This window comes from Ptychodera flava, chromosome 6, assembly GCF_041260155.1.
Source record: "Ptychodera flava strain L36383 chromosome 6, AS_Pfla_20210202, whole genome shotgun sequence".
In the NCBI taxonomy this organism is placed as follows: domain Eukaryota; kingdom Metazoa; phylum Hemichordata; class Enteropneusta; family Ptychoderidae; genus Ptychodera; species Ptychodera flava.
In genome coordinates, this window is record NC_091933.1 from 8,502,967 (window position 1) to 8,627,268 (window position 124,302).

The 124,302-nt window shown below is 38.3% G+C and overlaps 3 protein-coding genes across 4 annotated transcripts; 1 reads left to right on the forward strand and 2 right to left on the reverse strand.

The window, feature by feature from the left end:
• Nucleotides 1-51,688: 51,688 nt before the first annotated feature.
• LOC139134754 (uncharacterized) lies at nucleotides 51,689-67,053 on the reverse strand. 2 transcript variants are annotated; one of them, XM_070701779.1, is made up of 10 exons: nucleotides 66,957-67,053; nucleotides 64,014-64,183; nucleotides 58,822-60,063; nucleotides 56,873-57,012; nucleotides 56,217-56,424; nucleotides 55,764-55,859; nucleotides 55,237-55,433; nucleotides 54,310-54,451; nucleotides 52,952-53,659; nucleotides 51,689-52,409 (listed from the first exon to the last, which is right to left on the reverse strand). In XM_070701779.1, exons 2-9 carry the CDS (start codon nucleotides 64,180-64,182, stop codon nucleotides 52,980-52,982), a joined length of 2,874 nt encoding a protein of 957 aa, XP_070557880.1. In that variant the 5' UTR covers nucleotide 64,183; nucleotides 66,957-67,053; the 3' UTR covers nucleotides 51,689-52,409; nucleotides 52,952-52,979. The 2 variants fall into 2 exon arrangements, with proteins under 2 accessions (XP_070557880.1, XP_070557881.1); XM_070701780.1 differs by having other exon boundaries at nucleotides 54,319-54,451; nucleotides 66,957-67,051.
• Nucleotides 67,054-71,330: 4,277 nt separating this feature from the next.
• LOC139134755 (cGMP-dependent protein kinase-like) lies at nucleotides 71,331-96,329 on the forward strand. The gene is made up of 18 exons (XM_070701781.1): nucleotides 71,331-71,510; nucleotides 76,102-76,535; nucleotides 78,485-78,570; nucleotides 78,984-79,080; nucleotides 79,359-79,433; nucleotides 80,012-80,174; nucleotides 80,680-80,756; nucleotides 81,184-81,267; nucleotides 81,516-81,586; nucleotides 81,735-81,812; nucleotides 82,266-82,326; nucleotides 84,843-84,930; nucleotides 85,229-85,620; nucleotides 87,902-87,995; nucleotides 88,691-88,767; nucleotides 91,795-91,860; nucleotides 92,807-92,941; nucleotides 93,344-96,329. Exons 2-18 carry the CDS (start codon nucleotides 76,128-76,130, stop codon nucleotides 93,500-93,502), a joined length of 2,211 nt encoding a protein of 736 aa, XP_070557882.1. The 5' UTR covers nucleotides 71,331-71,510; nucleotides 76,102-76,127; the 3' UTR covers nucleotides 93,503-96,329.
• Nucleotides 96,330-102,689: 6,360 nt separating this feature from the next.
• LOC139136034 (somatostatin receptor type 5-like) lies at nucleotides 102,690-103,820 on the reverse strand. The gene has a single exon (XM_070703854.1). It carries the CDS (start codon nucleotides 103,818-103,820, stop codon nucleotides 102,690-102,692), a length of 1,131 nt encoding a protein of 376 aa, XP_070559955.1.
• Between the last annotated feature and the right edge of the window lie 20,482 nt (nucleotides 103,821-124,302).

The following is a 124,302-nucleotide window of genomic DNA, read 5'->3' on the forward strand; positions in this document are numbered from 1 at the left end:
GGTAGGTGAGAGTAATATCATCTTGGGTTCGCAATGGAGCCAATAAGCTTTTTAATACCTTGCTTTCAACCTGTTCTCTGTTTTAGCTGGACGTTCTTCGAGTGAACGTGATTTAATTTCGTTTGGTAAATATAAAAACAAGACCGTACTATATGAATTCGATGAGAAAAAGACTCGGAAAAAAACGAAAGTGAACTATGTTTATACTTGCCTGTATCTATTGACGTCGAGTACCTGTACGTAGTTTTGCTCAAAACTTAATCTGAGAGAGGTGCTAGATGAATACAGGAAACATATTTTTGTCAAATGAAAAGAAATATGTATGTTAGATAAGTATGTAAAAATAAATGTGAAGTCAGGATTGCTCGCCTAGTAATATTCATAGCCAATCCATAACCTCAACCCAATTGAAACGTGTTTCTGTCACTTTGTTTGCTCGATGCACAATTCAGTGATACGTCCAGATCAGATGTTTCAATGTCAGCTGACAATGCATCACGGAAAGTTTTCAGTTCGGTTATCAGAAGACTTGTATCTGTACGCACGCGGGTTCCCATATCAGACTCAGTTCCTTTCTGCACATAAACCATATGTACTTGAAGTACTGAGGTATGTATTTAGAGATTACCCTTTTCACTTTACTATTGAACCTATTTATACTAATCTTTGTGTCGTCATACCAGAACGAAATCTTTCTTGTTAAAGCCAATAGGGAATCGACAGTTGAAATTCCGATGCCGATATATTTTTCCCTTTGTCTTCTCTATACTAGAAGCGTCTCTAACGTTTCTGTCAAATCTGTGTTCTTTTTCGTCCAAATTTTTAAACTTCCTGAAGTAGACTCTCTTGATGGTCTCATTATCTGAGCCGGCTACAGACATTACCTTTAAGATTTGCTGAAGATGAATTACCCTGTGATGTTTCGGTCCTTACTGCCAGAATTGGAAGATTTAGATCTTCTTCTTGCTTCTCATCTTCGTGTTAATTTCTGTAGTCACTTGCCTTTTGCTTTCCATCACTAGAGATAGGTCACAGTGGAGAAGAAATTTGCCCGTTCATTTCCCTGTGCCCTTGTGAGAGATGCATTGATACTATATATATTGGGTAATCAAGAAGAATAGGCTTGCAGAACTCCAGCTTTGGTAAGTTGAGCAGATTCAATTTCTTTGTCTTAATCTGAGCTAACTATACTTTATGAGCATCTATCCGGCTGGTTACTTGACTAGATAATCACAAACACGCGTCTGGCCCTTTTGCAATTTTGATCTGGAGCATTTTCTTTCTCAAATAAAGAATTTTTTCCAAACAGTTAACACAGAGACGGCGGCCATTTTGAATTTTAAATATCGGTAAATATTGGGTTATTTATTTTTCTAGTACTATTCTCCATTATATTTTAGAAGCTGATGAAAGGAAATGTCTTTGTTTTCCCGATTACTAAGGTCTTCATTTGAAAAACAAACACACAAACATGTCTTAAAGGTACATTCTACTTAAAGGTGAATTCTCCTCAGGTACAAATGTTTACACTCCAAAGTTGTAAAATACTTTTCTGGTCAACCGTTTGTGGGAGCTCATTTCGAAGTTCTTCAATAAAGTAACGTTATTACCACAATATGCTTCGAAATATCTTTCCCCGCACAGCGAACACATGGTTGCAATTTTGAATTCCAAACGTCGAGTCGGTAAATTTTAGGGTTATTATTACCCCAGTACAAATAATTGTGTGATGGTCCCTGAGGTGGATACTACCTTAAAGTTGTTAAGCGGTAAAAAGTCACAAAGAGTATACATAAGCTGTCCGGCTCCACATCCAGTCCCGATAGCATTCTCTACCGTGAAATTATGACCTGGGGAATCATTGTGAATATGTTTAGAAACCTCCGAAGTTATGTATCTTGGACGCCCATGTTCTTTCAATCGGGCTTGCAAGGATCGTCCTGTTTCTCCGATAGAGTCCATTTTTCATTCATTATCTCCACAAACCCCACATCGGATGTGAAAAATAGGACCACTTACGTCTTTCGATGGTGTGGAATCCTTCGGACATACAAGTAGTTGTCTTACAGTGTTAAAGAGCTTAGCATGCTGCTGCACATCACATTTTCCGGATTGGTTCAAGAGAGGTATTAAGGAAGCGATATACATAAGAGCACATAAACCAACGTTGAATCAGGATGGCGGACGGTATCAACTGCCTAGCATCTGGGATAATATTTTAAGATCATGCATGCGCAGTGGTGCTTATCAACATCAATGATGAAGACGGCTGGATAGTTGTCGAAAGCTCTGGATAAAGATATAATTCTTCGGTGTAGTACAAAGAATTTAGCTACAAAAGTATAGCGTGTTTGCAGAGATGAGTCTAGATCATTGTTTTAAGAGATATCTTGCTTTAAACAGAAAGTGTCTCTATAGGAACAATCGATAACTGTTACAAAACTGGCTTTAATTAAATTCGAACCAGTCATTCGATGCAATTTTGAGACCTCAACATTGTATAATTATATATAATCCCCCCCGTATTCCGAACGAGTGTGGCTGCGTCGCGGACGAGTGATTCCCCGTGTAGCGGCCGTATCCCTCCGAGCCGTAGGCGAGAGGGGGGATACGGCCGCTACACGGGGAATCACGAGTCAGCGACGCAGACACACGAGTGAGGAATACGGGGGGATTATATATTTATCACATGCATAGACCCAGTTTTCCGTGAATGAACCTTCCAGGAATGATAATTACTGGGAAAAAACGAGAGGGAGTATTTTCAAGAATTCATACGCTTGTGTTATGCGGTCGTGGCTGGGTCACAGCTGACTTGACTGCGGTCAGCTCAACATGTTGGGGCTGCGGCTGTCGAGAACGGGTTATTTTTGTCAATATTCGAACATCATTAAAATAATTCTTCTTTGCAAAGTTTGTATGAAATTTTCAAAATTAACAATTATTATGTTTTACGAAATTGTCAATTGTATGTTTAATATTTTACGAATAAAATGAGCGTGTTTAAATATAATGAAGGACAGTGTTCGGCTCTGACTCAATCGGTAAGACAACATACAAGCAACGAGTCTTTCTCAGCTCAGACGCAAGACGGAAGTTCAACAACAAGGTACAATACAGGAAACGTGATGTACAATATGCATGGACAAAACAATAGCTTGCACCTTTAAATGCACTGATAACATTGTGAACTCGTCGCTCTTGAAAAATATAGTAGCGTTTCTTCTGATGAGTCTCAAGTCCGGAGTATCGTCATTGCTGTCAGAAATAATGTACGCCCTTTGCTTCATCGGCTCGCCCCGGGGGCTCGACTGGTTGACTGCCGCGGCAGCATTGATCGTGATGTTGAACTTGAAACCCGTCAATGTTGCTTCAGAAAACATTCTTACTGCTGTAGGGATGATTGGTACGTGTCTTGGGTTATCGGCTATGCTTATTATGTTGTTTGATGGACATCGAGAAGGGCAACTTTTGACGTAGCTGTGGGTCCATAGCTGTGGTGTTTTCAGACGGGATTCATGCCTTTTACGAGCTGGTTTTGACTTTTACGATTTTAACCCCGCCACCACAGCTATGGGATATTCCATAGACTAGCGTCCAAATCCGCCGCAAGCACCCTTTGCGCAAGTTTGCTCGACGATATTTCGAAAATTTTCCATCCAAATTACAAATTGCCAACACTCATCGACAGCTTGGTTATTAGGGACTCACCAGACCAGAAATCCGCTCAAAATTCACTGAAATATCGCCTTTTTTCTAAGTTTGCGCGACATGACTACACGTAGACCGCCATTTTGCTAGCGTAAAACTGTTGGTCGAGGATCCCTGCAGTACGTCACTACAGTGACGTAGGGCCGTGACCTCTCAACTTCTGAACACAAACTAACTTACGGCCAGCGCCACGAATAATTATAGATCCTAGGACTGAACTTTTTTCCCCCAAGTAAAAGTTTGGTTTCAGTTTTGTGAGACTGGGAATGTCCATAAGACGAACGATGGTCATCGATATCACACGATGAATCTCTCAGTTTGTGTTTAGAAGTTGAGAGGTCACGGCCTACGTCACTGTAGTGACGTACTGCAGGGATCCTCGACCAACAGTTTTACGCTAGCAAAATGGCGGTCTACGTGTAGTCATGTCGCGCAAACTTAGAAAAAAGGCGATATTTCAGTGAATTTTGAACGGATTTCTGGTCTGGTGAGTGCCCTAATAAACAAGCTGTCGATGAGTGTTGGCAATTTGTAATTTGGATGGAAAATTTTTCGAAATATCGTCGAGCAAACTTGCGCAAAGGGTGCTTGCGGCGGATTTGGACGCTAGTCTATGGAATATCCCATAGCTGTGGTGGCGGGGTTAAAAATCGGAAAAGTCAAAACCGGCCCGTAAAAGTCAGGAATCCCGTCTGAAAACACCACAGCTATGGACCCACAGCTACTTTTGACGAGGTAGACACACAAAATGCTGGTAACATACCGTTAAAATGTCAGCGGTGTACAAATCAAACCTTTCAATCGAAATCAACGACGAAGAAACCACTACGGCCCAAAGGCGCCCCATTTTGAACGGTAATAGCGTCCCGAATTTTCGCCACACATACGTGGAGCGCGCGTTCAGAGAGTCAATTTCACCTCCCACGTCATGTTGAAAATTTCGCCGTATTTCCTTGCTGCACATCGTAATATTAATGAAAGAGCAACAGGTCCTATTTCCCGTATACGCTGCCTTACAATTACAATATTTCGGGAAGAATTTCACAAGGGAATTCCAAAAATACGTAAGCGATAACAGCATATGCAAAATCAAGTAAAAACACAGTCAACAGCAAAACGATCTTCAACTCGTCATTTCATAAAAATAAGGGAGAAACTCAAAAAACTAAAACCATAGAGTTTTAGTTACCCTTCATGATATGTGTCATACCAAATATTATAAAAAATAACAGCAAAATGAAAAAGTTAAACCAACGGTTTTCTTCAGATGTATTTTTCATTTTACGATGTGTCTAATCTGCTCGATTTCCCACAGAAAACAATGGCGTTTTATGTACTGAACAGACCGTACAACTCTCGCTCGTTCAAATTTCTCAATTCTGAACCAATTATAGTAAAAAGTGGCACGGTGTTTCCTTGATATACATACAAAATTGCTGTCGTTTTGGTTTTTTGAATTTCTCGACGAAACTTGTTTTAGTTGCATTTTATTTTTCCGATCGCTGAATGTTTGCCCTTGCCCTCAATAAAATGGCGATCTTACGGTGTTTGCATATGCAGAATCAGGGTCTAATATTGACCCATTTTAATCGGTTAGCGTCTCTTAAATTTTACAGACCAAATACCAGTCAGGTTGTTGTAATTTATACCAAATTTTGGCGAATATCAACTATGAAAGTTCCAGTATACTGCAAAAATAACACAGAACAGAGGCGAACGGGCGTAGAGTCTCCACTGTAATCGTGCAGTGAACGTTATCGATCGATATCCTTTTGTCCAAAATTGATACATTGTTGTTTCGCTCACTCGCGTGTAGTCCCCCGTTCACAATGGCGCCAAACTACGCCGAGGTGCGCCAAAATGTGCTGAAACGTACGTAAAAGTATCACCAAAACTGAAAACAGTGTCGTCAATTTACTGTCAGTACAGGAAACAAACTGATACCTTGATGTTAAAGTGTATAAGTCAATATATAAGGGTTATTGTGGAAATGTTTATGACGTGACCTCAACACACGAGCGCCCGGCACAAGCGGCGCCCAAACAGATTTTCGATCGATAATCTATTGAAAATAAATTGATACAATGTTCGCCGTTGTCAATAGCGACCGGCTAGAGCGCTGTTCGATAGAAATTATGCTTCGCGGAATACCGTACACTGAGGCATACTTTTGGGCCGTAGTGAACACAAATTCATAAAAATTCTAGTATCGACGGTATTTTGTGTTCTACACATATATTTTAATACTCCATATTTCCTTATGTTTCATTACCCTTCCACTTTTGCATTTCAGGGATTTGAAAATAAGTTCTGAACACAGTCGCTCGAGAGCTATTCAGCTCTGGGACTATTCGCCCCATAGACGAGTATACAGAAGCGAGAAGGGGTATTTCTCGCTTCTGTATACTCGTCTATGGGGCGAATAGTCCCAGAGCTGAATAGCTCTCGAGCGACTGTGTTCTGAACTGAACAGCTGATTTTTTGTTTACGTTTTAAAAGTAGTCCGGGTCCCATATCCACCACATGCGGAATATGGATTCATCGTAGTCATATACCTATAGTGTGACGTCATACTATAGGGATAACTGGGTCTATGTATGTGATAAATATATATATTACAATCTGTGCCCAATGGACGACCATTTTAGTGAATCAATACGATTAGATCGTGATTTCTCTCTTAAATGGAAGAACTTTATGAGCAAGATAAAACACGATCTTGCTGAGCACCTTAGTGTATGGAGCATTCGTTATTTACGGGGAGGGGGGGGGCGGTGGAATTTGAGCGACAAATGAAACGTAAAAAGCGACCCCCCCCTCCAAATCAAATTTCTAAAATTTGACCCCCCCCCTCAATTCATCAATTGTAAAATGTGACCCCCCCCCCCCCATGAAAAAAAAATTCATCAGATTTGATTCATTAACCCTTCGCACCCTGTGGCCCCGGGCTGAAAAAGTTTCCTCACATACTAGAGAATCAACATTTTTGGTGAAATGCCAAATCAAATTTTTGCACACACATGAACTTGTAATCGCTGTAGTCTAATCAAGTACACTAATATCAATAATCAAGAGTACATAAATACACAGATTTACCTAGTTTTATATTGGAAAAAAATTATTCATCGTTTCCATATATACAAGATAGTGAATCAACATTTCGGTGACATTCCAAAATCAAATTTCTTGCACAAACATCCACTTGTTACCACCCTAGTCTAATCAAGTAATTAATATCAATAATCAAGCGTACATAAATACACAGATTTAACTAGTTATGTTATGGAAAAAAATTATTCATAGTTCCCTCTGACAAGATAGTGAATTAACAATTCGGTGAAATTCCAAAATCATATTTCTTGCTCACACATGCACTGGTAACTACCCTAGTCTTATCAAGTACATTAATATCAATAATCAAGAATCTATAAATACACAGATTTAGCTAGTTTTGTATTTAAAAGAAATTATTCATAGCTTCTGATAGATTATGTATGGAGGACCTGTGTATTTTCTATTTTGCCTGGGAGTTCTTGTGTGTTATCACTGTATACCTAGGGAGTCCAAGACGGGAACTTTCCAGAGAGTGTTTTACGTTGCATGCTGCACTGGCACTGGAAGGTTTGAGTGTCAGCGTGTGCTTTTTAAGTCAGATATTTCTCTATTTTGAGTCTTACTCAAGTCAGCAGATATGTAAAGAAACCGGTGAGTGGCAGAGATCGAATTTTGTGCGGATCGGACAGTTTATTTAAACCCTACGCCATGCTCTACTTTAGTCGATGGAACGAACATTGCTCACACAAGTGAAAGCCGTGCCGTATATTTGCAATATACGCACTGCTAAGATGATAATATCACCACAAGTTGAAAGCTGATCTTTCTGCAGCAAATTGTGTGTTAACTGTGAACTTTATTCCGTTTATGAGTTCAGTCAGATGTCTGAGATTGTCATGAGAACATTATTTATGATTGTTCCACTGAACTTTTGTCGATGCGCGGAGTTAGGGACGGACCATTAGATCTTGGGAGGGGGGTGGTCAAAAACAGAAAAAAAAATTTTCAGAGCAGAAAGTTAGGAAAAAAAAAATCTTCAAACTAGTTTGCAAAATAAAAAAAAATAAATAAGAAGACAAAGGCGTAAAAAAAAAATCTGCAAAAGTCTTTAAAATTTTGAATTTTTTTTAGATTTTACCGACAGAAAGCAACTTTCCGTATTTTTTAGTACATCCTCCCGGCACATTTTTAATTTTAATTTATACGTTTAGAGTGACTGTATCCCTTATACTGGAAGTTGTGATTATCTTATCTTTTCAGGACTTTTGAATTCTGATCACTTGAAAGTTATGAAATTATAGAACCCGTTTTCAACTTGTTTCCTGCGTACAAACCAAGCAGGTACACTAGGTAAAACATTGAAACTATGCTATGGTTGTCAAGACAGAAAGTTGTATTTGCCTTTTAAGATCAAGGTAAACAGATGCAGGCCACATCAGTTTCATTTTCTTCACAGCATTTTATTGCAATGATGAATGCAAGAATGGGTGAACAAGTAGAAACACATCAATAATGATAAAACAACATATCAAGTCATTATGTATTATTTTGCTTTTAAAAAGGCATTTTCAATTCTTTTTTCTAAAAAAACAGCCTCAAAAAACAACAGCAACACATGTTTTAACATTCAACAATACACTACGTAGAATGCCATCTATCCAACAAATCCCAACACAAAAACACACAAAAGGGGTTGAACTTTGAAAGTTTCTCGATAGCAAATACTGAATAAATCTGCATGAATAATCGTTTTTGTGTAGCAAATTTCAAAGAAATTGGACAAGCCCTTTCAGAGAATACAGATTTTTTGACCATGAATGGCATAAATTGCCCTAAAAAGACAAATATTGAAATTTCAACACATCTATACACATGATCCAATCAATTTGGACATGCTGCTACAGAGAAATAGATGTTTTGATCAAAAAAGGGCAACAATTGCTCTAAAAACACAAATATGCAAATTTAACTATATTATTTAGCTTATTTTAGCTTCTCAGCTTGTCAAAATCAATTGTAAATCATGACATATGCATGATGTTTGGTGGGGTGCATGTAGCCATTTCACCACTCAGCAGAAAGGGAAGCCAGGAAACCAAAATAGTCAATTTTCAAAACTATAGGAAGCTACTGAGGAGCAAGAAGACCATGTTTCAGAGGAAGATGTGTAATCCGAAAGAAATGTTCCCAAAGTGCCACCAAATAACACCATTTTTATCTCTATTTTTCAAAAGCTCCAACAGTAGGAGGGGGGACACCCCCCTCCTGACCTCCCCCCGCAAAAATACTCTCCAAGTGCCACCAAATAACACCATTAATGATTTTAATCTCTATTTTTCAAAAGCTCCAACGGCAGGAGGAGGACACCCCCTCTTGACCACCCCCCCCCCCGCAAAAATACTCCCCAAGTGCCATCAAATAACACCATTTAAATCGCTATTTTTCAAAAGCTCCAACGGTAGCAGGGGGACACCCCCTCCTGACCACCCCCCCCCCGCAAAAATACCCCCCAAGTACCACCAAATAACACCATTGTAATCTCTATTTTTCAAAAGCTCCAACGGCAGGAGGGGGACACCCCCTCTTGACCACCCCCCCCCCGCAAAATACTCCCCAAGTGCCATCAAATAACACCATTTAAATCGCTATTTTTCAAAAGCTCCAACGGTAGCAGGGGGACACCCCCTCCTGACCACCCCCCCCCGCAAAAATACCCCCCAAGTACCACCAAATAACACCATTGTAATCTCTATTTTTCAAAAGCTCCAACGGCAGGAGGGGGACACCCCCTCCTGACCTCCCCCTTCAAAAATACTCCCCAAGTGCGACCAAATAACACCATTGTAATCTCTATTTTTCAAAAGCTCCAACAGCAACAGGGGGACACCCCTCTCCTGACCTCCCCCCCCCCCCCGGACCGCTTGCGTGGCCACTTGTGGTGCTTGACACCACATCTTTGCCCTCTTTATCTTCAGACAGCGACGAACTAAAAAAAAATTACAAATCTGAAAATTTACTCTGAAAAAAAAAATTTGCACAGCTAATCTTAATTGGAAAAAAAAAATTTCAGAAATTTACGATAGTAAAAAAAAAATTTTCACAATTTCATTGTGACCACCCCCCCTCCCAAGGTCTAATGGTCCATCCCTTAGCAGAGTAAGACTTCAGATTAGTTCGGCATGTCCCGACCGGAAGTAAACAAAAGATCTGAGAATATTAGTAAGATGGCTGCTCCCGTGGTAGCTGAACTGGACGCTGCTTAGCAGTGAATTGCGTATGTTGTCGCCGACTTTCATGTGCAGACATTACACGGGACTTACAGTTGTGCTCATCATCGAACATTAGTTAAAGTCGCGTGTGAACTATTTGTGTTTCCCAGCCGCGTCGTCAAGTCTGAGGTACCTCTGCGGTACCGTTAAGTTTTCCATAGAAATTGTTAAGCATTTAGAAAGGGTTTGAACAGAGTTTTGTTCTGAAAGTGTGTTCGACTCCTGCCGTCGGGAGGTCGATCAGTACGGTTACTGTTACCATGGAGTAATATTTATAGTTTTGGGTAAGGTTTTACTATTTTATATGTAGACCCCGATATTTGACACAATATATACAGAAGTTGTTTGTTACATATATGACTGTGTGTTGGTTCCTCATTTCAATTTTTCATGCCCCATGCTGTGTAGCCCTGCGTACAGGTGTGTGCACGTGTGTTCCCAGCATTATATGGCCTCTACCACAGCCCTGCAATGGTCTTTGAACAGACTTGAGGTCTCTGCGGCCTGGATCTGGACCGCAATGAAGACTAAACGGTCTTTTTGGCCGAAATTCTGCTCTATTGGGGCAAAATCCTTTCCCTGCCTACCTTTACCTCCTAACCAATCCCAGAAAAGATGCGATTGACTTCTCCTAACGTCCAAAACCGCTCATTTTCTGAAACATAACATACTCGACAAGTTGTTTACCCATGGCGATCCCCATTTTGAATCTCGCTGCAGAGACCCCAGTTATCTCCACAGACCGTTGCAGGGCAGCGTGGTGGAGGCCGTATACGCCAGAACACACAGACCTGTACTCAGGGCTACATGCTCTGTTGCTGCTCTAGAGAGGTTAACGCCAGTCTCGGACTTGTTGGCCTGCTAGAGAAATAAATTTGGCTGAGCTTCGGTCGGTTATTATTCTGCCGTCTCGAAACATCGGTTACACAAGCAACATTTCGGTGAAATTCCAAAGTCAATTTTGTTTTCCATAACTCAACACAAACCTTTGTAAAATTTGACCCCCCCTTCAATCATTGATTGTAAAATTTGACTCCCCCCCCCCCTGAAAAGCGGTTTTGTAAAAGTCAACCCCCCCCTGATTTCCACCGACCCCCCCTCCCCGTAAATAACGATTGCTGAGCCCCTTAGTGTATGGTGAAACCAAACCAATAAACCCTCCTCATACCAGTCTAACTACTTGTGCGTCTCTTCTTTGTTGATCGCGAAGTACCTTATCGCACAAACCACCCCAAGTAGACATTACCCTCTCTCTCTCTCTCTCTCTCTCTCTCTCTCTCTCTCTCTCTCTCTCTCTCTCTCTCTCTCTCTCTCTCTCTCTCAACCCCTTGAAACAAACTGGACACACACTAGTACTGTGGGAAAGGTCTGAGCTTTAGTTCCCGGCAAAATATACCCTTATGACAGAAAGGTAATTATGATCAAAAAACTCTTTATTTATTGTCTTCTTAATTAAATTATTCTTTCTCAATAGGAAGTCCGGTCATTTATATGTCTCTATTATACCTGCTCTGTTGCGCCTGCTTTTACAACTCAAAAAGTCTTAAAAGTAGTCGTTCTATTGTTATTCCCAATGCACACCAATATTTTTCGAAGATTCCAATTTAATTCAACGGTAAGAACCCGGCACTTGAAAAATCCCAGTTTTTGGCATGCAGCACAAGTTGCGATTTATGCCGCAACAATCCTGTATGAATGAAAATAGAGAAAGTCAAGTTTAAACGTAATGTCCCAAAAAATTGGAAATCGAGGGAAACATGTATGTTAATATATATATATATATATATATATATATATATATATATATATATATATATATATATATATATTATATATATATGTATATAATATATATATATTATATGTATATTTTGGGGGCTGGTCACGTGCTGCCGAGGTGTTAGCAGCGTTTTTGCGTCGCTCTTCCCGTGGATAGAATTATTCCGTCAAAATACCTCTAAAGACCCTTTTATTTTCCGAAAATCAGTTCCATCTAGTTTGCTGCCGTCATGTCGGTGAGTGTAGTTGTATGGAGAGCTCAAATAGGCAGATTTATTCAGCCAAAAAGTTGGAAAGTTGTAACACTCGACCAGTACACGCCGTTTACAGTGTGGTCGTCGCTCAACAACCTGTTGTACAGACTTGTTTGCTGTGCTTGTGTGATTGGTGTGGTCACTGCCGGAGCAAACTTTGTTTTACACGGTGTGGATAACTACCATAATTGGCTAGAAACTAACGGTAGGATAATAGTTGAAAAAGATAGGATAGTGGAAAACGGCAGAAAATTGAATGACATTTTCGAAGAAGCCATGATATTTGGATGGAAGACTAATTACGTAATCTGTACACGTTGCACCTCGCCATTGCTAATATTCAACGTCAGGAATGCGGACTCCGTGGCAATGCCGCACGTCCCTTGTCTGTTACAACTTGCCGGCGATGTAGAACTGAACCCGGGTCCATTAACAAGACAAACAAGACAAATGACATTGACAAGCAGAGGTGATTTGGTTGATCCTGAATCTGAAGAACATGAAGAAGGCGTAGAATTGGTTTTACCAATACTGAAAGCTATTCAAGCAGATATGAAAGAGTTGAAGAATGAAATGAAAAACGTTACTAAAACAGTTGAAAACATTCAGAGAACACAGGATGAACTTATTCGAGAAAATAAAAAGCTGACAGAACGAATAGAAGGGTTGGAACGAGAAGCTGTTGGACTTCGTTCGCAGAGCTGCAGAAACAACCTAATATTCAGAGGAATTACAGAACAACGTAACGAAACGTGGGAGGATTGCGAGGAGGCGGTACGCGAAGTTTTGATTTCCAAGCTAAAAATACCAGAAGAAGAGATTAAGCGAGAAGTACAGATAGAGAGGGCACACCGTCTTGACTTTCGACCCAAGGCAGGTGATCCCCGACCGGTCATCGTCAAGTTTCTTTCATTTAAGACACGAATGAAAATTTTACAAAGAGCGCGACAAGAGCTGACGAAAGAGTCTGGTCTTAGCCTTATGGAAGATTTTCCACCCGCAGTTCGACGATCGCGAAAAAAATTGATACCATTCATGATAGAAGCAAGAAAAGAAAACAAGTTGTCATATTTAAGCTATGATAAATTAGTGATTGATGGAAAAAATACAAATATAATGACGACAAAAACGATTTGGTATGTCTATAGGGGCGTGGCCAAGCCCAGAGAATTCAACATGTTCAGAGAGAGAAACCATATTGTAATGTTAACCGAATTCTCACTCTATCATAGCTTGGAATGCAAGAGGGTTAAAATCTCATATTCATGATTATTCTTTGAAGAAGTATTTTTCAACATTTTCATTTGTAAGTATTTGTGAAACTTGGGCTAGGGCAACTGATGAATTCTTGAAATGGTTGCCAACTCATAAGTGTTATTCTGTTATAAGACAAAGATTCCGAAAGAGTGGCCGCTACTCTGGTGGCATTTGTGTATTCGTTTTGAATGAACTTGATCGTTTTGTAAAAAGAATTACTGGTAATTTTGAAGATGTTTTATTTCTCTTGATTAGAAAAGAAGCGTTCAACACACCCAATGATGTTATTCTTGCAAGTGTATATATACCACCTGAAGGTGCGTCCACCTATAGCGACGAATTAAATGGTATCACTCGTTTAGAAAACTATGTTGTTGAAGTTAAGTCAAGGTTTCCAGATTCAGACTTTATTTTTATGGGTGATTTCAATTCTAGAACCGGGAATCTTGCAGACTACTTTGTCGAATCTCATGAGGAAACATGTTACTAAATCTTGATTACGAAATTGATGATTTTTCCAGAAATAGGTTTTCGAGAGACTGTATAGTGAATAATTTTGGCCGTTCTTTAGTTGAATTTTGTTGTAAACTGCATGTACATATTTTAAATGGTCGTTTCCGGGGTGATATTGTTGGGAATTACACTTGTTGTACAAATAATGGGGCAAGTGTTGTCGATTACATAATTGTCAGTAGCTCTTAATTTGAATACATCTGTGATTTTACTGTCGACAGCATTGATGCGTCAGATCATTTTGCTATCCATTGTTCAATGAGTTTTGAAGGTGTTGGTGCTAATGACAATACGCATAACGATAATTCAACTGAGCTACATTCATGGGAAATACAGATGGAAACCTGACCTTTCAGTAGTATTTACAGATTCTTTACGGGACGACGTTTCCCTACAGAGTTACAATAATTTTCAGGTTGCCATCCAACATGGATACATTGAACGGTCGTTAAATATTTTGAATGCGCTCTTACTGAGAGCCGGAACTTGTATGAAAGTAAACATGTTACGTGGTAAAACCGAATTGGACACAGCAAAACCTTGGTGGGACAGTGAATGCCATAATAGTAGGAGAAGGAAATTTGATTCACTTAATAAATTTCGTATGTCAAATTGTGTTGATGATTTACAAAATTACATAGAGTGTCGTAATCAGTTTCAGAAAATGTGTAAAACAAAAAGTAAAGAGTATAAAGTGAAGCAGAGAAATCTTTTATTAGATAGTGCAAATGATTGTTGTAAATTTTGGAGTGTTATCAAGCAAATCAAGACTGGCAAAGCATTTTCCTGTAACAGTAAGAAAATTTGTTCACTTGAGTGGTTTAATTATTTTAAAGAGCTACTCAATGTTCAATCCAAGATAGTTGACACTGTGTTTGAAAGTAATATTGTAAAGGACTTAGAAAATCATGACTTGGAATGTGAAATGTGTCGAGATGATATTCCTATGTCAGTAAATAGAGAGATAAGTCTGGAAGAAGTGAGAAATTGTGTCCATCATTTGAAAAATAACAAGTCACCAGGTCCAGACGGCCTTGTTAATGAAATGTTCAAGTATAGTAATGAATTTATTATCAATTGTTTGTGTGATTTATTTAATCTCATTTTGTCCAATGGAAATTTCCCCGAAATCTGGTGTAAAGGGATAATATATCCTTTGCATAAAACAGGTTCTTTTGACGATGTTAATAATTTTAGAGGCATTTCTTTATTGTCAACTATGAGCAAAATATTTACTAAAATTTTAAATGACAGACTTGTAAAATGGGCAGATGCATCAGATATTATCGTTGAAGCTCAAGCTGGTTTTCGCAAAAAGTACAGTGCCATAGATAATATATTTTCTCTACAGTCTTTGGTTCAGAAATACTTATCTCAGCGAAAAGGTCGTTTGTATTGTGTTTTCATTGATTTTTCGAAGGCCTTTGATAGAGTTAACCACACATATCTATGGCATAGGCTTATTACCTATGGACTGCATGGTAGAGTTTTAAATGTCCTTCGTTCAATGTATAAAAATTTAAAGTCATGTGTACTGTGCAATGGTGGTTTAACTGAATATTTTGACTCTACTGTAGGTACTAGACAGGGCTGCATGTTGAGCCCCTTTTTGTTTACTTTTATTTGTCAATGAACTTTCGTCATACATGGATATGAATGAAAACAGTGGTGTTTTTGTCAACAATGATTTTCCGAATATGGGTATTTTTATGTATGCTGACGATGTGGCTGATGTGGCCGATTTACCTATTGTGTTACAAAGAAAACTGAATCAGCTTGAAGTTTTTTGTAAACAATGGTGTATGTCCGTTAATCTCAAGAAACCAAAATTGCTGTTTTCAGAAATGGGGGCATTTTAAAACGTTATGAGCGATGGTTTTATGGCGGAGAAATGGTGAAAACTGTAAAGCATTATAATTAACTTGGAATGTTATTTTCATCCAGGTTATCCTGGACACCTGCAAAAAATCAATTAGCAACAAAAGGGAAAAAGGCATTACATCAGATTGAAATAGTTATTAAGAAGTTGGGAGGTTTACCCATAAAAGAAGCGTTTAAGCTTTTTGATTCGTCAGTTGTGCCCGTAATCTGTTACGGTGCTGAAGTCTGGGGATTATTGTTTGGATATTGTGAGAGTTCAGTTTAGTTTTTGTCGTTTTCTACAAGGTATAAATTCAAGTGTAAATTCTGAAGTCCTTTTAGGTGAATGTGGGAGGTTTCCTTTGTCATGTATATATATGAAGCGTTGTGTTTCTTATTGGTTAAAACTTTTAGAAATGAACACCACTCGCTATCCGAGAGCTTGCTATGATATGTTAAAAAGATTAGATTCTGTTGGGAGGATTACCTGGGTATCAAAAATAAAAGATTTATTGTTTAAATACGGGTTTGGGATAGTTTGGATCGAACAGCAGGTTGGGAATAGGAAGGCTTTTTTAAGTTTATTTCAAATGAGGCTACAAGACTGTTACAGACAAGAATGGTCAGCCACTTTAAATGACTCACCGAGACTTCGCACATATAGACATTTCAAGTCTTTATTGGAACCAGAGCTGTATTTATCTTCCATCAGAATTGCAAAATTTAAATTTGACCTGGCTAAACTCCGCTCATCAAGTCATAGATTAGCTATTGAAGTTGGCAGGCATTCAAAACCCATTATTCCAGTTGAACAAAGAGTATGTTGCTTTTGTTTAAGTAAAAATTTGTCTGTTGTAGAAGACGAATGTCACTTTGTACTGTTCTGTCCTTTATACGAGCATTGTAGAATGGATTTAATTCCAGAAAGATTTCGACTTTATCCTACTTATGATAAGTTTTGTGCTCTCTTGGCATCTGAAAATCAGGTACTCTATATAAGCTGTCTATTTTTATACACAAAGCATTTAAACTTCGAGACGAGTTTCTTTTGCAGTTAAATAGTTAAAATAGTCGGTATTGTAAATTCGGCTTCCTCCTTTCTTTTTCTTCATATCTCTGTATCATGTACGTTTTTTGTTTGCGATGGGCTGAGGCCCAAGCATTTGAATAAACGCAATAGTAAAGGTGTCAACATAAAAAAAATATATGTATATATTTATATAATATTATATTGATAGAGACAGAGACACTGACAAAGACACCGAGACACTGTCAAGCAGACAGACAGTGTGAGAGAGCGAGATAGCCAGAAACTTTACCTCATTATTACACATAGAGTTTCGGTAAGAGCAGGAGAGCCAGCGTCATAGTCTATGAGAGCATGACTTCAAAAGGGCAGTCCTCAATGCCCAGTTAACGCAATAGTTCTTGTCGACATTGTTACGTGAAAGAAAATGAACAAAAGGTGAACTCAGCAGTTTCCGTATAAAACGAAATTTATTACGAAAAATTGCTAAGTCTGGGATAGAATACAAACTGTAAAAGTGTACAGGCTACTGATCTCAGCTGGGACGGCAAAGCTCCAGTCTCAGAGTTGTAACAGTCAGTCGGATGAATGAACAGTCATTTCGCTTGCAGGCTTGAAGTTGCACAAAGTCCACAGTATAAATCAAGCATGCCAGTGAAGGCCTTGAAAAGTCTTGAAAATTAATACTGCTAGAGTTTCCAAAGACTTGAAGTAACACGCGAGAGACACGATCCCAAAATGTCTGACTGCAAACTGTGACCGTCCCTTATTTATACTCATGTGGTTATATAAGAGCATATAAGAACAATCTAGAACTTTTATTGACATGCTAATTACTGCTCTAAAATTATCTCTCTTACACAACTAATTAAATTTCCAGAACATTCCAAACATGACTAATTGAATTCAAGGTTGTGAGATCGTGAAGGACAGTGACCTTGAGAATATTCTAGACTAATTACACTCAGTTCATGAGTGTGGGGAAAATGCCCTACATAACACACCCCTTCTTCAAAAAAAATTTCAAATTTCAAAAGAAAAATTCTTTCTTTTACAAATGTGATATTAAAATGTGAACATCAATAAACTCTAAATACGAAAGAGGCAGTCTGCAATCACATTGTCTCTGCCCTTGATATGTCTAATTTCAAGATTAAACTCCTGTGACATTAAACTCCATCTTAGCAATCTCTGATTTTTGCCTTATAATTTCTGCAGAAAAACAAGAGGGTTATGATCAATATAAACCACTATTGGCTGATTTGAAGAAGTAACATAAGCTTCGAATTGCTGTAAAGTTAATATCAAAGATATACATTCGTTTTCAATTGTATAGTAGTTTCTCTTGGATTTGTTGAATTTGCGTGAAAAGTAGCAAACAGGATGATCTATCCCATGACTATCCTCTTGCAATAAAACAGCACCAGCAGCCGTATCACTAGCATCTGCAGCTAATTTGAATGGCATACTGAAGTCTGGTGTAGACAAGACTGGAGCACTTTACAGTATGGCTTTAAGTGTATCAAATGCCTGTTGGCATTGTTCTGACAAAACAAACTTTACTTTCTTTTCAAGTAAGTTAGTCAAAAGCTCAGTAATTGTAGAGAAATTTGGACAGAGTTTTCTGTAGTAACCAGTCATACCGAGAAAGCGCATCAGTTGTGTTTTGCAATTTGGTATAGAAACTTGAAATGGCACTGTTTTTGGAATCAACAGGTTTTACCTCACCCTGTCCTACAGTATGTCCAAGGTAAGTCACCCTCGCCCAACCAAACTCAGATTTGGCAAGGTTGACAGTCAACATTGCTTTGCTCAGTCTCTCAAAAAACTACCGCATGAGTTTGATGTGTTCCTCGCAGGTGTCACTGTACAGGACAACGTCGTTGACATAAGCTCCACATCCTTGCTACTCTGGATATTACGTCGTTAATCATCCATTGGAATGTTGCGTGCGAGTTCTTCATTCCAAACGGCGTTACCTTGCACTGGAACAATCCGTCTGGTGAAACAAAGGTGGATATTCCATGAGCATGATCCCTCAGGTAGATCAAAATCTTGGGTCAAATTTCGTCACATACTTGGCTTTTCCCACTCGGTCGATGCAGTCATCAATCCTCGGGATTGGGAAAGTGTCTGTCTTTGTTAAAGTGTGACCTTCCTAAGTCCATGTGCACATACCTGATATAACTATGACCTGATTTTGGCACAAGTATGCATTGCGAACTCCAGTTACTTTTACTGAGTTCAATAAAGTTGTTATCCAGCAGGTATTTACCTTCTTCCTGGAGATATTTTGCTTTTCTTGGATTCAGTCTGTATGGATGTTGTTTAACAGGCTTACTGTCCCCAACATCAACGTAATGATAAATGATGTTTTCTTCGTTGGAACATCTTAAAACAGGTATTTATATTTAAGGATCAGTTCTTTCACCTGTTGTTGTGGTGACGGCTGGAGGTGTGCCAACTTTGTAGACTCAAGATTCTCCAGGATTTCTGAATTCTGGAGTTTGACCGAGCCCAGCTTTGAATTTAGGGTATTTTCACTCAAGTCAGTTTCAGTATCGCTATCTTCATAATGTTTTGAACTGACTGCACAGACAGGTTGTGTTACAGTAGGATTATCCCTATCCAAATATGGCTGAAGTATATTTCTGTGGCATGACTGTTTTTGTTTTCGCCTGTCAGGTGTTATTATGATGTAATTTAAATCGCTTAATGTCTTATCAATTAGATATGGCCCAAACTAACGAGCATGGAGTGGTTTGCAAGGAACCAGAAGAAGAAAAAGGACCTTTGACCTGGTTCAAACTTCCGTCTTTAGGTGTTTTTATCATATTTGATTTTCATGGACTGCTGGGATGACTCAAGGTTTTCTCTGGCTAATTCACATGCCTTTGTTTTGTACGAAAATCTGACACATATTGTAAAATATTCAGTCAATCATTATTGTCTCATAGGAATTTCTCTTTAGAGAGCTTAAATTGGCCATGGACTGCATGTCCAAATACAAGCTCAATGGGCTAAAACCAAGAGTCTTTTGAATTGACTCTCTAACACCAAAGAGCAGAAAATGTTTTCCTTCATCCCACTGCTTCTCTGTGTCAAAACAGTAGGTCCTAATCATATTTTCAAGAATTTGACAAAACCTCTCTAGAACACCGTGAGTTTCTGGGTGGTAGGCGGATGACCTATACTGTTTAATGCCTAGCTGATCCATTACTTGTCGAAAAATTTAAGATATAAAGTTGGAGCCTTGATCGGACTGGACAGATTAAGTGAGGCCAAACAAAGCGAAAAAAAAATTGACGAAAGCTCTCACTATAGTCTTTGCCTTTATATTTCTAAGTGGTATGGCTTCTGGGAACCGAGTAGATGTACACATTATTGTCAATATGTACTCATTTTCTGATCTTGATTTTGGTAGGGGTCCTACACAGTCTGTAAGTATCCTACTAAACGGTTTTTGAAATGCAGAAATTGGCTATAAAGGGGCCTTTGAATTGGTCTGATTTGGTTTTGCTACCATTTGATATGATGTATGACAAGTTTTACAGAAATGTGCTACCTCTTGTCTGAGATAAGCCAAAAAAAATGACTGAGAATTTTATAATAAGTCCTCCTGACTCCTAAATGGCCAGCCAAGGGGGTTTCATAGGCAAGGCGTAATATTTCAGTACAATAGGACTTTGGAACCACATGTTGATGTTTTATAGCCCAATCGTCATCAACCAAGACGTCTAGAGGTCTCCATTTACGCATGAGAATACCAGATTTTGTATGATAGGAAACAGGACTATCTGAAGTTTTACCTTCGTCATCAGCCCTATCAAACAAACACAAGATATCTGGGTCTTTGTGTTGTTCTGCAATGAGATTTGATTTATCTGACCTTGGTCAGCAGAAGTTTTACTGGAAGTTTCAAATCCCCTAGGAATAACGGAATAATCCGTATATAACACCTGACTGAGAAAGGTATCATTTAAGGTAGCTACATACCTTTTAGACACTTTCAGATTTTTATTTTTTTCTCAATTGAACACGTCCCAAACCCCAATAAAGTATACATTTTCTGAAAGCCCTGATATAGAGCTATCCGACCAAGCACTGTACACGGTCATTATTTGCATAAGAGTCACGTGACAAGCGTTTTGCTGAACCTTCCAAAAACCGGTTTTTCCCGCCTTATGCGAACACGCTGCAAGATTTCCGGTTGGAATTTCTTCATTGACAAGCCTTGACAATATCCTTCAAAACCGTGTCTGGGATTTTTTTTATATGCCTTTGTTTTTTTTTAATGCGCTCTTAAAGGTGTTAGATGAAGGTGCTTTTCAAGGAATTTTAATTATCACGCCATATAATTTGAATGGAGCCTCCGGGAAAAAATCGCAGACACGGTTTTGAAGGATATTGTCAAGGCTTGTCAATGAAGAAATTCTAACCGGAAATCTTGCAGCATGTTCGCGTAAGGCGGGAAAAACTGTTTTTGGAAGGTTCAGCAAAACGCTTGTCACGTGACTCTTATGCAAATAATGACCGTGTACTGTGCTTGGTCGGATAGCTCTATATCAGGGCTTTCAGAAAATGTATACTTTATTGGGGTTTGGGACGTGTTCAATTGAGAAAAAAATAAAAATCCGAAAGTGGCTAAAAGGTATTTAGCTACCTTAATTCAATGTCTGTGACGTCATTTTTTAGAATATTTGATTCTAGGAAGTTTTCTTTGACATGGCTTGAGTAACGGCACATGAAGGGTACAACCAGGATTTTCCATTTCAATTGGCTGTGGATCCTGATCTAAACTAGGCTTATTGGCCAGAAGTGGATTAGTAATGACCTTGTCCCCAGCAAGATCGTTTTCAAGGAGAAGGTGAATCCCTTCAAAAGACAAGAAGGCCTCATACCTAAAGTCATAGGTCCAGAAACAAAGTCTGAAGACAAATAGACATTATGGAGAGGAACGAGAATGTATACATTACAATGTACCCTCTTATAAGAACTTTAGAATCTGAAAATCACTTTTCAGAAAACGAAGGGTATTTGCCAACAAAAGAGACTGGGACGCCCCGGTATCTCTTAAAATTTGGACAGTGGTAGCGGCAGACAAATCACTAGAAAGTGAAACAAAACCATCTTGAATAAATGGTTCAAAAATACCCATAATGCTATCTTGAGAAGGAACGACCTTGACCTCATTAATTGGGGATAAGAGGGGATTAACCTCAGAAAATGTGTTACACACATTATTATATTCTAATTGAGATGATGAAGAAATAAAGCCGGTGGGCTTAGATCCACTTTGACAACTTAGACCTTCATGTTTTATTTTCAATTTGAAGCAATCTGACATTAAATGGCTATCTTTCTTACAATAACTACAAGAGAGTGTACCAAACTGTTTGCCAGAAGAAGATTTAGACTTGGGATCTGATGATGTGGAAGTGTTACTTGAACTCTGTGAACTATTGTCATTTGATTTTCTGCTGTCCTTTGAAAAATTCTGGGATGAAAAGGAAGAGTTAAATTTCCCTGCAAATTTTTCGGTATGAAAAGGACTGGGATGGTTTGCTGACAATGAAGTTTTGTGGGTCAATGAATAGTCATCGGCCAAACGTGCAGCAAAGTCCAACGTATCGGCCTTTTGTTCATTGATAAATGTCTTGATGTCACTCAGAATGCCCCTTTTAAATTCCTCAATCAAAATAAGTTGACGTAATTTCTCATGATTTTGACTGACCTTTTCTGAAGAACACCAACGATCAACCAGTTGTTCTTTTGTTGCCGCAAATTCAACATTAGTTTGATTCCTCGCCTTCTCATAATACCTAAATTTCTGACGGTAAGCATCGGGCACTAACTCATAGCCCTTGTATTAATTCTTTCACAGAATCATAATCTGAAGCCTGCTCTACTGACAACTGAACATAAATTCCTCTGGCTTTACCCATCAAAGCACTCTGCAAAAGCATAGACCAGGACTCCTTAGGCCAATTCAGACTCTGAGCAATTTTCTCAAAATGGAGAAAGTATTTGTCAACATCTTTTTCTTGGAAAGGGGTAACTAACCTGAAATGCTTAGTGATGTCAAAATTGTCTGAAGGGAAGAATTTTCCTGACTGTCCAAACTCTCAACATTTAATTTTTTACCTGTAGTCAACGTTCTTCTAATTCTCTTTTCCTTTCTTTCCCCTCTCTCTCTCTCTCTCTCTTTGTCTTTCTTCCATTTGCAATTCTTTTTCTTTCATTTCCAATTCCCTCTCTTTCTGTCTTTCTTCCATTTCTAATCTTTGTATTTTTTCTTTTTCTAATGCTGTCTCTCCTTTTCCATTTGTAATTCTTTTTCTTTCATTTGTAATTCTTTTTCTTTTTCTAATGCCAATTTTTTAGCTCGAAATTGCATTTGTAGTTCTAATTTTCTGAGTTCAAAGGAAGACTCGGGCTCATAATCATGCAAGATAGATTCCTCAAAGTGGTCTGAATTAACTAAATGTTTTCTAATATTGTACTGAATTACCTTCTTGCGCATAGATCTTTTAACGTCTACTTTAAGGAAATCGGCCAGTGCAATGAGGTTGTCTTTTCTGAGGGAATCAAATGCGTCCTGATCAAGGTACTTCATAAATTCGTCTGGTTTGAATTCCGCTATGATTATATTTCGCTGAGTTTACAAAATAAAGTAGTTTTGAAAAGGCTGGCAAAATGTTGTGAAAAGGCTCAAAATATTTGTATCCCGGACAAGCCCCCAATTTTGTTACGTGAAAGAAAATGAACAAAAGGTGAACTCAGCAGTTTCCGTATAAAACGAAATTTATCACGAAAAATATCACTAATTGCTAAGTCAGGGATTGAATACAAACTGTAAAAGTGTACAGGCTACTTATCTCAGCTGGGATGGCAAAGCTCCAGTCTCAGAGTTGTAACAGTCTGCCGGATGACTGAACAGTCCTTTTGCTTGCAGGCTTGAAGTTGCACAAAGTCCACAGTATAAATCCAGCGTGCCAGTGAAGGTCTTGAAAAATCTTGAAAATTAATACTACTGGAGTTTCCAAAGACTTGAAGTAACACGCGAGAGACACGATCCCAAAATGTCTGACTGCAAGCTGTGACCGTCCCCTATTTATACTCATGTGGTTATATAAGAGCATATAAGAACAATCTAGAACTTTTATTGACATGTTAATTACTGCTCTAAAATTATCTCTCTTACACAACTAATTAAAGTTCCAGAACATTACACACATGACTAATTGAATTCAAGGTTGTGAGGACATTAAGGACACTAACCTTGTGAATGTTCTAGACTAATTACACTCAGCTCATGAGTGTGGGGGAAATGCCCTACATAACAACATTGAGTGTTGGAACGGTGGTAGCCATTTGTTTTCAATTACATTTTTCGCAAGTTGGTCAGTTTACTTGAAAGCTGATAAGGTAGCTTGTCCAGGATCCAAAGCTGTCGGATTAGTATATCTGCTGTTCCTTATCAATCACGGGTCATTTTCAATGTCACATTTGTTTTATCGCCGTCTTTACAATATTTTTCTAACCGGAAACTGCATACCAAACATTGGCTACCGCCTCTTAGGACTACAGCGTGGTTCAAGAGAGCGTTCAGTCTCTAGAAAGTGGTTTTCGTATATCCAAATTGCACGCGACCTAGTTCTTAAAGGTATACAGTAGTAGGAACTGCACATGCGCTCAATGGTCGTAAGGGACCCATACGACCAATGGCAACACTGTATCCAAGGTACATGGTCATTGATGGAAGTTAAAACATGTCTTTCATAATCTACATCGTATAATTTAAATGTTGCAGCTATGATGATGACGTGCATCTAGATAATCCTACACGAATACATCGTTTGTAAACAACATGACAGCTTTTTCCCATACAAATTTCTGCGAGAGGTTTTGAGTCAGTGGGTGTATGTGTTTACGTAGCTCTAAAAAGTTAAGGGTCGGCAGGTAATAAGATGGGTCGGGTTATCGGAACAGCACAATGTTATTGTTCGGTCTTAGAGCGCATGGACATACGCGAGCGGATTCGTGTACGACCATACTTTTAGGGACTGTGGGGCTTAAATGCTCGAAATTATCGTAGGTCGCAACGCATTTCTTTTCATTTTCGACCAAAAATGATGACTTTGGTATTTTACAACATAACGTTCACTTTTAATAGTTTGTTAGTATCGGTTTCAACTCAGTCAATAATGGACACATCATTAGGTGTCGCCATTCTCAAACTACCAAAAAAGTGCAGAGAAATACTTAGCAGAGCCAAGTGTAGAATTTGGAGATAATTTATTTGCGTTCCAATCAGCCTGATCCGACGGATTCTTTGAATTTTTTCGCCCTCGTTCAGGCTGAATATTCATAGACGTGGTGGTTATCTGGGTCTTCAGGCCTGAACCAGATAGCCACCACGTTAAAATTTGTATGGGCAAGGCTGGAATGAAGAAACTCGCACAGGCGCAGTTTCGATGACTATTTCCCTTTAACATCTAAAGTCTGTATCGCCTTACCTAAAAAAGTCATGTTTCAAAGAAAAGAAATCAATAATGATCCAGCGCTTACGACAGAAAAAAATATCGGAGCACAAAAATGCAAAATAGTCAACAACGTTTTCTTTCTCTGCTGCACTCGAGCAGTCAAACAATGTTGATTTGCACCATTGTACAGTTTACTTAATTTCATCATTTCTTGTTCTATCGTTTATTTTATTTTAATTATTGTGAAGGTGATATGCCTTACAGGGATTTATACTTCCATCCTTGGGTGTCTTGGTCTTGTTCCTGGATTTGTAAAGATTTCTTGTCTCTTCTTTATAGTGTATGCCCTGTGATAACTGTAAGCTATGATTTGTCACCATATAACACGGTGCGTAATGAAGGTTACAATTCAGACTTGGATTTGACAACATCAGTTAGTGCAATTTTTGACGTGTATGTTGTGTTTTATAACTCTCTAGGGCACATTTGAAAATATTGAATGAAAGTCACATTTGACCACCATTTGAAATATTTCCCGTTGAAGTTTGATTGTCTCCTATGTATTTCACACAGATATCACTGTTGATTCCCTGTTCACGTTCTCGTTAGGCGCCCCTGAGTTACTTCACCGTAGGCCATCACTTTTAAATGTATTCTGCTATGCCAACCTACTACCTCAGTGCCCGTCATAACTACGTCACATGACGTCGGCGAACTTTTCGGTTTGTGCTTCTTTGCTATTCTAAAGAGTCCGCCTAAACATGCGTCTGGTGAATTTGAAACACGTAAAATTGATACAGTGCTTTAGGAACAGCGTCTTCAACGGTATCATGATAACATTAACGGTGGCACAATGCCTGTATGTGGAAGTGGCGGGTCGGGTGTTACACCTTCCCATGAGTTCTTATTGTTGAAAGAACGATCGTTTATGAATAAGATGTTGACCATTTGATATCTAGGAGACTTGGGAAGATTTCTATGGAAAAAAAAACCTCAGAGGTTACCTTTGAAAAAAGATTTAAGGCAAGGATGGAAAAAATAAAAACAGATTGCTACTATTAGGCAAAAAAATGTATGAGGTCCTTGACATTCAGCAAAAGTGATGCGGCGACGCAATTTTCTTTTTTCTGTTTTTTCTCTCTTTTCTATTCTTAACAATGCTGGCTTGACACTATTGATGCAACAGTTATTGTCTTTTATCACTCGCTGCATAATACTTCCGTTTTCTTTTAAGCATTTTTGGACATGTAAGCAGGGATATCAAGGATAGCTGTACTGATGAGTATGTAACCCCCTCCCCCCCCCCAAAAAAAAAAAAGATATGAGGCGCAGGGTCTGAAAAGACCAGAAACAAATCTTTTTTTCTTGGCCTCATGCTCTGCAAATTTCTATAGTGTGCAGCAGGTTTACGGTATCAGTTAAGATCCAACGTCCAAGAATTGTGCAAAAAAATATGTTAAGTTTGTTATACACCATTTCTTGTGAAAAATGTTTGCATTCATTATTTCATGCATCATGTCACCTTGGACTATGGCGGAAGCCTCCTGAGAGAATGACCGTTATTTTAACTTGAACCAAGTGAGAATATAGACCAGATAGACAGCCGATCAACAGAGCAAGTCAACAGGACAGACTGAGATATAGGCAGGGAGGCAGACAGACAGACAGACAGACAGACAGACAGCCAGACAGACAGACAGACATAAAACGAAACGATGAGATCTAGAGTTTAAATATCTATGTGAGTTTTCTTAGTAGAACCATAGACTGGGAAACTATAAACCTTACCAGAGGGTAACGTGAGGGGTCGTCTTGATCTGTGTGCCGGACCAGGCATTCTGTCATGAATTCAAGGACTGTAGATGGGTTTTGAGTTTCACATTCTTTATCGGTAGGCGTGTTTCGTACACAACACTGTGGAAAAGATATAAATGTTGCTGTCCGTCAAGGTAGTTTGCACCACGAAAAGAAGACTTAAACGTTCGCTCAAACTTTGCTCGAACAAAGATTAAATCATTGTCTTCTAAAATCAAGAAAAAATCTTGGCTTTTCATGCAAATTTTGGTACTAGAGAAACAAATACTCAATATTTACCGATGTTTCGTTATTCAAAATGGTCGCTATCCCTGTCTAAACGGCATGAGAAAAAATTAGAATTTTCAAATTTCACATAAATACGCCGCTGAATACTTATTTATGTCGTGAGCTTCAAAATGAACCCCCACAAGTGTTAGACCCAAGATGTATAGTAGAAGTTTGAGAGTTTGATAGTTGGCGTTTCAAAATACTTTTGAAACACAACAAGAGCTTTCAATTGACAACAACTGCGACAGAAACTATCAAAACTTACAAAACTTACAGAGTATCAAATAAAAATGATATATATTGAAGATTGTATGGTTCCATGAGCTATTCTCATTGAAGTCCTTGTAACTTCCAGTACATTCAAGGGGGGCAATGACCGGGTTGTTGTTGTTGTTGTTGTTGTTGTTGTTGTTGTTGTTGTCGTCGTTGTTGTTGTTGTTGTTGTTTGTACTGCTGTTTATGTTTTACTCGGCCTACTGCAGTACAATTTTCTTCTGTGCCATTTGACAGGCTGTGCCGCGTGGTCTGCCTGCTACGCCAACTACTCAAAGTGTCTACTATTCCCAACAATTGACAAGTAAAAGCCTGCAGGGATACCTACTCTAATTTTACTTGCCGCTGACGATCCGAGTTTGCCTAGTGTGGTAATTACAGCAAAGACAACCAAAAAGGTCATCGATCTGCTCTGAAACCTGATCATTTTTCTGTAAGAGATAAAATAATCATTAGTATTTCTCTAAAGGTCAAAGCTTTAATTTATTATATTTTCAAACGGCCCCGCCCCTGTTATCAAAGGGTCAGTGATGGTTGGTTTTTCAGTGTTTAGGTTTCATGTATCAACGGCAGTCATTAAAGACAGCCTTGTTTTTGTTCCTTCAACACGTTGAATTACCCGATGTGTGAATTGTATGAGTAAATAGATATGTGTGACAATACATTTTATTTTACTTGGGTACTCCATCAAAAAAGAGAGGCACGTCAAATTTAAAAAAATTACTTTAGCCTTTGGCGATGATATCAGCGTTGATAGTTTAAAAGTGGCACAACAGTTTAATGACTTCTTTTGCATCTTCATTATTTAATAAACTGCCTGTGAGCAAATAAAGTTTTGGTCGCAAACATGTTCAAGATTTTTTCTCTGAACAAACTGTTTTTCAGAATTCTTTTCGCTTATCTGTAGTCAGTGAGACTGTTATAACAGATATTATCGGTAAAATTGGTGAGAAAGCAGCTGGTTTAGACGGCCTTCCCGCTAGATTTGTAATCGATGGACTCAACAAATCAATGCTCTGCTAACACACGATATAAATCTGTCTATTCATCATGGAGAAGTGCCATCTTAGGTTAAATGTGTTAGAGTCATACCTCTTCACAAAAAAGGAGATAAGATCTTTGAATGAAATTATCGTCCAGTCTCAATTTTGATTTGTTCACAATCGATTTGACAATATCTTCAGAAGTTTGATATTTTGTATAAATCTCAGTCCGGTGTTCAGCCTGAGTTTTCTACGGACACCTGTCTTCTCCACCTTACTGATTATATTAGGTCAAATATCGATAAAAGGGAGCCACAGGCAGGGTTTGATAGACCTTCAGAAAGCTTTTTAAACAGTTGACCATGCAATACTACTGTTGAGAAGCTTGATGCATGTTGCATGAATAAAAAGTCAGTACGGTGGCTCAAGTCATATCTGTCTGGTAGAACTCAGGCCGTGAACGTGAACGGTACTCTTTCTAATAATAACCCAATCGATTGGGGAGTCCCGCAAGGCTCTGTACTGGGGTCTTTTCTTTTTTCAGTATATGTAAACGATACACAATCAGTAGTGTCATGCAAATTGCTCTTATATGCTGATGATTCAGCTCTTCTTGTGTCTGGAAGATATGTGGAACATATTCAAACAAAACTCAGTAAGGAAGTGGTATCAATGGTTTATTGATAATAAATTATCTCTTTACATCGGTAAAAAAAGAATCCATTTTGTTTGGTTCAAGTCGAAAATTAAAACAGTGTTCGGAAATGTAGGCTATGTGTAGGGATATCAATATCGCCGCTGCACAGCAGTGTGTGCAAGATCTAGGCACTGCCCTGAATACATCCTTGTCTGGTAAAGCAGTAGCATCTAAGGCAATTAAAAAGACATCCTCTCGTCTCAAAAAAGTGTTGGCGAGCTGTTTGATTCAATATCATTTTGACTATGCGAACCCTTACTGGTAGAGTGCCTTGACTCTGAAAAGCAAACAAAAACTTCAAACTTCACAATATAAATTTATACGGTTTGTGCCTGATAGGTCACCGAGAGCACATCTTGAATCTGCTCACTTCAGGGAAATGGAATGCCTACCTGTTAACCACAGAGTCACATATATAAAAATCCATCATGTACATAGAGTTAGAGTAGGATTATTACCTATATATTTGTCAGATAATTTTTTTGACATCATGTACATAGCACGAGACCTATTTTATTTTCATTTCGGGTGGGTATCGGTTTTATCAGAATAGTTTTGTATATACAACTAGTGTTGAAGTTCCAAGAAATATACGGAGTATTATTTCGAATTCTCTGTTCAAAAGAAAGAACGGGAAATCAACGGGAGAAAAATGTTTTTGTTTTTATTTTTTTTTTGTGCCAATTTTCTTCTGAAATTGTTTTTCGTAGGACCACAGTGGGAAAAACTTTTTTGTGTTATCCCGGCACTTTCGTGTTTTTGTTTGTTTGTTTGTTTGTCGTTTGTATCGTGCTAAATAAATCAAATCAAATCAAATCAAAAACCTGAATTCAGAATCCAACTGTATATCCAATAACACCGTCATTGCATGTTACGGGGTAACGTACCTTAAGTTTACAATCCAAAAATTAGGTGTTTTGAAATGGCTTCGGAAGTAACCAAAAAGCTGTCGTTGATACATGGAAAATGAACTTAAAGAAACCTACAAACGTTACTGTTACTGGTTCAGTGGATTTAGTTCGTAACTCAAACGTCTTGAATGTGCTTTTATTTTACAACAAGCCATTGTCAAAGGTCACCTGGTCTTATTCGTGTCCTCAACTGTCACGTGAGAAGGGACAGATATTCGGAAACTTTGTGCAATATGATTAGGCCATAATTCTCGCTACAACCTGCTGTTCTCGATAATTTGATTTTTTGTGCATAAATTCAAAAAGACGAATCAACTACAAAGTACTCTAACAGCCGTATTAAGATATATTTAGATTGAACTGAATTAAAGTATTTCAATCAAGAGTTTTAAATACGTGTTAATGTTTATTAATTGTAGATGTGTTGACAGCTATGCTGGCCAGACGAAAACTTACCTTGCATAAGATATGTGATTTTTCAAATATCTGTCAAACAACAAAATGGATGCCTTCCATTAAATATCAGAATGATGCCAACAATTGTTTAGAAGTGACCGGTCTCGTCTTCCCAAAAAAGGCTACCACCTATACAAGTTTTGAAATATGGCAACAGGCTTTCTTAAAGTACTGAAGTGTTCACTCTTTCCGAAAACCAAATCATCAGTTCACTGTAGCAAACCTTCAAACACAATACAGGTCTACTGTTACTGTGCGAATACATTCTTCCTTAAAGGCGGAGCCTCCCTTTAAAAGGGCGCCAAGCTATGGCAGCGTTCATCGTGTAAGTGGCCACCAAACAGGCAACACGCGCGCACAAACTCCAGAAAATGCCACTTTTTAGTTTTCTCCGGCCGCAAAAACGCAGATAAACTGCCAAGCGGTCAGCACGAAGCTGCTGCCGATCTAACTCTGTGGTTATATTCAAAGTCTAACGCGAAAGGAAGACATTTTCTTAGGAAATTCGAGCGTTGGTGGTGGGGAATCAATGACTGTTGGCGATTTGAACCGACCGTCAATCAAACGCGTGCATAAACTCTATTTGCAGGATTAGCAAAATGTGACAAAAGATTGAGATCAGTTTGTGTGATTAATGTTATAGAAATCAAACATCGTACGGGTCAAGTGTTTGACTGGGAGGAGAACTACACTCATGCGAGAACCTTGGATTGAAAATTGCGGTTTTAAGATAGCATCCGCCTCGGAAGTAAAAGACTTAACCTTTTTGCTAAATTTTCCTAAAGGAATATTTCAACCATTATCTTTCAAAACAAAGGATAATAAATGGGGGTCATGGTGCAAATTTGACTAAAGACACAAATTTTGAAGATTTATCCGTAGTTGAATTTCAAAATGGCCGTAATCCCTGTGTTAACTCTATGGAGAAAAATATAGATTTCGATTTTCGAACACCTAAGAATGTGAAAAGTTTTCTTAAGCGAAGATTTTTAAAATGAAACCCACAAGTGTTAGATCAGAAAAGAATTGTAAAGGTTTGAGAGCCGGAATGTCTGTCCTCGGGGCGCGTTCTACCTGAAAACATGAAGTAACATCAATTTCTGTATTTGTAACAGTCTCGTTTGATTTCTTTTCTTGATGGGGAAAGTGGTCTCCTGCTTTGAGGGTAAATAGTCCTTGTTTGTGTTATACTATTTATATCATATCCCTCTCGTACATAGTTAAAAGTCATTCCAATATTAATTTTGTTTATCATACTAATGAAGATCATATACCTTATTGCCACGTTAGACGAAAATGTGTTAAAAATTGAACGATTTTCATCATCGAACGGCGCAGTTATGAGGTTTATCGATTTTTTTCCCGCATTTTTACATTTTACATTTTTTAAATACCGAATATACGAGTTGAAAATACATTGTTCACTTTCAGTCAAATGATGACTATGCGGTCCGCTACATCATCAACCAGTTACAAATGAATACTATGCAGCGCGACGTTTGATATACGAGGTAATAAAAGTCCACATGACAAGTATTACTCGAATGAAATACAGAATAGAAACCAGGGGTCTCCGTGCAAAAATTTGTACAAGAGAAATAAATATCCCAATATTTACCGGCATTTGAAATACAAAGTTGCCGCTATCCCTTGAAAACTCTATGGGGAATTTTTTTTTTTTTTTTTTTTTTTTTTTTTTACTTTCACAAAACTTTATTTTCTTCAAGTTCATGAGCTATAAAATGAGCCAGCATAAGTGGTAGACGTAAATATATTTTTTGGGTTTGTGAATCAAAATATCTGTCCCCAAGGCGCATTCTACATGGATAATTCGCATTTCAGTATGTTTTGCAGTGTGATACTAGGATTAGATGTCATGGCATCTAGTAAAAAATTTTAATTAAAATGTTGTCGTAAAAATCTCGCTTAAGTACATGATAGACCACAATCCATCATTGCTTGAAAATGGTTAAACACACTGAGTAGCATATCTATACATTTATTTCAATACCTACAATGAATGTATCAAACTACAACGTCTTTGTTACAAACTGCTCGTGTTCTTTTTCGGCGTCGGGAACTGAACAAGACAACAACAAATTATAAAATAGACACAATCTGCCTATTCGTGATTACAATTCTCATAAATCGATGGCAAAAAAGTGACCTTACTAATGAAGAAGAAGAATTTTATCCACCATTTTATCTGCTATAATCCCTGTGCCCCAAGTCTAGAATTGAGGGACAGTGATGGAACTGATTGAGAAACTTCCATTGTCCGGGATTTGAATACGGTGAGGATTATCGAAATTCCAAAAGAAAGGACCTAAAGTTAAAAGCAATTGTTATTGAAGACATTTAAATAAAGGGAAAGCCTTACCTTCCTAGAGCAATTCACGCCCTGTATTGTTGACAGCACCAAACCACAGTTTTTTGTCCAAGTCTGTCCCAGAATATATTCTGTATTTATAGGTTTGGTTGACTCGGAGTTTACACGTGAAATGACATTTTCATTAAATTGAATTATTCAATGTGATTACAAATCTCCCACTCATGCTCTGTTTAAGTGACTTATTTTTATTGAGGGCTGAGTATTCGTAATTGTCTTTTTCCTTGGTCATCCGGTCCTCGTGCCACAGGGGACGGAGAAGGAACTCAAATTGACCGCGATACAAATAAAGCAATAGTGTTCTGTAATGTAATTGTTTGTACAGCTTTTAATATAGTGTTTCATAGAACACCATGGCAGTCAGGGTGCGGTATTTTTCTCGGAGTAATCCTATGACATGTACGTGTCACATTCGCATAACATTATCATTTATAACACGATTTGAACTAATTTGGGATAATTGGATGGTGAAGTAATGTCGATTTAATCTACAAATTTAATCTCATCTGCTTTTCTTTTTACGTTACACACTTGTTTTTATGAGTAATTTGCAATATTTGAACATTTAGTATACGGCACCTAACACTTTTGAGAAATTTGAAATTACATTTGAAGATGAAAATCCAATTATCCCAAATTAGTTCCAATCGTGTTTTATACAGATTCAGAGATGCATCCCGATCTTTCGTGCGCAGAAAATGTTCGGATAAAGCTAGCTCTACTCTCAATGGCCACACATGACGATTACGAGAGAAATATCGTGTACTTCTGTAATCTAGTCGTAATCAATGACACGAATATATGACAATTTAAAAAAACACGATTAAAACTAATTTGGGATAATTGGATTTTCATATTTTTCAAATTTCTCAAAAGTGTTAGGTCCCGTACAGTTGAATGTTGCAATATTGCAAATTACTCATAAAAACAAGTGTGTAACGTAAAACGAGAAATTTGAGATTACATTTGTAGATGAAATCGACATTACTTCACCATCCAATTATCCCTAATTTGTTCCAATCGTATTTAAAGTTGAAGTATGAAATGTAAGCATTTCATTTTTTTATTTTCATTCATTTTGTTATTGCCTGTTTGAAATCTTTGACTCACAAGTTCAGTTTTACAAAAACTAAAGTAGGAAAAGGGTAAATATGGAACAAGAAAACTAGCTATATGCTCATCGAGTCTGGTCCCATCTCAGAGCATTGAAGGTACGTATACGAGAGCAGACTCCATTAGCTTTCTTTCCGGTATGGATTATTACACATTCATTAACGCTTCCGGTCGTTACTCGTGAGTATAATACGCCAACATGATGTGTAAAACCTCTCACAAACGTCAATTGAGTCGCACGCAGAAGATTGTGTTAATCGATGAAAAATCTGTTTTTGTGGCTTGACTTTATCCGCTACGTGACTCCCATTGCCCTGAATATAGCGTTGATATTTCAATTTCACATCCTGGTGTGTATGATGGGGACAATAACAGAGCATTATTTTATCGCTATTCTCAGAGAGCCTGTCCTTTTAAGTGTGATTAATGACGCTTGCCGGGATCATCTCTTGTTCCGTGCACATATCATTCATCACGCGTTCCCATAACGTACAGCAAACTTTTTGTAAAATATAGACAATCAAATGTCAGTCAGAATCAAGACGCGTTGAAATTGATGCTCGACAAAAATTTCACGTTGAAAAGTTTTTTGAATCATAGGCTTCGAAAACAGCCCACACAAGCGCCATACCAAAGTTTAGTGTTGTATAGTTTCGAGAGTCCCAATCTCTAACTCCGAAGCTCATTCTACCCATGATATGAATCAATCTAAACTTGGTTCAAGTCTATGATTTGTGAACTTGTGAGTGGGATAAAGGTGATGGTTAACCTTTGAACTGTCTCAATTTTTAAACAAATTTAGCTGATTTTTGGTAGGATCATTGAAGTCATAAATGAGAATATAGATAAGCATGTGTTTCTAAAAATTCCTGACCGTTTATGAGATATCGCCGTAAAACCCTTCAAAATTTTCACAATATGACACAGTAGATATTTTCCTGTTCAAAAATCGTTTGTACTTGAAAAGATAACCTTATCCATGCTAGGGGCTCTAAACAGGTATCTCATGTGTTATATTCTGAAATTTTGGAAAAATTTGGTGCAAATTTGTCGGAGCTGAAATGTTTTAAAGTAGAGCAGTGAAAATTTGTATATGTTTGAAGTCACTGACCAATCGCGTGACGAACCTGCGTCGTTTCGAATCGTATGGTTCTGTAAATCTTTATTATGCAAAGAAAACCATGAAAACTTTGCATTTTGATTGATTTTGGAAATTACTCTTAGCAACCATTGCTTAGCAATTTGAATCCTTCGATATCGCCTGAATTAATGTCACTATCTTCTACGCTAAGATTATCATTAGATTCGCCTCATCATTTCAAAATCCTGACTGACATATCTGAGCTCTGGCATCCTTTTACTTGTATGCCATTTACTTCCTCATTTGATAAGCACTGTTCTTCTAGTTTTTGTTTATGCGCTCCTTCATTCCCCCGCATCAACTTTTATAAAACATTAATGCAGCTTCGACATTTGGCTGTCTCAAACGTACCATAGATACATGATGACAGCTCTCTGCTTGCTGTTTTAGCCTTAATAGGTCGTTATTTTTTGTAATTTTAAGAGTTTCACTTGCAGATTCCATATATGCATAGAAGTGAGCAGTACTTGTTCATAGAAACACTGACATATTCTTGATCGCCAATTCACAAAGATTGCAATGAATAGTCACAAGGGATCATGAAAAATGAAACCTTTTATAGGTGAAAAAGACGTGATTACCTTCGGCTGTATGTATGTATGTATGTATGTGTATGTATGTATGTATGTATGTATGTATGTATGTATGTATGTATGTATGTTATAAGCTTCCCCTTCCCCTAATATCTCTCATAATGAACAGTCATGAAACTGTGGTACCAATGCATCTCTGATGGCCTGAACTTTTACCATGACATTAAACTATATATGATTAAAGGAGCCAGACACTGCAAGCGATTTTTCGATGTCCGAGAAAAGGACAACAAAACTGGTTGACAAAATAGATACCTAGACTAAATATAAACAAATTCGAACTACAATCAGGTTGAAACAGAGATATGAAAAAGAAAGAAGAAATTGGTAGGTTGCGAAATACTCCCGTACACGTGATTATGATCGTGACCTTTATGGGAGTGCTTCTTAAAATGCGCTTGAACATCAGAGTCCCTGTTTAGTACAGATAACAATAGTGGAATTCCATTCATGGTGTCAAATTGATCCAAATCAAATACTGTTAACTGCTAACTCTTGACAGGATCGGCCATGATACGTTAAATGGTTTGCATGTATGATACGAAAAATTTGACAGTCACTGTAAATCTTTCTACACTATATGCAAAGGCTTTGTTTCGAAATAAATGTTTGCGCTGATTTACATAAAGTTTTATTGATGTCTGCTACTCAAGTTCTTTTACGCATTCACGAGATTGACAAGGACAGTTTTTGTTTTCGTCTTTTCTTTTAATTTCTTATCATTTGAAATTGGATCGTACCAACTTTGCCAGAAGCTAGATCCGAAGTAGTATGGATCTCTGTTTGCAGTCTCTTCGTATGGCACCGTACAGGGGGTATTCGGCAGCGATAAAGGGAATTTTATGAGACTAGGACAAGTTTTCCCGTTTCGACATCCGGGGATCAACTAAGAAAGCTCATCAAATAGTTGTATTTTATTTAAGTTTGTTTCATCGCAGTCGTTCCCTGAGTGCACTCTGTAATTGAGACCTGTTTATCGCTTGCTAACATTATCGTCACTTATAAATTCTGGGTTCGTAAGTGAAACATTGGCAATGTAGCCTAAAATCTCTCTTTTGGATAAAATTAATGTGCTTGATAAAAAAATAAGCGATTTACAAACAGCTAATTTCTTATAGAACTTATAAATAAGATTTCAGACTTTTAGCATTTAGACTCATTATGCCTTTTTTTACCTTATTTACATAATGCGAACAAGGCCATTTCCACAAATTAACATCTCCACCGTTAGGTGCATTTGACCGTAAGCATAGTGCTGCGGTTTTCAAGTTTTTGATATGGGCAGATGTACATACATACGACAGGAAATACGATACGACACGATACGATACGAAATTTGTATATAACGCCTACTAGCCATTCAAATGTTCACTGGCATTTTACACAATGCCAAATGGGTACGATCTCTCAAAAAGGTTGGTCTTTAGTCAAGATTTGGAAACCTCTGAAATTGATGCAGAATGAATACGACTTGACAGCCCATTCCACAACGTGGCGGTAGCGTATGAAAATGACGGTCACCATAGAACGTGTGCCTTGTCCGTTGAATCTTGAGAGATAATCCATCTCCTGAACCGAGAGAGTTATTGCGTTTGATGAGTGAAGTCAGATATTCAGGCGCAGAACCGTTAAGAACCTTGTGGATCAGGAGCAAAGTCTTGAAATTAAATCTATACATGACAGGTAGCCATTGGAATTTCATCAAAATAGGAGATATGGGTTTTTGTTTCTTCACCTGCCCAATTAAACATACAGAGGAATTTGATACGTTGACATACATACATACATACATACATACATACATACATACATACATACATACATACATACATACATACATACAGACAGACAGACAGACAGACAGACAGACAGACAGACAGACAGACAGACACACACACACACACACACACACACACACACACATACATACATACATACATACTGACATACTGACGGATACCCATCCCAATAGCTTCTATAGTCTACAATAGTTAAAATATTCTTCACCATAATACCTGCTCTGAAATTTCCCAAACGGACGACGTGACAGGGGTTGCTATGCTGAGCTATTTCAATGTTCTGACTTGAGAATTTAGCCTAATTTTATAATTTGATGATGTTGCCTATTTTGTGCAAGAAAAGTTGCCTATTTGACTGTTCACGACCGACAGAATCTCACATCGAAGCAGGAAGAGACTAGTATACTTTGACCTAACAAGTGCGTCTCACTGGTACGGGGAACATACATCATGTGTGTCATTTTGGTTAATAGGGGAAAACCATTTGATTTCTGGGGGGGTATGGAGGATTTTGAGAAAAAAAAAATTGTCGCCAGGTGAGATAGAAGAAAAAAAAAATTGATCCTGTCATGGCCTGAGAAAAAAAAATTGTCATAACAGACAGAAGTGAAAAAAAAAATTGTCACAATGCACCAGAAATTAGCAAAATTTGGAAACCCTATTCTCATGTATTCTTTGCCGGCGCGCCGCCATAGGCGGCGCAATTTTTGTTACCACAAGCATTCTTATGTTTTTTCCCAGCACTTATGATATAAGCATGCACTACATAGGTCTACTTTACACCTCAGTGCACTCAATGTTTTCCTTCCCTTTTCTCACCCAAAAATCATATTTCAGGATTTCTGTTGCAATATCTCAATGGCATAGGCACTATCTAAAGGGGACTTTTTGACTCTGTAAATTTGAAAATTTTAAAACACAAGACAGGAGTCAATAAACTAGTGTTAAAATCAATATATTATTCTCTCAATATAAATATATTAGGAAGATGTACAAGTTGACAATGAAAAATTGAGGAACAACAAATATAATGAAATACAAGGGAGGGGTCACTAAAAAAATTGAAAACTTCAGGGGGGCGTTACTCAAAATGTGGAGAAGAAGAAGGGGGGCGGGGTTTCTCAATTTTTTTTGGCGAAATAAATTGAAACACATCTCAGATTGCACCATTGCACACATCCATTTCTCAAAATTTTAAATGCGAGAGGGGGGCACCCCCTCTCGTGCTCTCCCCCCTTGGGTCTTCTAACAGTTTTACTGGTAAAAGACAAATTTAAAATACCTATCGGATTGCACTACACTGAACCGTGGCGCACATCAATTTCTCAAAATTTTCACAGGATCTAGGACAAAACTGAACTGTTGTGAATTCATCCTTTATTATCACAGAAACATGTTTTCATTTACCTCAGTTCAATGACCATTTTGACAGTTAAACATACCATATTCATGGTTTTCATTAGAAGCTGGCAGCTGGAGAAATGACACAAGAAGGTCACAGATTTTCCGTTCTGTATATTTATTTATCTTCAGTCTCTGGCAAACAGAACTGTTTTTCACAAATTGTATTGTCATTGTTTGGTTGTGAATATTGTGACACAAACACTGATCATGCATATAATGTAAAAAAATATTGCAGTGTTCAATGTCATTTTCAAACAGTTTTACCGAGTGCAAAATAACCTGAAACTCCTCTCAGATTGCACCATTAAACACATCAATTTCCCAAAATTTCCAATACGAGAGGGGGAAACCCCTCTCGTGCTCTCCCCTTGAGGTGTTCTAACAGTTTCACTTAGTAAAAAAATTAAAAAACACCTCTCAGATTGCACCAGACTGCACTTTTGCACACATCAATATCTTAAAAATTTCCATGCAAGATAGGGGAAAGCCCCTGTGACACTTTCCCCCTAAGCCTCTCGCATGTTCTCCCCTTGTACTCTCAAATTCTGCCCGGTCAGATATCCTAGTGAAAACCCTGTCATAATACCCATCCAAATTAAACAATATACTATATGGTTCGATACTGCGTGAGCTTTTATATCTTTATTTTGTTGTGACTTGCAATTTCATTTTGATGGGTTCACCTTTTTTGAACCATCATGAGATAACTGATGATAGTCTAGCAGAGTACATCAGGATTTCAAAGGTCTTTACTGTTGCTGTATTTTGTAAATGTTACAAATACATGTATTTGTATTTAACTTTTCTAAGTGGGGGGGGGATCAGTCAAAATTTCAGAGTTAGAGAGGGGAGTTACTCAAATTCATCATGGTTGACGGGGGGGGGGATGTCACTTGAAATTTCTGAGTTTCAGGCCGTAAATAATGACAGCTCCCTTATACAACGCATCACAAACTTGATGACAAAGAAAAAAAAATTTGCATTGCTACTCCATTTGAAAAAAAAAATTGATGCAGCTCTGACAGTAGAAAAAAAAAATTGCTGGCATCACAGTGACAGGAAAAAAAATTTGCTCCCATACCCTTTCCTCCATATCCCCCCAAAAAAATCAAATGGTTCTCCCCTTACATCCCGAGATAGTGAGCCCTCTAGTGAAAACCTTGGTGCTCAGGTTTGCCATTCTGCCTGAAGCGCTTCCGTTGAGCGCAAGTGGTGCACTCGTCTCAGCGTGCATCCTGTCTTCTTATCTTTTCTCGTCATACCGACAGTAGGAAATCCGAAGTCGTCTTTGTTTCTAATATTCTGATCGGTCGTTCCTTTTCCGGATATCGACATGGCAGAAGCAGCATCGGACATTCATGAGAGTTCAGAAGTACCAGAACTTCCAGAAGTACACACGACACAACATGAGGTCTAGCCTCTTCCCGCCACCATGGCATCAATCAAGCCCAAGCAACTGGCGAGCCACTTGCACTCGGTGAAAGACCATGGACAGTTTTCAGGGTGGCATCCGCAAATAAAAAGACGACCTTTACGCCCGCGGGCGAGCATGAGCGGTAGAGTTCTGAAACTGTTAGAAGCAGTTACTAACCAGGTAAACAACATTTCCAATCAAATTGCGCATGTAATGAGAATGGTACGAGAGAAGACTGATGACGTCACAGCCGCCATGCAAGGAAAGATGGCGCGAAACCTGATAAGGGAGCCTTCAGTAATTACAAGGGGGGTGGGCCAGGGGAATTGGGGAGGGTCACTTTTTAGAAAACTGTGAAAGAGGGAGGGTCACTTTTTATAAACCTATCTTAGGAGAGGGTCACTTTTGACAGAAGCTTATTTTATGGCCAAACCTTTGATTGTCTGTGTGATATTTCCTGAATAGGAAATCACTAACGAAATACACACTATCCACAAGTTTCACAAGCAAAGATGCAGTGGTATCCAAGCTGATTAAAATCAGATGCAGAGAACGGCTACATGTACTTCTACTTACGCGTTCGCGGTTTTCTCTGTATGCGTAAGTAGACGTCGCCGTACACTACATCTGATTTTAATCAGATTGCAGTGGTATCCTACATTAACCCTTTCCCTGCCACATTAACCCTTTTCCTGCCAGACAGTATCACTTTCCCATCAGCCAAGTCAGTAAAAAGTGGTATTGAGCCAAAACATAACGTATTTTCACCCACTTGGTTTGGTATGTTATAGCATCTTTAGTCCAAAAAAATCAAGTTTACAGTATTTATGTTTTCAGCAGCCTTCAAGTGTACAGTATTATGTTAAAATACACCATATGGAATATGTTGTGTTTCATTATCCCTGTTCCTGCCAAGTCCATATTTCACCGTCGGGTTAAAATGGTATAATTAATGAAACACAACATATTCCGTATGGCGTATTTTAACATAATATTGAACATTTGAAGGCTGTTGAAAACAAAAATACTGTAAACTTGATTGTTTTGGACTAAAGATGCTATGACAGACCAAGCCAAGTGGGTGAAAATACGTCATGTTTTGGCTCAATACTTCTTTTTACTGACTTGGCTGATGGGGAAGTGATACTGTCTGGCAGGCTGAAAAGGGTTAATTTTAACCATCTTGACCTGGTAGTGAAATATGGACTTGGCAGGAAAAGGGTTAATCACCTTGAACAGTTAAAACTGATGAAAGACAAGACAAAAACACATGCAACAGGTGGAAAAGTGTATATCAATTATCAAATGTACATAAATGCAAAGATATTGTTAGTTTTATATTGGCAAAAATTGGGCATAGTTCTCTAATAGACTACCATGTACAGTGAATAAACATTTCACTGAAATTTCAAATTCAAATTTCTTGCACAACCATGGACTTGTAACCACTCATAGTTTCATCATAGACTGCCATGTATAGTGAATCAACATTTTGGTGAAATTCCAAAATCAATTTTCTTGCACAACCATGGACTTGTAACCACTCTAGTCTAATCGAGAACATTAAAGAGGCACTCCTACTTGGTAACATTTTTAAAACACATTTTTTTAATGCAAACGGTCGATATTTGACATGGCGACTGTGCGCGGATCGCGAGATATCGATAAAAACATGTCCTCAAAAAAGTTAAAGTTTGAATTCCGGTGGCCCACCTGAATTCAGCTTCGAACGAACATAGAACGTTCGGCACTGGGGCCGTTGTCAACTAAGCTATGGAGTACGAGTCTACGCTGACACTGCTGTACGCCACAGCAGTACCACTCTCGTCGGTGAGCAGTCATGTCCCATAGGAGAAAGCCGTGTCTTACTGACTCGGCAAAAAAACCCAAAAACAAAGTTTGCTGATTCCACCAGAATTCGCATAGGTGACTAGCACAGATAGTATGCATAGTGGCCACCGCGTGGTATTCGGGCATACCACACGCGGCCGCCGCTATGTATCGAACCACGCGTAACTGTGTGGCAGACGACAAAATGTAGTCATCAGAGGCAACTAATATTTTACACGTAAAAACTGATATCTATGTGGTATTGTTTAAAAATTTAATACAACTGATTGAGAATAATGAAAACGACAAAAACTAAGGAGAAGTTTTAAAAAAGAATTACCAGAGGTAAAGGCATTGATAATGATGTATATAAAGTCATCGCAGTAGGAGGTAAATTAATTGCGTCATTCGAACGTTTTTGGACTCCTTAGAATATTGTCAATCAGCACAACAACACACTTTCGGGGGATTTCGGGTCATAACCAGAAACGATCGTAAAACTTCGGGATGTGAAAAATACGCTCGGGAAATGACATGTTTTTATCGATATCTCGCGATCCGCGCGGAGTCGCCACATCAAATATCGACCGTTGGCATTAAAAAAATGTGTTTTAAAAATGTTACCAAGTGGGAGTGCCTCTTTAATATCAATAATCAAGTGTACATAAATGCACAGATTTACCTAGTTTTGTATTGGAAAACAATTATTCATAGTTTCATCATAGACTAACATGTATAGTGAACCAACATTTTTATACAATGCAAGATTGAGGTATACGAATATTCCACATTGATTAAGGGTCATTAGCATAGAATTTTAATACCGAAACAATGCTCATTAATGTTATCTGCATATTTGAATATCATTATACCCCACATCTTGCACTAATAGAACATTTTAGATGAAATTTTAAAATTAATTTCTTGTACACAAATGCACATGTTACTTCCCACTTCAAGCGAAGTACATTTAAATATATTATCAAAAACATATATATATACAAATAGAGCATTTTTTGTTGGGAAAAATTGTCAATAATTTGCCTGATAGACATAGCATTTTTTGTTGGGAAAAATTGTCAATAATTTGCCTGATAGACTCCATTTCTTGCTTGTGTATCTTTTTCCTGAAATAGTACTGGCAATGAGTAGGGGATAGTGTGACAGATTTTCAAGATTGTGCATGCTTTCGAAGTCTTGAGAGGGAAAAATACCCAACTTCATAAACGGCCCTATACACCTACAGTAGGGGTGGACCATTTGATATCCTGGGGGGGGGGCTTGGAAGATTGGTGGAGAGCCATTATTTTTTTTCCCACCTGCTTCACCATGAATTCTACAGGGCATATGCTGGCAACTTTTTTTTTTCACTTTCCTTCTTCGAGATATATTTTTTTTTTTACCAAATTTCGGTGCAGTGTTTGTTCGCTCGGTTTTTCACACCCAGTAACAAGATGCTGTTCTATTGCACACAGACTATATTCAAGAAACTAAAGATATGTAAATACATGTACATTTTTGATTCACTTTACAAAAATATCAGTTTATAGATCTTATTTATACCATGGGTAACACACTGAAAATACAAATCAAACAACCTGATTACTGAGTTCTACATTAAGCATTAACAAACTTACAGTGTAAACTTTTCTGAGAACATCACTGGTGTCATCAGAAGAGATGATGGTATCCTACATATATTTGTAAAATCATGTACATTTATGGCAGCAGTGTTCTCCCCAGGATTTTGTTAAAAAGAGGGCGAAGACATGGTGCAAAGCACCACACGCGGCCGCGTTATCGGTCGCGAGGGGAGGTCAGGAGGGTGGTGTCCCCCCTCCTGCCATTGGAGCTTTTGAAAAACAGAGATTAAAATAGTGTTATTTGGTGGCACTTGGGGAGTATTTTTTCAGATTTTTTTCATATAAAAAAGCTCAAAGGAAAAGAAATCTGAGACAGTGTTCCATAACTTTTATTCCAGTTCACTGATTTCAATGAAGATTAAATTTTTGAAAACGAAAACATAGAGACAGACATACATTTATTCATCGATGTCAAAATTATCACCATAACACTTACGCTTATGTGTTCTCAGCCTGATACACGTACACGTCCGACCGAGTCTAACAATAGGTCGTTTTGCTTTGGGAAGGAATACACAAGCGAAATTCTAACCTCCTATAAAAACTTCAGAGTACTCTGCTGTCCTTGGTAACCCTCAAGTTCCTAGGCATGTTTATACAGCTAAGTTGGTTACCTAATGCACGGCCCTATGCACAGTAAGTTAGCCACCCACAATTCCCCTTGATTTGTTCACTCAGACATTTTTTGCTAAAGGCTTTTTCAATTTATCAGTTTCTTAACAATTTTTAAGTTACAATTTAAGTTCAGGATTATTTGTTAAAACTATGTACAAAATTATTGATTATGTTTAAAATTCAAGAGTAAATTGAATGAGAAGTCGATGTTTGGAGGTGCTAAAAATTGTACACTTGTCAAGGTAAAGATATCAGCAACTAAGATGGTCTCATCATACCACCTGTCAGACATGCAAATTTCCTTTGTAACGAACATTAAAAAAATCAATATCCTTTCTTTTGCCAACACAGATGCAACTTATTCCTTAGTTTCCTAGAAAATATTGTGTAGCTATGGCTGTCAAAAATCTATGTCGACAAAATTGCAAAATTACTCTCTCCTCCGCGAAAAAGGGGTTGATCTTCTCATTATTCACAGTGAGTAATCAAAAAATTATGATTATCAGAACAATGTTGCCAGAATTTTGAAATATGGGACCGAGTTGTTCTGTGTACAGAAGAAATTTGCTTCAGTTCAGTGAGTGATCTCCGTGTCTACAGATCATGGAGAATTGTGGGTAGCCTCACTTACTGTACCGTGAGGGACTGACATGCAAATATGGCTGCCATCAATGAATGAGTTGCACATGGGCTTATGATCTCGGATGACATCACAAACTCGCGAGATTTGCAAGATTGATGAGAATTACGTTTGCAGCCTGCAGGATCGACGCTCAAGCTTGCATTTTGCTTGTAAATCACTGTCAATTTTTTTTCCCCGTACATTTTATTATTTTATTTTTCAAAAAAATAAATCTTTTTCATTTCTGGCAAGGGGGCGCTCGGAATTTACAAGAGGGCGCCACGCCCCTGTTACCTTATTCAGGGAGAACACTGCTGGCATTTACTTGTGCTTGAAAAAATATGTCATTGTCTGACAAGTGTCCTGGTTTGAGTGATATTAGCAAGTTGAACAGTCCACTTGACTGACTGAGTCCACTTAACCCAGTTCATGGCAGGCTGTCTCTCTTCTTGTGGTATTTTGACAAAATCCATACATTCAGATTTACACATTTCTGGAAAACACTGGTGAGCAATCAATTTCAGCATACTTCCTCTAATCAGAAAGGTCATGTATACTGTACAATTGTTCATATTCAGTTATTGTTCCTCAAGCTTGAAATGGTTTATGCTTTATAAAACTCCAGAGCTACTGCTTGATTTTTATTGATGCTGCAGTGTGCATCGAACAATTGCCAAGATTTTTTTTTTTCCGAGTCGCAATGGTCCATAATTGTTTTTCCATCAGCCACTTAAAGCCAGATTTTTTTTTCGAGCAACTCCACCTGGCATCTTTTTTTTCCCCAATCTTGCAAGCCCCCCCCCCCAGGATATATCAAATGGTCCACCCCTTAGAACAAAAACGTGCCTGTTCATACCATATTCCAAACAGTTGATCATAGATGTCTGAATTCCACATCAAGAGACATTTCGTTCATCGATACAAGTAATAAAAAAAACTTCAAAGATTAAATTCAATTCATCAAGTTGTTAGCAGATTGGCGTAGCAATCTTTCGTCTTGGCCAGCCGATGCTTCAACACTTTATCAGTTCGAGCCTACCTGTTCGTAAGATCAGATATCGTTTCGAGATACGGTTAGACTTTTTGAAACAACCTTAGGAGCAAAATAATAAAACTCCAAACGTGTAACTGATCATTTATTTGAAGAAGTACGGTAATTGAAAATCGTAAGTAGAAAACATCAGACAGACACCATCACACTGTCATGTGCTGAACAGAATTTTACCCTGACCTCATGCACTGACACTTTTGACCTACTGCATGAATTGACCAATCACAGCCAGCGGAACTATAGGGACTTTCCCTTTACTCATTGTCTGATCTTTGCGGCCATGCTATGGGGAGCTAGCTGCTGCTGGGGAGCGTACTTGTATCAACGAAGTATCGTGGTGATTATCTATACACGAAATACGAATATTTATTGCTATCGTATTGTTAAGCAAAAGAAGGTATGGCAAATACGCTAAATTTCAAAACTTGTCGATCTCCATTAATTTATACTGTACAGATTCGACTGCCAGTATAAACGCAGCATGGCCATGAGTCGATATCACAAAGTATGAGGGGTCTGCGGCGTGCAGCGCTCGCATTAATAAAAAAAATTGGCATAAAATTTGAATATTGCATTAATTAGCATAAATTAACTACGACGTTCGGTTCGCACAGACATCCGTTTATACGACCCCCAACATCTTTTCCGTCACCTTTGGTTCTGAAAAGGGGGTTTTATAATCGGAGGAATACGGTATCATATCATAACAGTATATTGAAATTCTGGTGTGGAACGTCAAAAGCGGATTTTTGCTCAAGCTGAGAGTTTGTGCATATGCCTGCCGTGGTACATCACCCATATACCATGGTTCTTTTTGCGTGTCGACCAATCAGACCACTGCATTTGCACCATCAATATACCAGTCCGGGTTATGTCCATAGAGAGGATATTACGATTGACCAATCAGCGAACCTGCTCCCGCAACGTCATGAATAATTAACCATGCAATCCTTGGCTCGCAGATTGTAATGAGTTCGGAACTTTCGGCAAGATTTTACTCTCTATTTTAGCACTAGGTGTAGTTTTTTAATGTATACGTTATGCACAATGTTCAGTACGGTCGAGATGGCGACTGACACTGGTGGTTATTACATCGGAATATTACTTCTTTGGATGATTTTCCTGGCCAGGTACCGCTCCTAGAAATCAGGATTTGACCCTTGTAAATTTACAGCAAGTTATTTGTCGCCGAATATCGCCTATTTTTGGTCAAATTTAATTTAACCTTTCCATCTGTAGCATAGAGAATGTTTCAAGCTTTGCAACGATGGGTCAACTGTTCCTGTCAATGATCGGAGCACGATGGAGCACGATTTTTTCGATCACCATGCATTTCCCAGTACGACTGACCCTTCGCTCAGAAAAAACGCGCGCAGAATCAATCGCCGAGAAGTTAACCAGAAGCTGGTAGAGAGTACGAAAAACGTCCAATAACTCTTTGTCGAACATGGTCAAGGGTAAAGAAACTAAGAAAACTATTCCTGAAGAAATCCTTACAATTTTTAACACGGTAGAACGTCGCAAATTGACTCGACACCTCCGGTAGCCAATATTCTCACTCGATCGGTCACGGTGGATCTGTCAGGTCAGATTGCGATCCCAGCATAACATTTCAAAGTGAACCCGTCATTACATATACAGTACGTGATTGGTTCTTGCCTTAACCTCATTACATATACGGTACGCCATTGGCTTTTCCCAACTATCCTCCTTATGGACATAACCCGGACTGTATACTGGTATGATATAATTTTGGATGAAGCACTATACCAGCACATCTTGCCTTCTTATAGTTGCAAAACATATGGTGACCCTCTCCCTCAAATCTATGAAATACCATATCTAAATGCTTGCGTGATAAATTTGACTGTCCCTCAAAAAACACCAGCCCTCCCCTCCGTAATTTGTCCCTAACTTACAAAACAATTAAACCAATTGTTACTTAAATTAGCTGATAATGTTTCAGTTATAACTGGGGAGAATACTGCAGTGGTTGGGGGGGAGGGTCAAGTTTCAGAATGTCAGACAAAGGGGAGAGTCACATTTTAGACAGGAGTATAGAGGGTCAAATTTTACAGTACAAGTGTGCGCTGAATTCCCCCGGCCCATCCCCCATCCCCACCCTGTAATTACTGAAGGCTCCCTAAGTGACGGGGAGAGGGAAAGCATCAACCGATCTTAGATGTGACAGACATTTGCAGGAGTCTATGGAGCGGTGCTTGACGGTTGATTCAACAAGTTCTTTGGCAGACGACACCAGAAGCACCAGTGATAGTTCAGACAGTGGGCATAGAGCCATCGACATGATGATTCACAGGTTGAAAAAGGAAACGGTCGGACATATGTGGTAGCAGGGCAGACAACACGTCTTCTGTGACCATCTCCAAAGGTAAATGAATCAAGAGTGGCACCAAAAGAAAGCTTACAGATAGAGTAAAGAAATATGTGCCTTGGCCTCATGAGTTCACCAGGGATCCAAACCCTAACAAGCCAGATGCATTGAAGTATGAGAATATGACTCTAGCACAGTTTGTTTCCGGTGAGCTGGAAATCATATTGAGCATGAAACTTGACTCTGAACCATCCGGTCATAGACTGAGTCATTTACAGAATATAGTGACTGATGCACAGTTGCACCCATTGGATAGAGCCCACAAATATTATTCGATTATTTTGCAATAGGGCCTATTTAGAGCAGGATTCGTTGGAGTGGGGAGATAGTTTTGACAATGTTCATACCGATTCATTCGTAACCTACCCCAACCAGTGCAACTCAATCCAGCAGTGAACTCAGGAAATCGCCTCGTTCTAGATACTGCTTAGCTTTTCAAATTCACAAATGTAATCAGGCCGAAGACTACATGGTTGATGGCACTTTGGAAAAACGTGTATTCTGCATGCTTGAAATATGGGCAGCAGGACAAGCGGCACACCTCCGGTGATTACCCATGATAGAGAGAACAGGTAAGGACCATGCATTTCTTCGTGGCCACCTACTCCGTTTTCACTGAAGTGGTTGGTTGGTCAATACTCACTTAGCAGTTTTCAATTCAGGGATGCCTAACTTTGGTTTGCACATTCCAGTTCCCACGTCTCTAAACATACTAGCATGGCTGGCTCACCTGCATAACTTTGATTTGTAGTGTTATAGTAGGCTATACGCATACTGCAGCTTTTTCCAGTATCTAATAAGCAAAATCATGTTTCGGCACTGCGTTTTGCTCAGAATGTAGATGTGTTTAATAGAATCTCACGCCCCCAAGGACCTGGGATCAGATTTCTCACATGAGTTGGGGATATTTTGTCTCACACGAGCAGCAGGCGAGTGTGAGACAAAATATCCCCGAGTGTGAGAAATCTGATCCAAGGTCCTTGGTGTGTGAGATTCTTTTTCTCACATGACCACAAAATGCGTTAAATTCATATTGGACACGTACAATATTATCAAAAATCGTGACAACTCTGTCGTCTGCCACTGTACTTTGACCTGCTTACTTTGTAGTTCTAGTCCGTGTGTTACTCGTCGTGCCATTGGATAACATTTTGCGCGTGGAACGAAAAAGTCTATTTATCATCCAATTAGAGCTCGTGTAATATTTACTGCAGAGTGTGGGACGGTTTCTGAGAGTGTGGGATCGATTTTTCCCACACTGTCGATCCCGCACTCCCAGCGGCCAGGAATGTGAGAATATATGTTCCAAAGTGGGCTTTGGCGCAACAGCAGGACCATTTGCAGACAACCCGCTGGCAGTGCCCATCACAACTTCACCAATATCCTCAGTTCCTGAGCTAGACTCAGCTGCACGTTGGTTAGTTATGGACGTAAGTAATCCTACTCGTACCTCTGTTAATGCATGTATTCCAGCAGATACATTTATAGCACAGTCACTCGTGATCAGTCTATTCCGCTCGGCGTCTATGCCCCCATAGACGTGTGTACATATGCCTGAGAAAAACCCAAGTCAGAAAACCAAATGGCTATTTCTTATAGGGATTATGCCATCATGTCATCTTCAAAGTTCGATTTTACTGTGAAAAGTAGCAAGTTCGTCTATCATGTAACCGTCGATCGTTCCCTATCATTCTCAATTTTCATACCTGGTACTTAATTTGCTTCAAAAACGCTCGTTTTCGTGTGATTTTCGGCCGAATTCGAAGGACACATTGCTAAAACATAAGTGTGAGCGACATTCCGGTTACCTCTTGGGTACCTCCACTTTACTGACGTTGGCGCCGCCTACCCATGAGGGTTGACTGAAATGTTGCTCACACTTATGTTTTGGCGAGGTGTCTCTTGAACTTTGCTGAAAATCACACAAGACCTAGACTAGACCTAACAAGAGCATCTCACTGGTAAGTAGAGCATTCATCATGTACATGCACTGTGACGACATGACATTCTATGGCAGGGTAGGCTGTGTCTATTCGGGTCATCAAAAGGTCAATCCCTGCCACGGACTGTTGACCTTTTGATGACATGCATAGAAGCAGCTACCCAAGTCTTGAAGAAATCGACCATGTTTTGAGGCTAAATGTAGTGAAACACGGTCTGCAAAATGATTCTACCATAATGACATAATTTATTCTACTGCTGATTGGTTAATCAACTAATATGGGTAGCGCTTCTGTCACCAAAATGAAGGTCATTGTTATACGTCACTGATGCTATGTAATTAAACCAAGCATATGCAACGTAACCGAATAAATGAATAAATTACTACTGTTATCTATGGTAGAATTGTTCTGCAGACTTCACTTCATTTGGCCTCAAAACGCGGCTGATTTCTTCAAGACAATGCGAGTAACACGTTCACTATCCTGATTTTCAAGTAGATGGTTAAATTTGTGATACAACAAGGGAGTGTAGTTTTGAATGTTTTGTGTGAGCACACGGCCAGTTGAAAACCTGGGTCATGTGAAGATTGAGTGAGTCTGTCTCACACCTTGGAGGTATTTAGATTACAGTGGCGGGCAGATCTAGCAGACAACCCAGCCCACAGGCGCCTGTCGTGTAAACCTGTCAAAGGGATGCAACTGTGACATACGCCGTGGTTACCGCTCTCGTGTCCACATCAGAATATGTGATTGTCTCTAGAACTGCCTTTAGCTTAGACGTTTCAACAAGCATCCTGGCAGCTGATTTTGTTGTGCTGTAATATCTAAGACAGTGGTTCTGGTGTTATTAATTTTTGATCATTTTCACATTTTTTAAGCTCATTTGCATAATTTTGGCAATGCAAACTTCATTTGAACAAAATCCCATCCACAGTCCCGGGTACATCAACACACCAAATACCAAGCTGAAAAGTGCAGCAGTTCATTAGTTTTTTATGTTAACAGACATACTAAACCTACACACATACATACATACACACATAAATACAGACGTCACCGACTTCAGCTTATACGATAACCTCACATTGGTATACCAAATATGAGCTAAAAGCAAAACCTTATAATTTTTTTCTTCCTCAAATTTTACTACAAATTGATACTACATAAGACTACATGATTTTCAGTGTCTTCAAAAGTGTCTTACAAGGTATTCCAGGGTCGGTATGGGTCATTTTAGGTCACAAACTAAAACATTGGCTCCAAAAATACAAAACTATGGGTTTGCCAAATGGTTTTGCCTAGGTCATCTCATGGGACTTTAATACAAATTTGCAAAGCTATCAGATAAACATCATTTTGAAAATAGCTGTCTTTTACCAAAATTTGCAAAAAATTGCCCCAAAATACAAATTGTTTTTTCTTACAACATGAAATCATCTAATTAAGTCATCTGAAGGACCTGTATACAGAATAATGTCCGACAAGCGGTTTTGAAAGAAAAACCCCAAATACACCTAAATGACAAAAATAGCCACAAAAATACAAACTTGCATATTTTGGCACGATTTTAAGAAATGTTATTTATGTAATTCCTAGGGACTAGATAACAAATATAACGCTGTCTGGCCAGAACTTTTGACCAAAATGACAATAATTGCCTGAAAATTGAAAAATATAATATTTTATCACAATGTGGACAAATATCAATAAGGTCATCCCTGCAGACCAGTATATTAATGTTTCCAATTCCTATTCACAGCTTGTTGGCTTGATCAAGAGTTATAATCCTTTTCCTTGACACAAGGAAAACCACTGCCTACTTGCACAAGATATCAGTAATCAAACCTGAGTAAGAACAACACAAATACAGACATAGTGTTAATACATTTTAGCATATTACTTTCACACATCAAAACCTGTAGTGGATAAAAGAATGTCACAAAATGCATGATATCACAATACGGTTTAACCAATAAACTTGCACAAACTTAAACTTGAAATGTAATTCAGTGAAAAGTAATACATGTAGTTCAATGATCATAGGAGTTCTGCTGATAATGAATGTCCACAATTTTCACTGGAATTTTGTTAGCAAGCTTACTGAATTTGAGTTTGCAAGTTGTTAGAAGAGGTTTTAATTCATTTTTCATGAGAAATACAGGCACGATAAAAGAGAAGATGGTAGTCATAAGATATTGCTCCTAAAGTAGTTGTACAATATTTACAAAGATTAAATTTAATGACAAGAAAACATTGGTTGTACCAAATTGCGACCAAATTCAATGGAGGTTTAAACATACACCAAAGAGGCAAAAAGCCATTATTATATAAAACAATAAAAGATTAATTACACTGCAAATACAGACAACAGACTGTATTCAACATACCTGTTGCTGTACTCTGAATGGCTATTAGTTATGCTTGTTCATCTGCTTCTATTTTCACAGAGTTACCAGTTTGTTCCTCCATGGTACTAACTGTATTTTGGTTTATGGCAGTATTGTGCTCATTTACGGCAAGGCGTAGGATGAAGAGATTGGTTGAGCTTGTCATGTTGTTGAGAAAGTATTGGTCCCTTCCAAGACTTTCAAATAGCTCCTCCTCAGCCTGAATATTCCCCCAGTCACACAGTTCTGGCACAAGTGACACACTTCTGAGAATTTCCCTGGGATCCTTGCAGTCCCCATGATGGAACCAATCAAAGAGCGACAGTGTGTCTGAACTTTGTGTAGTTGGATGTATGGCCTTCATCGTTGAGTAGTTACGGTCTGTCTGTACTGCCATCTGCTGTAGATTTGTTGGAGTACAAACTCCCTTTTCTATGTATGGTAGATTAATTGTAAGATTTCCACTTTCAGCAGCTTTTATGTTTTCTTCAGTTGGGGCGCACAGCATTCCGTCGTGTGGAGAAAACATTCCTGGCTGTCGTTTGTTCCCATGTTTGGCTATTAGGTCGGCGATGTCTGAAATCACTACTGAGGGTTGATGTTTCAAGCTTAAAAGGAGGTCGACAAAATCTCTAGGGCTCTCCACTTTGAGAAGTGGTTTGAACCCGTAAACAATCTTGTGGGGACATGATGCAGAGAGCCACCCACCTAAAAATCAATAATACATACATAAACAAACAAACATATCAATAATTATACAATAAATAACAGGTTATTTGGAAGATGGCAGTAGCCAATGACAGATTACAACTGACAGACTTACTATTATAAACCTTACATGCATAAGTGAAAGTAGCAAGTATACTTTGATAACAAGTCATATTTCAATAGACACTATGCTCAAATGAATAAAATTAATTCCACACTAAAGATTAAACATGTAAACACCTGCAGAAAATATGCTAAGTTTACATCAACTTAAACTGTCCATTGAGCTTAGATTAAATCAGTTAATTCCATGGCTGAAGTACCGTGATTAAAAAAGTTCATGACAAGTATCTGCCTTATCCTTTCTTAAATATATTTCTAAGGCCCAAAGTACATGTATTTCTATAAAATACCAAATCAAAATTGGTACAGCAGTGTAGTACTACCAAAAAATGATCATATTTCAACAACAGAATTTGTTGACAATTTTACAGTGTGGTAGGTGTATGACACATGACACATGGCTACTTATTTTTTTCTTAAGTGAGCGAAACTCTCCTGTTCGAAAGTGCACGATACAGAACCAGGGATATGGAGAGCAGAAAACAATTTTAAACATACAGTTCTACAGAAAATGTTAATGAAATTACCTGATTTACCCCATAACTTTGCGAAGACTTTATTGAATGATGACTTGTCGCCAAGAATTTCTGATAGTCGCTCTACACAATCAATGTGTGATCCTACGTCACTGATGTTAAGATGTCGACAAATTTCCTTGACCTGTGAAACCTACAAACAAAATGTTACACAGTCACCTCATGTTAAAGGTTGTACAATATGACATAACATGACAGATATTAAGATTATTACAGATATGAAAAATATACATAAGACAAAAGTGAGACAAAAGTAAATATACAAAACTATGTTAAACAGTGATACCTTATATGGCCTCGAATGGGCATTGCTTTACCATTAAAAATGAACAGTTGTACTAGAAAGTACGACTTCACGTGTGATGTGTGTGCATGTCATGAGAACTTTGTTGCATATTGTAGTACCAAATTTTACCTACAATTTTAATGTTACGATTTACAGCAATTTTGGTGGTCCTTGCTATGATTTGAGACTTCAGCAATTTTATCCTGGTAACATTTCTGCTTACTGATAATATAACTGCATAAACATATAAGGGTGACCTATGCAATATGGCTAAGCACATCCTGTTTAAATTATAGCATGGTACAGGGATACTCAACTATTATGAAACCATGTGTTGGCTACATTTTAATCAAAATAGTAACTTGACGTTCATAGCATGTGTGAGTGTAACAAGGCATAAATGATACTTAACATTTTTTAGCAAATTTCATGGATTATTCGTTTTCTAATATGCAAAAAAAAATCACTGTTTAATGGATTTTCACTTTTGAGGGTGATAGTAACATAAATTTGCAAAAGTTGTACAACATTTTTATGCCTCTTATCATCTACATGCATTGCTACAAATTGAACAATTTGATACGAATTTGCATTAAAATAAAAAATATTCCTATAATTTTGGCATCCCGTACCTTTGATTTATAAAGCAACTCTACAAGCAGCTCTTCCGACAACTCATTCTCCACTTCACTGTCATCATTGTTGGGAGATGGTTTTGGGCACTTCTTATATTCTGTATTGTATATTTCTTCCCCGCGTGCTTGCGGTGAAATCCATGGTGCCCAGAATGACATTGATGGTGAAATTCTGAACGGACTGTCAGTTGTTACTGAAATGAAAAAGGGTATGATCAAAACATTTTCGAAAGTAATCACACCTGTACATTGTTGATGATATACGCCTCCCTGGATAAAATTGTTTTTTGAGTTATGAATTCCTTTTTTGATGTTTGCATTTCTTGTTTGTATTTGCTGCTCCACTGAAAATCATGGTACAATTCCTTGCACCAAGATTGAATTGGTTCAGTCATGTCCAAGTTATAATGAAGGACATGAAAAAATTGTGACAAAATGGCCGTCTATCACAACATGTATAGTTGTGATAAAAACAGCATAGCAGTAAAAGTTACTTATGGAAACATATTGTACTATGTACACACCTGGATAAAAGCCTCTGGCAATTATTTCACAATTAATTCCTTCCCAAAACAAACTGGCATCAACAGTGTCACATGCATTGGTAGGTTCTTCAGTATCTGTAACATTTATAATTAGGTAAGACACAAGGCACTCAAAATAATTGCTAATAATTAAAAATACTTAGGAATAATATGCTGCATGATCAAGAAATTATTTCTTTTGCAAGACAATTTATGTTTTATATTAACAAGTGAAAACATTTAGAATGTAGTACTGGCATGAATGTGAGCTACACTGGAGTACACTGAGTGAGTTCAAAGAAAGTTCAAAGTTCATAAAATCTGTAATACACATAAACTTCATATATCATAATAATAAAGTGATTTAGGTCATGTTAATGAGTTAGTATTTGTGGAGTAAAAGTATTGCATCAATTGCCTAATCAAACGTGAAGTAATAACGTCAAATGTTACCTTCAAGGTCAAAAGCAGTGTTTCTATTCAGCTCCATGATGAGTATTGCAGGAAAGTGGCCGCAAAGCACACATGAGAAGTCATAATTTCTTGTGCTAAGTGCTTCAAAATGCAGATATCCATTGATTATGTCATCATGGGAAACAGGCATACTCTGCTGCTGAAAATTCTCAAGAGTTTCTATTGCTACTCCAATGGCAATATGGGTCTGAAATCAAGTGATCATAGATATGAATCGCTGACACAGATCTGAATGATTGATATGTTGAGACAGCCGAGACAGCTGATTTAAAAATATTTTGAAAAATAACAGAAAAAAATATGGCTGACGGTGATACTATGTGTATATGTGTAAACGTATGTATGTATAAACAGTACATATATGTATGTATGTGTATATGTATAATATGTACATATATATATATATATATATATATATATATATATATATATATATATATATATATATATATATATAATTTTACCTGCCTCTCTCTCCCAATATTCATTATATTCATGCTATGGATCCAGTATCCACATTGATTGTTTATATTTGCTTTCAACAATAAACATAATCAATGAGCTGTAAAACCAGAAACCAGAATGACAACTTCAATATGGAAACATTTTATCCTAGTCATCAGTCATCACCATACCTTTACATTTGCTTTCAACCATAAACATAGCCGATGTGTCAGAAAGACTTTGTTGTTGTAGTTATGTATGCCATCAGAAAATTCCTGGTATCTATAGGTCACATGGCACGAAGGACAGCTCTTTACATATACCGTAATATCTGCAAAGTACCAAAAATAAAGACAAGTTATGAACTGTCCTGTATGCATTTTAATCTCCCCTCACTCTCGCTTCAGCAGAAAGTTTTAGATCTGACTTTTTAAACGGAAAAGTTTCAAGGAGATTTTCTTTTCCCTATCTTTTATATCTTTTATAATTGCCATTTTATGCACCACTAAGATGCCTCAGGGCCCAATCTTTATTTCAAGTTCTCCGTTGCAGGCTGAATCTTAGAAAATATGCTTTTATTCAAAGGTCTATAACACTATGTAATGACATTTCTGTGGATATTTTTTTACCTAGTACTGCTTTTAAGACATTTGTGTCCAGATATTTGTATTCTTAGGGTCCTTTCTCTGTTTTCATTCTGTGCACATTGTATTTTTGGTTTTTATTGTTTGTTGACATTGTACTATTTGCTTGGTTTGTTTGTTTGTATTTATTTCTCGGAGTCTGTTATTGGGTCTTTTTGGGCCTGTTGTCCCATGAAATAAATACATAAATAAATATGCACTTGTATACGTCTGTGCGATACTGTCAACATTTCTGCAAGTACATATACTCTCTCTCCTGAAGCTGTATAAATCAATTACAGTGTTCTCCCCAGAAAAAAGTCATAGAGTATCGGCTAATTAGCATAAATTTACATAACAATAAGTCATGAATATTTTAATTAATTATTTTCGTTAAAAATTTTTGAAAAAAAAAATAACCTGAAGATGATATATTGTATAGTGTCATTTCCTCTGTGTTCGTGTTGAACTGTACGTATTCCGAAGGACTTGGGGAGTCTAATCACAAACCGGCATCTTAGGGTGTCTACCTTTGTGACGCAGTAATATGGCCTGTCAATATGTCGGCTGCAGTGTGGTTGTTTGGATGCCGTCGATATTTCTTGTCAATCTTTGAGACTTAAAAATGCCACATTTATCCATTTAATGTTGTTTTGGACCAAAAAACGATGAATTCTTTGAACAAAAGGTTTGTAAATGGCTGGTTTGTATATTATCATTGACGGAAAGACGGTGTGCACGTATCGCTCAATTGAGAGTACAGCATACGCGTGTAATAGTATTGACAGACAAGAGACACTGACACTTCAGATGTCGTCATGCTTTACCACTGAATTTCGAGGCCCTACAACCTTGATTTACTTCTTCAGTTACAAATTAATAGTGACTGTAGGCCCTAGAGTTTATTTTAGCATGTCTGCCACAGGAAACAAACTTGTCAACGGTCGATGGTTTGTGTTTACCGTAATTCAAACCTAGCTGCCCGGACGCAGCTGTCAACATTGTTGATAAAGTTACGGACGACCGTCTGTCTGTTACCAAATGTCGATCTCTTTGTCCCATATGCAACATCAAATCACGTTTGACACTTTTTTTGTTGTGAATTATTTAAAAATAAACTTGTGAAGTACACTTTTTGTCCGTCACTGACAATAAACTTGCTGGTGCACGGTAATCAGCTACCCATTAGCAGGTCATTTGTACACGGCGGTGGTTCAAATAGGGTATCGGATAGCGTATCGGCCATTGTGAAAGCGTATCGGCCAAAATTAAAGCGTATCGGCCCCGATACGCTAAAACCCTCTGGGGAGAACACTGAATTATCTGAAAGCTATCATTAGAGATGGCCTACTGGTTACGTAACAAAACAAGTTATGCTTGGTGAAATGAAACCTGTAAAAAGTCAAACACTTCACTAACAAGCATGCATGCAGGCAAGCATTTGGTAATCCTGGTATGGCTTATCTATGTCAGAATACTGTAAAGTTACATATAAGCGAAGTAACAAGTATAATTACCTTTAGAAAATGAATCCCGATCGATGATAACTCCGTTACTGGACAGCAAGATTGTTTCAAGGTCTGAGTTGGAATCACACAGCTGGCATTTATCTTCACTTGGTATAACCTCAGTTAGAGTACACCATTTATATTCTTTTGCACTGATACCACTTACATCGATTCGTTTTTCTGTCATCAAATACTTAATCATTTTAACAGTGTTTCCTTTGCATTTATCAGGGATCCCATCAGCGATGTAACTCGTAGTTTCCCGGGACTCTTCAACCTCGCTCTCTTTGACAGTTTGCATCAGGTACCATTTCACTATAGTTTTATGGGTACAGTTTCTTCTCGCACTGCAGCATTTACAACTTGGAATGCCAGTAGACTTATCCAGAGTAACTAGAACACGACCAAGGCGGGAATAGTACTTTATCTGTCCATCAAATACTGAAAAATAAAGGTATTTGGATGGGCCCAAGGGATTCCATGCTGCTATTATTGGTGCATGTACTTTCTCTGCCTCTTGCTTTAAAGAAAGACACTGAGTTTTCCTTGCCTCACTCAGCTCTGTGTTCATGTTTGACAAGACTTCATTGTCGAGTGTTATCTCCTCTGTAGGATGCAAAAAACTAGTGCTCTGTAAGTGTGGACAGAGATGGGTAACATTTCTTCCTCTTGTATTACAGAAACTACTTTCACATTTTGTCTGCTGAGTGGCTGATCCAACCTTGCGTTGTACATGTACTGGGTACCCTTCACCCTTTCTTGAATTATCCACAAGATAGATACCATTCGCTGCATCGACTAGAACACCGTCATGGTGCGTCCCTTCTTTTACAACAGCTGTTGGCAAGTTTATGTGTTTAGTTCTGATGTGTCTTTTTAAGTTCTTCTTGAGCATTCTCTTGTTGCAAATTTTGCACGAACCAATTTTAATTTTGTTCAGGTGTGATTGACTGACATGTGCCTGTCTTTTCCTTGTATTCCGGCATAAAGGTGCTGGGTTTTCAGACTTCTCATCTTCAGTATCACTCAGTTCCTTCTTTTGGTCACTGGAATCTTGGCTGCTTGTAGGTGTTTCCCTTTCTGTTCCTTGTAAATGTACAGAACTTTCCATTTTCTTCACATCACAGATTTTAAGGTGTCCCACAAACAACACTTTTCGTGCCAATATTTTTTTGCAAATTGGACAGTGGTAGTGGGCATGTTTCTTATCTCCTCCCCTACAGGCCATATGGCATCCAAACACCACATATTCTGAAAAAATAAGCACAACCAATTCATAGATATCACTACCACAGTACACAGAAATCTTTTTTCCACAACTTTAAACAAATATACGCACAAAAAGGTAATTGTCAATATAGTTAATAGTCAAGATGCAATCAAATATTTTTCAGAGCCCTTGACTCGTCTTCCTAATTACCGGTACTTATTTGCGATCGCATATCAAACTGATTCATTTGGTTTTTTTTCTCCTTATTCTGTTTTCTTTTAGACAGGTAGCTGACAAATGTATCATACTATTGATCAAGGGACCAATATTTGGTTACGATATTAGCCTGATGTGTGTCAGAGTGCATTGAAAATTTCAAACAAACAAAAACTGAATTAATATGTGACATTACATTTTCCTTACAACAGGGTTATGGTAATCTTTCAACGTCTACACATCACTGATTCAGCATGCTCCAAATACAGATGACTGGATAAAATTACTAAAGTCAGCTTGTGATAGCATACAAAGCTGAAAACTAATGAAAAACTGAGTAGTCAAAGCTTAATGAGGGTAAGAGAATTGCCGCATTGAGCTGTAAGTTTCCGTGCACCCAGGTTACATGATTCTAACTCAGCATGCTCCAAATTCTAAAGATTTGCATAAAATTTTGATTTGAAAACTTTAATCAGTTTGTGATACTAGCATGCAAAGATTAAAACAAATGATAAAACTGAGGAGTCACAGCCTTTAAGGTTGAAAGCACCTCAGGGACAATTATTTGGACTCTCAAACTTTTGCAATTCTCTTCTGATATGCCACTGGTGGGAATTCATTTTAAAGCTCTTGGTGTAAGAAAACTTTTCACCTGCTTACTTAGTTTTTGAAAATGGAAAATTTTATTTCTTCTCTTTAGAGGTAAGACAGAGATGGCAGCCATTTTGAATTTTGAATATCGGTAAATCTTGGGTTATTTGTTTCTCTTGTACCAAACTTTGCAAGGTGAACCCCGATTTTTATTCTTGATTTAATGAGAGAATGGTTGATAGTTTGAGCAAAAGTTTCGAGGTGCGTAGTACCTTAATGAGGGTAAGAGAATTGCTGCAGGAAAGGTCTATGTGCACCCAGGTGACAGGTATTTACCTCATGATGCTCCAAATACATAGGAGTGCATAAAATTTTGATTTGAAACTTCAATCAGTTTATGATAGCTTACAAAAGACATTAAAACCAATGGCTGCAAGAAAGGTCTCCGTATACCCAGGTGACAGGTATCTGACTCAGCATGCTCCAAATGCAGAAGACTGGATAAAATTTTGATTTTAAAACTAATCAGTTTGTGATAGCATACAATGATTTAAAGCAATGAGAAAACTGAAGAGTCACAGCCTTATTAGGGTAAGAGAAATGTAGCATGAAGTCTCCGTACATCAGGTGACACAAATCTTACTCAGCATGCTCCAAATGCAGATGGTATGATGAAATTCAGATTTGTAAACCTGAACCAGTTGATGATAGCGTGAAAAAAAGATTGAAAACCAATTAGAAAACTGAGGAGTCGCAGCCTTATAAGGGTATGACTAAATGCAGCAGGTCTCCCAGCACCCAAGTGACATGTTTCTGACTCGGCATGCTCCAAATGTAGATGGATCGATAAAATGCACATCTGATAGCTGGTACTTACTAAGTAGGAACAAGGAGACATTGTGCACAAGTAATGAGAAATTTGGGGAGTCATATAGCATATCACTGATACCAAAATGTTAGTCTCCCAGGATCCTGTGACATTTTCTGACTCATGGGCATGCTCTTAATGCAGATGGGTTTAAACTACGCATCCCATTTGATTGATCCTATCTTTTTGAATAACGCACAAAGAAAAAACCTATGAAAAGTGAAGAAGGTAAATAAAAATGATGCGGCCATGTCCTCCAACACCAAAATGACATGTTTCTAATTTAAGCATGATGCAGGTTTTTGCCAAAATGCATTTACACAGTTTGATAATTAAATAAGCAATCAATAAAATTAACATATTGAAAATTGAAAAGTCATCATTCACTTGGTAAGGGAATAGACATCAAATCAGGTCCAAAAATCGTTATCATTCAAGGTAACTATGAAATTTGCCAGGTCAAAGGTAGGGTCATCTTGAACCACAAAATAGTGGTGGTACCAGGTGTCCGGAATGGGTAACCGTACCCGTGTTTTTGTTAAGGGCGGTAAGCAGGAAATGTTACCGGGGTTCCCCTTGTTATATCAATGCAATCAATAGAGGGACAGCAGCAATGTTACTGGGGTTCCCAAATCATTTACCAATATTCCCCAACCTTAGCAAAAACACTGGTACCCTGCCTGTACTCTTTCCCTGTAAGGGAAATAGTGCTATGTCTCTAGGACTAGGTAGATTTTCTGCAGACATTGTCCAACATGGTGTTGAAATGGCCTCTTTTATTTTACCTACTTTGTTATCTGCGTTATCAAACACATGCACAAAAACGCTATTGCCATTAAATAATTATTTTACAGTTATGCTCAACGGAAAGTAGACGATGAGATTAAATGATACCTTACTCAATTACTAATTTACATCAGACACTTTATTTCTAAAACTACACTAGTACCTCACAATATTGCTTGCGAGCGGCAAGTTCTCAAAGACAAGAATAACAAATACCAGACCTAAATGATTCCTTAACATAACAGTCGCTTGCCTGCTTCTCTGCCGACATGAGTGCCTTATCTCTTTCCACTGGTTTATTGCCGTAATCTTATACCACGATACTAATTACACAGCGACAAAAAGACAACTGTAAGTTTGCTGAAATGAACGTCATCGCCGGGGTAGACCGGCCGACATTGTTGAGACACTGCTCAGTAAGTGTCAGTAGATTGGATTTTTCAATCTTTAAAATCATGACTTCTTTTGCCAATTTTCATTTTCTTTGACACTAAAATGCCTTAAAACAGATTACCCCTAATTCTTTGTATGAAAATGCCTCGACCTAACCCCCCCTAATTCTTTGTAAAACAGGTCCACACTTACGATTGATAACAATGGGTATTTTGCCAAACCATGGTGGTGAAAATGTTACAATCAACTGCCACTCTGTAATTTGTGCTAGAGTGAAGATAAGTGTGGACAAAAACATTTGGATAAAACTGACTTAATTTGGCAATGTTATCACGCATGGGGGTCTCTAGCTATGTACCATATCGCCAACTTTACAATTACCTAAGCTACTGATGATTAATGTGAAATACTGTCTATTGTCCACTGTTCTGTGTATCTCTTCTAGCAGTCAAACAGTGGTGCAACTATTCTCATGCATACTCTTCCAAGTACATTTGCTGGGATGTTTAACGTTTTGTGTTTATTATATCCAATCAAATGAGACTTTGTCTATCTGTTATTCAATGGCTCAAAATTGATGAGGGTCAATTACAGATTTGTATAATCCTCTACAAGATTTACTCGCCAAACCAGAGAAACCATATAATTATTGTCTGTCTCAAGATATCTTTGCAAGAGCTTTTCAGACAAAACGTTTGATTCATGAATGATGAAGATGTTTCATTATTTGCCTTTTATATATCTCTTTGAGAGGCACATATGTTACTTCATGCTTCAGCCAACTTACAGTTGTCTTTTTGTCGCTGTGTAATTAGTATCGTGGTGTAAGATTACGGCAATAAACCAGTGGAAAGAGATAAGGCACTCATGTCGGCAGAGAAGCAGGCAAGCGACTGTTATGTTAAGGAATCATTTAGGTCTGGTATTTGTTATTCTTGTCTTTGAGAACTTGCCGCTCGCAAGCAATATTGTGAGGTACTAGTGTAGTTTTAGAAATAAAGTGTCTGATGTAAATTAGTAATTGAGTAAGGTATCATTTAATCTCATCGTCTACTTTCCGTTGAGCATAACTGTAAAAGCTTACACAGCAGAGTGCATTGAAAATTAAGACTAATATACATGTATTTAGCTGCCTACCTCCACAAGGTACTGATGATTTTGTATGTGCCCTCATATGTTTTTTAATACGCCACTGATACTTGGTTGGCTTCAGTATCCTCTCTGGGCACAGCTTACAGTACATCTCTGCTTTTCCACAGTCTATAATGCTTCCAGCATTATGGAAAGTTGTTATTGAAGCATGCATCCTGTGGAGAGAAAAGTGATTATATAAATATTTGTAAAGAAGTACACTTTGATGAATTGCAAGACATCTTTTTGACACAACTCCGAAACAACTGGCGAACTTCAAAGATACGCTAACAAAGTTATCCCTGTCAATGATGATTAAGAATTTTGGAACAGTGTACACCACTTGTTATTGGCGAAAGTGATCAGTCTTCCAAGCCTACAGGCATTTTGCCTGACGAAGCATCGGATGAAGTGTTTTCACATAGGAAAAAGACAAACCTAAATGGGTTTCAATACGGATCAAAACATGTGGCCCAGAGAAAATTTGCCATTCATATTTAACAGTGCCATGAATGCAAAAGCAAGCACAGTAGCCCTGCGTACGATCCTGTGTGTTCCCGGCGGTCTCCCACCACAGATTTGGTGGGACTGGGAGGCCATATTACGCCGGGAACACAGCACCGTACGCAGGGCTAGCACGGAGCTCGGCTCCGCAAACGCATTGTAAATTGTACGGATTTGTACGACATAGCAATCACAGCACAGGGCTGAACCAGATGGAATTCTACCTCTATCAGTCGAAGCAGGGAAAGACACTAAGGGTTGTCCGATTGCCCGGGGCAAGTGAAAGTCGCGTTCGGGCAAGTGAACCTCCGATGCTACTTGCCCGACGGGACAAGTGAAAAAATAATTACATAGAAATCAGATTCACGAGAGCGATTTTCTGGTGAGGGAACACGGACTTAAACAACAAAAAATAATCATATTATGTCATTGTGAACATTTCCATAAGATTTTCATAAAATTGCATGAAGAGTTGACGAAAAGAATCATATAATCGCTGTCAATAAAATCCAGTTCAAACAATACACCGGTACCCGTAAATTACCGTACGCTGATTTTGCATATGAAAAAGCTGTTCAGCTGGTGGAACGTACGTTCACCAAAGTTCATTGCATTGACTGTGAAGTTACGGTGTCTCACAATATGTCGATACGGTAAAAAAAGAAACACACAGCGGTTTTTGTGCTTTGTATGAACTTTTATAATAATGTAAAAATAAAGTCCAGTGGTTAAAAATCACAACATAAAATTGGACTTTTACCAAAACGTACTCTTCAATGTTAACTTGTTGAGGGACAGTGAGTGGCAAGACCGCATGCAATGAAGTCATGAGCAATATTTGGTGTCAACGGGTCAAGTCTTTGAATTTTCAAACAAACACTGACTTAATTTTCAGGTCAATAAGCCAAAAGTTACTTGTCCGTGGCGACCAACCTCTCTGTTTGTGTATTTTCCCATTCTAAAATGACTGTCAAGAAGCAATTGGAGCGAGTTTGACATCGAGAAATTCAGCTTTTAGACACATTGAAAAACACCGACGCCTTAGGTTGTTGGTTTTAATTCTATTTAGTCTGCGCATGAGCAATAATAAGACCACCTAGGTTATTAGAAAAACATAGGATACTGGTATAGTGCAATGGCAATTCAAACTTTATAGGGCTGGTGTATGATATAAACGCAGTAAAAACATGACAAAGAAGTACATTATTTTTCAGAAGCTTCAAAACATTCCTTTATAGCTACAGATTTTTTCTTTCTGTATAGATAAGTTAAAACTTTTAAAAGCAAAAAGACCTTGAAGGTACAATTGAAATGGCTGTTATTATTTGTACATTAAGCCCCAAGAAAGTAAACATACAAACATATGAACTGTTAGAATTTTTTCTATGAATATGAAAGCCCCACTAGCTGTAAATCTTGAAATTTGTTGACCTAAAAAGGCTTCCTATTTTCTCTGGTTTTCTTTAAATTCTACCCATTTACAGGATAAGCTTATAGTCTTTTACTGCTTTACAAAACATTCTTTAGTGAAAAATTGGACAAGTAAATTTACATTTTAACCCTTATTATGATTTCCCACCATACTAAAAAGAAAACAAAGCATGTCCCAGTTGAAAACATTCAACACTATGCATTACATTGGACTACTCTGTTGTTTCCGTGAATATTCAAATGCATATATGCATGGTGTACACTAGTTTTGCTATATTTGCATGGGGTGCCATTTTACATTTGGGCACATATTTATTATTTTTCTTGTTCAAAATTGCACATGCAGTCTCACTGGGCAGTTAACAATACTTGTATTCCAACCCCTCAAAGAGCAAATTCCAAAAAACTTGTTTTAGTTCAGAAGTAAAATCACATAAAGAATGCTAAAAGATACAGGTAATGGGGCTTTAGTAATTAATGGAATATAAATGAGCCATCCAGCACGCTAAGAAGTGTGAAGAGAACCCTATGAGAATGTCTGACATTTTCTCATGATAACATAATTTTCAAAATAAAGTGCGTGAAATGAAAAACCAATGTTTTAGCTTTTTTCAAACACGTAAATTATACTGGGCAAGTGGTTTCCAATTCGGGCAAGTGAAACTGAACCCCCACTTGCCCGAAGGGCAAGTGGATAAAAAAATAAGTGTCTTTCCCTGCGAAGTCGATCATGATGTTAACCTGCACACTACCCAAATACCAGCGTAAAACCTCGATCGACAGTACTGCACCCCGGTACTGCACACATTGAGGGACTGTGTACTGCACGTGCACTATGCCCACAGTACACTGGAAATGCCAGTGTGGTATCCCCCTGTCAATGATCAGGGCCTCACTGGTTTGCTCTGACCTAAAACCGAATGCTACCACCACAGATACATGAGAGATCGCATCCTTCTCATGTGATACAAGACTACGATCAAGAGTCGAATTGACCATTACACTTCTACTTACTTGCTTCCACACGACACAAAAAGGGTTCTTTTTTATACTTCGACCGCGACTACAAGAGGCAACTCAGTCCATGTGAGCATACTGTAATAGTTAGTGCGCATGCGCAAATTTTGGACTATAACCTTTGATATCCCTATACATTACCCTATCTTGCAACCACGCGTGCACGCAACAGCCACACCATAGCCACATTGCAATGAATCGGTCATTCCATAGCAAGGTGAATCATGGAGCTAAATAAATAGAAGTCTCACAGTATTGATCTGTCAGTCGTTTGTTTGTTTGCTTACTTGTTTTTGTTTACTTGTTTGTTACTTTATTCTATTTTTTTTCTTTTTTGGTCGATCTGTCTATTTTTTTCTATCTCAGTAGGCCTATATTGACGGACAGCGAACGATTACCAGGGTCCAATCATTGCCTCATAAACCCGTTACATATTCGTGCACACGAATATGTAACGGGTTTATGAGACAATAGTGTAAGCTGACATAGGAAGCGGTGTTCAGAACACACTGCCCTGAAAGAATCTATTTTTGAAAGTACAATGTGGCTCTTCGCAATGATCTCAGTTCGTATGTGACATGATTTAATCCGTGTTTCACCGCAACGTTTTACAAAGGGAAGTTGATACGCTAAGGATGATCCGTGCTTTGAAAAGGTTTAAAACGGACTTTCTTCAAACATATGTCATGTTTCTATAATTTGTACCGGTTATTGTAAATCTTCATTCTAGTAATTCGCCAAATTTCAACATTTCGCCACTTGGGCTTGAATTCCCACGATATACCGGAGGTGTAATTCTTCAAAATTGGCGGCAAATTACATTTTCAAGTCTCTTTTGTGTAAATTCAATGGCAGCGCCATTACAGGCACCCGTGTGTCTCGTGAATTCCTATGATTAGCATGAAATGTCTCACGCAAGGTTGGACAATAGAAAGACAAAGTAGTCGAACTTTTATCAGAACTGTAGCTGTCAAGTACGCTTTTCATATTTTCACAGCTTGGATTTAAAACAATGGTGTTGTGACATGTCTCATGCACACTACGTATTGATCATTGTGAAACTAGCATTGGCAAGTTTTCTTGTCGACAAAGTATTGTAAATTTGAGGGTCGGACCTTTGGGGCCTTGGAGTGAGCATATCTCCAGGCTCTCGGAGCCAAGAGTTGCCCCAGGCAGCCATCAGGCTGACCGGGAAATCGAGCGCAACGTTCATTCCTGTGTCGCCTGAGCTATATATTTACTCCATCTACGCTTACTGTGGTCTGAAGTTCCCCTTAATCATGGTTCAGAACTGCATGGACTTTTTCTTTTACAATTTGATACATACGTTACAAAAGTGAATTCAACAGAACACCAACGGAAAGGTATTGTAATGTATCTGATGAGTACTAGTATTTTGTTTTTCTAAACACGGAACGAGTAGTATAGCCTCAGGCTCCCGTTCCCTTTAGCCTTACCATCGTCGATATGTCAGGATATGGAAGCGACGAGAGGAACATTGATATAGACTCTAATAACCAGCTCCGCTATCCCGGGGGTTGTCATTCATTTATCCAAAGAAACGATGTGAAGAAGAATCGACACAAGGACTCGGAAAGAAATATTCTGAATTCTGATTACCGACTTGTTCGCTTGAAGCACTGATTAAAAGTCTTTAAGATTGGCCAAGACGTCGATTAAGGGTACTTTTGAATCAATATCCATCTTTTAAAATGTAAACTAATCGACAGATGAATCGAAGTTCTGATGAATAAGCGGTTCTTTCTCTTTCATAATAGCATAAGTTTGCTCTGCACGTTTCCAAGTGAAAGGGGTGGAAATATGATTAAAGGTAGAAGGAGTACAGCTCAAGTTCCCGAAAACTAGAGTGAAGTGGCGAGACCTGTTGAGCAGAGGTGTACATACGGGAACACTTTGCCAGAGATATCGATCACAAAGTGTAAATGATTATGGAGAAAAAAGTCCAAAATTTAGAAGCCTCTTTTCCAAACAAACTCATTACAGGGTAATTTTTGAAAGGAAAACAGTAAACACGTGCGTGAGATCGTATACTACTTAAAGAAAGGGCGTGGTTCTAATTATAAACCTTCGATTTACTTCGCGATCTACTTGCCCTGTCCATGGATGTACAAAATGTACATCTATGCTCTGTCCAACCTGAACGACATTTAAACATTTTGGACAGTAAAATCTATTCCGCCCTCTTCGTTCGTCTTTAAAGCATTCAATGAAAGATCGCCAGGGAAAAGAATCCGGCTATAAGCTTGCGACTCACTTCAGTTTGTAAAGATTTGCTGCGATCTCGAGGGAGGCGCCAAAACACTTATCAAGGCCATGAGTGTTTTATCATAAACCTTATATTTGGTTGCGTAACATTGTGGACGTGTGGGATGCCAGACTTACATTAGGGCCTAAATTTAGTATGCTATCGATCATCCATGACATCGACAGACGCAGGGTTAAAGCCGCAAACCATTGCTCATCTATTCTCCTGAAGAAAACTGTCGAAAGAGATTTGTGTTTTTGTATTGGATTTCTTCAATTTTAGAGTGAAGAAAAACTTAAATGTTACGTACATAGTCACATGCATACTATATTCTAACAGAGATGGGCCCTGAATTTGGCAATACGGGCAATCGGGCCGAGGCATTGTACGGAAAAAAACTCCACGAACCTGTGAGGGCGCTTTCTCCGGGAGCATTGCGGCGATGCCGCGGAAATAATTGCAAAAATTAGAGGAGGTACAAATAGAAATGTGCGAGAGGAAATCAAGACAGAGTATGAAACACTTCTCAATGCTATTCCAGATTCCTGGAAACAAATCATCTCTTCAAACATCCAAAATGAAGGAAACTATGATATTTTAGACTTAGAGAATTATGGTCTGACAAAAAGTGATGTCAAAACCAAGTCACTTTATTGGAAATTAGTTGATAAGAAATGGCATGCAGTCAAAGGTCAGATTGGTCAAAAATGGGCTGAGAATCTAAGTCTCACTGACAGTTACAAAGCTACTCTATTCAGCTGTCTTAATTCAACAGGAATTGTCAGCAATTCAGTAAATGATTTAAATTCCATCGAGGCCTAGTCACAGGAAGCTTGGCCAAAACTTTCAATTAAGTGATGGGAAATGCCATATTTGTGGCCAAGAAGAAACACTGGAACACATCTTATTTGAGTGTAAATATGTAAAAGAAATCTGGCAGAAATGTATTTCTTTCTTTGTCAGAAAACACAGCTTTGATAATAATATCAATATCAAAAGATTAGCAATTGCAGGAATCGAAAATGATAATAACGCAACATTTGACATTATTTACTGTATTACTTCCTTTGTAAAATATACAGTTTGGAATATTCGAAATTCGGTTACTCTTGATGGGATTAAAGTTTCCCTTCAATCCTATGTCATGCAATTGAAATGTCATCTCTCCTCATGGATGAATACATGTATTTCACTTATAAGATGATGAACAAAACTGAGGATTTTATCACAAAGTTTTCAAGCCTTGTAAGACTTGAAGGAGAAGAATGCATCCTGAATGCATTCATATGATGATCTTTTAATTAAGCAGCTAATTATTTGTTGGGTTTTTTTTCAAACAAGACGCATTGTAATTTTAATACATTCACAGTTATGTAGATTTGTTTTATTTGTGACTATGTTGAAATAAATTATCTTTTTCAAAAAAAAATGCCGCGGAAACCAAAGTATGCGAACTTCGCATTCGTAACGAAAGCCGTTGTACACATTATTATTTTACACAGAAAATTACCAAGGGTTCGGGAACATGGCATGTGTAAATATGTTGGCTGTCTCAATACTGTCTGTACTTTCTGTACATTGCTGTTTATGTTCCATCGACTTACGATGTTCGTTAACCTGTTAAAGAAAAAAGAAAAAAAGCACATGGAACATGTTTTGATAGATATTTTCTTAGAAGGAAACGTCTTTACTTGGTTATTTTTCAATTTCTGAAAAAAAAAATACACAGCGAACTCATGTACGAGACCTGCATCAGTAACATTATCATCTTTGTGTAGTAGATCACTGTTTCCTTAACGATCATCATGACTGCTTATACCACAGGCTCAATTCGGGAAATCCGATAAGCTGAATATAACTTGACAACGCAGGCATTTGATGTGTGCAGTTTTAATAAATAAACTGTAAGCCGCTGTTGCTACTATCGCCTGGAGATAGCAGTGTATCCGTGCTTCCCTGTTGGACCTTTCACTCAAAGTCGGTGTACCGCATTTGTAAGTTCAGACATGATGGTTAGAGAGCTGGTCTTCGAAGACACCTACTGACAAGGAGGCTGTTTGCCTCCGCGGTTCATTGACGGAGCGGAATATAAGTCATCCTGCTGACACCGCTGACAAAACCAATCTTGGTTGCTAGCGCCGTGTTGAAACTTCCATCCTACCCTAAACGTTTCCAACGGGCATTGAATTTTGAAGTAGAGATAACATTGGTCCTTTTTTGGGTCGTTTATTTGCTCTATCAAATTTGTTTACCAAGTGCCTCGAGAACGCTCAAGTTTTTGACCGGTAAGTACACGCTCTTGAATATTATTTCCCAGTTCACAATACAATATATTGCAGTCAGTGTCATAAAAAAAGATCGAGGTAATACGTTTACTACAGCCATTGCCTATTATACACATTGTATAACCAAGACCACGTCTGCACTCAACGCCTTTGGCACACTAGGTATAATTAGCTGGTAACCGTCGCTTACTGTTAACTTTAATTTAAAAAGAAATATTACTTGTCGGTTGAAAGAATGAATGAATGGATATAAGCGTGATCGATACAAGGATATGAGAACCACCATGGCAGAAAACAAAACGAACGGCGACAAACTTATTTTTATGCTAGTACTCATATCATGTGTTCGAATTATTTACGTCGAAAAAATTAGAAATGAAAATAGCTACAGGGTTTTAATACTTCTAATGGACCATTTGATCGCCGCCAGTCCTTGGTTTCAAAATCTTGGCGTCACCGTTAATGAGTAAAAACGTGTATGTTCTTTAAGAATAACTTGAGATGATTGGCCATACAACTTCAACTTTGAGTATTTCCGTTTACGGTGGCCATAGTCAGGCAAAGCAAAGCGCAACTCAGTGTTTCGCCCTCTTAACATCCCGGCGGCGTGAGTGATGAAAAAATAAAATTATTGCCGCGACCAACGCACAGCAGATTAAGCTGAGATCAATGGCTGAAAAGCTGTCTTTTATAGGTGTAGTCGAGGGATTACATTGGTGATGGCTTCTGCAGGCAGATAAGCTTGGTATCTTTATCATATTACATGGCGCTGATCTACTCACTCAATTTTATTGTGAAAATAAGAACGTGTTTTTCCTTTGAATGCGTCCGGCAAAATGTTCCAAACGATATGGAAATTCCGGAGTTGGAGTGGCAGCGACACTGAAGTTGGGTAGGCACTCTGTGACTTGAAGTCATGGCGGAGATTATTTAAGACACTGCGTGTTTCTTGGGAGACAGTCAATAGAAAAGAGGTCAGATAATAATGCAAAGCTGTAAATTACCAGGTTACCATGTTTCAATCCCTGTCTCCTTCCGGTTTCCAAAGTCATTGCAGGTGATGTGTTTTCTCTACCTGGCCTACCTGTGTCGTAAAGGCGGAAGGTGGCGTCCTTGTGATTCCAACCTGTGTTTGGCGTTGTCAATCGAGACGACTGCCGGGAGCTTAACACAATAGCGCGGTGACTGAAATGAAAATATTGACAGCATACCATACGGAGTAGACAGGGTACAAGTCTCAGAAGTCTGTGAGCAAAACTGCTTTTGTGAATGCGAGGCAGTAAAGTTAGGGACTGGTCAGTTTCTTCAGCCTGGGGGGCCGGTGGATTCATGGGGGGAGGGGGGCCACCCTGTTTTTGACTTTGGTGATAGGGGGTCACCATGTTTTTGAAATGCCCAATAGGGGGGTCAGTGTGTTTTTGAATTTTGACACAGGCTCATCATTGCCTAAAATGCTAGTGTCAGCCACAAATTTCATCATTCAGTTGTATTTTTCGGCGCGCCCTTGGGGCGCGTAACTTTTAATAATCAGTCATATTTTTCAGCACGCCCAACTTTAACATATCAAGCATACATACATCAGAGATATCTGTATGTTCAATATTTTTCAGCGTGCTCTTCAAGCTCATTACTTTAATATATCAGACATTTTTCAGCATGCCCTTATTCAGGTGCATGACTTTAATATACAAGGCATATATATCAGAGATATCAGGATGTTTCATATTTTTCAGCGCGCCCTTCGGGCGCCATACTTTAATAAATCAGAGATATCTTGATGTTTACAAAGTGAAAGTGTACATTATGAAATCTGCATTTCATATGAAAAGGATGACAAATTCCTGATACTTTTCTGTTCTCTCTATGAGAATTCAGTATGAGAAAGCAACATGCACAAATATTTCACAATATATATTTGATACAGTGACTTATTTTAGAGATAGAAAAATGACAAGATATCTTTCCTTCTCATTGATGCAATTATTTTCCTTTGTGTCACAGGTTTTCTGTAGAAAGATGCTTTTTTATGAACAAAATAATAGTTAAAAAAGGCAGTTTTTGTCATTATTAGCTGTGCTTTTATGGTTTCAATGTTACAAGAAAAGGTCCTCTCAGACACTGTACACATCAGATTTGGCTAAAAAAGCTCTCTATGGCTCCTCAGGAGATTTAATTGGATGGTTGGCAAGTCTTAACACCCATCAAAGTTTTTGATTCACTGCTTTTTCCTCTTTGATATTAATGATTGACATCCATTTCTGTACAACAGTTCAGGACATCTGGTTAAGCATAGAAAGTGTGAAATACATTCACAGCTCATTCAAAATGTACTGTATTCAAACTTTAAGATTGACACTTTGAAATTCCTATCTTACAACTAACATGTTAACAATTTCATTAAAACATAGAATGACTATTTAAAATATAAATATATATGTAAAATGTATATAATTTATGTCCACCTTTTGTTTTACCTATGTCGCGCGCCGGGGGGGTCACCCTGTTTTCGAAATTTGGAATAGGGGGGTCAGCCACTTTTTGACGTTGGCAAAAAATAATCCACCGCCCCCCCCCGCCGAAGAAACTGACCAGTCCCTTATCGAGATGTAGTACAGTTATCGCGAGATTCCAGATGAAACTTATCAATTGCTCTCACCCTACACATGCGCAGTTGCCACACTCACACAAGTCACTAGTACTGTCGCGCGTTTCACAGTAACACCGCGGTTCCTCTATCCCCATGGTAACACTAACGCGCAGTATCTTTCCCAAATGACTATATTTTATAAAATTACCGACTTACTGAACCAACTGCGTCACTTCGTGTAGGCCTACAGCCAGCAGGGTAACATTGGATACACCGTGATTGATACCCGGTAGCGAAATGTATATTTGCGTATATTCACTACTTGATCCGCACACATTGTCTACTACATGCCATAATTATACAAGCAGACAACCAGAATGGGAAAAGGCATGCTATGTTTAAGCATGAAACAAACAATTCATAGTATAGGATTTTATCAACTTGAAATGGACTGTATGAAGTCATACTCTCCATGGTCCGCCTTCAAATCAGAGATGTAATGTACGCATAACGGAAGAAGTATTAATTTAAACAACAAGACATCCGATTTCCGAGTGACTGACCTTCGACATTTTCTACTTCGTGAGAATCTTCATACACACTTCTCGACTCCAAAATAAAAGTCTTTCTGTGTCTCCTTAAAGCCGTAAGCTTATCTTTTGGCTATTTTTTCAGAACTTTTGTGTTGTGGTTTCCCTACACTTTCTGCATTTAATCCCTAAACTGTAATTTAATGCCAAGTATTTGGCATATCAACACAACCTATGAGTATAATTTCCATTGTACTCAAGTCCGGACTAGAATTCATTTATAAACAATTATAACAATTATGACTACTGTAACACACATATAAGCTGTGTTGACAAAAAGAATACTCGAAATTGCAGTACGACAAACGGATTAGGGTCAGACACGGTAGTTGATATACAGAAGCAGAATACTGAAAAACTTGTCACAAGTTACAGTTTATGTCCCTTTAGTCTTTAAAAGACAAGCCCCCTGTCACCTGCCATACTCTGTCAAGTGATACTATCAGGCACCGGGACAGAATGATTCCAGACATACCTTGATACCAAGAAACCCCGCCCGATCCACAACAATGGCCATTTGTTGGTCCCTGCGGAAATATTCATATTTAGTATTTACGCAAGACGTTTTTCCTGGAAATGTTACGAAGTTTAGTCAGAATATTAGGATTTGAAGGTTTAGCCTCCTTTTATTCATATCCCAAGTCACTCGGTCGATATCTAACAACATAACATCGGACTAGACATGCAAATTTCATGACAACTTACAGACTTGTACATATCCCAGAACAACAACCATAATAATGCTTTTATGCCAACATTGGAGAGGGACAACGTGTACATAGCTGCAAGCAAGAGAAATGGGCAAAAGATAGGCTCTTGATATCGTCTGTATTGAACGACAATGGTTACGTAATGGCATTGACACTGCGATAGCAAAGTTTTGATTGCAATGAACAGAGTTGCGATGTAAAAAGGTAACGGTACACCGCACTGTACCTATACCACGGTGATGCCACTGTCATTAGTATACGAACACGATTCATGGTGAAACCCGATGGCTGCTACATGGTAACCTTTTATTTTTGTTATGAAAATGTAATCTTCTTTGACTCCTGGCTTTTTTAGGTGAGTGCACGGGAATATCAATTGCAAGATATCAAGATCACTACTTTGAAGTTGTGTTTACAGTGCTTGCGACGTTTTGTTACTATCACCACCATTAGTTTGGCTTCAGGGAGTCATTTCGACCAGACAACAAATGCGAAGTCGCAGTTTAGAGAATTTCAAATTCATACCCAATGTGAACTGTATCACCTCTTTACGTCCAGACAGGACACACACGATTTTTAAACTGCTGCTTTAAGGTTAGCTTTATTGTTGTGCCGAGAAACCGTTTTATTAAAGACCGTCTTCACGAATATTAGATGAATAGACCTTAGGATGTCTTCTATTAAGTAATGCCATTTCTTTACAGCGGGTAAAACAGATGATACGTTTTTTATGTTCGACGAAAGACAAAATATGTCGATGAACAATGGACTTATGCCAAGCCCACGCCACTCCGCTAACGACGTGCCCAGGAGACACCGTCGACTGGGTGAGGCCAATCTGTACGACCGTGTGTCTCGTTTGGATCCCGCTGTACGTAAACAAAGTATGCTCGCCACACTGGCTGCTTTGAGCAACTCCGACGGAAGGAAAGACAAGCGACGCAGTAGGCGATCAACAAGTCTACGGGAGGCCGTGCAAGAGAAAGTTGCAAGCAGCAAATCGCGCAGCAGAACGGACAATGAAGCGAACATACACGATGCTAATCAGAACGCTCGACGGAAGGTGAGCACCGGAGGGCTGACGACCATTTTCCGTTTTCGAAAACAATTGAGGACCAAAGCTCAAAACATTCGACGGGTAAGTAAATTCAAAAGTAATCAATTACTATACGTTCGTTTCCACTTTCACCTTGTACATTTTACACGATTGGTCTTGATATTGGCAAAGCACCTAGCTCTCTGCATCAGTGACTCGAGCCTAGTCCCTCGACGAAGTATTTTTGCCTTCGGAAATTTTCGGCCGTAGCCTAGTCCCTCGGCAAGTGACTGCGTACTTCGTCTGGACAAGGCTTAATTGACACAGTAGTGGATTATTCGCAAACATTTTCGTGAGAAGTTGAATTCATGTTTTCCCAGCTCTTGGGATATGTGGTGAAACGAGAGTATACGGTTTGATGTCGAAGGACTGAACTTGAGGCGTCACTGCATGCACACCACAATCGACCGCGGCAACTTGAGAATGTTGTGACAGACATCTAACCTTGAAATTTATTTTGAATTCATGCTTGCGTCATTTATATGTCACATATTACATCGTTTTCCAAAACCCGCGACCATTTTCGAGGTCTAGAATGTAAGTTAAATGTAGATCCTTTGCGACGAGTATAAAAGTACAAACAGACATATGTAGACGAAGGGTATCTGTAATCTATAGTTTATGTACACTACTGGTATTTGTAGAACCCAGCAACTACTGACTGGCCCGGTATTCGTCATAGAGGCGACAAATGCCATTCGCCACAACTCGTCGTCGATAAAAGCTCCCACAGAACGCGAAATTGCTTGCAGTTCAATGCGCTTGTTAAATTTGTTGTAAAAACACTTTTGTTGGAAATAAAAAGTTGGGTACTTCTGACGTCCAAAGGTATTATTTGACGCTACATTTCAGCTACTTTGCTGGTAAATGACAGGATTCCAACACACGTGACATAACGTTGACTTATGATTATGGGGCAGTAGTGTTAAGACAATAGTAAGACCTGTTTATTGTAATCGGCCGCATCACTGTGACCCCCCCCCCTCGCGTCATGTTTTCTTCTTCTCTTCGGTGTCTTCAACAAAGTCCTGATCATAGCTTTCCTAGAGAAACGGCAACCCCGATGATTCACAGTATAGTACCAGATAATGAATCAGACCAAATGTCTAGGCAGCCTCACCTTCATACCCATGATAACCTTAAAACAGAGGAGTATGTTGCAGTCAATGAAAAATAAAAACTTATACAGCAATTCTTTGTAGTTATTAAAGAACAACAAAGTACACTTTTTCTTGGTCTATAAATGGTGAACTACTATTCATCAATAAATTTAGTGCTGATTAAGGTAGAATGCGCCTCGGGGACGGATATTCGGACTCTCAAACGTTATAATTATTTTCTGATCCACCACTTGTTGGGGCTCATTTTGAAGCTCTTGGATTAAGAAAAGGTTTCATCGTCTTAGTCGTTTGAAAATCGAAATATTAGTCGTATACGTGTATACAAAACCTTTAACTACACAGCCTAAAGTTTAAAATGTAAGACGATCGTGATGACGTCAGCGTTTGTGTCAATTTTCGTTACACACGGGGTCGATGTAGTTATTATGGCTGCCAATCTCGTAAATTATAGATTAACAATCTATGCACTTTGTTTAGGATTGAACATGTCGAAGGACCCATTAAAGTCTCTGAAATGTGTTCAAAAAATGAGACTGAGGTAAAATGAAAAGTTTTTCGCGTCGAATCATAAAAGTCTGAGGCTTCAAGTCACTTTGAAATATGGGATTACCGAAGATGGAAATCATAGAATTGCAATAAATTTGTATAAAGATACTGGCAGCATGATAATTCTAGATTTATTTATAAATACTGTAAATTTTCAAAGCATGTCTTATACGACAGATTTAATGATTAATGATGCAGACGATAAATGCAATCGAGTTTTCCGAAACAATTGTTACGATTATGATTCGGCAGTAAATGGAGAGCAGTGACTTCGTTATCCATCGTGATTTATTTAACATGTTTAGTGTTTTGTTTGTTTTCCAGCGGAAACTACACACTTTGTTTCGTGCTTTGGCCAAGGTCACTATTATCTTGCATCGGATGTGTGAAATGCATTATCAGATCGTTAGGTAAGTTCCAAAAGTTTCCCTCAAATAAAACAGCGCCGGTATGATGGTCGGGATTTAATGCAGGATTGCTTTGTGTTACTCATGAGCCAATATTCAAGTCCTTGTAACGGCAGTGATACGCCGATGTGATGTAGTCTACTTCAACGCAGGCATTGCAGCTGGTTTCAATAACAGTTGGTTGAGCATTTAATTTTACGGACAATTAAGGATTTGTCTTTTTGACCTATCCCATCGACAATTTGTCTCTAGCTTTATAGGTTTCCATATACTGTTTGCACACATAGACATGAGCATGTATGCAGTAATATTTTTGCTAAATAGTAACATTTTCGAAGTTCCCAGAAAACGCATTACCACGATGATGTAATCATCACGATTCTTGTAACAGTGTTTATATCGTTTGAATTTTGCAGCCGGGACACGAAAAAGAATTTAACATTTTCGCAGCTTGACGTCACCCCGGCAGATGATCTCATGTTTGACGTGACTCAGTACAAAGCAAACAAGGAGGTTAGTCAGTTTGTCGGACTCTGCAAATTGTGTAACCTTAAAATATACACTAGCATCTGTAAACTAAATCTGGTGGTAATAATAATACATAATAATTCACGGGAAATTGATATTCGGTTAAAATTCTACGCTATACACGCTTGCCAGTAATAGAATACCGTTGTGTTGCCTCAATTTACCGAACTATCATGTGTGGATGCCAACATTTGAAATCATACAATGCATATACCATGTGCAATACATACACAATAATATATGGTCATTGTTATCTTTGTCAGCTAAGGATATCCAAGGAGGCGAAACAAATACTATCAAAACCACCGAAAGACAGAACAGAACAGGAAATTTATCTGGTAAGGAATATCAGTATTTTATTGAAGACGAAACGGTGTGACTGATACCAAGGGTACAGAGAGTCCGCAGAAAAACAAACATAGGAAGGAATAAACAAGTTCACCGTGACCAGTTACTCTGGCTAATCAAATAATGATATTGCTCATGTACGCGGAGACCAAAATTTTGAAGCCCTGGGTTTCACCGTTTTGTAGATAGCTAGCCTATACTAGCCCTTTGACATATGCAGATGCAGCGACAAGCAACTCAAGCAGCCTGGATACACCAATACTCTCTCTCTCTCTCTCTCTCTCTCTCTCTCTCTCTCTCTCTCTCTCTCTCTCTCTCTCTCTCTCTCTCTCTCGTACCTTTGCTGAAACTTTCAACCAGGGTCAGCGTGCAATTTTTGGTACTAGGGAAACAAGTAGCTTTATATTTAACGAACGGATATTTGATATCAAATGATTGCCAAATCTGCGTTACAATGGAAAAATAAAAGTTTCGAAAAACAAAGATGGTGAAAGGTTTTCTTACTCCAAGAGCTTTAAAATGAGCCCTTTAATATGAGGTCCTGAATCTGTTTTGATCATGTATACAGGTGACAATTGCGTTAAGAAATCTGAAATCTATCGCCGAGTATCCCGTGAGAATGCAGCGAAGAGTTGCCAGCGTTGGTTGGTTTGAATCCTATGAAAGCAAACGAGCCTTGGTCAGAGAAGGACACGTTCCTCTGGCCTTTTATTTCCTGCTGTCTGGTTCAGGTAAGGAATCCAATAAGTCACAGGCTTTGGTCGTTTACCAAGACATATTTTCACATGCTCTTCATCTTTATACCTCAGGGCAGCACTGCTTTACCACCTGTTTTGTTTGTTGTTTGTTTGCTTTGTTTCTTTGTTTTTTTAATAATGAAGATTTCCAATCCACAGCAACTAGGAACTGTAAACGATTCAATCTTCCTTATGTTTTGCATCTCTGAACCCTTAAATAGATAAATAGGATGTGATCGATGGTAGTTTGTTATTAAGGGGACATTTACAAAACAACATTGAAGATGCGCTTGGCCAATGCCAAGCTATATGACACTGTCCTTAGAGGATATGTTTGTATTCATTTGTCACGGAAGGCACCCTCATACAAGCTTTGTGTGATAACATGAAGCCTCGTTGTATTTAGTTGTACCATATATTGTGTGAATCTAAAAATGTCAGTCATTGCATTAGCGGTATGTAATCTGAAATTATTGCAATTGTTACCTTCCCCACCCAGTGGTTGTCACCATTATGGATAGAGAAAAAAGTCAGTCTCAGACGGTCGCCATTTTGAAACGAGGGGACAGTTTCGGGGTGAGTTGTTGCAAGTTACGCACTTAGATGTAGTAACACTGATATTCAGAAATATAAATTTGTGAACGAGATATCGATATTTAGCTGTTTTAGTAAGTAAATAACACATACCATTCAAATTTGAAAGCAAAATCTTCTGCTACTATGTAAAAGACAATCATTCTTAATTCACAGTATAGTGTAAGCACAGTCTATCCATAGAGGGATGTGGTGTAAGCTTACAGAAGGCACGGTAGTCTGAAATCTGGTGGACTGCTGAAGAACATCTCAAACGTCGTTGTTTCTACCGTCGTCTTCGCTAAGGACTTTCCTCTTCTGATTGATTTTAAACTCATATTCTGTGAATTTTAAAAGTGCATGTGGGAATACGTGATTGTTTTATGAAGTCTGTGAAGATTTTAAATGACTTCTACCATTTCCGTTTCAGGAGCTTGCCATTTTGAACAGATCAAGGCGCACATCATCTGTGACGTCAAGAGAGTTCATTGAACTTCTCTGCATATCAGCAGAGGTAAACATCGGTAATTCATATGACACTAGCATGTGACTTGTGCGAACTTAAGGCGATAAATATTTCTTTTTTCAGTTTGGTTCAGTAAATTGGTCTTTCAAAATTAAGAACGGTATTTAACAATCGAATAAAAGTAATTGTGAAAAAAAATGTGGATTTCACTCGAAGTTCACAATAAAATCTGTCAATAATTTCGATTATGTCCGTTTCATGACATTTTCACTTGCATTATTCTATTTTCGATTCAGGACTTTACCAGCATTTTCATGTCTGGAGGCATAAAAACCCTGAACGACCCGGATCACAGTTCCTTTGTTGGGTAAGTGTCCAGGCTTCAAGTACCGCAGAATATCAACCCGTACGTGACAAGATTTATCAACTGATAATAACAATGGCAGTGAAATAATTATCACCAAGATTAAGATATGATCACTTACAAAGCTTATCTTTCTCTTTATCAAATATAGGGGCATCAATTTCCTTAGAGGCTGGCCTCTGGAACTGCTCGAAGAAAACCCTAAAATGTGTATATTTAACTACTTCAAGTGAGTTTATATCACAGTGACTCTGATCCACGGTGTACTCGCCGGCTGATGATTTTTTTCCCTTTTGCTTTCAAGATGCGTTTCATGTTTCTGAGCTTTAGAGTATATGATCTCGACATTTTTGTCTCAAATGTGACTTTTCAAGATTTTTCAAGTGCCACCATTCAACTGCTATCTATGGAGTCAACACAATCTTATAATGTCGTATTCACAGTGACACTGACACAGTGTTTGGTTAAAAAGTAAAAATATGCATGTTACGACTGACAGACAGGTTACAAACCGCGTGTTTGTACTTCAAATACGATCGGAATTTCGGGTAATACTGAAATGAAAAAAAGGAAACTAATTAATTGTGAAAATGCCTCTTTGTCTAGTACTTGAAACGCAGAAAAGAGAATTCGTGGAGGTGAATAAGTTACACATTATCCCCGTCACTCTTGCATTTTACAGAAGTGGTACAGTGCTGGTAAGAGACAGCAAGCAATCAGATTGGATTTACATTGTGAAATCGGTAGGTCTTACTGATTTAATTCGGATAGTGAGGTGGTTACTTTCCCCCGTTTGCTTGTTCGTAGCCGTTCTCTCTCTTCTCTCGTTGTCTTAGTTTGTCACTTCTCCGTCTAATGTAAATCCGATTAAAACGAGGTCAAAGGTTACCCGTGGACACAACACGTGCAATTTGTGAGGCTATATCGATGTCAATCGAGATTAAAGGCTCAGGTTGCGTGTGGAAAGGCCTTACATAGCTTAAAACACTGACGTTTTCCTTTTTTATCGTGTTTGGAAACTTTGTTGACGTTTGATTTAAGTCTGTATTAATGTTAGCTACAGTGAGAGACTAATAGAATCTCACACTCCCAAGGACCTGGGATCAGATTTCTCACACGAGTTCGGGATAGTTTTCCCACACCGTCGATCCCATACTCCAAGTGGCCAGGAATGTGAGAACAAGATGAGACGCCCGCCTGCCCATGCAGCCTTCAGTTTCCCTATCAAATGTTTGCATCACATTACGACACTATATTTGCAAGGAGATATCATTCTCAATAAAGTCACGCGAGGATATTATCAGTTGCTTGGAAGGTATTCTTGACAATAGAGGCGATAATTAGATTACTAGCGCATACAACGGTCCCAATAATGATAGGGGACCGTGGTGCATAACATAGATGAATCTCCTACCTACAAATTTTAAAGCGAACGCAAAATTAAAAAGTTGTGATCAGGGACAAATTTCATGAATTTTGAAGCTTATAGAATGCCAGTTCTAATAATTTGGTTGTTTATTGAAAATCGGCGAAAATAATGCCAGACAAATTCACACGATGGGCTACGTCGCCGCGGCAATCGTTTCGGTGAATTTCAACAATGGCTGACAATGTGACTTAAAGCCGCACTTTTCAATCCCAGGTTCTCGCATTATTGGAGTTCTCCTCCCAGTCAAACACTTGGCCAGTACGATGTTTGATTTCTATAACATTGATTACACAAACTGATCTCAATCTTTTGTCACATTTTGCTAATCCTGCAAACAGAGTTTATGCAAGCTTTTGATTGACGGTCTGTTCAAATCGCCAACGGTCATTGATTCCCCACCACAGACGCTCGAATTTCCTTAAAAAAATGTCTTCCAGTCGCGTTAGATTTTGAATATAACCACAGAGTTCGATCGGCATCAACTTCGCGCTGACCGCTTGGCAGTCTGTCTGCGTTTTTGCGGCCGAGGAAAACTAAAAAGTTGCATTTTCTGGAGCGTGTGCCCGCGTGTTGCCTGTTTGGTGTCCACTTACACAATGAACGCCGCCATACCTTGGCGTCTTTTTAAAAAGAGATCAAGCCATGGATCTCTAGAATCCCTTTATTGCATCGTCGCAAACCATTAGCCCCTTTACGGCAACAGCTGTAGGCATATTATCGCGGAGCTCAAATTGAGCGCTGTCTCTTGAAGATGAGACAACATTTTTAAGTCTATATGAGCTAAAAAATTAGGGTCCCCGACCAAAATAAAGAAAGTACGATAATTTACAAACCATCTAGGCAGGTGTCGCCAACTGGTAAATTTCATCAATTTCACAAAATCATCACAAAACATGTTTTGAAGGCTGATATACCGATTTTACTTATTTTTGACCTTGTCCTAAAATTTGGAAGGCCAAGTAGAGCTGTTCATAACAGCCCCCCCCCCCCCCCGGGTATTTGAATTTAGATGCCCGCTGCCCTCTAGTATCTATTGTTTGCCCGCTCCCCACTCCCCACAACAATTCAAGCTCCCCACTGCCCTCTCCCCACTACTGAAATTCCCCAGTGCCCACTAGATGCCCATTAGGAAACACAGATCAACGCAAAACCATGCGATCAGCTAGCAGTATACCTTGGAACATTGCTCCCCTCTAAGTTAGACGCTTAATCTCCTCTGAAGTTCTATCAGCCACGGCTTTCCTCTCCCTCTACGTATTTTCCCGTACCCACTGTCAAAAATTTTCTCTCCGCCCGCTGAAAATAATGAAATTTCTTCCCCGCCCACAGTAAATATCGATTTTTTTTCCTCCCCGCCCGCTGATTCGTTTTGAAAATTGCCCGCCCGCTGAAAAACTGCGCACGAACACCTTTTTGCACCAACAGCTTAGTTGGCGGCATCTTATCTAGGGCACTGCTAAGAAATTTACACTGTCGTGCGCGTAATCTGAAGTTCAAGTTTGATGACCTATAAGTGCAATAAATTAAATAATGTGATGTTACCTTCTTTACTGCAACAACGCGTAGCTTATGCGATTGATGAGGGAAAAAATCTTTAATGGAACTTGACACATGGCGTCAGACTTGGCGTAGAACAGACTATCTTGGGACATCTTACATTAGTTCGTCTATTTTACGGAAGCACTGTGACGGATGCAGAGAAACCGTTACATCACTTCTTGTTTGAAAGTCACAGTGGAGTAGACAGATTGTGACAGTTGTACAAAGCGCACAACTGATTAACATGTTTCCTGTCAGTCATTACAAGGAAATTTTCCTTTCCTTTTGTAGGGAAGTTGTTCCGTTCTAAAGAAGCTGAAGCAAGTCAAACCAAACATCAAGCAACAACTTCAACGTAGGGCACGTGATCTTCCACAAGGTAAATCTCTCAAACAGGACCATACATGCAACATACCAATGCGAAAGTTTTATATGTATTGTTGTAGAAGCGCAACATAAGCATTTATTTACACTTTAATGAGCGGCCGAGTTACTAAATGAGTAATTTTCATCGGAGCTCAAGCATACGTATGGAGCTTCAAAATATATTTACAAACATAAGCTCTACCTTCCAATGTCGAGCGTACATATATATTAGGTGCAGGCTTGCAATCTAGATTACATTTGGTGCCATGGTGTGGGTTTCATTTGCTCTGTTTCTGTTGTATCTCTAATAGATGAAAGTGTTGGACCAGATAACGACACAAGCCACACAGCACTCCTAGAAGAAAAAGCTGCCGAACTTGTAGATAAGAGAAGAAACGAGCAAAAGCGAAGCATTTTATCAAAGTATGTGATGCCATTGATCTCAACAAACCTCGAAGCAGACGAAAGCGGACTGGGGAACAGCAGGGCTCCCTCAGCGGTCACTATCGATCGGATCGGTGAAGGGCAGATCCTGCAAACCCCGTCAGAAAATCTGATGCTGCAGCATGAAAGCAAACGATATCTTTCGGGCATTCGCCGAAGACTTTCAGCGCTAGATTATCTGGACTTCGGAGATGACGACATCATTGACGAGGAAGAAGAGGAAAACGACGAACCCGTGACTCAGACAACTTTTGCCGCGGTAAATAGTCTTCGATCTTCGCCTGCAGCTCACTGAATTCTTGAAAAGGCGCAAGCGCAAAAGCGGTATCGTAGCATTCAGGATGGAAACAAATGTTCAATGGTTTGATCATCAAAACCTTGAAACACATGGGCATTACCTTTACTGAAACTCTAATTAAACATTCTGAAAGAAAAGTTGAATGTTTGAAAGACCAAACCTACATTTCAATCCCAAAGGTCCGATAAATTTTATTAACCTTTACCACTCAAACTCTATTGACTGTCGATTCAGCAAAGCGCACTTTCCTTTTTTTACCTGCATTCTTCAAAGAAGTTGAATTTCTTCTCAATTGAATTTACAAGAACCATATTTTCCTTGATTAGATGTGTTGACGTAGTTGCTTGGTGATCAGGAGCAAGACCGCACAGTTTCTGATTCTTGTCATCATCTACCATAAATGACACAAATACGAGAATTTGTCTTGGCTCGATGAATGGTAGCTGTCCACTTCTGAAATTTTCAACTAATTAAATCAATGAATTGCCTGCCATATTTCCAGTATCACGAAGAAACGATTCCCTTGGTCTATTGTTTTATTAATCGAATACCGTTGAGCTCCCCTGTCAAATTAACATGAAATCTGCATATTTAAGGTTTCGCCCCTTTTTCCATATTTGCTAGACTTTTACGATAAAGATTCTTCACTGAAATTGTTCGTCCAATGACAATTAAATTTAGTTGGTTAGATCCAAGGGACAACCTCATTCACTTTTTCTTTATATGGTGATGAAATTTGTATATGAAAATTGGAGAGGGCTAATTGTCTCATTTTTTCGGTCGACACGTCGTTCTCTCTGGTCTAGTCATTGTTTCTTTGGCCCGTTCACTGGTCTTGCACCTTTGAAGTCCAAAAACAATGTAGTTTCTTCGGATAACCTCATGAAGTTATGTTGAAGTAATCCTAAGATTTACATATTTGCATTTTTTCAGAATAACAGAATAGCCATTACAGTTACCTTTGACTTTGATCTTCAAGTACTATGCAGAGATTGCGTTCATTGTTGTTGTCAGAACAAAATGTTACAGAGTGTCGATATCGGCAGCACGGTGGCCTCTTAGATATTTACTACCTGGCCCGATATTATTAGTACTAAGGTGAAGTGCATTTGTCCGCTTCACATTTTTAATGAAAGCAAGTTGCAGTATCTGGGAAATGCTGTAGTTTTTGTTTCCTCTTATGTTTTATGTTCATTTCTAAAGATATTGACCAGATTTATCAACAGCATCCACGGCTAATTTAAGTTAAGAGGTCAACTTCACGGCCAAGACACTTCAATTTAATGTGATTTGCAATCAAACTGTCCATAAATTTACAGACCCCTTTCACGTATTTTTTAACGAGACAATATTCACCTGTTGATAAGATATACGAATTTAGCTACAACCATCGTGTTCTCCGGAGTCTTTCTACCCAGAGACACCGATGGTTCCTGATAAATTAATTTGCGTTTCAAACGATCGAGTCTAGATCGTAACAGCTTTTAGAGAAGTCTACAGAATGCCATATACAGTATGCTATCAGTGATAACCCGCCGTTAGCGAGTAGCTGTGACGTCTCCTTCTTGAATGAAATGGCGCCCTAAAAGAGACTCGGAGGCAAACTTCAACTCTATAGTATGGCCCGGGGTTGATCATATGTACTATATTAGTCTCAGCTCACTGTGACCCTGACTTTAGGTAAAGTATGACCGTTTCAGAGTGGGCATAAAGCCTCTGCTCTCCTCGGATTTAGATAGCTAGTCTTTGGAGATATGTTTTTTTACTCTCCTACATCTTCACATGCACATTCCAGTCGTTTAATCTTTTTCAGCTCCTGGAAAGAGTATTTCAAGTCCTTTCTAAGAACATAAGCGTCGTCTTGTAGAAAGTGCCCTTGGGAAACGATTGTTCATTATCATTGATAAAATATATTCCCCGTTGGGTGACACAGCAGAGTCTACATGAATTGTCTCAGCGTCAAGCTGCCCTGTGTGACGCTGTCGTGTATATTATTACAGTACAAGATCATGGGCTCTTGCGATTCCTCCGATGTCGGAGACATGGTGTACAGATAGCGAGTGATAAATGAAAATACTCAAAGGAAATCGACACAGAATTCGCTGTCTATCAACATGTAATTTACCAGATGTACAGATAACGTCATCGTCATCACCATCCTTTATCACTGCGACTGCCAAGTTCTATCATCTTCTGAAATAGATTACCAGTGTATCAATTTGCCGTTCTTTTTATTTTCCAGGGACCTTTCCTTTCTCGCACTCTAAAGCGGTTGGAAATTGATGAATTGGCAGAGAAGAAGAAATGGGACAAAATGAGCACTTTGACGGGTCTTAGTAAGAAAATACATTTTATTTTCTTTTTAAGATTTTTTGCAGATCACCGGTTTGCGATTCCTGCCACGAAATCAAGGTTCCTCTACTTCTTGTGACTTGAGTTTTCTATCTGTGCATCGTTATTCGCGAAAACCGTCGCGTTGTTTCCTTCCACTTCCCCTGGGAGTTTAGTTTATTTCTCTTTTACATCAGAGAAAAGAACGTTCCTCGAATTAGACTTGACGTGATAACAGACGCCGCCAACGAAGTGTTTCTGCTTTTACGAACTAGAGAATTTGCCAAGCAATTTTATGACGTCGAATATATGGTCTCGGCCAGTACAGTATATATCCTGATATGGAACCAATTAATAAGTGTGGTGTTAAACATGTTGATTTTTACTCGCTTTAACAACATGACTATTGCCACTTATTGCGAGCTGAGAAAATTACCATGCAGAAGTATTTGATGTTTACACAAGTAAAACGATAATTGGATAAAGACCGTTATCAACATTATCAAAAAAATGTCACCTACTTGTAGAAAATACACAGAATTGCAATCATTTTGTGGTTTCAATGAAGTCAAAGTGTTGCATGTTTTACTACTTTTGAGTTTTGCTCACCTGCCTAAAACCGAAATCATCGATGGATGGCGCTCTTCTCGCTCGCAGTATAAATCACCTCTCACATCATCAGGGTCTTCTCCGTTTTCAGGTTCCGAAGATGAATATCTAGTGCAAGGAAATCAGAGAACGATAACCTATGACTTGAATTACGGATACCAACAAAACGTACGTGAGAGAAATATATCATATGTTACTTCCGATGTAATTGCCGATATGCAGGTGTTAGCTCCACTCTGTCGCAGGTGGCAAATCCAGTGTCTCTCTGTATATGTATGCCTGTATGTCTGGCTGTCCGTCAACTATATCTACTCAAAAATAACTGCGTGTATCGCTTTGATATTTATTGTTGACACGTGTCATGGATTGAAGATGTTCCTGTTGCTCGAATGAAAGAGCAAGTCCCCAAAATATGCAAATGAGGTTGAAATTGTGAAATTTAAATTAAATTTAAATTAAATTTTAGAGAACTTTTATTCGTATATAGTTTATGACCACACGGCTTGCGTTCCCATCGAACCAAAGGACGTTTGGCCGATTTTGTCCATGGGGTTCTGGTAAAGTCTTCTATCAGAATTGTTTGGCTCCTGTCATGGATGTCCATCGATTATTTTTTTAATTATATAATTAGTAATCAAAAAATATAGAGCGGATATTCCAGTTACCTTAGGGACTGGTCAGTTTCTTCAGCCTGGGGGCGGTGGATTCATGGGGGGGGGGGTCACCCTGTTTTTGACTTTGGTGATAGGGGGGGTCACCATGTTTTTGAAATGCCCAATAGGGGGGGGGGGGGGTTCAGTGTGTTTTTTAATTTTGACACAGGCTCATCATTGCCTAAAATGCTAGTGTCAACAACAAATTTCATCATTCAGTTGTATTTTTCGGCGCGCCCTTCGGGCGCGTAACTTTAATAATCAGTCATATTTTTCAGCACGCCCAACTTTAACATATCAAGCATACATATATCAGAGATATCTGTATGTTCAATATTTTTCAGCGTGCTCTTCAAGCTTTACTTTAATATATCAGACATTTTTCAGCACGCCCTTCAGGTGCATGACTTTAATATACAAGGCATATACATCAGAGATATCAGGATGTTTCATATTTTTCGGCGCGCCCTTTGGGCGCCATACTTTAATAAATCAGAGATATATGCCAGAGATATCTTGATGTTTGCTAAGTGAAAGTGTACCATTATGAAATCTGCAGTTCATATGAAAAGCATGACAAATTCCTGATACTTTTCTGTTCTCTCTATGAGAATTCAGTATGAGAAAGCAACATGCACTATTATTTCACAATATATATTTGATACAGTGACTTATTTTAGAGATAGAAACATGACAGGATATCTTTCCTTCTCATTGATGAAATTATTTGCCTTTGTGTCTCAGGTTTTCTGTAGAAAGATGCTTTTTATGAACAAAATAACAGTTAAAAAAGGCAGTTTTTGTCATTATTAGCTGTGCTTTTATGATTTCAAAGGTCCTCTCAGACACTGTACACATCAGATTTGGCTACAAAAGCTCTCTATGGCTCCTCAGGAGATTTAATTGGATGGTTGGCAAGTCTTAACACCCATCAAAGTTTTTGATTCACCGCTTTTTACTCTTTGATATTAATGATTGACATCCATTTCTGTACAACAGTTCAGGACATCTGGTTAAAGAGCATAGAAAGTGTGAAATACATTCACAGCTCATTCAAAATACAGCTCATTCAAAATGTACTGTATTCAAACTTTAAAATTGACACTTTAAAATTCCTATCTTACAACTGACATGTCAACAATTTCATTAAAACATAAAATGACTATTTAAAATATATGTAAAATGTTAAATAAAATATATGTATATATATAACACGATTGGAACTAAATTGGGATAATTGGATTGGCAGAATTTCTCAAGAATTTTAGAAATTTCTCTAATTTTACACCATATTTGCTTACCATCTTTAAAATTTTATACACAATTTACGATGCTGTTGAAATCTTATATCGTAAGAATCAGTGCATGATAGTATCTGATGCAATATTGTTCAAAACATATGAACAATATTCATATTTGAATGAAAATATGAGAGTTTGTCTGTAGTTTCTTCATTACTGAAACACTAGTAATAATGTTCATTTTTCCTCGACCAAAATGAAGCTTTCCGATTGATTTACAGTTAAGTCAGTCAGGGTTTTTTAAAATGTGCCCTGACTCAATGTTATGTTTATGAAGCCTTAAATTCATGAAAAAGTCAGGGGCATTTCAAAAGTGCCCTGACTCAAAATTCGTCAATTAGAGAAATTTTAAGCATTTTGTCTCGTTTCTTCAGTACATTTACACAAAAATGAACTTATTTTCATAATAATTAATCCGATGAAAGAGGTATGCAATAATCGTTGTGTTTTCGTTGTTTTGTCCGATGAGAACAATATTTCAAATTTTACACTATTCTATCATTTTGTAAAATTTCAGCTGTAAAAATTTCGATTTCGTTACATTTTCCTAATAATTTCCTAATAATCCAAATTAGTTCCAATCGTGTTTTATATATATATATATATATATATATATATATATATATATATATATATATATATATATATATATATATATATATATATATATAATAATTTATGTCCACCTTTTGTTTTACCTATGTCGCGCGCGGGGGGGGGTCACCCTGTTTTCGAAATTTGGAATAGGGGGGGGTCACCCTGTTTTCAAAATTTGGAATAGGGGGGGTCAGCCACTTTTTGACGTCGGCAAAAAAAATCCACCGCCCCCCCCCCCAGGCCGGAGAAACTTACCAGTCCCTTAGAATTTGATTGCAGCGATTCCGTTCATTTTTGTTTTCAGCAAACGATCGCTTGTAATTTGAAATTTTCGTTTCAGAAATCACCCACGTATGACTTTCAAATTTGGTGCACACGTTCCGCTGGACGTTTTCAGTTTTGTTTGTTCTAAATCATGATAAACGTAAAAATAGTTTTGATTATACTACAAAAAGATATTCAAAGCTTAACGCTTTGAACTCTAGTTTCTGTTAAAAACAAAGGCCCGTATGAGAGAGAAGGCGCCTATCATGATCAAAATGTAAAACCAGAGTCATTGACTCTGCTTTTTTAATCATTTTGAAGAAATGTCGTTAAATCTGCAGGTATTTTATGATAGTCAGTTTCTCATTGTGTGTTCACAGGAGGCTGAAAGCGATTCCAAACCTACATTTGTCCGTGTCCAGACACTGGTCAAGGGAGCTGTCTTCGTGAGTACATGCTATTATTTATAAGTATGGCATTGGGAAATAGATTTTACCGTTATGTTTCTGGAGATGACAATTTACTGCATGGACGAAACGCTGAGGGTGATTATGGCACTATGTAGATCATCAAACAGACCAGTTAACCTCTTTTAAACATAAACATAACATAAACGTAATTAGTTCCGTTTGCCGTTAGCGTGTTTTATCCACGGTTACTTGGCCGAACACTATTCGTGATCGCTCTTCCGAAAGGTGTAACCGTATCATTGTTCTTCGACTCAGGCTTTCATAGAGTGATGTGTTCAGAATTCTGTTAGAGCAGTTGTCAGCCATCCATGAATGATATTTTGCCGGGGGAAATTTTTAATAAAAGATGCACTGGCGGATTATTTATTTATTTATTTATTTATTTATTTATTTATTTATTTATTTATTTATTTATTTATTTATTTATTTATTTATTCGATCATTCATTCATTCATTCATTTATAGAGCAATTCAGAAAGATTTCGTGTGGAAATGTTGTTCGATTATTTATTTATTTATTTATTTATTATTTATTTATTTATTCAATCATTCATTCACTCATTCATTCATTTATTGAGCAATTCAGAAAGATTTCGTGTGGAAATGTTGTTCGACGGTTTAGGATCAAGAAGTCATAATATATAACCGTTATCTGACAATATAAAATATTTTATATTATATGTATCATAGGAACACGTTTATCAAAACCACTATCTCTCTATTCTCTCAACACAAAGCCAATGTACTCTGCTGTGCTATATACCTTTTTTGATTGATTTCCTATTGAAGTGCATTCCATAAACCATAGATGTCCACACATTGTTTGAAATGTTCCCCATCCAATGCGTCTACCAACAACAATACACAGAACCCACTTCAAACTATGTAAACCACAATTTAATCCATTTTCCCAAATCAACAGGGCCTAGCAGAAATGCTGTTCGAAAACCAACCGAGCCTTAGTTTAGTCAGCAATGGCGCAGAGTGCATAGTAATTTCCAAGAAATTTTTCATGGAACATGCAAATGAAGATCTGATGACACGTCTGAGAATGGAGGTAATAACTCATGGTTCGTGTATAGTATGTATGGTATGTATGGTATATATGTATGTATGTATGTATGATGAACTGCATCTACCGATATCTAGTCATCTAGACACAATTTAAATAGGAATCTATCCACCATACCTATGCATCCATCTATTGGGTCTTGTCTCTCATAGTCTGTGTGGTTACCCTATCCTATCTATCTGTCTAGACTATCCATTGGCTAGACCGTCCTATTATCTCATAAATTATGTGTGCACACGTGTGTAAGTGTCTGCAAGCTCTGCTGGCTTAGAAGGTTGATTTAGATAGATGGGCGGACAAGGAGGCGACTGTAGTTAGATTGGTGTATTTCCTCGCCCATGCTCCCACATTGTTTGATCGGTCACTTTATCTGGTTTGTTCTTTCAGGAGAGACCATACATCACTGACGAGGAGATGCAGAACAACTTGGAAAAGCAGCTTAACTGGGATGTCTACCGTAAGATGACGATGCGTAGAGCTGCCCTTGCAGTCAAACAACGGAAAGCCAACAGAAGGGACTTTAAAAAACTTGGCATTTCGATATAATTTGAAGCTGCAAGAAAAACGTTTTGAGTTTCAATATGGTACGAAAAGGATGAAGAATGATTGCAATACAGAATAACAATGCGAAAACGCTTGGACACGATTTAACGATAGTTTTCAACATTCGACCAAACCATGCAGTTTTACAGTAGAATTTGTAACTACACTTGGCTAATTTTAGTATTTGACGAAGAGGGTCTCATCACACTTGTAGAACCTCTAAATGCTCTGTTTCCTAAAGTTTCATGTTCTGTGGAATACGAACAAAATATCTCGGCCAGCCTACACCTGTGAATGTTGGAGCTGAATTCCCCTTGGTGTGACATTAATGTAACGGCGAACGTGGATGTATAACACCCACGGCGAACTCATTTCGTTTGTAACAACGCTCCAACGACCATGCAAGCAGGTATAATGAATCGTGATTTATTGCAACCACGACAGTGTAAATATGAGCGCTGTAAAAACAGAATTTCACTCGTTTCTCTACTTTTGAGAGACTCATTATAATTTAGGTACAATGCCCGGATGTTTGATGGGCTGCAACTGGTTTGCTGAGCACTAAAACTGTCATCTTTTCCACCCTACCGACAGTCAAATCTTGCAATACACAGCTGCATCCATTCCTAGTAATGTCAGTGTAGCATGACCAATAGTGACAAACTGATCAGTTTTTCTGTGGAGAACGTTGTTATTGAAGCATGGTAACCATGACGATGGCGGTGCATGAAGCACAACTAAACCTCTATGAATACGACAAAAACCACAACACTCTTACTTTCACCTATCTCCTTACCCTTGATTATCTGACAGCTCTTGCTATTACTCTAATCCTGACCACATAATGCCAATTTTAAGGCTTCAAGGATGGGAAAACAGTCTCTAAAACATATCAATATTTTTATTATATTTGTTATCGTGCCTATCAATTCACATCAAAAGCAAACTTCATTCATGGACTCTTTGCGTATTCTGCTACATGCTTTACATGTCAACCTCCAAACTCATTTTATGAAATGGGTCGATTGTTAATAACATAAGTTGCAAACGATATCTGTTAATGAGATGCCTATTTTTCATCCAAGTTTCCTGATTAAGCAACAGAAGCGGCAGGCGAATCTCTCTTTTTTTTTTTTTTTTTTTTTTTTCTTTTTTTTTTTTTTTTTGCTGATCCCATAATTTTATGTACCATGGATGCAAAGTATTTTATGTATGCCTAAAGAGAAGCAAACAAAAAATATTGCTTTCATTGATTATTCAACGAAACAAGGACACAATTGCCGATGAACTGTTTAAATCAGATGGACGGGTAGCAGCAACATTTGATATAACTTCATGAGACTGTCCTACACTCCATCCTAGAAACAGCATACTTTAAATGATAACAAATGCTGCTTGCTTCGTAGTACATCCGTCTCTGTTTGAGTGGTGTAAAGTCACAGCTTGTCATGCAGCAACACTATTATTCGGAATTCCCGTTTACTGGGAAAAGGCTGAACAAAGTTCTACGCAATAAAACATACAAAGAAAGTGAAGGTTTTTGAGTCTATTTTACTAGATTGTCAGAAATGCTAATCGCAAAGGTAGAAGCAGCGATCCCAGAAACAATTTATTGACATTGTCTGACAGTGATTTTTTCCCATTAAATTTTCATAAAAAATAACCAAATTAATTTGAAATTTAGCTTACAGGGCCAAACAGATGTTATTGTATATATGTATACAGTTCATAACAAAATCAGTAATATTGTAGTTTGAGAATATTATTATAATATTTTTTGAAATGTTCTTATCTGGAACCAATGTCTGTACTGCCTTCAAATTTGATATAACGGTTCCTTTATGGAATTTCTGAGACCAACTAACATTCTGATGATTTCAAATAAGTAAAGTTGCATGTTTTATCATTTTCTTAATTTTAGTGACACCTTTACTCGAAAAAAACTATAAGCCGATGGTTTGGTTATTAAAGAAGCATTTGATATGATAACTTTAATGACAAACTTCAGCAAACACAAATCATTAGAAAACATTGCTGGATACTGAAAGATATTCCATGATATAGCATTACCAAGCATTCCTGCGGTTGTTAGGAGTTCACAGATTTTCTATATCCTGCTGTCTGCAGCGGCCTCCGTGTATCTCTTTTAGTAAACATGGCCTAGTTCCTGTAGGAGTTCTAATAAGTGAAACTCCATAGTCTGTCGTTGTCATTACTAAGTCTCCAAACACACTACTAACAAGTGCACTTCCGTTTAATCCCTGTATGTTGGGTCATACTATATATACATTCTAAAAGACGATCCTAAAATATGCAAGAACATCGTTGTGCATGTTTTGCTTATAAACCCTTATAAAATTGCAGCAGAAATGCAATTTGAGTAGGAAAGGAGTGAGACACCAAATGACATGAAATTATTGCCTCCTGTTTTACGAAGTAAATAGCGCTTGAATGTGTGACTACCACATAACCCTCGTTCGGTATATGTATGAATTTACAAATAGCCGCATACCTTGTCCTACATTAGCGGTCAATTCTTCACGATTTTCTGAATGTCTGCTGTGCTGTGTCAGCCCTTTTTTGTAATCAATTTTCCATACATGTGTCTCATGGGGACACCAGGTGTTACAATTCAGATGTGTATTTACATAATTCAAACGGTACTGATACGAATCCAGGTGTTGAAGAAGTATTAATCGAACCAACTCCACAAACTTGACTCAAGAGATTACTATTGGGCAAAATTCATTTGATTGTAGGTTATCCACCGTAAATTGAACACCCAAAATTACTTTGCATAAAAAGAATGGGCAATATTGCACCTATTGATGCCAAGTAACGTATATCTCTTATCTGGAGATAGGTGATCACCTTTTGATAATTAAACTATATATTTATATATATGTTGACTTTGCCTCATCTGCCTATAAGATACGTCTCCGTCGTTCCGTTTCCATTTAATTTTTACAGTGTCTCCTATTCGCTGCAGAGGTTAGATCACCGAGTTGCATGTTTGTGGAAAGACAACTGCAAGCTCATGTCTATTCATAACTGCAGTTAATGTACTGGCTTTAACCTTAATTAAGGGACCGTCTCAGATTGTCGCAAACGTTCAAGAAACGAAATTCCTTCGTTGAGTTCAAAACCCCCTCCCTTGAACGAAAGTTCAAAATTGCAAAATGTTGATGTATGCCTGAGAGAACAATTTACTGAGAATTATGCTTCTCATATTCAGTGCCGTTTCGTCAACACAGTGAGAGTGAAATGACCAGGTGTGGTTAGGGCAGGCAGACGCTTGTACAGCACATTCAAAAAATGATATTTTTATCCTTATAATTTGTTGAGTGAAAGGTTTAGGATACAATGTTACTGTCGGTAAATTGTATTTGGGACACGAACGAGCTTGCTGGCACGAAATGCAGCTTTTTATAATTACACACAAAGAACTTATGATCAGAAAATAAAAGTGTGAACGTGAAGTTCCTTAATTGAATGGAGGTCAAACCCCCTCCCCCGTAAACGAATGAATTTCGCCTTTTGAATTTATGCGACAATCTGAGACGGTCCCCAAGGCTCCCCGTAAAGTGGACGCTTAACTCAGCTGCCTTTAAACTTTGCAGATTTACGTAATTCCCTAGAATATATCGAAGTTCTTTTTAACTTCTTTCTTTTTATCTATCTTTCTGTCTGTTTTACCCTTCTAACTTTGACGTAAGATTAGTCTGCCGATCCTTTTAAGTCTATTAATTACGATACTTAAACATTACCGCTAAATCGTTTTACCTGAGACACTATCCTCGTATTTCCCCGGCATCATGATGGATGGAATTCAATGCTTACAACAAAATATAAACTCAATATCTTTATTTTTTTTTTAAATAATCACGCATGTATTATTAAGTTACATGGATATCTCAAGAAATATGTTGCTCGCGTAATCATAGCAACTGGTTCTCTATAGGTCCCTTTAGCTTATTATAGATTGATCTACCAGTTTATGGTAATGCATCAATAATCGATACAAGCATCTCATCAACACACACGCTGCGTCTTTAACTCATCAATTAAAGCACAAGCCATGTGTCTTCGATATTTTACAGGGTTATGGTCGATTACCTTGATTGTACTGCTTAATTTTGATGCGGTGCATCCAAACGCATCCAGACGCAAACACGATAACTAAGCCTTATCGGACTTACGGCATCAGCATTAGAATCAACTCAGTGACACGGTATGTTTATCTGGAAGCACGCAAAAGACCATGGATATAAACTTTGTTTCTCTTCACAAATTACTTACGCACAGGAGGTCAACAAAAGGATAATTTATAATTGATTTTTTTTCAAAATTGTTGAATAATTGTGGAATACATTACAAAATTGTGGAATACACCACATCTCCAGATTAAATCTTAACATTACAGTTATCAGGTTCTGCTGACCAATTATACACTTGAACCTGATCAAATTTAGTGCTAATTTGCGCAATTATCTTGATACTATATCAACCGTTAATATAGCAAGTTAGATATGGTAGAATGCTTGAAAAAAGTATGCACTTTATGTGTCATAGGGTACATGGAAATCTTTGCATCAACAGCCCCTCCATGAATTTAAATAAACCCTTCGACATCACGAACGCAAGAAGTTATCAATGCAAACGAATGCACTGAATGAATCATTTATGGTACTTTTACATGCTCTGCTTAAACAAAGATATTTTGTACCGTTGGGGAAGAATACAATTTTAAACATGCCATATTTCAGTTCAGACATTAGACCCTCAAGCGTACGCACTTACGCTGATCGACATCATGCAATGCTCCCGCGCATATATTGTATGTTCCTCAATCAAGTGCAGATGTAATTTACTCATTTGCATATTTTCTTCGAACAGTAAACGCGCCAAACGCATTTCCTTGGACCTGTTCTGAATTTACCACGTCTCCATCGGGCTTGTCGGGGGTAGAATGATAAACAGTCAGTGACTGGCAACTGTACCTGGATTAAATCGCACACGGTTATTTTTCCTGTAAATCTTTCGTTTTATGTCGAGAGCATCCGGATAGAAGCACTACGTGCAGGACGCTACTAAATCATGCATTGAAAGAATGTCACATAAATTTTTCTCGAAGGCAGACAGACAGTGGTTAGATCTCGCGTATCTATCAAGACATTCGATATCCGGACTGAGTTCTGCATTTTTTGCTAAAATATGGTCGTAAAATGACGCATTATAGGCCTTCCACGGTGATTCTGAACCAAAAGCTTGAAGCCCGATATGAAATATGGTTTGCTCTCCATATCAGTGAGACACATTAAATCGTGATATTTGTGGATAATGATCCTCGAGGGCTTAATGGCAACGTATAGTTGTACCTTCGCAGACACTGTTGAAATAGCGGACCAAAACTTTGTCGTTCTTTTATACGGTCCAACTACATCTCTGCTAACCTTGCGATTCATAATTTAACTCCGTTTTTTCGGGTTCAGAGCGTTATTTTAGCTCCTGTCATACGTTTACCACGGTGTCATTAATCACATGATGCATCATTAAGGATGACTGCGTGGCACATAATTTATCGCAGATCGTGCTGTGTATAAATTCATGCAATCACTCAGAGTTGAATATAGCAAAGATCATGTGGAGTTTGATATAATAGCAGTAACGACGTCCCTCGCAATTTAAGGGGTAACCCTGTGCTGTGGTAATTTAGCAATGATTTTGCGAGTGTGGGCACTAGAAAGAACCATGATGTGAACAAACAATAATCATACAGAGCAGAATATTTTCAATATGTTCAGATTTTATAAAAGGGAAAAATAGCAAAGCTGTTACTTGTTTTCTGGATTCTGGTGCAATCCACAGCCGACGATTATAAATAAGATCATTCTATCTGTTGCCGCCAGGGAGTTGCCGCAGCAGAATTGAGTCAGTGCTTCAACTTTGCCTGGTTCTGAGTTGAATTGAACAAATTTTCAGTAAAGTGCGTTCGGTCTCCACGCAGCTGTAAGTGATGTCAAACTAACCCTACTCTTGAAAAATTATGGTTCGCCTACCTAGCCTTGCGTGATTTAACTAGATTAAACTTGGTTATAGTTCAAATTATTCAAATCGTGCTGTGCATCACACCCTCTGTTCATGGTTTTGTAGGAGTTCTTGAAGTTACCTCGTTCTCCTTCGGACAAAATCTGTTTGTTCACCTTAATTTAAAGCTTGTTAGTCGTCAGGCTCCATGCGGTGGTTTCCTACTGACAAAACGTCTTTTTGCCTACAGTCAAGAACAGCCACGTGTTTTAATGACTTCGATGTAATATAAGACCCAAGATATATCGTCATTTCGAAATACAGCTGCGGTTGCGGTGCCTGTGCCTGAAGGTGGATATCTCGGCTATTGGCCATCTAACAGCATGTTTCAGTAAGATAGCTGTGCTAGCTACATGTTCCAGATTTGATTGTTATCTGATGGGTTTTTCTTGGGATATCGATGAGACCGACAGCCGAACAGACACCCAGGAATAGGTACGAAAGTTGTTCCTGTATAAACACATAAACCAAATATTGCCCAAAAGCTGTATGCATTAAATATGTGAAGTGTTAAAAATGAAGTTATTAAAAGAAACACAGCATTTTGCTAATCTTTTGTAAGAAGCAAATTTTAATTAAAGTAGAAAGAGATATTATCACCTTTTTTTGTAACTCACTTAGAAACATCACCTAGGAATGATAGTTTGTTTCAATCTCAATCGTGTTCGTCTATGACAAACTGGCAGAACAGTTTGACGTTTCGTGGGGAAACGTTAAATATGTAAACATTGTTTCGTCAAACTGTATAGCAATACAATATCATATTCAATGGCACGCTGTTCATGTACCTATAAATGTACCTGTAAATAGCTTTCTTCGAGAATTTATGAGATGTCTTATGCATCGTTTCAGAAGGATCTTAAGTACTTATGATCAGGAGATTTGTAGACCACTTTACTTGTATGAGAGATCAGCTAGAAAAGCCGTATTTCACAATAAGAACAATAATTATATTTGTTGGATTTCTCTGCATGAAGCCATATATTAACATCGAAATGGCATCAAAGTCCAAGATATACAGCCACTTTGCTGTTTGGCTGCCCCACTACTCCCCAGCTGATCTTGCCAGTACCACGTGATTTTCTTCCCACAAGATTGTCCGCAATGCAACGAATTTGAATATTATTCCATCTATGGCAATCACCTGCGTGTGAACAGAGGCAATTGCAATTGGTACAAATATACTTTTCTATGAATCCTTAAAATATTTCATCTGTTGTTGAAAATGATCATCCCATATAATTGCAATATTTTCCGCCCATATTATAGTCCAACTTGTCATGGAAACGTTCTTACGTGTTGCTTCTGGCAACAGCGGCCTAAAATGTTCATGTAACCACCTTCAACTAGTGCATATACAAAAGTAATAATAAGTAATAATTTGTTTTGTCTTTGCTGCGATACTATTTGAAAAACACGCCCGTGACACCGCAACTTCCATCTTCCTAATAACAAATAATATTTACGATAATGACTATGGTTAGCAATTGTGATCTTTATTGCGTTTTTTGCTTTGAAAAACAGAACTATTTATCATTTTTCATTGAAATGAACACAAAGAAGTTATGTACATTGTGATTGTCACAAAGCATCAAGTACCTAAAATAGAACCCATTAGTGGAGATCTTGAAGGATTAAATTTATGAGTGTCGCTCGTAATGTAAATACCAAACATATTTTTCTGTTACACGTGAATTTTTATAACGTTTCTGTTTTTTAATATTTTCCTTTGAGTCACGATGTTGTTCACATTTTTCAAACCCGTCATTTCCTCTAACTTCCCTTATATTGACACAAATCCTGCCAGAGTTCTGAACATACCCTTGAAAATGTACCTACACACATTCAGTCGAAAAATTCTCTATTGTTTTTGAGATGAACATTACCAAAATTTAATTCGGGAAATTAGCAAATTTTGACCAAAATAAAAAAGACATACCGGTATTATTGAGTGTAGTTTGTCAATACTTTTACACGAAAGGGCACAATTTGTACAAAAGGCTGTTTTCTATATTTTCCACAAATTTTCGAGTCGCTTAAACACTTTCAAATTCTTTTTACCCGCGATTTTTTGACGTCAGACGATCTACCTCCAGCAGCCCCGCATTGGTATAGCCTTGGTCTCATTATTATGCAGACCATCTACCTTCGATTAAAAGCAGAAAAATTCACAGTTTTCATCGATATAGCGCAAGTTCTAACAGCCATTGTTAAGGTATCTAAATCATTTGGTATCACCGTCAGGTGGAGAAAAACGCAGTGCGTCTGCAGTTCGACTTATCAAAATATATCAGAATGAGTAGATATTTAAAGCAGCCTTATTGGCCCCTACCGGGAATTTAGAGAGTCTGTTCCCCATGCGGCGAGTAAAGCCTAAAATATTGTACAGTTTTCCCAGCATTTGGAAATGACGTGAATGAAAAAAGTGAGACAAAGTAGAAAATGTACTGAGTAAGTGAGATATTAATGTCGCCCTTGTAAAAAACAAAACCATTCTCGTAAAACTATATAAGATCATAATTCCTTGTAGACTGAAGAATCTTAATAACATGCCCGTAAAAGTAATATAACACACTGTATGTTTTACAATGTACAAGTATCGACACAACAGTGAACCTCATGACAACACAGGAAATACTTAACAAGCTAAGAAGCTCTCTGTACAATCATAAATATTGTTTTTCTGATGAAAGACATAAAGTGAGTCAATGCACCCGGAAATTCAAATCGTGACTGACTGGGTACAATTAACCATTCCCGGGCGGTTTTTTTTAAATACATGTCAGTTTGAACACTACAAACGATATATACTACAATGGGAGATAAATGTTGTACGTGACTGCTAACTTCATCCGCATCAAGAAAAGACAAAATTGAATTCACAGATAACCTTTGGCCGAGGACTTTAATCACTGTGTTGATCGCCGGTGCATATATATTAACACAGTGCCTTTCGTAAAGATAAGAGCCCTAAACTATTAAGAATCTAATTGAAAAGAATGTTCTTTAATACAGATAATACAGATTGACAATCTACAATAGTTCACAGTCACTCTATTTAGTTCTGCTTGTTTATCGGACTTTTGAAAGGATTTCACTTCACTCACAGCTTTTCCATGTTGATGTGACACGTCAGGTTTTGACGACGTATAGATGTGTTCCTACTTCGGAGTGAATTGCACTGCGTCATTCCAGACTCGATGATATTTTCACTGCTGTGTGAGCTTCTGGAGCCCACGTTTCGCCTGCAAAGAAAGGCGTCCTTGAATGCCCTACGATATCGGCGACTTGCGGCGTTGTACACCACTGGGTTGATGATTGCGTTGATCATGAGTAAGAATATCGACAGGTTGAAGAAACACTCGGACAGATAATTTGAGATCAATGGTTTGTTGAAAATGGTGAAGATTTCGTTTATCATTCGAAGCACGTACGGGAGAAGACAGGTCACGAAGACAATTGCCGTGATTAGGCAGACGCGAATGACTTGCTTTTCGTTTTCTCGTGCCGATCTTCTAGTGACGATCTGACTGCGCGACGCCTTTAACAGCCTGAACGCGATCAACAGGTAGAAGACAAACACTATGGCAATCATTACAAGGAACGTGATGATGGTGATGAGTAGCCGGGCGACGTGCAAATCGAAATTCGGTCGAAAGCACGCCACGAGAGCCGGTGAGCTGAGGAAGATGGCCGGTAACCAAGAGGAGGTCGCCACGAGCCATAGGCATTGTCCTCGGTGTCCCGATGAAGGTGATCCCTTGGACAGTGGTCGGCTGATGGCGATGTAGCGTTCGATGCCGATAAGGGCGATGGTCATGATGGAGGCGAGGAAACTTGCTGATAACAGGAAATCGGTTGTACATCGAAACGCATCGTTTAAGATGATTCGGAAACAAACGATGCGGTTATCGAAATGGCAAAATATCGTCACTGAATTGATACTGAGGTACACCAGATCAGCTACAGCGAGGCTTGACAGGTAGAGATTGGTAACTGTCTTCATATTGGGTAACTTCAACACAACGTAGAGAAATGCTCCATTGCCAATCAGTCCCAATATGGTCAAAACAGCCCCGATGATATGTTGAACTTCTCTTTCCAAAGCGCACGCATCAAGGTATCTTCCCATATCGGGATGGGAAACATTATCTCCCATAAAACTGTCAAGGTTACTCAAGTTCGAGTTGTTCCAAAACACAGCGTCACGCATGTCATAGAGAAAGGTTGCCATATTGTTCCACCGTCGAAGTTTCAACCAGCAATGATCGGAGCAGAGAGCCCCTGGAGCAGAGCGTCCGTGGGCACTTCGAAAATGAAACCTAGTCTGCTAAAATCAGTCAGAACACAGCTCTTATATCAATGTACACAGCCGTGCAGCTGCCTGCCATGCATTATCATCTGAAAGCTATGAGTCAATTGGTGAATATCAAACGCTCTTACATATTCCAAGACGCACTACAAGATAAATAACTGTCAAGCCACCTGTAAATATGACGGTCAACGCCCCTGAGACAGCGTGAAACTCCCACAGAGACTTGTCTATGATTAAAACGACGTATTTGAAACGGTCCCAGCCGTCCAATGATGCTCGCTTTGCTTCATAAAGACGACGCAGTGGTTAATTGACCGGGTATCGGTGAATTGAGAGTGATGACATAGCAGTAGAAATACATCATTTTGAAGTGCAGGGAGTCCGATTTGTTTAAGATGACAGACGAGCGTCTGTTCTTCCCGTTTATAGGTTTTTACGTAAGTGGACTTGGTAATGAGGACCACTTCTGTAATTGGAATAGATGATGTCATCAATTTTGCGCTGGAAACGTTCCAAATGTGACGGTGGCGACGTTCCCGAGCCAAAAACTTCATTTCATTATTCATTCGACAAATCACTCGTCGCCTTGCTCTTATCCGTGCCTGACAAAATGTCACGATGGAAAACCACAAAATGACCACAAGAAAAACAAGCCTAGCTATACACTTGCATATGTGCTACACTTTTCGTTTATTTATACATCACTATAGTAGATGTATAGTTACGTGCGTAGATGGGAGAATATGTCAACCCATGGATTTCTCAGAAAAGAAGAAGTAACATTAGGCATAAGAAAATAAATTCTTTGTTTAGCGTCCTCGCGCGCTTAGGTTTTACCTAGTATTTGAAGGATTTCGTGCAAAACGCAGTACTTTACCGCGTAACTTTTCTACCAATAAATGTTTGTTTATAACGTTTGTAAAATATACTCAAAACAATATCATGCTTTGTCAAATGTAAATTGTGGTACAATTGTACAATTATGGACGTGAAAAATGTTTCTACTTTGATCATTGATGTGGAGACAATCGAGTAAGTATAAAACTTGCGCATGCGTGTGTAGAATTTTCTGTATGGGTTTTTGCACCGCTTTGCTACCCTCACAGCTTTCAAATTTTTAAGTGGACGCAAAACAAATAATTTAATTACCCTGGCCTTACACATCAATTGTAAATATGACGTACAATAACACTCCACTTGTTTTCTGCCGCCATTGTTTGAAACGCGCGTACGGTATGCAGTAATGATGAATGTGAAAACTAGTACTTCCCGCCTTCGAACTCAATATCCATGCGTGGTTCTTTTGAGAAGAGACCGATATCTTTTAAAGTGTATTTTTGAGGCTGATAAATTGTATTTTCTTCATACGTCATAATAATTTTAAAATTATCCAGACATAAATCTAAATCCATCGTGCTTCGCCTTAAATGAATCATGGTAACTAAACTGGCAGTGTTTTCAGTTTGGTTTTAAATTTGCTTTTTGCTATCAAACGCTCTCCTTTCAGATACTCTTCAAGTTGTCACGATCGTCTCGGCATCTGCAACTCATTTTAAAGCCAATCACTTGTGCTTGTTGTCAGAATGTTCTTGCTATGCAAAGGTTTTCTGATTCAAAAAGTCATTTGTCGATAAAAATATTTGATTAAAAAAAAAATGTAGTACAATTTTTTGCAAATTGGGGAAATACAAAAACAAGTTGAGACATGATACCAAGCGATACCAAGTTAGCTAACATATTTAATAAAAACGTTGATAAAAATGAAAGAATTCAATAGTTATCCTTCGGATGTAGCACAAAGTTTTTTGTAGCTCTGAGTACGGAGATGGGACATAAATCTTTCAAATCCAGATGCACTGTCGCCATTAAGCTGCATCATTTACTCGGCTATAAAAATGATGTCTTCAACTGGTGCGCATGCCCATACATCACTATCTCTGCGTTTACGGTTTTTCTCAAGAACTTTGAGAGACAGATTCGTAAATTAAATATCATCAGCAATTATTTGTGCAAATCGGAAAGTACGATAAATGTCTGAGCTATGATTATGTCCGTTTGTCATACTTGTCCTCGAAGATCTCTGTTCGATCCATAAGTCAATGTGTCGTCTCAAGATCACGCTAGGATTTTGAACTCTCTAGCGATACTTTACATATGTGACTGTCAGAATCTATACTTCGTCTGGTGCGAAAATAACTACAGTCGAAAGCACAGTCTCGCGGTGCTGGCTAGATAGAGACGATCGAATACCTTAGCAGCATTCGTAATTTTCATCCCGTACGGAAGATTTTGTTCAAGTCAGGAATAGTGTAAAACAAAGTCATTTCAGCAAGGTTTTAAGATATTAATGTTACCTAGTATTTGAAGTGTTTGGGCTGAGATTCCGCTATACCACCCTTCACGTTTGTGTGAGGTGAACTTAGAGTAGTGAATTTGCACATATGTGGAGTAAACGAGATCCGAAGTTTCTCCCAGAATCTCGCGATAATTAGACAAAACTAGATTAGTTTTTTTTTCATTAAACCTACTCATAAAGTTACGATTGGTAATTGTTATACTTTTAGAGTCTTCATTGTTACAGTTTTTCGTTTTCTGCGCCAACAACATTTATGTTGTTATTTATCAATATTTCATCAGTACCTACTGGGATGTCCGTTGATAGTATGCATAAGCTTATACATGATTTAGATCTTGCTTCCTATCTCAGTCTGTACCATTGCTTCTACTAACAAATTCTTCCTGTCACTCCGGGTGAGGCTTTTATAAAATTGTAGAGATAAACAATAGACGATATTCCGCTGATTGCGAGATCTCGCGAGACTTTAATACATGCCAGTAGAAACAGGTTTCCAGCTTAGTAATACAAGTCGAATTTTGTATGGAACTAGAAAAAGTGCAGAACTGAGCAAAGATTGCAACTTCATATATTTTATGCAGTGTTTAACGTAATTAGCGACTTGTCCTGTTTTACGCAGTTTGTCCTGTGTTGCGAGAACACTGCCACTGCGAACCACATATTCTCGCAATATCTCGGAATGTCTCGCGCGGTTCGGAACATGGTCTATTCAGCCTACAGGATTCAGACTGACAGCTGTCCGATTGGTTTAAGCACAGTCCCTCTATCCACAATGGATAGAGGGACTGTGGTTTAAGCTTTAAAGGTTAGGCGCTGACATAATCTTGCTCGATATTCCAAATTTTACAGACCACCAAACATTTAATTAATGCATTTATTTCATAAAAAAACACAATGAATGACTGCAGAAGGCAAACAAACGAGAAGCATGATGAAAAGCAACAAATGATATGTATGATACACAAATCGATTATCTGGCTTTAATCTTCCTTCGTACGCGGGAAACTAAAATTAAGCTCGAAGTTAGATTTACTACGAAGGATTTCAATTTACTCCGTGACAAAGTACGTGTGAAAAACGATCATAAGACTTACATTCGTGCCAAGTCTATACACGATGTAAATAATAATGTGTCAAATTTATTTTACAGATTACAACTATTGAAAGTGGTCGCAATAACTAATTAGTTGCATTCGGAATACAGAAGTATTGGGTCAGGTTCACTGTGCTACCGCGGAACTGAAGGTTGCATATGCGAGCGATTGCAAAGGTCGTAACTGTTTGATTACAGAATTGAAAGCGATTATAATACTCGTATCCGAATATGATAATGATCACATTAATAATTTATTTATAAAGCGTCAATATCCACAACAAAGTGATCAAGGACGCTGTGATAAAATTTACATATCACAAAAAGCAATTAAAACAGTAATAAAAAAAACTACAATAAAACCATCTAAACCAAAGTCTAAAAAGCAAATTTAAAAAGGAAAGTTTTAACATTAGTTTTAAAAATTGACAGGCTAGGAGAACGCCGAATATCTAATGGAAGACTGTTCCAGAGTATGGGAGCTGCCACACTAAACGAACGATCTCCATACTTCTTTGTGCGCGATCGAACCGGACGAAGTCTGAACTGGTCAGCTGACCTCAAGTTACGACATGGAACATAGAGTGATATCATATTTGAAAGGTAACTGGGAGCAAGCCCGTGAATACACTTAAAAGTCAGGACTAACATCTTAAATACAATGCGCTGTGTCACCGGTAACCAATGCAACTGGTACAGAACAGGGGTGATATAAGAGAGATTTTTGATCGAGTTACAATTCTTGCAGCCATGTTTTGAACACGTTGAATCTGAATGATTAAATTATTCGGAAGTCCATACAACAGAGAGTTACAGAAATCAATACGAGATGTGATAAAAGCATGGACAAGTTGTTCTGTGGCAGACCTTGATAAGTATTTACGAATACGAGCAATGCGTCCGTAGATGAAAGGTTGCCGTACGGCAGATCTCTGAAACATGAGGTCTCAGTGTGAGATGAGAATCAAGGATGACGCCTAGGCTTTTGGCCTGATAGCAAACAGGAATTTTAGCATCTCCAACACAAATTTCTGTGATATTTCTATCAGATGGACAATCCGAGGAGAAAATTACAAATTCTGTTTTATCATCGTTTAAAGTGAGAAATTTGTAGACATCCAGAGTCTGACATCTGAAATGCAATTTTCAAGATTTGAAATCATTCTAATGGCATTATCCCTGGTGAAAGACATATACAATGTTGAATCATCAGCATAAAAACTATAAAGACATCCATGACTAGCGACTAATTTACCGAGCGGAGAGGTATAAACATTGAAAAGAATTGGACCTAACACTGATCCCTGAGGTACCCCGGTATCAAGTGGATGAAATGATGATTGAGTGGAATTTATAAGAACACACTGACTTCGATTTGAAAGATATGACTCAAACCACTTAAGTGCATAACCAGAAAGACCAAATTGGTCTCTTAAACGATCTAATAGAATAGTGTGGTTGACAGTATCAAATGCAGCAGAAAGGTCAAGTAAGACCAAGAATACATCACACTTATCATCGAGGGCAAGCAAAATATCATTTGTTACCTTTAAAAGAGCTGTTTCAGTACTATGTCCTGGCTTGTAGGCAGATTGCATTGGTTCATCTAATGAATGGCTGACAATATAGGTATTTAATCTGTCAGCAACAATACGTTCAAGAATCTTCGATAAAAACGACAAATTTGAAACAGGCCGAAAATTTTTGAGAATTTCCTGATTTAGAGATGGTTTTTTGAGTAGTGGTTTAACAACGGCTAACTTAAATACATCAGGTACAGAACCAGACTGCAAAGAGTCGTTGAAAATCTGAGTAAGATGTGGTAAAAGAGCATTTACAATAACAGGGTTCTTAAAAATCTTTGTGGGAATTGGGTCTAAGCAACAGTATGTTGATGGTGAAGAACCGATAATGCTAGATATTTCATCAGCAGTTGTGGGTTTAAAAAGATCGAGTTTAGACTCAACACTCGCTACAGTGGTAGGCTTTGAAAGTTTATAATTTGAAGTATTGGGTATAGAATCAAACTTGTGAACAAGTAACTTCACACGATCAAGAAAAAACTTAGCAAAGCGATTTGCTAGTTCCAGATGATCCTCATGAGTTGGCAGGGGTATAGAAATCTCATCATGGCCAAGTAATTGTCTAACAATTTGAAACAAGAGTTTCTGGTTGCCTGTACTATTGTCAACGAGATCAGCGTAATGTTTTTTCTTGGCAGCTTCCACAAGGTGCACGACATCAGTCCGATATGATCTGTAAATTTGGCAATGTATCTCTAGTCTTGATTTTCTCCACACTCTCTCTGCTTTCATTCTGCTTTTCCGTGCAGTGACGATAGAATTGTCAATCCAGGGAACTGGCTTTCTGTTTGGGACGAGTCTTACACTTGTAGGAGCGTGGCGATCAAAAGTATCACGAATGCTATTGTTAAACAATTGCATTTTGCTGGAAATTCCATGGACTGTTTCAAAGCAGATGGTCGAAGATAAATCTGACGCAAACTGGACAGCAGAAAAGGATTTCATATTTCTTGCAATCACAGATTTCCGGGAGAACAGTAACGGGAAATGGTCCGAAATGGCAAGGATTGGTTCAACACGAACATTGGCGATTATATTGTCTTCAGTTTGAGTGAGTATATGATCAATAGTGTGGCCAGCACGATGTGTAGGACCAGTGACCCATTGGCGCATAGAAAATGAGTCTTTAGTATAGATATCACCATATTGTTGAGCACTTGGGCAGTTTGAGTCTTCAAAATGAAAGTTAAAGTCACCAGCAATAACAAGTGGTGAGTTATCTGTGAGATGAGAAGACAGAAATGTAGTGAAATCGTTGATAAAATCATCGACGGTGAAACCATTCGTTCGACTTGGCAGTGGACGGTAGACAGTGACTAAAGTGATATGGGATGATGGATTCTTTACACGAACCTCCATTATTTTCATCGATGTAATAGAGTCTGAAATAGGATGTAGTGACACTGACAGTGACGACTTGAAAATCGTTGCAATGCCTCCCCCACGGCCTTTACGTGGAACACTGATGATGCTGTAACCAGGTGGAAGGGCATCTGTGATGACTGATGAGTCACTTTGATCATCACGTAGCCATGTCTCAGCAAGCAACAAAACATCTAGACGAGAGTCTTGCAGATATTCATTTACAGCCGTGGACTTGTTTGCCAGTGAACGGCAGTTCATGAAGGAGCATTGTAAAGTTTTTTGATGTTGAGGAGTGGATGATGGTTGCAGTGCTGTTGAGCAAAGGTTGATCTGAATGAGGTTATTGATGTCAGCACGACGATGTGATACTATATCTGCAGATGTTGATCTTGCATGTGAAAATAATGATTGTATGGATCTTTGTTTTCTTACTCCAGCTCTTGTGCCCCTACGTGTTGCAGGTTTTGGTCGAAGATTCAAAGACTTGATGGTATTCCAAACAGCAACTGGAAGTCTTGAATTCAATGATGTGTTAATCAGTTGTAGCATTGATCTTGAATATGCCATTGACCACCCTATTTGCATCTGAATACACCGTTAATTTACACAGTACTTGTAACTTTGGCAGAGCAAAAAAGTGCCCAGCAACAACGAGTTTCTTTTGCAGTTTAGTAAGACGATAGCTTTGACTTTCCTGATTTTCTTGGAAATTTCTGCGGTAAGAAATCTTCCCAAATGGACCAGTTTGTTCCTTGGTAGTTCATAAAGCAACAGGTACCAAGCGCAGCAATGCGAATGAGCGTATACGCCGTAAAACACAGAAAAGCCAGGAGCTAGGAGAAGCATGGAGCTGCCATGAAGGCGCATCAACAATTACTGTTGATCACATTACTCTATGTGATTGTACTGATGGCTTTATTCTTTGGCTATCGATCAATACCTAGGGATTCAGACAACTCGGACGTCGACCAAATAATGACTATCTTGTTACCTTTGAATTTGAAATTTAATAGAAAGCTATGTGATCCACCGGTACAAAGGTTAGTGCTGCACGTGTGTCGTACACCCGGCTACAGTAGCTCGAAAAAGAAAAACTGTAGACCTGATTCAAAGTTCAAAAGTCAAACGTTTTATATTCAGTTCTGACTCCACGTCTTATCACGTGCAACAGTAAAGCTGACTACGACGGGAAATATTCACACCTTGGAAAAGGTCAGATGGAGAATGGAAAACGAGACGTCGTGAAATTTCATTTCAGTCAAATGACTCTCGCAATACTCTGCCGAGCGTGTACTTTATTTACAGTCCTCTCCAAGACGTAAATATAGTTTTGAAGCATAAAAAATACAGATACCTCTTCTTTATGTATATATGTATGTATGTATGTATGTATGTATGTATGTATGTATGTATGTATGTATGTATGTATGTATGTATGTATGTATGTATGTATGTATGTACGTATGTGTATGTATGTATGTATGTATTTATGTATATATGTACATGGATGTACCTACCTACCTACTTACCTCTCTCTCTCTCTCTCTCTCTCTCTCTCTCTCTCTCTCTCTCTCTCTCTCTCTCTCTATCTATCTATCTATCTATCTATCTATCTATCTATCTATCTATGAGGGATTGATGATGGAGTGCGTTGAAACATCGTGTGTTCTTTGGCTGCTTTTTCTGTTTCCTATTGGCGTATTATGATCCATGATAAAGCAGTTCAGAAGAAGGAAATTAACAAGCGAATATTACAATACTTTTTACCAAACAACCACCGTCCGCTCACACTCGTTAGTTCGACAAAGTCTCCCACCTTTCGGAGATACAAATCAATTTGTCTTCGTAATTTATTTACATTTATTTAATTATCTTTAATTGAATGGCCTACTCTTCAGGTAGTATATGCTTATTTAAAAAATATAATTTCTCGAAGTAGAATAGCACTGTTTTACATTCAAATTCTCATTTATAATTACCATACACTGTACGAGTGTTTCAGCGTTGCTGCATTGTCTTGTGTACGACATATGGACAACAGTGTCGTAATGTAGGGACTCTGATGTACAGCTTTCACATTAAACTGAGTGTGAAACTCAAATAAGCTAAACAGGTTTAATTGGGTAATAAAATGTGAAATTGCAGAGCCGAGCTGTGATCAAGGTCTCCAGCAACCGACATCGAAACGTCCACACTTCTGCAGTTTTACCCCCGTTCCTGTTCAACACAGCTGTTTGGATGAATGTTCCGATATCACATTTGATGTAGGAATCGCATTTATCACAGTAGACAAATTCGCACTTCTGTATTTCTCCCTTGCCAGCAACGCTGCTGTTTGAATAGATATTCCAATGTCAATTTGACGCAACAGGCGCGTTTATCACTGCTAATGCCCTACATCAATGTATTGAGAGAAGTGCACTCGTCACAGATGTCGAGATGAGTGGGCCATTAATTCCACGTATGCTCAGATGCAATCGTCACCTGGGAATGTTGATCATATCGCAAGCCATAGATCATAATTTATCGCAATTATTTCCGCGATAAACACTGTCGCCGGGGAAGAGACTTCGAGTTGCCCGTCAGAGATTCTGAACGGAAGTGAAGCTCGTCGCAGTCGACCCTTTATTAAGGAGACTCAAGTAGATAAGATGAGATTCGAGATAAAGACATCACGTGACTTGCATTACCAATCCAAAGTATTTTTGATTAATGTCATAATTGACACCCTAAGACCACAACTTCTATGCGTGTATCATGAGCTTTGATCTCAGAGGGTGCCTATCATGTGTGCCGAAGAAATAATGAATTTCAGTTCCCAAGAGGCGAATCTTGCACCCCTATTTGATAATCACGCCGTAATTATAATGTTTCATACTTCCTTTGAGTACTTTGTGACACATGGAATCCGATACTGAATCAAAATACATTTCAGCTTCGTTATACAGAATTTAATATTGACATCAGACCGGTTTTTCTTTGTAAAGCATACTTTCCCATGATTGTTCTAAGTGATTTTTTCTAAGAAATTAATAAACAGGTTTATTCCTTCCTCAGAAAAGTAAAGTCAGTTTATAATTGCAAAATCCTATGTTTACTATACTTCAACGTCACAGGCGAGCTATATCTATATCCAAATAGCTAGGTTTTGAAACAAAAGACTTCATTTTCCCGTGGTAGCTCAGACTGTGTTTCAGCCAATTGTCGGTCTGTCGCCTTTCCGAGTTCTTATAACCGTTTTAGGGTTTGTTTGATTCTACCGTTCAATAGCGGTTAGTACTGGTCCAGAAAAATGGCATATTACAAGCCAAGGGATAGACCTAGACCATTTGCAGGCTAAAACACCGCTAAGCAAGGCAGCTGAGAAATAATTATAGTAAGAGGACAATGTATAACAAATGTCAAGATACGATCAATGTTCTAATTCAATCTCCGATCCACTTAACAATCTAAATTTGAATTAAATGCATACATTTAATTACGTCTTCCTCAAAATTACTTGATATTATCAACATTTAATCCGACGTTTAATTTAATTGATGTTTAATTTCCCTTTAATTTTCCCCAAAATGAATTTGATATTTCCAATATTGAAATGACCAATGCATAATATTGAAATGACCAATACATAATATTTACGAAATTTCGAAAAGAGAATGGGAATGCAAAATTTAGTTTTCATAAAATCAGAAGCTTTTAAAAATTGTAAAGAAAATACGGAGGCACATTGTACATTGCTTTAATTGTTAAAAAATTTATTTTCGAAATTAACAAAAGCTCTTTACTCGAAAGTAAAATATAAAATATCTACACGATGAAATTTTTTGAGCATTGTACATTACCTGGACTCTTAATAGTCACATTGTAGAAATCTACTTTGCATAAAACATCAAAGTTGATATACGATAGATAAGCCAGCATTCTGACTCAATATGGCTTATAAAAGTTCAGTGTGTTTCAAAATATCGTCGCTATTTTAAGTATTCATGCAAATTATTAGCTCCATTAGGTGTATCTTTTGATATATCGTCTTGTTTACCAAATGCACCTTTTTGTTCCATTTTCATACCTACATACCTACTGGGTTCAACTTTTCAACTCACTCTATACACATGTAAGGTCCATTTTTTGTTGAATATGATTTTATTCCGGATAAGATCATTTGTCAACAAAGACGTTGTATATTTTGCACGATGTGTCTTGGGCTGAGGACTAATACTTTGTATTCCAATGCAGTGAAACCTGTCTAAACCGAACCCTGTCTAGACTGGAAACCTGTCTGAACTGAACCTTTTTCCCAGTCGACGTCCCCTGCCAATAGAACTCTACGTTAAAAGAACCAGAATCTATAACCCAAATACCTTTCCAAACCGAACCACCCTTGAGGGTTCTGTTTAGAGTGGTTTCGCTGTATAATTCTGGAAAAATGAGATAAAATGAACTTTTTTTCTCAAAAATATAATACGTTCATATCATACGTTCCTTTAAGAAAGACGCACACAGTAAAGATGCATACGAATGCCTTTCGTTCATTATCAGTCTTTGTAACATCTGGTTAGCGAAAACGTCGAGGTAAAACATTTGAGAGGATACATGGCTGAGGAACAAGTGAAAAGAACCATGATAGTGTACAAGTGGTCTCACATAACGTTGTTCCGTATTGGTGTGTTAGTAAGTGAATGACATGAGCGAATCGTAAAACTGCTAGCTGCCAGTCGTTTTGTCGATATCGTCAGATGGCCTAAATAAAAGAAAACGTTGTGCTTCCTCATAAAAAGATAATAAAATATGAAATTAGAGCATTTGCCCTGATGTTCGCGTCAGATGTTGTCAACATCGTAAAATACGGATCATATTTTCGGACTTAAAGTGCCGGTCTGATACTCAAAACAAATGCCACAGACACACTGTTCGGCGCATGCGCCACAATGTAGCATAAACATCACCGTGGCCGTTTCGGGTTTTTTTGGTCATACTTTCTCTTTTTACTAGGGTGCACGGACTTTCTCTTTTTACTAGGAAACATCTGGCATCGCTTCGTGGAAATTTTTATCTCAGGTCATTCTCTTTTTTAGGGTGTCTATAAATCTTTATGTGTAACTTATTAATTCCTTTGACAGCATTTTATGTTGCATTACGTCCATTCATAGCGTAGTATCAAGTGGGGCTTCCACTTGTACGACTTCGACATTCAACTTTGACAGACAATTAGCCTATATGAATAATCCTTTAAATCAATGTGAAGTTGATAGTCTGTCGCAAAACTCTCCTTTTAAACCTAAGAAGGAGATATCCGGGTGCAGTGGTAACAGTTGTGGCGGACTACACCTGGAAAACGACTCAAGACCCGGCAATGGCTCGTGGAGTTGTGCCCTCAGGCAAGGCACTTTTCTTCTTCTCCCTAGTAACCGGGAGTAATAGGCACCCAATCATATAATTGGGCTTTCGCCTTTACCATTAAGGATATTATAAATAAAAGAAGTCCTGCTCATCGGGTAATTTGTTTTCACAACTCTGAAACACTTAGATCCGCCATGGTAATTCGTCAGTGCCAATGAAATGAAGTCTTGGTGCAAAGGAGACCGATCTAGGACGCAAATACAATTTGTCATCGAATGTAGCAAAGCCGCAAACTGTTATATCGAGCATCGATATTACTCGTTGTGTATCGTTAACATACATTTGCAGGGAAGTAGTAATTTTTTTAAATGTCTTGTTTCCACTTTTAGTGATATGAGTCGACTTCACAATGCTAATAAAAGTAAAATAAATCACTCGAATTGTTTGTAAAAGTACAACGAGATTTCACATCGCTTCATGGGTCCAAGTTTATACAGAATCGTTACCATTAACAATAAATTTTGTACGCATGGAAGCTAGGATAAAAATCTGGGTTGAAGGCGCCTCACGATACGTTTAGTGAGCGTAACAAAACAAAGCAGGCGATTGGCAAATCATACTCTGCTAATATCGGAGAGTGATACCGGATTAGCTGGGCTACTCTAGTAAATCAACGAGGTTCTCGGTACTCGAATGAAAATTCAGTTCGTCTCCGCCCGCTAACTCTTATTCCGATGTACTATAGTATCCAATCAAGTCTCATTCTGTGTATTTCGATGTACATTTATGGAACTGAGCGGAACTGCATGCGTAAGTTTTGACAATAGTAAATAATCAAAATGTGCTGCACTCAAATATGGCCGCCTCCATACACATGCGCAAAAGGTCAACTGAAATCTTCACAGACACGATATTGTGTCATCCATTCGAACACACGGAATGGTATTTCTTCTAATGGAACATGGTGTCGGTTTTCTGTGTACAATGAAGATACTGTTTTGGAATATGGCAGGATATCGAGAATGAACTTAAATATGTTTAATTTCTCGTCTGTTGCCGTGACATAGGTGAAGACAACTTTATCCAAATGGAAGAGTCACAAGAATATCTTAGAAAATTGGAAGATATTTGAAGGCCGACCAATTTCAAAAAGTTGCAGCTCATAGGTCTTTAACTCAAGTGTCCCGTGTCGATCGACTAAAATGTATCTGTATTTCCCAAGTTCCCCGAGACGGATCTAGAAGAATGTAGGTCGTGGATACATTACCTGACGATGTCAAGAACAAAGAATAACCCATAAATTTGACGCATCAATCACCCACGAACCATGGGTATATCAGACTTCGTGCTTAAGGAATAAACATAAAACAACTGAAATCGATTGCCCACAGATATTCCTATCTTGCGGTTTCCGATAAAAGCGTCGGCATCAGACATTAGACGGAGACGTGGTGTCACTCGTAACTGATAAGCAGTCCAACCATATCCTTCCTCGACCGATGCCGTCATTTGCATCATCGAGCGTAATGCAGTACCCAGGATATCAATCATTTGGGAACCGTGTTTGGGAAGGACAACTAAGGTCTGAATATTAGCGTAGTAGCGTAGTCATTTTTATACTGTAACCAACTGTGCTTTTTTGGCGTGACGTTATCATTTGCAAGCTACGTGACATCTTTGGTCGAGGGAGCATTCGCTAATTATGAGAGACTGGACCGCGAGACTTTTGGTACATTGTTCTGCAAAATGTGAACCCCATTTAACGATAATAAGGATTCTTTATCATGACGTTGCTTCTGTACAATCTACATAGGTGTCCATCGATTGATAGATAGCACATGACCTTCATAACGACCATCGTCATCAATGTCATTACCTCTGACAATAAAAGCATCGATCTTCATCTTCACGTACTTTTCAACCGCTGACATTGACTTTAACCTTTGAAGGTAGTATTACCTTTAAAACACTCTAATTTATGTAAATTTCTCTTCAGAAAATCGTGTTTGTTGACTGATGTCTTTTTTAACCAATTCCAATGATTAGCTGGCGTGTCTACGAATAATTCCACTGTAAACGACAAAAATACCAAATAATTGATTGTCCATGGACTTAAACCGATAGATCCAAATTCTCTGATGCTTGGTTTTAACTCTCAGAGAATGATTTAATTTAAGTTTCGGTAAAAAAAAACAGGAAAAATTCATGTCTGTTATATTTTGGGGCTATCTTTCTCATTTTTTTGTCAAGAACTTCCCATTAGAAACCGTGTACCTGATTGCTGTCATATTCGCATGTCCATTCTTGTAGACCCTCTCCATTACAGTTTTTTTCACACTTTAATGAAATAAGTAACATTGTATCACTGGGAAACAATTTAACGACGAGGTACAGCTCTACATTGGGTAATTACTCAATTATGTTGTGGTACCTTGTTCCTGAAGTTAGACTATCAATTGTGAACATCACTGAGTTGGCGACAACGTCTTACAGTCTAAAACAGCAACAGAAACAGCTAGATGTCTGGAAACACAATATAAGGCAGCTCTTATATTTGCTTTGATGGAAGTACTATGAAATTTGCTGTAGTGGTTGTGTTCGATACCTGCAAGCTACGTTGCTTGATTCTTGACGACACAGCGCCACCAAGGGTTTTGGTTACATGGAGCGGAGGTCGTGAGAACTGCATTTAAGGTCGTATGGCATCCATACGACCAATGTGAACACTATATCCAAGCTACGTTGGCGGTTGGTGAACGTGGAACATGTTTGTCATAATGTACATCGTAAAGTTTAAATGTTGCGGCTTGTTTACGTGGTGTATGTAGATATCCTGCATGAAATACGTCGTTTGTAAACACGAAAGTCGCACAGGCCCAGTTCCGACGACCCCTCTCTTTAATGTTATTGAAATTTACTCCTGTGACGACAAAAGCAGTAGGTGCGGCAGCCCTCGATTCCAGCAATGATGTGTGTGTTTTTGATACAGTGCCACGTACTCCCATGATCTGTGTGTCAGCTGATCAAAGTCGACCATCAAAATGTTGACAGATCTTGCGACAAACAGAACTGTGAATTGTTAAGCAAATTCTTCGGTTCTCGTTTGCTTCATAATGACAAAAGTTGCCGCGTTTGTTACGCTTTTACGTCCTTACACCTGCAGCTGCATCCACCCACGTATCGTGGGTACTGGTAAATGATCTGGTGATCAAACTAACACTTAGCTGTCGCTTGTATGTCAACGCGCCACCATTAGTCGATAAAAATTGCATGAAGGATACAGCATTTCTTCTGAGAAGGATGGCCTTTCCAATTCGATAGTGTGATGAATTTCGTATTTCAAACTGCGTGAGACGCATCACCTCGTGTTTGATTAAACCTGAATAACTCTGATATGCACAGGAAACTCTTTTCTTGGAAAGAATCCTTAAATAATATGTATTACAAATCACCGTGAAATATGTCGTCTCCTGTCGCGTGGATCAGTTAATTTATGTAATGAGCAACGAAAATAAGGAAGACTTTTTACAGTTGACTGGTGCCTGTTAGGATTAGCGGAACTTTCCTGGCTCAACAGGAAAGAATGCTTGTCACTGTTTCTGGACGTTTCAATCACTTATGGGTAATTTTTGTAGCTGTGTTCACCGCTCGTTTCCACGAGCAGACCCACTCGGCCCGATGCCAACAGCTCCGAGGGTCGAAGAGCCACCGATCACGCATGGAAATTGATTGAACCATCAAGTATTATTTTGTGTATTTACCCCATTTTTCCAAAAATCCGATTACTTAAAAAACAAAAATTGCCTAATTTCATGTCCATGGATTTCCATTTCTTGCAAGCAAGATCATTGTTTTCACTGTTGGCTTGTAAGATGAGGCTTTCCAAGACATTGATATTAAGCGGCTTCGTTGCTGGTGACAGCTAGACAATTGCGGATTTCCTTGGAAGTCATAAAATTTTGAACAAGCAAAATAAGGCGTCGCTTTAATAGATTTGAACTGACTCTGACTCGATGTTCGTCTGCGTCACTGGGAGTCTTCGTAATTAGCAGAATTGGCCAATATTGCCACCTCCTATGGCGGTACATTATATTCATACCTTGATGAACCATAATGACAAATCTAGCTCTTCAGAATCATTGTCGATGAGATTTGATGATCTTCCCTACAGCCAAATGAGCCCTGTGAGACCGTGAGCCATTTAGCGGTGATCTCTATAGACAGGCATTTCAGGTATTTCTCAGATAACATCGTTCATTATTTTCTATCATTCATCTTGGAATGACTCCGTCTAAACGGAAATGTCAAACAGATTGTCATCGCCTTTCCGCTGGTTTTCTCGCCTGACTTTTAATTCTCTTGTCACTTCTGGTCATTCTTCGGCGGGGGATCGCAGTTGTCACTGCTTTCATAAATCACGATGAAAATGCACCTGTTGTCATTCATCCCGTGTCCCTAACACCTGTCGGAGTGTGCAGTCTGTTGAAGTCTGAGAGACGACATGGATAGTCACACAACAGCGACGCGTCTGTACGCCTCAAAGTCACAACCATGGCTACTTTTGTCGCCCGGCAGGCAGCAGACCGTGACCTTAGTATTGACAAGCGTTCTGTCATTAGCCTACTCCATTCAAAGTCGTTGAAGTGCAAAATCATAAAAAATTTAAAGTTACGTTTTCTTTTCAACCGAAGAACATTCAAAAACAGTATGCGAGTTTAATTTGTAAAATCATATTTCGAAAATATCATTAGAATGTTTACCACTAACAAAACCTTATATATATATATATATATATATATATATATATATATATATATATATATATATATATATATATATATATATATGTATGTATAATTATATATAATCTCCCAGTATTTCGAACGAGTGTGACGTCATCGAAGACGAGGGTTTCCCCCAACATAGCGGCAGTATCCCTCCGAGCCGGTAGGCGAGGAGGGATACAGCTATGTTGGGGGAAACCCGAGTCTTCGATGACGTCACATGAGTGAGAAATACTGGGAGATTATATATTTATCACATGCATAGACCCACTTTTTTTATTTTCACTTTCCCGCGCGATGTAATTTGGACCTTTATTATGTCGGCGTGGCGGATGAAGTGGTACGGCTCCAGCTGATTCCGTTCACATTCGGACGCACGTTCCTCTCGATGCGTCAGAGTAGTGTCTCGCTGTCGGATTTTCCGCGCAAAACTTGAATGGATATAGCCGTTATCAGCGAGGACAAGGGAAAGGAGGACGATATAGTATCTTCAGATGTATTATTTTGTTTGAAGGTAAAGTAATAATGTAAATAATGCATCGAAATTTAACCTTGTCTTGCTGTTCATAGCGGTGCTTACACGTTGTTTACTACGGTGGCCCCTACACGCCACGGAACTCTATTACTTTTGAATATAAACTCTAATTTTTCTTGACAATATCTTTAATATTTGTAAGAGATTTTATTTCTCCACCGCAAACTTTTAATTTTGTACGGGCAACTTTATCTTAACATTATCTTAACTTTAACTTCTCGAAAGTAGTTTTAGTTTTAACCATAAACAAAATATGTTTCTCAAGAGTATTTTTTATTTTGTAAAACAAACGTAAAATTTTTTCAAGATAACAGACTCCCCTTACACGTCACGGGAATTTATTACTTTTGAACATAAACTCATATTTCTTGGCAATATATTTAATATTTGTAAGAAATTTTATTTCTCCACAGCATACTTTTATTTCTGAACGGGGAAACTTTATTTTTTGGGTAAACTGTTTTTAAAAACTTTTAACAAAAACACTTTAACTTTTAAAAAATAACTTTAACTTTGAACAAAATATCTGTTTCTCAAAACGTTTTTTATTTCGAAAAGAAGTAAAAATTGTTCACAGCAAGAGTTTAAGATTTTTGCTGAGCGCGAACTGAGTTACTTAAATGACATAACCTTATGTTTTTAGAGCAGAAAACTTAAATTCTTAAAGAAAAATTTTATTTTTCCAAGAGTAAAATTAATTTCTTTATGGAAAAAAGATTTTCTCAGAGCAGCAAATTGAAATATAGTGAGTAAAACTTTTTTCTCAATGGAGAGAAATTATTTTCTGAAGACAACAAAACTAATTCCTTCAAGATATATTTTCTGCATATGAGTGTGGTTTAAGAATTTGGTAAAACTGAACTGAGAAAGAACGAAAAAGGGATGAAAAAGTCAAACTTACTTTTCTTCAGAGCGAAATTTATTTCCGAGAAGAGAAATATTTCATGTGAGGGCGCAATTACCTATAATGCATAGCAAACTCTTTCTAGCGAGAGTAAACATATTTTTGGGAAGAGTAAAACATTTTTCCGACGAGCAAAACTATTTTAACGGCGGCGGAAGTTAAAGTATCCCACCATGCAACACCCAAGTTTGATGACCCAGAGTCTCCGAGGTGGTAGCCGGTATCAGACAGTTCGTGTTCGTGTCGGCTACATGGACGATCTGCTTTCCGAGACAACCATGACTGACTTCATCGGCGATACGGGCACGCCAGCCCGGCCCTACCCTGCCTGCGTACGATGCACGCTGTGTGTTGGGGTCGTATAACGCCGGGAACTCACAACATCGTACACAGGGCTACGGGCACGCGGGTCAGTTGCCACTTGTCTGAGTCCCCGAAAAACGGTTTTATGTTTGAGTGATTCGTCCTGACGGCAGACGGTGTGCGACGGGACCGCATTGGGGTTCTTCATTAGCTCTGCATGGCATAGCCCTGCGTACAGCACAGGTCTGTGTGTTCCCGGCGTCATACGCCGGGAACACACAGTCCTGTACGCAGGGCTATGCATGGCACGGCTGTGTGTTACCGGCGTTAAACAGTTTCCCACCTCATAACACCAGTAACACACAGCCAATGTGTGTGATATTCATCTTTTCTAAGAGGAGACAGATTCGTAATCCCTCATAACACCGGTAACACACAGCCAATGTGTGTGATATTCATCTTTTCTAAGAGGAGACAGATTCGTAATTTATAGAAACTGAAACTGAACCGAGCCCGCCAGATTTGACCACAGTCGCGGACTGGTTTTGACTTTCTACGTGTGGTTTGCGGGGTCAAAAACGTGAAAGTCAACCAGCCCGTAAAAGGCATATCCCGTCCGAAAACACCACAGCTGTGGACCCACAACTACTGTATTGAACCACGCTCGACTGTGGTCAAATCTGGCGGGCCAGGTTCAGTTTCAGTCGAAGACTCTATCAATTACGAATCTGGCTTATAGAAAAGATGACTATCACACAACATAACATTAACAACACAGCAACTGATGAAGGAATAGCTCTGCATGGCAGGGGTGTGTGTTACCGGCGTTATGTGGTGGGAGGCCGTATAACGCCGGTAACACAAAGCCCATGCAGAGCTAATGAAGGAACCCAATGCGGTCCATCCCGTCGCACAACGTCTGCAGTCAGGACGAATCACTCAAACACAAAACCGTTTTTCGGGGACTCAGACAAGTGGCAACTGTTGAACTGACTCGTTTGCGTGCCCGTGTCCATAGCCCTGCGTACGATGCTGTGTGTTCCCAGCGTTGTACGGCCCCAACACACAGCATCGTACGCAGGCAGGGTAGGGCCGGGCTAGCTGCAGTACAGTACGGCAAACCGTCCGACCCAAATACCCAGGTAAAACTTCGAGGTACTGTACTGCACCTGGGGCCGGGCTAGCATGCCTGTATCGCCGATGAAGTCAGTCATGGTTGTCTCGGAGACTCCGGGTCATCAAACTTGGGTGTTGCATGGTGGGATACTTTAACTTCCGCCGCCGTTAAAATAAAGTTTTGCTCATCGGAAAAATGTTTTACTCATCCCCAAAATATATGTTTACTCTCGCTAGAAAGAGTTGCTATGCATTATAGGTAATTGCGCCCTCACATGAAATATTTCTCCTCTCAGAAATAAATTTCGCTCTGAAGAAAAGTAAGTTTGACTTTTTAATCCTTCCTTTTTCGTTCTTTTTCAGTTCAGTTTTACCAAATTCTTAAACCACACTCATATGTAGAAAATACATCTTGAAGGAATTAGTTTTGTTGTCTTAAGAAAATAATTTCTCGCCATTGAGAAAAAAGTTTTATTCTCTGTATTTCAATTTGCTGCTCTGAGAAAATCTTTTTTCCATAAAGAAATTAATTTTACTCTTGGAAAAATAAAACTTTTCTTTAAGAATTTAAGTTTTCTGCTCTAAAGACATAAGGTTATGTCATTTAAGTAACTCAGTTCGCGATTAGCAAAAATCTTCAACTCTGGCTGTGAACAATTTTTACTTCTTTTCGAATAAAAAACGCTTGTGAGAAACAAATATTTTGTTCAAAGTTAAAGTTATTTTTTAAAAGTTAAAGTTTTTTTGTTAAAAGTTTTTAAAAACAGTTTACCCCAAAAATAAGGTTTCCCCGTTCAGAAATAAAAGTTTGCTGTGGAGAAATAAAATTTCTTACAAATATTAAATATATTGCAGAAATATGAGTTTATGTTCAAAAGTAATAAATTTCCATGACGTGTAGGGGAGTTTGTTATCTTGAAAAATATTTACTTTTGTTTTACAAAATAAAAAATACTTTTGAGAAACATATTTTGTTTATGGTTAAAACTAAAACTACTTTCGAGAAGTTAAAGTTAAGATAA

What these genes read in the sequence shown, in the direction of transcription:
- LOC139134754 (XM_070701779.1), bottom strand. Translation starts at nt 64,182, where the DNA reads ATGCATGCTTCAATAACAACTTTCCATAATGCTGGAAGCATTATAGAC. An exon ending in GGTTGAAAGCAAATGTAAAG is followed by an intron (nt 56,425 to 56,872) that starts GTATGGTGATGA and finishes ACTTGATTTCAG; the next exon opens with ACCCATATTGCCATTGGAGT. An exon ending in TGCCAGAGGCTTTTATCCAG is followed by an intron (nt 55,434 to 55,763) that starts GTGTGTACATAG and finishes TTTTCATTTCAG; the next exon opens with TAACAACTGACAGTCCGTTC.
- LOC139134755 (XM_070701781.1), top strand. Translation starts at nt 76,128, where the DNA reads ATGTTCGACGAAAGACAAAATATGTCGATGAACAATGGACTTATGCCA. An exon ending in AAGCTCAAAACATTCGACGG is followed by an intron (nt 76,536 to 78,484) that starts GTAAGTAAATTC and finishes TTTGTTTTCCAG; the next exon opens with CGGAAACTACACACTTTGTT. An exon ending in TGACACGTCTGAGAATGGAG is followed by an intron (nt 92,942 to 93,343) that starts GTAATAACTCAT and finishes TTGTTCTTTCAG; the next exon opens with GAGAGACCATACATCACTGA.
- LOC139136034 (XM_070703854.1), bottom strand. Translation starts at nt 103,820, where the DNA reads ATGGCAACCTTTCTCTATGACATGCGTGACGCTGTGTTTTGGAACAAC.